The sequence below is a fragment of the Dasypus novemcinctus genome, chromosome 24 (assembly GCF_030445035.2).
Source record: "Dasypus novemcinctus isolate mDasNov1 chromosome 24, mDasNov1.1.hap2, whole genome shotgun sequence".
Classification (NCBI taxonomy): Eukaryota; Metazoa; Chordata; class Mammalia; order Cingulata; family Dasypodidae; genus Dasypus; species Dasypus novemcinctus.
In genome coordinates, this window is record NC_080696.1 from 189,927 (window position 1) to 334,105 (window position 144,179).

General features: G+C 38.3%; 1 protein-coding gene, 1 long non-coding RNA gene and 1 pseudogene across 2 annotated transcripts in view; 2 read left to right on the forward strand and 1 right to left on the reverse strand.

Moving 5' to 3' along the window:
- LOC139437572 (zinc finger protein 420-like) overlaps positions 1-1,814 on the forward strand; it is a 6,229-nt gene extending 4,415 nt beyond the window's left edge. Inside the window, exon 5 of the mRNA XM_071211840.1 lies at positions 1-1,814. This exon is cut by the window's left edge and continues 235 nt beyond it. Coding sequence (XP_071067941.1) covers positions 1-1,814 — 1,814 coding nt within the window.
- A 9,342-nt stretch (positions 1,815-11,156) lies between these two features.
- Positions 11,157-78,643, reverse strand: LOC131275834 (uncharacterized). The gene is made up of 3 exons (XR_009183299.1): positions 78,524-78,643; positions 12,985-13,078; positions 11,157-11,263 (listed from the first exon to the last, which is right to left on the reverse strand). It is a non-coding gene; the product is annotated as an uncharacterized lncRNA (long non-coding RNA).
- A 52,930-nt stretch (positions 78,644-131,573) lies between these two features.
- LOC131275865 (zinc finger and BTB domain-containing protein 44-like) lies at positions 131,574-132,619 on the forward strand (annotated as a pseudogene).
- The last annotated feature ends 11,560 nt before the right edge of the window (positions 132,620-144,179 follow it).

Sequence of the window (144,179 nt, forward strand, 5' to 3'; positions counted from 1 at the left end):
CTGAACTCACGCAATACAATGTAACTCCCATTGGAGAGAAAACCCATGAATGTCATCTAGGTGGGAAAGCCTTCACTACATCCTCTTCCCTTAAACTGCATGAGCGATGTCACACTGGAGAAAAACAGCAAGAATGTGATCTTTGTGGGAAAGCCTTCATTCAATCTTCTTCCCTCAAAAAACATGAAAGAACTCACACTGGAGAGAAACCCCATGAATGTCTTCTATGTGGGAAAGCTTTCATTCAACGTAGCAATCTTCAACAACATGAGAGAACTCATACTGGAGAGAAACCCCATGAATGTCATCTTTGTGGAAAAGGCTTCATTCAACTATCTAACCTGAAACAACATGAAAGAACTCACACTGGAGAGAAACCCCATAAATGTCATCTTTGTGGGAAAGCCTTCATTCAATCATCTTCCCTCAAACAACATGAAAGAACTGACACTGGAGAGAAACCCCATAAATGTCATCTTTGTGGGAAAGCCTTCACTCAACTATCTAACCTGAAACAACATGAAAGAACTCACACTGGAGAGAAACCCCATAAATGTCATCTTTGTGGAAAAGCCTTCATTCAATCATCTTACCTCAAAGATCATGAAAGAACTCACACTGGAGAGAAACCCCATAAATGTCATCTTTGTGGAAAAGCCTTCATTCGACTTTCTCGCCTAAAACAACATGAAATAACTCACACTGGAGAGAAACCACATGAATGTCATCTTTGTGGGAAAGCCTTCATTCAATCATCTTACCTCAAACAACATGAAAGAACTCACACTGGAGAGAAACCCCATAAATGTCATCTTTGTGGGAAAGCCTTCATTCAATCATCTTCCCTCAAACAACATGAAAGAACTCACACTGGAGAGAAACCCCATAAATGTCATCTTTGTGGGAAAGCCTTCATTCAATCATCTTCCCTCAAACAACATGAAAGAACTCACACTGGAGAGAAACCCCATAAATGTCATCTTTGTGGGAAAGCCTTCACTCAACTATCTAACCTGAAACAACATGAAAGAACTCACACTGGAGAGAAACCCCATAAATGTCATCTTTGTGGGAAAGCCTTCATTCGACATTCTCGCCTAAAACAACATGAAATAACTCACACTGGAGAGAAACCACATGAATGTCATCTTTGTGGGAAAGCCTTCATTCAATCATCTTACCTCAAAGATCATGAAAGAACTCACACTGGAGAGAAACCCCATAAATGTCATCTTTGTGGAAAAGCCTTCATTCGACTTTCTCGCCTAAAACAACATGAAATAACTCACACTGGAGAGAAACCACATGAATGTCATCTTTGTGGGAAAGCCTTCATTCGACTTTCTCGCCTAAAACAACATGAAAAAAATCACACTGGAGAGAAACCACATGAATGTCATCTTTGTGGGAAAGCCTTCATTCAATCATCTTCCCTCAAACAACATGAAAGAACTCACACTGGAGAGAAACCCCATAAATGTCATCTTTGTGGGAAAGCCTTCATTCAATCATCTTACCTCAAACAACATGAAAGAACTCACACTGGAGAGAAACCCCATAAATGTCATCTTTGTGGGAAAGCCTTCATTCAATCACATTCCCTCAAACAACATGAAAGAACTCACACTGGAGAGAAACCTCATAAATGCCATCTTTGTGGGAAAGCCTTCATTCGATCATCTTCCCTCAAACAACATGAAAGAACTCACACTGGAGAGAAACCCCATAAATGTCATCTTTGTGGGAAAGCCTTCACTCAACTATCTAACCTAAAACGACATGAAAGAACATCACACTGGAGAGAAACCCCATAAATGTCTTCTATGTGGAAAAGCTTTTAGTCAATGTAGCTCTCTTCAACAACATGAGAAAACACACTAGAGAGAAACCCCATGAATGTCATCTTTGTGGGAAAGCCTTCATTCAACTATCCACCCTAAAATAACATGAAAGAACTCACACTGGAGAGAAACCCCATGAGTGTCATCTATGTGGGAAAGCTTTCAGTCAACATTACGCTCTTCAACAACATGAGAGAACTCACACTGGAGAGTAACCTCATGGATGTCGTCTTTGTGGGAAAACATACAGTCAGTATACTAGTCTTCAAAAACATTTGAGAATTCACACTGGAGAGAAACCCTATGAATGCTATCTATGTGGGAAAACTTTCACTTTTAGCTCTGCCCTCAGGAAACATTAATTATTCTAACCTTGGACAACAGGAGATTACTTAAACTGGAGAGAATCCCTATGAATGCCAAAAATTTGAGAAAGCCATCAGTCAATATTCTTTAAATGTAAAAACTCACAGTATAATAGTTTTGGGTATGAAAGAGACTTCAGCCACATATTTAACCTTTAAACATACCAAAGGACTCACATAGTGAATAAACGGTGTTTTTAATCTGTTCAGTAGTTCCTGTAGTCATTCGTACTACTTCAATAGCTTGCATGTATACTTTAAGCCCCTGAATCCTGACCATTTTTTACTTATTATCATTTATATATATGTGTATTGAGTGTAATAAAGGTTTATTTATCACTACCTTTTTTACATTTGCATTTACGCACTTGTAGGAAGCAAGATACAGAGTTACATAACAAACAATACAATACAATAATACTGGCATTTACAATTACCCAAATGGTTACCTGTACTGCAGATCATTGTTTCTTTAGGCTGTTTTTGAAGTACTATCTAGTGTATTTTCATTTCAGCCTGAAAAACTCCCATTAGCATTGCTTGTGAGGCAGGTCAAGTAGTGATGAATTCCCTCAGCTTTTGTTTTACAGAGAATGTCCTAATTTCTCCCTCATTTTTCTCTCACCGCTCCCCTCCACCCTGCTCTTTTTCCTGTCTGTGTCCCTTTGTTGTGTGATCTTCTCTATTTCTCTTTTTTGGTTTTTGCTTCTCATTTTCTCCTCTAGGATGCACTGGGATTTGGTCCTGGTAACCTCTGATGTGGAGAGAGTTTCCCTGTCACTTGTGCCACCTCAGTTCCTGGTTTCTATTGTCTCACCTTGACTCTCCCCTTCATTTCTCTTTTTTGTTGCATCATTATCTTGCTGCATGGCTCACTGTGTGGGCACTTGCTCACCACATGGGCACTGGCTTACCACATGGGTTGCCACATAGGCACTGGCTCACTATGCAGGCACTGGCTTACTGTGCAGGAACTAGGTCAATGCATTGGTTGCCACACAGACACTGACACCGTGTGGGTCACTGCCTTGCCACATGGGCCTGGCTCACCACATGGGCATGCCTTTATCAGGAGGCCCCAAGGATCAAACCTGGGTCATCCCATTTGTTAGATGGAAGCCCAATCACTTGAGCCACATCTGCTTCCCTCGCCCTCATTTTTGAAAGAGCAACTCGCTGTATAAATTTTTGTCAGGCATTTGTTTTCCTTCAGAACTTTTAGTATTTCAACCCTCTGCCCTCTTGTCTCCACTGAGTTCTGGTGAGAAATCAATCACTTCTCAATCTAATTGGGACTCCTTGTATGTAAAAATGTTGCTTTTCTCTTGCAGCTTTCAGAACTCTGATTGTCCTTTGTGTTTGGTAGTGTAATCAATATATGATGGAGTATATTTTTTCATGGTTATCCCATTTGGTGGTCACCAAGCTTCTTGGATTTACATATTCACACCTTCTTAAAAGTTTTTGGAACTGGTGTTTATGTGTGATGAATCTGGACTCAGATGGGATCTTCCTTCATAAGACTTTCATGCTAATGTGCTGGAGGTGCAGTTAATGTTGGGGTTTAAGATATATTTAGGGGATTTGAATCTCTGGACTGACAATGTGATAGCCAGGTCCTGAGCCTCAACAGACTCCAGCACCTACAATATGATTTATTGGACTTACCACACTCAGCTAAGATGGAGCTGAAGAAGGACAACCACCACACCATGGAGCCTAGAGTGATTACAACTGAAAGTGGGAGGATTGCATCCAACATCCATGTGGAATCTGAGCCTCCTCTTGACATAGAGGTGCAATGGACACAACCAATCCAATGTCCACATAGAAGAGGTGGCATTGGATTGGGAAAAGTGGACATGGTGGCTGATGGGTATGGGGAAAGGCAGGAAGAGATGAGAGGTGGAGGCGTCTTTGGGACATGGAGCTGCCCTGGATGGTGCTTCAGAGGCAATCACCGGACATTGTAAATCCTCACAGGGCCCACTGGATGGAATGGAGGAGAGTATGGGCCATGATGTGGACCATTGACTATGAGGTGCAGAGGTGCCCAAAGATGTACTTACCAAATCCAATGGATGTGTCATGATGATGGGAACGAGTGTTGCTGGGGGGGGGGGGGGAGAGGTGGGGTGGGGGGGTGGGGTTGAATGGGACCTCACATATATATTTTAAATGTAATATTATTACAAAATCAATAAAAAAATTTAAAAAAAAGTTTGTGAATGTTTCTGTTATTTTTTAAATATCCTTCTGGCCCTTTTTATCTTCTCCATCTGGCAGAGCCAGATATATTGGTATGCAATAGGCGTTTTAGGCTATTTTCACTTTCAATATTTCTTTTCTCTTTGTCCTCCTCAGCCTAACTCACATCAAATGTTTTTATTCAAGACCACTGCCAACTCCAATCTACTCTTGAAAGCCTCCTGAAAATTTCTCATTACCATTTATTTTGGTATTCAACTCTGGTACTATTGTTTTGCTACTTTTACTTAAATTGTTTACATTTTTCTCTTTACTTAAACTTTTATATTGCTCATTTTTTGTTTTTCTGATATACTTTAGTTCTTTACCTGGACTTTCATTCACCCGCTTTAGAGTTTTTAAGACCTCTCTTTCAAATACTTTGTTCATTATGTCCACATTCTCATCTTCTTCATTAGAACTTTCTGTATTTTTATCTGCTTCCTTTGTATGGACCATCATTTCATGTGTCTCTGTTTGTATTTTGGGTTTTTCTTGCACATTCTATGTGCTAATATTTTAAATGTTAATTCTTGTATTTATGCCCAGGATGGATTTTTTCACTTTGTAAACAGCTGGTGAGAAGACAAACATTTCCTTGGAATTCAGCCCTCTTATCAGGAAGGCTTGTCAAGGCAAATGTACTGTGCAGGGTTTTCCTTGTCTTTCTGGGCCTCCATCTTGTCCTGTGGCTTTGTTTGTTAGTTGTTTTGGAGCTTCACTATTTACAGGAGTTTGGTTTTCTGCTCTTTTCCTAGTATATAGACTGCCCTTTCCTGAGTATTTGAAGCTGTAGGCCTTTGTCTCAGACTGTCCACTTCTAGTTTTTCACACTCATTTCATTGTCTCATGTTGCTTTTGTGTAGAGTATAAATTCTGGTAGGAAGGTCACCCCAGACATTCCCAAGTTGTTCTTTCCTAGTTATAACAGAGCCAGGGACTAATGAAGGGTTGTAGGCTTGCTCCAATGTGTCCTGTGGAGATGGAGAGTAAGGACAGCAAAACTTGAATGTCTTCCTAAAGCTGAGCTTTTCTAGCCTGGCAACAAATGCAGCACTTCAGCTTACTCTCCCCCACAACCCTGGGGAACTACTGCTTTAAATCACCACTGCCTCTGCCTCTGTCCAGGAAAGGTTGGTAGATGCCACCCTGTTTGTGCAGAGCAGTTTGAAGCAATAACATCCTCCAGAGCCATTACCCAGTGATCTTAACTCATTATTAAAACCTGTGATCAATGATCAAGTGTGCCTCTCCTGTTCTTGGAGAATAGGATTTTTAAATACCTTTCTGCCAGTGGCAGCTAGCCAGGGTCTGTACCCCATGGGGGTGGCCTTTTGTGAGATTGTACAGTGGGCACCAGTAGCTGCCACTCAGAGACTGTAATTACAGTTTTTTATGATAGTTTATTGGCCTTTTCCTCCTGCTCTTTCATGGATGTTGTACAGTGTTATACTGGACTTGAACATTTGAAATAGGTGTTTCAGATGTTCCTTGCTTGTCTTATAGTTGTTGTGGAAGGACTGAGTACTGGAACTCCCTACTCTATTATCTTTCTAATGTCTCATAATTTTGATTTCACCTGCAGGTCTCCATTTTCAATTCTCATAATCTCCTAAACAATGAATGGCCTCACACTCACAACAATATTATTCTCGGAGGCCTGATTGTAATCCTGGTTCCAGAATGAAAAGAGATATAAGAAACCATGAGCCAGGCACTGGTAGCCCCAACCTCATTGATCTTAGGATTAAACCAGTTTGACAGCTCCCTGGTATTCATGGGGGATTCTTAAAGTCCCATTTATTGATACCCTTCCTCAAGAGGATGTAGACATCATGCCATAGGTACCTGAAATGTGGGGCTTTACCTCTACCCAGGATTGTAGACAAGGTTGAAACATTGGCTACTACTATCTTTGTGCAGAGCAGGTTGAAATAATAACTTCCCCCAGAGCCATTACTCAGTGATCTGAATTCAGTAATCAAAAACTGTGGTCAGTGATCAGCTGTAGACAATTTACTACACAAATGCTTCAGTCCTGTATTGCTCAAGACACCACCATACAAAAGATACAAAAGAAAGTTGAAAATAATGGCCAAAAAAACCGAATTCCATTCCATAATTTGCAAGGTACTCTGCAGCCCCCTAAATCAGTGGAACAAGTTGCTCTGTAGTGCATCTTGGGAACATAGGCTCAGGCACAGAAAATCGTGTAGTAAATGAACAGTTTATTAGTTAGCACAAATGTCCAGAAGAGGAGGCAAAAGATACAATCATGGCCAGTCTCCCAGGCAGGCCTGCTACTCAGGCCAGAGTTGGTAGATGCCTGCTCTACATGCTCCACTAGGAGAGAGTGACTCTGTACTGTTTTGGTGTTGAGTATTTATACACTCAGAGGGAAGATGACAATAAATCTTAACACATTTGATCTTATTTCACAATTTGGAATATTGTGCTTTTAATATACACTGAAAAACTGGCATTTATGGTAAATCACTGTCACCTTGATGGTGCTTTATTCACCGCAGGCCTAATTAAATGCCAGAAAATATAACCATTTTTTCATGCAATGATTTGAAGGAATTAAAAAGAGAATTATTATCTATAGACTTTTCATTAATCTCAATGCTTCAATATTGATTGATCCGTTTTAACAAATGGACCACACTAATCAGCAATGTCAGTAGTGGTAACCATGTGTGGGTGCCAGGATGTTGTATGGGAATTCCCTAAATTGCTATTGTAATTTTTCTGTAAATATAAATCTAAACATCTCTAAATATAAAATTAAAACATAATCACACTAAGGAAAAAAAGACTACTATGATCACTAATAAAGTATAGGTGGTTACAGAGATATCCTTTCATGTGAGGAGATGAAGTGAGCTTCAGGCTTAGTTATGAAGAATTTGGAGGCAGCCATTCAAAGTGCTAAGGCAAGAGCTTTCATGGCAGCAGTCACAGGAAGGGCAAATGCTTTAAATGGGGAAAGAAGTTCCCCAGTTCAAGGAACAGAAGAGAGAGTGGGGAAAATTGGTTGGGAATGCAATTGGAGAGCTGAGAAGAAAGCAGATCACATGGGACTTTGGAATCTGTATGGAGAGTGGTGGAAGCAGGGTAGAAGCAACAGGAGGAACATGGCATATTTCTGGGCAAGTTAACCCTTTTTTTAAAAAGATTATAGTTATTTATTTCTCTCCCCTCCCCCCCGCCCCAGTTGTCTGTTCTGTCTATTTGCTGCATCTTCTTTGTCCACTTGTGTTGTTGTCAGCAGCATGGGAATCTGTGTTTCTTTTTGTTGCATCATCTTGTGTCAACTTTCCGTGTGTGTGGCACCATGCCTGGGCAGATTGAACTTTTCTTTCATGCTGGGTGGCTCTCCTTACAGGGCACACTCCTTGTGCATGGGGCTCTCCTACTCAGGGGACACCCCTGTGTGGCAGGGCACTCCTTGCATGCATCAGCACTGCACATAGGCCAGCTCCACATGGGTCAAGGAGGACTAGGGTTTGAACAGCAGACCTCCTGTGTGGTAGATGGATGCCCTAATCATTGGGCCAAGTCCACTTCCCAAGTTAACCCTTATTTGTTCTAACCTACTAAGGTAAGGAATAGTCAAATGGGTAAGAAGATGTTTCTGCCTAACTTAGTGAATCTATCCAAAATATGCCAATCGATGAACAATATACTTGAATAAGCAAATATTAATAGGCCTATTTCAGTTGACCTTGACTATGTTGCTTCTCATCTTGCCCCAACAACCTTGTTCAATCCCTTCAGATGTCTCCCCCCTTTCTCTCTGGCTTTCCCTTGGCACATAAGCATGCTCTCCCCTCTCTTTATGGCTCATCCAAAACTGAAATATCTGCTTTGCTGAAGGCCTTCACCACTGTAAGTACTCTTCCCTCAATCTCCTCTCAGAGCTAAGGTTCTTAGATGAGTCTGTCATTACTTGACACTACTTCCTCATTTCCAATTCAACTAGCTGTGATCTTGTCACACTTCAACCAACTACTCCACTGAAACTGCTCTTCTAAGGACCATTTACATTCAAGTTCTCAATTGTAATGACACATTCCTCTTTATCTTCTTGATCATTTCTTCCTAATTTCTCTCATCATTATTTATAGGTTTGATTATATTTTTCCCTACTCCCACCTTGGCCTACCCATGTCATCCTTTTCAACTTCCTTCCTACCCTTTGGTTTCTTCCTTCTCAGTGTAGTCTTCCACCATTTATCCCTTTCCTGTTGATGCCCAAAGTTTCAAACTCCTGCCCATATACCCCTCACTCTAATATAATTTGGAGTGACCACTTCCAAATTATGGATTCAACTGAATCAAAATACAAGATAACCTAAATCTTCACATCTAGTGAGAACTGTCCCCTCAGCCCCACATCTGAATTTCCAGTGAACTCTCATAGACACCTCAAACTAAAGCTCATCATACAATGTTCTTCCCCCTCTTCCCTGTCAGGGTGTAGTCACCACCAATGGTCTAAGACAGAAGATAGAAGATTTCCTTGACATGTCCTGCTTTCTCATTCATTAATGCACTTAGTGATGATGTGTCAACTCTACTCCCTAAATACATTTTCTTAATTTCCCTCCTCTTCCCTGTTTTTCCTGCTATAGACTATCCCAAGTGCTTATTACTTGTATCCTGGCTCTCTATCACAAAATTTCTGCTAGTTCCTCTGCCTCTTGATGGAACGTTCTCCAATTCATCCTCTATATTGATGCTATTAAAAATATAACAACCCTATTGAAAATCTTTAACTGGTTTATGTAGTCTCCATAGTAAAGTCCAAATTCCTCAACATTTCATACCAAAAATCTCATGGTCTGGCCACAGTTCATCTCTCCAGGCTCACCCCTACCATCTCATCAGAGTTATGCTACAGTAGAGTTCAGGATATTCTAAAAAGGTTCTGAGTAGAAATTCACAAATTATTAATAAAATTCTGAACAAATAATTTTAATTTGTGAAAGTGGGGAAATTGGTTTAAACACAGTAATGGGCATTAAGAATAGCCAGGAAAAGAGCAGAATGTAAGTTTTGAGTACTGAACTCCTGTTTTTTATTGAAAACCTATTAACATCCTTAGGTGTTCAGTTTAGAAAATGCTACTGAAGGCATTTGGAACAACTTATAACAGGTCCTAGAATATGCTGTCTTCCCTTGTTTCTCCATCTCTGTGTGGGATGCCATCCATTCATTCATTTACTTTTTTAGTGCAAAAACATTTATTGTACATCAATTGTATATACTAAAACTAGCATAGTTTGGGCATTCAGAGGGAGAAAATGATCTACATGAGCCAAATTAGAAAACGTGCTTTAAAAAATCAGACTGAATGTTATGAACTTGGCAGTATAAAGTATGAGGAACTGAATTGGGGAAGATCATGAGACAGTAACCTTGCCCCATCCTTCTTCTACTGTCTCTGAGGTAGGTGTCAGGGTTTTATTTTAGGTATTTTGGGGCATAGATATTAAGTATGCATATATTTAAATTTATATTTTCTTCATGTATTCATTCTTTTGTTATGAAATATACATCATTGTCTCTAGTAATGTTTCTTGTAAAGTCTATTTTGTCTGATACTAATATAATTACTCCAGTTCTCTATTGGTTTCTGCTTGAATGATATGTCTTTTCCCATCATTTTATTTTCACTCTACTTGTGTCTTTAATCTAAGATGGGTCTCTTTTTTTTTTTTTAATTTTTTTATTTTTTATTGACTTTGTAATAATATTACATTAAAAATATATATGTGAGGTCCCATTCAACCCCACCCCCCCCACCCCCCCTCTCCCCCCTCCCAACAACACCCGTTCCCATCATCATGACACATCCATTGGATTTGGTAAGTACATCTTTGGGCACCTCTGCACCTCATATACATTGGTTCACATCATGGCCCATACTCTCCTCTATTCCATCATGTAGGCCCTGTGAGGATTTACAATGTCCGGTGATTACCTCTGAAGCACCATCCAGGGCAGCTCCATGTCCCGAAGACGCCTCCACCTCTCATAAGATGGGTCTCTTGAGACAGTATATAGTTTGATCTTGTAATTTCATCCAATCTGATGATCTCTAACATTGGGCTGTTCAGGCAATTCACATTCAATGGGTTGTTAGCATTTCTGGAATTATAAATTATATTAGTAGTTATTTATTTTCTATGTCTTCTTTCTTGTTTGTTCTTCTGTTTTGTATAAGTTACTATTTAGTGTAATCTTTAAGTTGATTTGTTTACTTTTAACATTTCCTTTAGTTATTCCTTTCAGATTCTTATTGAAAGATTGGAATACAGCTTATTTTATACATTCTACTTGAGATCAATCCATAAATACAGACACTTTTCTCCAATGTACCTCTATTTCTTTTCCCTTTTCTTTAGGTTGTTATGATATATATTTTTTATATGTTACAAATGCTCCATGTAAAAATTATTGATTTATACAATTTCCTTCTCATAAATTAAAACAAAAAATAAGACAATGTATACCTATAGAAGCTTTTATATTAACCTACATATTTAACATTTTCTGTGCTCTTCATTGCTTCCCAATGGAGTAAGTTCTTTTCAGTCTGCAGTACTTCCTTTCAGTTTTCTTGTAAAGCAGATATGGTAGTTAAAATGATTTGTCAAAGGTGGGGCAAGATGACATCTGAGTGAGTGCACTTCATCTTCTCTCCTGCAAAGAAGCGGCTGAGTAGGGTTGGAATCCTGCTGGACTGGGCTGTTCTGGCTGCTTGATGAAGTTTCTGTCATGATCTCTGGAAGAGATCACTGCCTGCAAGGGATGGTGTTTGATTAGTATTCCCAACTAAAAATTCTTTTGGTCTGGTGCTCCATTACATGTTACACGCACAATTCACAGAGGTTACAGTATAAGTGGGGATATTTGTACTTACCATGAGGGGTGCCTCTTCCTAGAAACCCAAATGTCCTGTTTTTAGGGTGCATCTCACAGATTTCAAGGAATTTGAAACAGTGGGGCCCACATGTGCAACATCACAGACAGGTTGGGGATTCTGAGATTGGTTACTCAGACCACCAAAACTCACATAGCCATGCTGGTTTCCCCAAAGGAAAGACTTGGAATACTCATGTGTCTTGTTATCCATGTGTGGTATTTTCCTGTCTGACTCTCAAAGAGTCAGATAGACAAGGTCAGTGAAAAGTTTGCTTTTTGACAAGGTTGATTTTTGGGTTTGAGCATCTCCAATTAACAGGGGTGTAAAAGATGCTGTTGTATTGCAGTAATTTGTGACAGGAGTGCTCTTTCTGGCAATGCTTCCCTCCCTTATTTAGAGATATTGCCATGGTGAACAAGTAGGACTTGGATGATTAAGGCCTTAGCTCTAAGCCCCAATGGACCACAGAAGAAGACTGCTTTCAAATGGCAAAGAATCAGGAGGAAGGAATTGGAAGATTTTTCCACTGCCCCAGGTGGCCTCAGCCACTTGGGGAATTGCTGGGAGTCTCCAGAGCCCCACCTCTCATCCCAGAGTCCCTGAGATCTGTAAGAACAAGGACATTCACAGTTCCCGTCTCAGAGGGAATCTCTTCCCAGGTAAAGATGGCTTTACATGGCCTGTCTGCAAGTCCATGGTCTCCCAATCTCCATTCGGGCTTCAGGCTGAAGCTTCCTATGATAGCATATCTAATCTGAGCCCCTATTTGTTTCTGACTGCTGAGTTGAGAGGGATTCCCAATGACAGTGAGTGTGTCCTGCACGAAGGCAGAAAGTTGGGCCAAGTGGGACCCTGGTGCCCACAGCTCCTGCAGGCCCAGTCCACAGGGCAGATATCAGCTTTCTGCCTTGAGTGGTTCCCAGTTGGGCTCTGAGGGCCTAGGATGGAGCCTGGCAAGTGACAGGTGCTGTGCTCAATCAAGGGTGGCCAATAGCAGGAATTCTGCAGCCACACTGGTGGGAGGATGATGGGTGGAATGGGTGGACATGATGGGAAGGTAGGGGAGGGCAAAGCCCAGTTGGGGCTCTCTAGATGCCCAGAGTAGGCTCACTAGAGGACAGAAGTTCCTGGGTATGGTTGGAAAATAAAGCCTCTGAATTCCTCCCTTATCTGCTGGTTCAAGCATGTTGAGTAGATGGGGCCCTGGGCAGGCTTGGTGTTAGAGAGCATCCAAAGGAAGGCCCAAAAGGGAGGGCAGCTCACTGCTGGGTGAGATGGCAGGGGTGAAGGCAGTTCCAGTTGAGAAGTTGAAGAAACCTGGGTCCAGGCAGGGACCAGCATAGGCTGGTGATGTGGTTGGGCATGGTATTTCGATGGGATTGGGGTACTTTCCAGAAACTGAACAGGGCTGGGCAGGGTTGGGTAGTGCTGCAGGACTGATGGCACAAAACCCTGAATTCCTGACTTGGTGGTGTGTTGAAAGCCAAGGGGAGCCATGCTTCCTTGGAACTCTTCTGGTGATTGCATGGGACAGGGGGTACAGGCCTAAGCCTCTGGTCTACCTGAGAGGGAGATGGACACTGCTGGGCTTTCTCACCTTGTGCCTTGTGCCCACTGCACTTGCACTTGGAATGTCAGCACTAGCAAGACTGGAAGGCTACCACAGCAGCTTGGATGTCTGGCATAAATTCCTGTTATTTAAGAAAGAAATAAGTAATTTATTATAAATTGTGCTTTTTCTGTAGCCACAATTTCTTAGCACACACCTGCCATCTGGTGAATGGTGAATCATGGTGAAGAATGAATGTTTTTAGGTTCTATCCTGGTCCACACTGACTCAGATTTGTATTTGAGGTCCTTATCCTGTCACTTTTCCTGGGTCTTGCTGTTTGCAGTGTGCCACAGTGTCCCCAGACCCGAGAGGCCATGACATGTGTCAATACACACCCTAGTTGCTGATCTATGGTGGCGGGGATGCCACCCCTTCAGAGGGATCAGGGCACAGGTTCTGCCTGGCACTCTGATTTGACTTCTTCTGGTTCTCTTCTGTCACTCTCCTCTTTTCCCACCCACTGTCAATCTGCCATGTGGTATCACTGAAGTCAGCAAAGCTTTCCTTTCACATGACTATGACTTTTTTCTCTTCCAGTGACCCCTAATTTCTGGGTTCTGATGCCCTCACATTTCTCTCTCTAGAAATGTTTTAATTGTGGTAAAATAAACATAACATAAAATTATTTTAACCATTTATAAGTTCATAATTATGTGACATTAAGTACACTGACAATTTTGTATAATATTTATCACTGTTTTTTTCCCAGAAACTCACTATCCCAAACAGAAACACACATTAAGCAAAATCCTCTTCACCCACCACAGACTTGTTAAAACTCATCTGCTTGCAGTCTTTACAAATTTGCTTATCCTATGTATTTCATATTTTAAAAATCATGCAATATTTTTCTTTTTGTATCTGGCTTATTTCACACAGCATGGTGTCTTCAAGCTCATCCATGCTGTAGCACATACATTTTTTTAAAAGCAGTTTTAGGGATTGTGGGAAGATGGCACTGCACTAGCAGGCAGGGTTAAATTCTCTCATAAAAAACAATGGAGAAATATCCAAAAGATGCCTGCAGGAACAGCTTTGGGGGCCAGCAGAATAGGACAGTGCTACAGAACTCCCAGGAGGGTGAGGGGCAGAGAGGAAAAAAACTCAAAACAACAAACATGAGTTACCAACTCCCTGCAGTGGCTGGGGAGGGTTTGCCTGCCCACCCCCAAGATATTAAGTTGTGGTAAAACCCCTGGCTCACTGAAGCTGACAGAGAAGGGAACATGTCGGCTGTTTCAAGAGAAACTGGAGAAGGAGTTGGAAAGATTTCTTTTGATGAATTTGGCCAGCAGAGCCTGCTTTGAATCTCTGCTCTGGAGAATCAACAAAGCAACAGAGGAAAGCCCAGACTGAAACAGCTCTGTGGAAAGATGCACTGATGAGCAACACTTGCTCACTAGTCTGAAAAATGCATGGACAAAAACTGTTTTTGGTTCTCTCTATCTTAACACCTGAGGGAAAACCTGGACCCCATTAGTGGGCCCCTGGACTGATTTTTGTAATTTAAACTGGGCAATAAAGATTTAGAATGAGTTGAATGAAATATTTTTAAAATGCTGTGAAACAAAATAGGCAAGAGAGAGAAATTGACCAACAAAGAAATTAACAAACATATTCAGATGCCTAGATATCAGCAAAAATTTACAAGTCATAGTAGGAAACAGAAAGAGATGGCCCCATGAAAGAATCAAACTAAATATTCTGAAGAGATACAGGATTTAGGACAATTAATCAGAGATAATCTCACAACTCTCCTGTCGATTAAAATAATTTAAAGAAAATATGAGTAAAGAGACAAGTAATGGAAGAAATTGTAGCATTGATGTGGAGAAAGTGGTCATGGTAGTTGCTAAGGGCAGGGAGAGGGAAGAATGGATGTGTTGTGGGGCCATTTTCAGGACTTGGCACTGATTTGGCACTGATATTGCAGGGACAGATGCTGGACAATATATATCCAGCCATAACCCACTGAATGGACTGGGGGAGAGTGTAAACTACCATGTAAACTGTTATCCATGTGGTGAAGCAGTGCTCCAAAATGTATTCACCAAATGAAATGAATGTGCCACAATGATGAAAGAGGTTGTTGATGTGGGGGGAGTGGAGTGGGGGTTGGGGGTATATGGGAACCTCTTATATTTTTTAATGTAACATATTTTGTGATCTATGCATCTTCAAAAAATATAATTCAAAATGATGGGGTGGGGGGTGGGGAGTGGGTTATATGGGGAACCTCTTATGTTTTTTAATGTAATGTTTTGTGTGATCTATTAACTTTGAAAAGAGTTAAAGATAAATAAATTTTTTCTTATCCCCCCAAAAAAAGAAGATACTGCATGAGCTTAAAGAACAATTTGAAAGCCTGCAAAGAAAAGTAACAGAACTTATGGGAATGAAAGAAATGATGGATGAGATTAAAAATACATTAGAGACACATAAGAGCAGATTTGAATTGCTTAAAGACAGAATTAGTGATTTTGAAGATGGAACATCTGAACTGGGAAAAACAGAAGAACTGAAAGAGAATAAAAGAATGGACAAAATGGAGCAGAATCTCAGGGAATGACATGCACATTTACATTATCAGTGCCCTAGAAAGAGAAAAGAATGACAAAGGGGCAGAAAGAATATTTTAAGAAATAATTGAGAATTTCCCAACCCTTATGAAAGACATAAACATCAATATCCAAGCAGGACAATGCACAAGAAACAGAATAAATCTGAATAGACCTACCCTGAGACAACCACTATTCAGAAAGACAAATATCAGTGATAAAGAGAGGATTTTGAAAGCAACAAGAGGAAAGTAAAACATCACATACAAGGGAAACTCAATAAGATTAAATGCTGACCTCTCATCAGAAACCATGGACGCAGGAAGAAAGTGGCATGATGTATTTAAAGTACTGAAAGAGAAAAACTGGAGTCAAGAATTTTATATCTGGCAAAACTGTCCTTCAAATATGAGGGTGAGTTTAGTCTTCACAGACAAAAATACTGATATAATATGCTATCAAAAGACAAGAATTTAAAGAGGTACTAAAGGGATTGCTGCAGACAGGAAGGAAAAAAGTGTGAGAGATTTGGAGAAGAGTATAGAAGTGAATATTATTAGGAAGCATATATTAAAGGGTAAAAAACAGACAATAGAACAGTATTACAACAGAGGGCTAAAGGACAAAATGGATGAACAAGTACTTTTACTGTAATAACATTGAATACTAATGGATTGAATTCCCTCATCAAAAGACATCGACTGAAATAATGGATAAAAAATTATGAGCCATCTATATGTTGTCTACAAGAGACCCATCTCATAAGGTCACAAACAGGTTAAAAGTGAAAGGTTTGGGGAGATTATGTGGTCAATGGTTAAGCACTGGCTTTCCACACTCCCACATAAGAAGTCTTGGGTCCAATCATTGGGGCTTGTACATAAAAAAAAAAAAGTTAAAGGTTGGAAAAAGATATCCCATGCAAATAGCAACCAAAGAGGGCTAGAGTAGTTACACTGCTAATGGACAAAATAGATTTCAAATGTAAAACTGCTATAAGGGATGAAGTTTATTATATATTATAAAAGGGACAATTCACCAAGAAGAAATAACTATACTAAATATTTATGAACCTAACTTGAATTCCCCAAGAGACATGATGCAAACACTGAGAAAACTGAAGGAAGAAATATTTATCTTTATGATAATATTTGGAGAGTTCAATATACCACACTCAGTATTGGATAGAATATCTGGACAGAGGATAAATAAAGAAATAGAGAAGATGAATAATATGATAAAGGAACTAGACCTAACAGATATCTATAAAGCACTGTATCCCAAATAAAAAGATATACATTCTTTTCAAGTGTTCATGGATCCTTCTCCAATATAGACTATATGTTGGGTCAAAACACAGGTCCAAATAAATTTTAAAAGGTTGAAATTATACAAAATACTTTCTCTGATCATAACAAAATGAAGCTGGAACACAAGCATGGATGGAAAAGGGGAAAGTCATAAATATACAGTGATTAAACAACACACACTTAAATAATCAGCGGGTCGAAGAAAAATTGCATGAGAATCCAGAAAATATCTTGAGACAAATGAAAACGAGAACACAACATATCAAAACCTATGGGACTCCACAAAGGCAGTACTGAGATGGAAATTTATAGCCCTCAATGCTTACCTTAAAAAAGAAGAAAGAGATAAACATGAAGATCTAACTGCACACCTGGAGGACCTAGAAAAAGAACAGTAAACTAATTCCAAAGCAAGCTGAAGTAAAGAAATAGTGAAGATCAGAGCAGAAATAAATAAAATTGAGAACAGAAAACCATAGATACTCAACAAAACCAAAAGTTGTTTTCTTTGAGAAGATAAATAAAATCAACAAACACAAACACTTAGCTAGACTGACAAAGAGAGAAAAAGCACAAATAAATAAAATAAGAAATGAAAGACGGGATGTTTCAACTGAACACAGAAATAAGAGAGATCATAAAAGGATACAGTGAACAACTATATGTCAAAAAAGTAGACATTGTAGATGAGATGGACAAACTCTTATAAATATATGAACCGCCTACATTGACCCTAAAAGAAACAGAAGACCTTAACAAACTAATCATAGGTGAAGAGATTGAAACAGTCATCAAAAACCTCCCAAAGATTAAAAGCCCAAGACTAGATGGTTTCACAGGTGAATTCAATCAATATTTAAAGATGATCTAATGCCAATCTTGCTCTAGCTCTTCCAAATATTGAGCAGGAAAGAATGCTACCAAACTCATTCTAGGATGCCATCACCACCATAATGCCAAAGCCAGGTAAAGATAGTACCAAAAACCCACAAAATTACAGACCAATATCAATGAATATAGGCAAAAATCCTCAAAAAAATACTTGCAAACAGAATCCAAAAGCACATTACAAGAATTATACAAATGATCAAATGTTTTTTATTCCAGGTATGCAAGGATGGCTCAACACAAGAAAATCGAATAGTGTAATTGTTAGAGTTTGCCCTTCCCCCTAAAAAGATTTGCACTGATTAACAGGTCATAAGGCTGTGACTCCATTAGAATTGATTGAGCAAGAAGCCAATGTGCAGAGTACAGCATATTTCCACCCAAGGATGAGCCATATCACAGCGGGAATGGAGCAGATAAGGACCCTCATCCCTTCCAGGCCACCAGACCCCCACATTCCAAGTAAACCCTACCTCCTGGCCCACTACCCCCAAGTCATGCATGAGAAGAATTCACTTTTACAACCCCTACTAACCCCCTCCTCATGGACTAGTGTTTCCCTGCTTATTGCTGTACTGTATAAAGTCATATCCATCACTTCATGAGTTGTCTGAAGTCTGATCTTCAGATCCCCTCTACTAGAAGAGTTTCCCAATAAACTTACTGCCTGCCTGCAACCCTCAGTCTCTGTCTCTCAGTGAGCACTGTTTTTCTCTAACATTTGTTGATGAAAACCCAGCTCTGGGTTTCCACCCTGCCACTGTTGAATGCTCATCCAACATCAGACATCGAATCTCAGCTGAGTGAGTTAAGGATTTCTCCACTGGAGGATCCTGCTGTCTCTCTCTCTCCTTTATCCATTGTCCAGAAAAACCCGCTGAGAAAAAACCTAGTGCTAGGTCAGGATCTTCAATATTCCCTGAGGGCCACAGCAAATGAAAGGCCTGCGTCCTCATGGGAAGAGACCCGTGGCTCTGGAGACATCCAGTCCCAAGTGCAGTCTCCTGTTTTCTTGGAGATATCTGACTGATTTGGGGATGCCTGTCTCACAAGCTCCTCTGTCCTAGAGATCCTTAGTCTCACCCAGGCCACCTAAAATGGGGAAATCAATTTTGCCCCCCCCAAAGCCATGCCTCTGGGTTTTCTCCTTCAAAACCTTAAAATGTTGTACCCAAAAGGAGACATCAGACCCAAAAATCTCATTTTCTGTTTGACCTCTGTGTGGCTGCAATACCAATTGGACAATGTAAGTCAATGACGAGAAAATGCACTTTAGTTCCCAAGTTCTCTGAGACTTAAAGAACTTTATCCAGCATAGTGGCAGGCCTGTGAGATTCCTTACACTCAGGCCTTCTCTCATCTTTGTATCCACCACTCCCTCTATCAGCCCTGTTCTTTTACACCAAAAACCTCCTCAAAAGCTTTCTTCTTTCTCCTTTCTGCCCCTCAAATCCCCCAAAAACCTCAACTTTGATCCAGCTGGTCAGGCTCCCCCTTCAACTCCATATATACCTTGGACATCACCACCATCCCACCCTCCTCATCCTCTGACTCCCCTTCCTCATAGTCACTGCTTTCTACCCCAACTTTATCCCCTCCTCATACAGGAACCAGGGCTGGAGCTCTTCATAAAAACTAGCTCTTGCCTAAATTGAATAGCTTATTTTTCTTCACAGAAAAAAATGAAAGATGTGAAATTTAATAGAAAGTTTGTAGCTGATTGAAATTTGATAAGTTTGTTCAAGAAAAGTATGATTTTTCCTAGGATGGGATGGCTGGTTTTCGTAAAATCAGAATGGAAGTATGTTATTGTGAACTAATTGCAGCATTCATGAGTAAGAATGACAACACTGTACTAAATGCTACTTATTTTGACCAATAGCAAGAGAAATAACTGGATTTTATTTACCAAAAGAGTAAGGCAACTTTGTATTTTACAGTCCACACCAGGGCTTACAAATGCATGATTTAGCTTCAGAAATTTCAAAACAAACATGAACACTTTTCAAATGGTCCATAAATGTTTTCAGGAATTTTTAACTTGTTACATTTCTATGTAGATGAAGCACTGAAAAATGCAGAGTCTGTATCTTGGCATGACCCAAATGCATTGCTGGCTCAGGAACTCTGCCAGTTCAAACAAGTCCAAAGGAAGGAAAGCACATAATGAATGTTAGTTTTGTGTTCACTTCACACAAACTCAGAGAAGTCAAACGGTCAAAGCTTAAGATCAATTCTGTGATATTAGTGGGAAAAAAAGTGGAGAAAGAAGCCATGCTATAGGCAATAGTCTTAATGATAAAAACACACAGCAATTAAAGACAGAGAATCAAAAGCCAGACTCTGTTAACTCTTACAATGAAATAATATTTCTCTGGGCATGTAAACCACAACATACTTTGAAAATGTGGTTGACAACTCAACTATGATTTACAAATAATCATCAAGTAGAAAAATATTAATTGTCATTCCTCACTAGTCCCCAGAATAGGAGCATCAAAGAAACATTTGCAAAGAAAACAAGTCACCTGTCTTTCTTATCTCAAGCTAGAACAGCATAATGCTACTCTCCAGATTTAAAAAGTGAACCAAACTCATCAAAAATTCTCATCTCATCCTAGAATATGAAGTCACAGAAGCTAATAAGCTACATCAACAGGATAAGTCTCATGTTGTTTTCATAGTGGGTGAAATGGGTGTGTGGATCCATTCATACTCCCATCTAGTTTCTCTTGATAATCATTGTCGAATGGCCTGCACAGATTGTAAGTGTCACACACAGACATACAGACTGTGAAAGACCCCTACAGATCACTACAGCACACACGTACAAATCTAAGTAGTTAAATAAAGGGTCAGGGCTCTTTCTGTATGTATTAGTTTGGGTAAAATGCACTCCTAATTCAGTGATTTGAATCTCTCAGATGATGAATCCTAACAGGAGAAAATGGTACATATCTTTCCGGACTAAGTTTAGGATGTACCAAAAAACAAGATAATAAAACACTTGACCCAGTCTGAATGAATGAATGAATGAATGAATATTGATGTTATCTTTCCCTTCTCTCACTCCTCTGCTTTTAAACTAGCAGTCCCATTCCTGGGCCCAGATAACACTGATTCCCACATGGAGACACCAAATGAAAGCCTTACCACATCCACTAACTGCACCTTTATCAGGCTAAGCTCCCATCATGCCTGCTCTGTGCAACTCCCTCCCATCATCCTATCAGCAGATCCTGCCCTCAACTTGGTCAGGTAATGGTGCCCAGGATTTCAGTCAAGCAAAGAGTGGTCTAATTTTTACTGTGAGAACATTTTGGGGACATAAATCATTAGTGAGTTGCTCACCCCCATGCCTGACTAACATCTACAGTCAGCTAAGAATGTCCTCAGCAATGAAAGCTATCTCATCCAATCAGTGGAAGGCCTTTCAATGAGAAGTGGTTCCAGCAGTCAGTGAGAGAATTCCCATTTCTACTTCAGACAGACATCTTCTCCTAGGGAAATAGTCCATCAAGAACGTTCATCAAAGTTCTAGGCTTGCAACCTGCTCTACAGAATTTAAACCTGCACATCACTGCAGTCACGTGAGATAATTTTATAATATCTCATATTTACAGATACCTCCTGTCAGTTGTTTCCCTCGAGAATCTGACAGAGTTGAAATTAGATTGTTATTTTAAAAACTTGATTGCTATAGATTTAGGATGTTAAATTTAACCCCCTATAAACATAAAACAAACATTTGAAAAATATACACAGAAAGAAAGAACTAAAAACTTTACTGCAAAAAAATCAAATCAATATAAAAGTAGGCAGTAAAGGAAGAATTGAGAGATATGAAAGATTTAAGACTTACTCAATTATATGGTATACTTATATTATATTTCAAAGAAGGTTTAAGAAGTCATTCCCTCCCATGAATTGTCATTGCTATGTCCACCTCTCAAACACCAATACCATGCTGAATATGAGGAACACAGAGCACATAGATGGTTGGCATAAAGAATAAGGTGTAGAAGACTTGCTTTCCATTGTTATGGAACTCCTACACACTATATATTTAAAGGAAAGAAAGGGAAATAATGAGATCTCTAGTTTTTGGAAGGTGTAAATTATTCCAAAGAAACTGAGAATAACAGTAAAAAGAAATAAAAAATATGAATTGTCTTTCCCTCAGCAATTTTAAATGGTAATAATATTCCTTATGCTTTAAGCAACAGAATACTTTTATGTAAAACCATGACATCACTTTAGTTGTGACATCATTTCAACTCCAAACATGAAGGATTACAGAAAACAAATTGGATATTTTCAATGTCAACATTATCAACACTTTCAAAGCCATATATTATTATTGGTTTCAAACTAGAAATGTGGAAACCTCTGGAGTGTTCTAGGCTTTAATTTCTGATAAGATAAACATAGCTAGATACAACCCACATAAACACCAAGCCCTTTGGGATCTTGAACATTTTTGTTAAAAGTGTAGTGAGTTATTGAGACCAAAAAGTAAGAGGAAACCACTGAGTATGATCCATAGACCTTACAAGGAGCCATTGCTATGGAACTCCAAGTCCCTATATAAGTCCTATGATCTCAGATATGTGGTCCACTATCCCAGACTGCTCTTTTTGGTGACCTGTTTCACAAAGACTGTTCTTGGCTTGTTTATTTCTCATTCTTGTGGATTATTAGTTTATTTTGTCTGTTTATTATATATTTTTTCTTTTTGTCCTTATTTTTTCCAAGATTTTCTTTTCTTTATTCTTTTTTTTAGTTTTTTTATTTTATTATTTTTTTAAAATATTACATTCAAAAAATATGAGGTCCCATTCAACCCCACTGCCCCCACCCCCCACTCCCCCACCAACACTGTCTCTCATCATCATGACACATCCGTTGCACCTGGTAAGTACATCTCTGAGCATCACTGCACCCATAGTCAATGGTCCACATCATAGCCCACACTCTCCCACGTTCCATCCAGTGGGCCCTGGGGGGATCTACAATGTCCCGTAATTGACTGTGAAGCACCACCCAGGACAACTCCATGTCCCGAAAACGCCTCCCCATCTCATCTCTTCCTCCCATTCCCCACACCCAGCAGCCACCATGGCCACCCTTCCCACACCCATGCCACATTTTCTCTGTGGACATTAGATTGGTTGTGTCCATTGCACATCTCTGTCAAGTGGGGGCTTAGATTCCACATGGATACTGGATGCACTCCTTCTGCTTTCAGTTGTAGACACTCTAGGCTCCATGGTGTGGTGGTTGACTTTCTTCAACTCCATGTTAGCTGTGTGGGTAAGTCCAATAAATCAGAGTGTAGGAGCTGAAGTCTGTTGAGACTCTGGGCCTGGGTATCTTTTCTTTATTCTTTATATCCAAATATAATCAAGTCATTTGAAATCATTGGGAATGAGAGAAAACTATCTTATTATGGAGTATGCTAGTAGAGGAAAACTCTTTGAACACCTTGTGGCTCAATGTCTTCTGTAAGAACAAGAAATCTGAAAGAAATTTGATCAAGCAGTATCTGCTCGGCAGTATTGCCAACAAAATTGCATTGTGCAAAATATTTTAATCAACATTTCTCTGAAAAGGAAATGGCCAAAAACAATATGAAAGAAACGTTCTCTAACTCGCTATTAGTGAAATGCAATACAAAACAATAATGAAATACCATCTCACACTGCATTGAATGGAAATTTTAAAAGTAACAAAATAATAAGTGCTAGAGAGGATGTGGACAAATAGGAACACTCCTTCACTATTGGTGGGATTGTAAAATGCTACAGTCTCTGTGGAAGACAGTTTGGCTGTTCCTCAGGAAGCTAAATAGAGAACTGCTGAATGGTCCAGCATTTCCTCTACTAAGAATATGTCCAGAAGAAATGAAAACTGTGACACAAACAGACATCTCCACACCGATGTTCACAGTGGCATTATTCACAATTGCCAAAAGGTGGAAACAACCCAAGTGTCCATCAACCAATGATTGGATAAACAAAACATGATATAGACATATGATGGAATACTATGCTGCGGTAAGAAGAAATGAAATTTGGACACATATATAATTTGGTTGAATCTTGAAGACATTATGCTAAGTGAAGAAAGCCACACACATAAGGACAAATATTGCATGGTCTCATTAATATAAACTAAATACAAAGAATAGAAGCATGGAGGTAAAACTTCAAGTATAGGTTATTAGTAGATAAGAGGAAAGCTGAGAAGGACTATCGATACTTAATGCATGTAGAAGTTTTAATTAACTGGACTATGAAAGTGTGAAAATGGATAAAGTTGATGGTAACACATTATAGTGAGTAGCAGCTGGTTTATAAATGGGATTGTGGCTGAAAAGGGTAGTCTAGGGATGTAAATGTCAACTGAATGAAAGCTGGAGAATAATCTAAGGACTGGATAACACCATGAACCCAGATAGATAAAATTTGTGTTTGATGGTACAGATGCAGGAGAGTCCTTCTGTGGGCTAGAGCAGATGTATGTCACTATTGCAGGGTGGTGAGAATGTGGAGAAGCATGGGAAAACTCAATTGGTTTGACATATGGACTGTGATTAACACCAGTACTGTAATATTCTTGAATCAATGCCAAAGATGTACTGTGTTGATAATGGGAGGTGTGGAAAAGATGTGCCAAATACATGCTATGGACCATGGTCTGTGGAAATAATCTGTAACAAGTGTTCCAACACAGGGTGGTGTGTTGATGAGGGGGAGTTGAGTGGGAATTCTATATATGTGCATGATTTTTTTTTGTTTCACAACTTCTGTAATAAAAATATATTTTAAAAAAATGATAGGGTGGGTTGGGGGTAAAATATGCCAAATGTAAGTTATGGCCTAATATTTTTATGATATACTTTCAAATTTTGTAACAAATGTTTCACAATGCAAGGTGTTGTTTCTGGGGTGTTGTTTGGAACCCCTGTTTGATGTTATGCATGCCTATTTTGTAGGCTCAGAACTTTTACTATACATGTATTGTTTATCCATGTTCGTGTATGAATGATGTACTTCAATAAAAATTTTTAAAAAGATAAAAAAGCAGAAAATCCCAGTTCTCCAATTTAAAGGAAATGAATTCTATGAGTAATAAGAGTGACTCCATTCCTAGTCAACCCTCCAAATGATAAGTCAGTTTTTAATTTTGATGAAGACACCCTTATAGATATGATAAAAATATCATCTTCTGTGAATCCCACATTTATGTCATATGAAATAACTTTTTGCCTAGCCAAAGTCACACAAACTTTTCCTATATTTTTTCCTGATAATTGTGTAATTCTACTTCTTTCTTTAAATATTTTTACTTTTTTATTTTTTTTAAAGATTTATTTTTATTTATTTCTCTCCCATCCCCCTGCATTGTCCACTCTTTGTGTCCATTCACTGTGTGTTCTTCTGTGTTTGCTTGCATTCTTGTCATGCAGGACTGGGAAACTGTGTCACTTTTTCATTGCATCATCTTGTGGTGTCAACTCTCCATGTGTGTGGCACAACTCCTGGGCAGGCTGCATTTTTTTTTGTATGGAATGGTTCTCATTGCAGGGTACACAGGGGACACCCCTGCGTGGCATGGCACTCCTTGCATGCAGCAGCACTGCACATGGACCAGCTCACCACATGGGTCAAGTGACCCTGGGTTTGAACCCTGGACTTTCCATATGGTAGGCAGGTGCTCTATCAGTTGAGTCACAAACATTTCCCTAGTTCTACTTCTTACACACAGTTCTTTTTTTCCCAATTTTGTGTTGATTTTTTGCTTGATGAGCCATAGGAGTCTACGCTCATTTTACTATTTATTCTTCATTTATTAATGTCATTAGGGATGCATATGTGTATGTGTATATGTATATATGTAGTTTTTCATTGATATCCAGGATGGGTGTAGCATAGGGTGCCATGAGTGGGGACCTACCTTTCAATTCACTGAACTCCAGGACCTGTGGAGGACCCATGGCCTGTGTAACTCTTATTTGAAAAAATGTAAAAAGCTTAGACATTTGTAAGAGAACACTACAGCATAAAATGAGTGATCCGTGGGTAATGTGGGCTATGAACATCAAGAACTGAAGCCCTATGTGGCACCCCTCCTGGATTACCAGGACCCTCAACAGTTATCATTGATAGTGTCCATGAGATACAGCATAGAAGAGGTGAAGGAATTACTCACACATGAAAAAGCATGCTGAAGTCATGGCAACCTATCTGTTGTTGGGCTACAACAGATGAAAGCAGGAGGTCTCCACAATTGCCCTGCAGCCTGAGCCCTCACTGATCAGAAACAACACAGTGTGCCTTCCAAGCCAATTCTGCAAAAATAGTGAATCCATATTTCCTGCTTCTGATTCCTTATTTAAAAACATAAATGAATAAAGGAGGTTCAAGTGTCATGAAAAGGATCAGAGTTCAGGGAGGAAGGCCTGGAGCAAAGTCACCATTGCTGCCCACCCTATGCCAAGCAAGGAGAGGGAGAAGCCTGCCCCTGTCCTTCCAGGCACAACATCTTCACCAGCATTGGTCAGCAGTGCAAAACTCCTCTTCAGAAGAAGAGCAGCCTTAGCCAGGCCTTCATTCAAAAGGACAGAGAGAGCAAAAATGCACCAGAGTCAGGATCTTCCAAGACTTGTGCTTTAGCCATATAGCCCCAGGCACTGTCCCACCTGCAGCAACAACTCCTGATGGCCTTGGTGCAGCCTAGCCTGGCTGGGTCTGAAGAATGACCCTGGGAGGGACCACAGCCCAAGTCAAGCTCCCAGCTTTGCACTATGGCCTCACATTCTATGTATATAAAGTGCAGTTAGGATGGAGACCTTCCAAGCTGTTTCCAAGGGAAACTCCCTCCAAGCTGTTTCCAAAGGAAACTCCACATGGAGCAACACCAAGTGAATGGGAAGCCACAGAAAATTCCTTATGGTGTGAGGTCAGTCTCCCCTTCTGGCAAAATCTAGGGTCAGCAAGGGGCCGTGAAGCAGTTCATTAATTTTATATGACCTGAAGTATGCTTGGGATGTGCCAGCAGGAAGCAAGACAAATGGGAGAGTAAATACCAGAGAGAGATTTTCAGGCCCTCCAGTAGTCTGGCCATGCTCATGGAGCTTGAAACGGAGGATGAGAATCATGAGCTCCCTGGTTCAGCAAGAAATGATGCAGGAGATTTGTGAGGTGCTTTATGCACTTGAGGGTGAGTGGGACCTGACCAAGTGTTATAAATTGTTGTGCATGTGGTGTAAGAGGTTATCCACAGGCTGCAAGTAAAAAGGACATCTGGGATCCCTAGCAACTTTACAACTATTACTATGAAACTAAGAAAGGAATTTAGCTTAAAAGTGCTCCTAGGATTTGACTGGAAGTGTTCAGGAGGGCTATGCACCCCTACTGCCAGATGGCCATTCTGCATATTATCTGGGTGGACCTACAGAGATTGGACTGAAATGTTTCCCCTGGGGTGCTGGTTTCTTGGCCTGTCCTTCTCCAAGTCTGGTAGTGATGGCCAGAGGCCATCATAATGACTCGCCCACACCACATGGAAGCCTGTTAAAATAGAATCCCCTTTGTGATTTTTGTGGTAATTTTTTGCAGGATAAGAAGGTGCTGAGTGTTGGAAACTGAGGCACAGTGGCCTCACAAGGAGAGATGTGCTGTCTCCATGCTGGTGCTGTCTCCATGGCTATGCTTGCACCCTAAGGAATGTGGTAATTAAGAGTTCCAGGCAAATGGGATGAAGCTGTTAAAGGCTGAAAGAAAAGATGAGCACATACCTTTTGTAGTGAATATAACACTTAGACTTTGTACCTTGAGATAAGATTTTTAAAAAATTCCTTAGACTATGGGTAATGCTGATAGTTAACTGCATGTTGCTGCTTGTTGTCATGTAGGCTATGCGTTGCTGCTTGTTGTCATGTAGGCTACGTGTTTCTGCTTGTTGCCATGTAGACTGGGGTATATAGAGAGCCCCTGGTAAACAATAAAGTTGTTTGATGAGTTTCTACTTGCAGACCCCCTGATCCCAGCTCTCTTGTTCTTTCTTTCTTGTTCTTTCTTTCTTTCTCTTTCTTTTTTTACTCTCCTTTTTCTCTTTCTCTCATTCCCAATACATTTCAGATCCAAATCTCCAACAACTGGGGTTCTCCTTAGTGGAACTCCACAGAACCTGCTATAGTATACACATATCTCCACCCTGCCCTGAACAATATCTCCCATCCTTGTGTGACACATAAACAGTAATCAGTTTAGTTTTCACAAAAAGGCAATATAAAGCAGGGAGGAAAAATATCAATTAATATAACTTGGCAGCCTACTGCCTCAGTTTCCCACTCCCAGGTTAAACAGGAACAAACGTAAGAAACTTAAGCCAGTCCTATAGCTAGAAAAAAGGATGCACAAGAAAGAGCTAAGTCAATACCAATTCAACACTGAGTTCCCTTTCTTATGTGGCAGAAGGAGCAGGTAAAAGCCAAAAAGTTTGGAATGTGATGGGGGAACTGTTAATCTTAAACTGGAGGACTTACACTGTAAAGTTAGACTTCTCAGATAAGCTGTAACCTCTGAAGTATACAATCTATGGAGAAACAGAGGGAGGGCTCACATGCTAGGCTTAGGAGTATAAATTGTGTCATTTTCCTTTGTCTGGGGTACCAGCTACATGTTCTGGTTATGCGCTCCTTCTTGCAAGATGGAGAATAAATTCTTTTCTTCTCTACAATCATGTGAGCCATATTTTCTTCCAGAAAAAGATTTCTTTCTTACAACTTTGGATGTTCATCTGGGATTCTGAAGCTTCAGAGAGTGGGCCCCTGGGATGGATGATAGGGAGGTGTACCACACTGCTTAAGCTGCCTTAGACTCCACCAGTGGAGGCTCCACCTCTGACTGCCAAGAGACCCCAGAACAGATGTTTAGATCTGCTGATTGTGGATGAGAAAAAGGGAAGGGAAAATCTGCCTCTCATTGACCAGGTAACTCCATGCATGGACCAAGGTAAAAATAAGGGCTATTAAGTATGACCTTGGTGGTCGGGAATTCTGGTGAGTCTGAAGTTGATTGTGAATGCATGTGATGCATGGCATACTGGGAAGTGAGTGTGTGTCATCCCAATTCATGTTTTCTTCCTCCTGTGAGGGAAAGGACAGGAGATAGATGAAACAAATGATTCGAGAGAAAGGGACCCAGACAAAATTCAGAAGGGGAAATATAAGCAGTTCACTGGGAAAAAGGGGAATGGGTATCTGTAGGATCCCCCAGAGATATTCCTCTGGATAATCCCTTAGGGAGGATGTAAAACATTGGAATGATAGACTCAGACCAGGGGAAAAAACAAGAAGAAAATGATTGAATACTGTTGTTGTATCTAAACAAAGGGAAGTCTTCCAGGGCCCAACATATTCTGGCCAAAATACAGGGCAGATGAGGATTGGCTTTGTGCTGACCTTGTACTGTGTGTTAATGGGAAAACACCCTACCAAAAACAAAAAGAAAGAAAGAAAGAAAGAAAAGGAGTCTGACTATGCTATGTGCTCATTAAAAGGAAAGGGGGGCCACTCTCTATCCTAAAAAAGCTGAAAATCTAAACCCCAAAGCTAATGTAGAAATTAAGGCTGCAGAAACTAAGGTTGCAGAAATAAAAGTGGCAGAAACTAAAGCCTGGGAATCCTTGTTGTATCTGTCCCCTCCTGATGTTACCTCTTTCCTCGTAGGACAATGGCCAGGAGACTTGAAGGGCTCAAAAGAACAGATTCTAAACCCTGCGGAACTGGAGAATCAAGTGGGGCAACAGCCCCACTGGTTAGAACCTACCAAAAGCTGAAGAAAGAATTTGAACAGTGTAAGAAAGATATACAAAATTTTCCATTTTCCAGAGCATCTGAGGAAAAGAGATGGTGAAAGAGGAACACTCCATTGAGCCTTTGTATCCACTGAGAGAAGTACCAATGGGGCCAGGGGAAATTGGCTATGTAAATGCCCCACTGACGAGTACTGAAGTAAAGAACCTCAAAAAGGAGATTAAAATCACTAATGGAAGATCTAGAGGGGCTGGCTGAACAAGTACATCAATTCCTAGATTCTAGTTTATATACTTGGCCTGAACTTATGTCCATACTGAATATTCTCTCTACAGGATAAGAAGGAGGGATGGTGCATAAGGCAGGTATGAAGGAGTAGGAAAGGCAGCATCTGCCCAAACAGGGGGTAATGGCAGCAGAACAGAAGTTCCCAAACACAGACCCTAATTGGGATAATAATGACCTATAGGACAAAGCACAGATGAAAGATCTTAGAGGTCTCATTATACAGGGGATCAAATTGGCTATACCCAAATCTCAAAACTTGAATAAAGCCATTGAAGTAGTCCAAGAGAAGGAAAAAACTCCCTCTGCTTACCTGCAATGATTGAGGGACCAAGTAAGGAAATATTCAGAGATGGACCCTGATGACCCTGTGGCTCAGGGAATGTAAAAGTCAGCTACATGAAGGGGTCTTGGCCTAATATTCAGAAGGAGATTCAGAAAATAGAAAGATGGGTGGGTAAGCCATTGAAAGAGTTACCAAGGGAGTCCCAGAGAGTATTTGTAAAGAGAGAGAAGGAAAAGCAGAAGCAGAAAGCAAAATTTATGATAAGCACCATCAACCAAAAGGTTAAGAAAAGATTGGAGAGGAGTCAGGGAGGAAACAGGCAAAGACAGATAAAGATGCAAAAGGAGTTTATTTGGATAAGGGGGAAAGGGAAATGCAAGTCTGAGCAGAGTGCTAACATTGTGGGAGGCCTGGTTATTTCAAAAGGGAATTCTTGAGTTTAAAGAAAGAGAGTGGGGTAATCCCCCTCATAAATTTTGAAAATTAGGAGGGTCTCAGGCTTCTTACTTCAAAAGCCCACCAGGAGGTCCTGGTAAGTACACCATCGTCATCTCTCCTGCAAAGGACCCTCTGAGTGCTGATGGAATCCTGCCAGAGCAGGCTGTTTTGGGAACCTACAAGGCAGGAGGTGTGTGGACATTGATCTGGAGAGACTGCAACAGAATTACTGCTTGCTCAAGGTAAAACTGCAGGTTTCTAACACTGAACTCAGAAGCAGTGGGAAGGTAAATCTCTTCCCCCTAGGGGAAGGTAAATCTCTTCCCCCTAGGGCTAAGGGCTGCAGCATTCCCTGACAATTACTGGCTGTGCAGCAGAGTTCCCAAGACCCTTGTTCCCCAAGTGCTGGAACCCCAAGCCCATGTTCCCTGAAGCCCCACAACCCATTTCTCACAGAGCCACATACCCCGAGTCCCCATTCTCCCGGCCTCTGTTTCCCAAACTCAGCACTCCTGGACATCTGGCATTGTCCTAGTCCTCCAGTCTTGTACTAACTCTGGGAGTGGGAGGGCTTAGGTGAGAGGTGCAGAGGGACCTAAGGAGTGCAGGTTCCATTTTCTGGTTCCTCCTTTTATTGAGTTTGGAGGTGCATACCAGCTGACTTGGGCAGAGCCTAGGAAGAGAGGAGAGGTGAATCTGCTGAGAGAACCTGATTTACCTAAATATCCTGGAATAGGAAATTTGGTCTGGGAGAAGGTGGAGTCAGAAAATTAACTAGCTCCCTGTATCACATCAAAGGGAGAGGGACAGTAGAACTTGTTTTGCAGGCTTCCATAGTATATTTAGGGTTCCTGGCAATGAGTAAGGTGATCTCTCTCAAGAAATTAAGAGACATTATTTTCTGAAGGGAGTTGGTTTACCAGGGACCCATTTTAATCTCCTACAGGAGCCCTCACACAGCCTTCTTACTGCCCCAAGAGAGAGGGAAGTGAGGAAGGGAGAAAGGGGGAAGGTTAGACTCCTAGCAGTTTATTCAAAATATGACAAACACAAACACAAAGAAAATATGGCTAATATAAGTAATTCCCTGAAAGTAATAACACTTAATGTCAATGGATTAAACTCACCAGTTACGAGACACATATTGGAAGACTGGATAAGGAAATATGACCCATCTAAGTGCTGTCTACAAGAAACACATCTTAGACCCAGGGATTCATGGAGATTGAAAGTGATTGGCTGGAAAACAATCTTATAGGCAAACAATAATGGAAAAAGGACAGGAGTAGCTATATTACTATCAGACAAAATAGACTTTAAATGCAAAGTCATTGTGAGAGACAAAGATGGGCATTATATATTAGTGAAGGGGATAATCTTTCTAGAAGAAAGAACAATCATAAGCACTTATGCTCCTAACAAGGGCACCTCCAAACATGTGAGGCAAACAGTGGAAAAACTAAGGGAAGGAATAGATGCCTCTACAATTATAGTGGGTAACTTTAACACACCACTAACACCATGGGACAGAATATCTCAAAGGAGAATAAATAAAGAAACAAAGACTTTGAACAACATATTATAGGATCTGGGCATCACAGACATATACAGAACATTACATCCAAAACAGCAAGATATATATTCTTCTCAAGTGCACAAGGATCATTCTCCAAGATAGACTACATGCTAGGCCACAAAGAATGTCTCAATGATTTCAGAAAGATTGAAATCCTACATAATAATTTTCTGTGCCACAGTGGAATGAAGCTGGAAATCTGCAGGGACAAAGACTCAGATTTGGCACCAAGATATGGAAGTTAAACAACACACTCTTAGAAAAACAGTGGGTCAAGAAAGAAATCTCAACAGAAATCAAAAACTACCTTGAAACTAATGAAAATGATAACACAACATATAAAAACTTATGGCATGCAGCAAAAGCAGTACTGAGAGGAAAATTCATAGCCATAAACTCATACATCAAAAAAGAAGAAAGAGCTAAAATTGAAGAACTAACTGCACAATTGAAGAAATAAAAAAAAAACAACAAACTAACCCCAAAGAAAAAAGAAAGTAATAACAAAGATCAGAGCAGAACTAGATGAAATAGATAATAAGAAAGCACTCAAAAAATAAACAAAACAAAGAGCTGGTTCTTTGAGAAGATCAATAAAATTGACAAACCCTTAGCCTGACTAACAAAGGAAAAAAGAGAGAAGATGCAAATACACAAAATAAGGAAAGTGGACTTGGCCCAATGGATAGGGCATCTGCCTACCACATGGGAGGTCCATGGTTCAAACCCAGGGCCTCCTTGCCTCATTGGAGCTGGTAAATGCACAGTGCTGATGTGTGTAAGGAGTGCTGTGCCACACAGGGGTGTCCCACACATAGAGGAGCCCCAGGTGCAAGGAGTGCACTCCATAAGGAGAGCTGCCCAGTGTGAAAGAAAGTGCAACCTGCCCAAGAATGGCACCACACACAGGGAGAGCTGACACAGCAAGATGACGCAACAAAAAGAAACACAGATTCCTGGTGCCACTGGTAAGGATAGAAGTGGTCACAGAAGAACATGCAGAGAATGGACACAGAGAGTAGACAACTGGGGGGGGTAAAGGGAGAGAAATTTTTTTAAAATCTTAAAAAATACACAATAAGAAATAAGAAAGGGGATATCACCAATGAACCCACTGAAATAAAGGCTATCATAAGAGGATACCTTGAAAACCTATATTCAAACAAGAAAGACAATTTAGAGGAAATGGACAAATTCCTAGAAACACATAAGCAGTGTATATTGACAAAAGAAGAAATCGATGATCTCAACAAAATACTCACAAGTAAAAAGAAAGAGCCAGTCATTAAAAACCTCCCAACTAAGAAGAGCCCTTGCCCAGATGGTTTCACAGATGAATTCTACCAAACATTCTGGAAAGAACCAACACCAATCTTGCTTAAACTATTGCAAAAATAGAAATAGAAGCAACAATGCATAACTCATTTTATGATTCCAGGATTACCCTAATAATACCAAAGCCAAACAAAGACACCACAAGAAAGGAAAATTACAGACCAATCTCTCCAATGAACCTAGAAGTGAAAATTCTCAGCAAAATACTTGCTAACCATATTTAGCAAAACATGAAATGAATTATACACCATGACCAAGTGGGTTTCATTCCTGCTTTGCAAGGAATATAAGAAAATCACTTAATGTAATACACCTCATAAACAGATTGAAGGGGAAAAATCACATGATCAAATCTATAGAGGTGAGAAAAGCATTTGACAAAATATGCAATGTTTCTTGATAAAAACACAGCAAAAGATAGGAATAGAAGGAAACTTTCTGAATATGATAAAGGGTATATATGAAAAACCCACAGCTCATATCATTTACAATGGTAAAATCCTAAAATCTTTCCCTCTAAGATCAGGAACAAGACAAAGATGCCAACTATCACCCCTTCTATTTAATATTCTGTTAGAAGTACTCACTTGAGCATTGAGGCAAGAACCAGATATAAAAGGGATCCAAATAGGAAAGGAAGAAGTCAAAATTTCACTATTTGCAGATGACATGATTTTATACATAGAAAGCCCTGAGAAACTCCAACAAAGTTTCTAGAACTCATAAACTATTTCAGTAAAGTTGCAGGTTACAAGATCAATGCACAAAAATCAGTAGCATTTCTGTACATGGATGATGAGCAATCTGAGGAGGAAATAAAAGCCATTTACAGTAGTAAATTAAAAAATCAAATACTTAGGAATAAATTTAACTAAATATGTAACAGACTTATACACAGAAAATTAGCCAATACTGTTCAAGGAAATCAAAGAAGATCTAAATAAATGGAAGAATATTCCCATTCATGGATAGGAACACTAAATATTATTAAGATGTCTACTTTACCAAAACTGATCTACAGTTTCAATGCAATCCCAATAAAAATCAACACAGCATTTTTTAATAAACTAGAAAAACTAACTATGAAATTTATTTTGAAAGGAAAGAGGTCCCGAATAGCCAAAGACATACTGAAAAAGACAAAAGACATTGGAGGAATCATAATACCTGACTTCAAAACCTGCTACAAAACTACAGTAGTGAAAACAGCAAGGTATTGGCACAAGGATAGACACACTGACCAATGGAAACAAATTGAGAGTTCTGATATAGATCCTCATATATACAGTCTTCTGATATTTGACAAGGCCACCAATGCCACTCAACTGGGAGAGAATGGCCTCTTCAACAAATGGTGCCTAGAGAATTGGATATCCATATGGAAAAGAAGGAAAGAGGATTACCACTTCATACTATATACAAAAATCAACTTAAAATGGATCAAAGACCTAAATATAAGAGCCAAGACCATAAAAACCTTGGAAAACAATGTAGGGAAACATCTACAGGACCTTGTAAATGGAAACGGCTTCAAGAACTTCACACCAAAACATGATCAGTGAAATAACTAATAGATAAATGATACTTCCTCAAAATTAAAGCCTTTTACCCCCCAAAGGAATTATCAAGAAAGTGAAGAGAGAGCCTACATAATGGGAGAAAATATTTGGTAACCATGTTTCTGATAGGAGACTAATATCCTGCATATTTAAAGAACTCCTACATCTTGAAAATAAAAAGACAAACAACCCATTTTAAAAATGGACAAGAGACTTAAACAGACACTTCTCCAAAGAAGTAAATCAAATGGCTATAAAGCACATGAAAAAATGCTCCAAATCACTAGGTGTTAGGGAAATGAAAATCAAAACTACAATGAGAGGAAGGAGATGGGGCAAGATGGCGTCAGAGTGAGTGCACCTCATAATCTCTCTTGCAAAGAAGCAGCTGAGTAGGGTTGGAATCCTGCTAGACTGCTCTGTTTCAGGTGTTTGGAGGGCAGGAGTTGTCTGGACTTTGATTTGGTGGGACAGTGACAGAGATTCTTGCAAAAGGTAGAATTTTGGGTCTCTTGCATGGAGGTCAGGATTGTGGTCAGGACCCTTCCACCTGGGGCTGGCAGCCCAGCTGCTGTGATTCCCGAAAGCTTTGTTGAGCTGGGGTTTTCCCAAGCACTGAGGAGGCTATTTTGGGGGCTTGCAGGGTGGGATGTGTCTGGATGTCGATTTGGTGAGACAGTGACAGAAGACATTCTTGTGAGAGGTGGAATTTTGGGTTTCTGACACAGAGGTCAGAAGTTGTGTGTGGGATCCCTCCCCCTAGGGCTACCCGCCTGGCCACTGTGATCCCTGAAGGCTTTGTTGTGCCGCACTGTTCCCAGGCCCTGTGTTAACCAGATGCGTGGTCCCAGGTCTGCGTCCCCTAAATGGTGGTGGTCCACACTTCAGAGACTCACACACCCTGAGTCTGCAATATCATGGACTTCCTATCCCCAAATCCACCATGCCCTGAGGTTCATTTGAGGTCCTTCATTGCCCTAGTCCTTGGCATTTTGTTTTGTTGTTATTGTTTCTCTCTCTCTCTCCTTGAACTTGGAGGAGTGTACCAGCTGACTTGAGGAGAGTCTGGGAAGAAAGGAGAGATGAATCTGCTGAGGAAGCCCAATTTACCTAAACATCCTGGGATAGGAAACTTGGTCTGGGAGGTGGTGGAGTCAGAAAATCAATTAGACCTCTTCTAACACACCTACAGGGGCGGTACTGTAGGAGGTGCTATCTAAGTTTCCAATGACATATTTGGGATTTCTGGTGAGGTGTAGGGGCTCTCAATCTGGAAATAAAGAGTCATAGTCTTCTGTGTTAGGGTGGGTTCAACAAGGACCTACTTGAATCTCCTACAGGACCTCTCAGGCAGCTTTCCTGCTGCCCTGGGAGAGAGAGAGAAGAGAGGAAAGGAGAAAGGGGGAAGGTCAGATCCCTAAGTATATTATTTTACTGCAAAGAGGATTCCCAGCTCGAAAGTTGTTTTTTTTTTTTTTGGGGGGGGGGTGTGGTTGCTTATATAGCATTGTCTCCTGGTCTTTTCTGTTTTATCCATCAAGGTCCTTTTTCATTTATTTAGTTTTTTTTCTCTCTTTTCCTTGCTTGTTCCCCCCCTTTTCTTTGCACCCCCTTTTCTCTTCTCTTTTTTTTCTTTTCTCTCTTTTTCTTTTTTTTTAATTTTATTTTTGTTATATAATAGGTGCTGCAGGGAGTGCTTCACACTTGCCTTGTTTCCTCATCCATCATTTCCTCTTTTCTGTGTGTATTGATTTTGGTCACCTACACTATCCCCTTTCCCACACATCTTTCTATCCTCCATCATCTGCTGTTTCTCTTACATCCTACCTACCTTTCTTTGGCCCCCAAATTGTCTGACATTTTATTTCTAATACCTTTGTCCTGTTTTCTATCTGTTATTCACTCTTGATATTACTGTCTTTCTTTTCTTTTTCCCTCTCTCATGAAAACACTGGCCTTTTAATTCATACTATATTTCTCTCTATATTCAGTTGACTATCTCATTATAGGTACACTACTTACTGCTATAACTCTACACAACTCACATGAGTTTAATATCAATTCCCCTAGACATCACATTGTTGCTCTGTTAACATTTATTAACAATACTACTTTACACATTTTCTTTCTTTACTCATTTTGTGTTTCCTGACCCTAATATTTACCTTCAAAGTGAACTTAGCCAGCAAGAAAAAAATAGAGTAAGAAGAACAAAGTGACAAAAAGAAGACATAACACTTACCCATGAACAACAATTAATTAATCCCCAAGACTAGACAAAGAAGCTAAAGAACTGATTAAACATGTCAAATAAATTGATGACCAGGCAGGAATAAAAAACTACAAACCAAACCAATAATCAGGAAAACATGGCCAAATCCAATGAACAAACTAAAAACCAGGAAGAGCACCAGGACATTGGACAAGTAATTAAAGATCTCAAAACATATATTAGAGACCAACTTAATGAAGTAAAGGAAGGGATTAACAATATGAAGAATACACTTAGAGAGGAAATTGCAGGCATATGAAAAAAGATAAAAGTTATGATGGTAATGAACACCATAGTTCAAGAAATCAAAAATACTCTCAGAAAATAGTGGCAGATTAGAAGAGGAAGAGGAGAGAATTAGTGACATGGAAGACAGTACATCTGAAATCAAACAGATAGGACTGATTGATAAAACATAGAAAAAAATCCAGTTAGGACTTAGGGACCTGAATGGCATATAATGGAGGCTCCATAAGACTAAGTGCTCATTTCTCATCTGAAACCTTGTAGGCAAGAAGGCAGTGGTATGACATAGTCAAAGTACTAAAAGAATGAAATTTCCAACCAATAAAACTCTACGCAGCTAACCTAGCATTCAAATATGATGGGTAGTTCAAAATATTCACAAATAAACAGAAATTAAAAGAATTTGCCAAAAAGAAACCTGCCCTTCCAGAAATACTAAAGGGAGTTCTATGGAAAGAAAGAAAAAAACACAAAAGGCAGAGTTGGAGGAGAGTGTAAGAGCAACTAAAATACAAAAGGAGAAGGAAAAACAAACAAACAAAATATGAGAAACACAAGTCCAAACAAAATATGGCTAACATAAATTATTCCCTGAAATTAATAACACTGAAAGTCATTGGATTAAACTCATCTGTCAAAAGATTCAGATGGGAAGATTAGATAAGGTAATATGACCCATCTATAAGCTGTCTACTAGAAACACATCTTAGACACAGGGATTCATAAAGGTTGAAAGTGAATGGTTGGAAAACAATCTTACAAGCAAAGAATAACTAAAAAAGGCAGAAGTAGCTATATTAATATCAGAAAAAATAGACTTTAAATGCAAAACAATTGTGAGAGAAAGAGAAGGATACTACATATTAGTGAAAGGGATAATCTTTCAAGAAGAATGAATATTTATGCTCCTAACAAGGGTGCCTCCAAATACGTGAGGCAAACACTGTAAACACTAAGTGAAAGAATAGATGCCTCTACACTTACAGTGGGAGATTTTTAATACACCACTGTCAACTTTGGACAGAACATCTCAAAAGAGAATCAATAAACAAAAACTTTGAACTGTATATTAGAGGGGCTGGATCTAATAGACATATACAGATCATGACACCCAAATACAGCAGGATATACATTTTTCTTAAGTGCACACTGAATCATTCTCCAAGATAGACCATATGCTAGGGTGCAAAGAAAGGCTCAATGAATTCAGAAAGATTGAAATCATACCAAATAATATCTCTGAGCACAGTGGAGTGAAACTGGAAATCTGCAAGGGCCAGAGTCCCAGATGTCACACCAAGATATGGAAATTAAACAGCACACTCTTAGAAAAACAGTAGGTCAAAAAGGAAATCTCAAAAGAAATTAATAACTACCTTGAAACAAATGAAAATGATAACACAAAATACCAAAACTTATGGGATGCAGCAACAGCTGTACTCAGAGGGAAATTTATGGCCATAAATACATACATCAAAAAAGAAGAGCAAATATTGAAGAACTAACTGCACATTTGGAGGAACTAAGTAAAAAAACAACAAAGTAACCCCACAGGAAGAAGAAAAAAAGAAATAACAAAGATAAGAGCAGAACTAAATGAAATAGAAAATAAGAAAGCACTTGAAAAGATAAACAAAACCAAGAGCTGGTTCTTTGAGAAGATCAATAACATTGACAAGCCCTTAGCTAGACTAACAAAGAAAAAAAGAGAGAAGATGCAAATACACAAAATAAGAAATGAGAAAGGAGATATCAGCACTGTCCCCACAGAAATAAAGACTATCATAAGAGGATACCTTGAAAAACTGTATTACAAAAATATGACAATTCAGAGGAAATGGACAAATTCCTACAAACACATAAGCAGCCTATATTGATGAAAGAAGAAATTGATGACCTCAATAAACCAATCACAAGTAAAGAGATAGAATCAATTATTAGAAACCTCCCAACTAAGAAGAGACCAGGGCCAGATGGCATCGCAGGTGAATTCTACAAAATATTCTGGAAAGAAGTAACACCAGTCCTGCTGAAACTCTTCCAGAAAATTGAAACAGAAGGAACATTACCTAACTCATTTTATGATGCCAAAATTACACTAGTACCAAAGCCAAACAAAGGCACCACAAGAAAGGAAAATTACAGACCAATTTCTCTAATGAACCTAGAAGCAAAAATCCTCAACAAAATACTTGCTAACCGTATTCAAAAACACATTAAATGAATTGTACACCATGACCAAGGGGGAATCATTCCGGGTATGCAAGGATGGTTCAACATAAGAAAATCAATCAATGTAATACACCATATAAACAGATTGAAGGACAAAAACCACATGATTCTATCTATACATGCAGAAAAAGAATTTGATAAAATACATACCTTTCTTGACAAAAACACAGCAAAAGATTGGAATACAAGGAAATTTTCTTAACATGATAAAGAGTATATATGAAAAACCCACAGCCAACATCATTTACAATGGTGAAATCTTAAAATCCTTCCCTCTAAGATCAGGAATGAGACAAGGATGCCCACTCTCACCTCTTCTATTTAACATTATCTTAGAAGTACTTGCTCGAGCACTGAGGCAAGAATCAGATATAAAAGGCATTCAGATTGGAAAGGAAGAAGTCAAAATTTCATTATTTGCAGATGACATGATCCTATACATAGAAAACCCTATGAGGTCTACAACAAAGCTTCTAGAACTCATAAATGAGTTTAGTAAAGTTGCAGGTTATAAGATCAATGCACAAAAATCAGTAGTATTTCTGTACACCAATAATGAGCAAGCTCAGGAGGAAATCAAGAAACAAATACCATTTACAATAGACAATAAAAGAATCATTTACCTAGGAATAAATTTAACTCAAGATGTAACACTTATACACAGTGAACTACACAAGACTGTTCAAGGAAATCAAAGAAGACCTAAATAAAAGGAAGAATATTCCCTGTTTATGAATAGGAAGACTAAATATTATGAAGATGTCTATCCTACCAAAATTGATCTACACATTCAATGCAATCCCAATAAAAATCAACACAGCATTCTTGAAGGAACTAGAAAAACAAGATATGAAATTTATTTGGAAAGGAAAGGGCCCCCGAATAGCCAAAGACATATTGAAAAAGAAAAACAAAATTGGAGGAATAAAATTACCTGACTTCAAAACATACTACAAAGCTACAGTAGTAAAAACAGCATGGCAATGGCACAAGGAGAGACACACAGACCAATGGAACCGAATTGAGAGTTCTGATATAGATCTTCATATATAGAGCCATATAATATTCGATAAAGCCACCAAACCCTCTCAACAGGGAGAGAATGGCCTATTCAACAAATGATGCCTAGACAACTGAATATCCATATGTAAAAGAATGAGAGAGGATTACCATCTCACACCTTATACAAAATCAACTCAAGATGGATCAAAGACCTAAATATAAGAGCCAAGACCATAAAGGCTTGGAAAGCAGTGTAGGGAAGCATCTGCAAGACCTTGTAATAGGAAATGGCTTCAAGAATTTCACACTAAAAGCACGAACAGCAAAAGAACAAATAGATAAATGCAACTTCCTCAAAATTAAAGCCTTCTGCACCTCAAAGGAGTTTGTCAAGAAAGTGAAAAGAGAGCCTACACGACGGGAGAAAATATTTGGTAAACATATGATAGGAGACTTATAACCTGCATATATATAGAACTCCTATATCTTGAAAATAAAAAGACAAACAACCCATTTAAAAATGGGAAAAAGATTTAAAAAGACACTTCTCCAAAGAAGAAATACAAATGGCTAAAAAGCACACACAAAAAAAATGCTCCACATCTCTAGCTATCAGGGAAATGCAAATCAAAATCAAAAATCAAAATGAGATACCATCTTACTCCCATAAGTTTGGCAGCTATGGAAAAAACAGAACACTACAAATGCTGGAGAGGATGTGGAGTAATGGGAACACTCATCCACAGCTGGTGGGAATGCAGAAGGATCCAGCCACTCTGGAGAACAGTTTAGCAGTTTCTTAAAAAACTAGCCATAGATTTGCCATATGGCCCAGCAATTCCACTGCTGGGTATACACCCAGTAGAACTGAAAACAAGGAGACAAACTAATCTATGCACAACAATGTTCATAGCAGCATTGTTCACTGTTGCCAAAAGTTGGAATCAACCCAAATGCTTATCAACAGATGAATGGATAAATAAAATATGGTATATACATACAATGGAATACTACTCAGCTTTAAGAACGAATATACTACAAACACATGTGATAACATGGATGAATCTTGAGAACTTTGTGTTGAGTGAAGCAACCCAGGCATTGAAGGACAAATACTACATGACCTCAATGGTATGAATTAAGTAAACCAATCTGCCTCAGAGAGCTAGAGACTGGATGATAGGCTTAAAGGAAATTGGGGGGTAGAGGAAGGATGTAAGCTGACACCTACATGGGTGAAATCTATGATAAGCTCGAGGTAAGTATTTGTATAAGGAAGGGATAAAATGGGGGTGTACAGTTACCTTTGGTTAGGGCTTTGGAGGCTGGAGAGTGTCAGGGATGGGAAGATGGGTAATATTGCCCAAGAAATTGGGGGTAGGGTAGGGCAACATATGAACATAGGAGATTGTCAAGTATTTGGTTGAGAGTATAATGCTGAGAAAACTTTTTCAAAAATATAACAAGAAAGGTTACCTCTTTAAGATGCTGAAAGGGGATAATCTGATGCAGGACAGGCTCCAAGGGAATATGTGAATGCTCATTTTGCCATAGTAGGTTATATCATTGGATAGAGTCCCATATAATGGGAGTGAAGTTGTACCCACATCCTGAGGAGGACTGATGACCTCAAATAGTGGGAATTATGTCTCTCAAAAGAAATGGTGGCTCCCAGTGCATTAGGGCAGTTGAGCATATCAAGCCCTCAACACTGTTGCAAGTATCTCTGAACATGGCCCTTCAGGCAGTGAAGATTGACGGTCACTGTGGGCCCTAAGGGGAGGGGGAAAGAGGTACTGATTAGATGGTAACAATGTAACTGTGTGGGCAATAGGAGTGTTCCACAAGATTATGCAAGGATGGATATAAGACATATTAAATTACACCAAAAATATATAGGGGCAGATAGGCTAAAATGTAAATCAAAATGTAAAACATAAGTACTAAAAATTTAGAAAACTTTATAGTCTACAATATAAACCACAATGTAAACAGAAATGCTACCTTGTTTCAAAGCTATCATCTAAATATCTGTACATCAGTTTCAGTAAATATAGTATGAATATGTGAAAAGATTATGGCTGTGGAAGGGAAAAGGATTTTATGTTGGATATTTGGTAGTACTGTATATTGTATATATGAATTACTGTGATCTAAAACTCTTGTGAAGATAAGCTTAATAATTAGAAAAAAGAAAAGAAAAACATAGGATGTTAACACTGAGGAAAATACGGAAGTAGTTGCCTTGCCAATTTGCATACAGGGCAACACTTATTGCAGTGATGGAAGACAAAACATCAAGAACAAAGCTTTTGCAATTTCTAATTTTTTTGATATTCCAATTTATTTTTACCTTAATTTTTCCAAATTAATATATATTCTATATCTAACCTTTAAACTCATTGCTATTTTCAATTTTACTAATAATGTAACCTGGCAATATATTGGGCTTCGCTTTTCAAGAAGTTTTGGATCACAGAGAGGCTCAACAATGGCAGGGAAGGAATACTGGTGTGGGATGTTATTGACAGGTGACACATGGTTGACAGGGAGTTCTTCAGGGCATATATCCAGGTTACATAAAAATGTTTGAATATTCTCACAGTGGATACAATTAAAAACAACAACTGAATGAATGCTCAGTTCCTAGCCAGGGGAGCTCTATCACAGTCCCTAAAGGAACAGCAACAATCCCCCAAGTGCAATGGCAAAGACCAAAAAAGAAGGAAGGTCAAACAATAAGCCCTTGATACTAATGACTATGCTTGTGAGCCTGTGCACCTGAAGTAAGAACAAGGCCTAGAGCTTCAGGGTGCCTAAGAGTTACCTCCTGAGAGCCTCTGTCTTGCTCAAATGATGCCAGACTCTAATCCAAACTCAGCATGTAAATGCATTGCCTTCCCCCCAGTGTAGGACATCACTCCCAGGGACGAGCCTCCCTGGTGCCGAGGGATTACTACCAAGTACCAGCTGATAATGTAACTAGAAAATGACCTTGAATAAAAGAGTCAACTCGGACCAGCAGAATATCTCAATTTACATATAATACCAGGAGTTTAAAATGCTTTTTGACCTGAATCAAGGGGGAAATGGAAAGGACAAATGAGTTTATATGGCTATGAGTCTCCAAAAAGAGCTGCAGGTTATCAGAGGGGTTGCCCTTATGCACACCTCAGCAGAGTCCCAGAGACAGATTAAAGTAGATACAACCCCAGGTATTAGTTCTTCTGAGGGCTACAGAGACCCACAAATTCTATGGTTATGGCAGATGGAGTTCGGTGCCATGTCAGTTGGCCCTACTTTGGAGCTTGTGTTTCTGTGTGATGGAGCTGGACTCAGATGTGATCTTTGTTTACAAGCCTCTCCTGTTACTTTTACCGGAACTGTGGTTGGTGCTGGGGTTTAATATATACCCAGGAGACCTGAATCTCTGGACTGACCATGTGATAGCCAGTGCCTGAGCCTCAAAAGACTTCAGCTTCTACACTCTGGTTTATTGGACTTACCCCACTCAGCTAACATGGAGTTGAAGAAGGTCAACCACCACACCAGGGAGCCAAGAGTGCCTACTACAGAAAGTAGTAGAATTGCACCCAGCATCCATGTGGAATCTAAGCTCCCTCTTGGTATAGATGTGGAGTAGACCAAACCATTCCAAGTTCAACAGGATGGAGGAATAGAATATGGATTAGAGTGGACTTACTGATATTCTATTCATGAGCTATTGTGATTAGTAATTGAAGAAAATGTAGCATTGGTGTGGAGAAAGTGGCCATGGTAGCTGCTGTGGTTAAGGAATGGGAGGAAGAGATGAGATGTGGGGCATATTTGGGAATTGGAGTTGTCCTGGGTGGTGCTGGAGGGACAGTTACCATACACTGTATGTCCTCCCATGGCCCACTGGGTGGAATGTGGGAGAGTGAGCGCTATGATGTGGTCCATTGATCATGAGGTGCAGTGGTGCTCACAGATGTATTCACTAAATACAATGAATGTCTCATGATGATGGAGGAGATTGTTGTTATGGTGGGAGGAGTGGGGTAAGGGGGTTTGGATATATGTGAACCTCATGTTTTTTTAATGTATTATTAAAAAATAAATAAAGTAAAAAAAATGCTCTCTTTTTCATAATGTGAGAAATCTAGGTAGGGTATTTACCCAGACACTGTTGGAAAAAGGCTCCAAATAGGAAGGTTCTAATTTTCTCCGAAGTGAGTTACTATAGCAAAAAAATTAACAAATTTGAATTTTCAGTGATCAGTTCTCCTCTTTCTTCAATGAGAGCTTTTGTTTAATGTTCTATTTCCAAATCATTTCCTCTGACTTACTTGTTACTGTCATGCCATTTTAATTTTGAGACATTTTAATTTTGAGAAATACTGTGTGTGGATGCCAGTCATGATGTTGAATATTTATTTCCTCTACTTCTGACAAGGAGTTTCTTTCCACAAGAAAGTAATCAGATTTGTGTAAGTTATGATTCTCAATTCTTGCTTCAAAAATATTTCAGTTATTCCTTTTACCTCTTTCTCATCCAGAGAATCCTCTTTTGATTTTACTTTGGATGAAATGGTACCTCTTCCTGGCTGTCCAGGAAAAAATTGGTCTCTCCCTCTGTGCTGTTCTCTGCTCCTCTCTCTGTGTAGAAATTACTGGTTTATAATATAATGATAGATTTCTAGGTCTGTTTTCTCCCCCTAGGATTTCAAATTTCCCCAGGATAGGAATAGGATAATTTTCCTTTCTATGTCCCTTCTGCTTATGAAAGTGTCAAGCACATGGTCAACCTAAAAGGGAAACACTTAATAACTCTTTATTCCTTTAGACATTTTCTCATATTTTAGACCTAGCATTTTTCTCAGGTGTGATGGCATGTGTATTTAGCTGTTGAAAATGAAATGTAAAGATTCTCTCTTGAAAAGCTGATACACTGTTTTAAACGTCCCTTGTTAACCACTGTGCATAGTCATTTCAGTTAATTAAAGCTCTTAAGAGTTAAATGGTTTAAAGACATTTGACCTTTACAAATTTTGAAAAAATTATCATCACTACTATTATTTTACTTTAATGGCACACATAGCTATTGATAAAATACATTTAAAGCACCTGTCTGGTGAGAACTAGCATAGGGATCTTTATCCTTTATGTCCTCCACTTGGGCTCTAAGTGTCCATTTGTCTGTGGTTGAAATGGGCCTAGAATTTTCCCCAAGAGACGTTACTGTCTCCTGCTGCTCTACTGGTCATCCATAAATGTAGGCAATGACCTTCTGTTCATGCATATTTTAATTCACCCTACAAACCCTACCTGAACTCAATTCATGATCAAGGGATATGAACTGCCCATAGTTTGCAACATGGTATTTGCATGTTGTAAAAGCAAAACTCTGAATGTTCTTCTGACCAATACTTATCAAAATCAAGAAATAATATTTATAGAAGTTGATCTGAAGAAAGACAGTTTTGCACTTCGTATGTTAATCTTTCAATAATTAATAGAATTTTCCTTTTCACTGTCATCTGCTTTCTTCTTCTTTATTGTTAAATTGTTGTTGATACATTATGATAAAAGAAATGTAGTCCATTTGTTCTCTAGTTCTCTTGGAAAACTCTAAAAATCCTTCTTAGTCCAGACCATTAGATTGCTGAGTGTATGCACCTCATTATTGTGGTCTTTTGTAGACCTGAATTTCTGGATTGGGTAAGTGGTATAATTTGGAGATTGAGAGCTTGGGGTTTGGAAATAGATATTCTGATTTGAATCCATTTGAATCCTGCTCTTAGTCTGAGATCTCCCTCTTGCTCTTTGCATTACCACTGTCACTTTTCCTGACCACTCTAAGGTTCAGCTCTCCTTCCCATCTGTAAAATAAGGTAAGATGATTCCTGACAGGATTGTGAAGATCACTAAGGGAATAATTTATATATTGCAGTGAACACAATGCCTCACCTAGTAAGTGTTCAACATAAAACTATGGGCAACTTGGTGTATTGTCATTGTTCTGCATGGGGTAACACTATATGACAGAGCTCCCCTAGTCACAGTAGAGATGTTACCAAGAATACTCATTCATTCATTTATTCAACAAGCATTTTGTGCCAGCCATAATTCCTCTCACCAGCCATAGAGCAATGAAAAAACAGAAAGTAATCCCAGCACTGAAGGAGCTTATATTCTAGGTGGGGTGGGTGGGATATACATAATGTATAAGTAGATTATTTAATACAGGAGGTGAAAGGGATATGGAATTAAAAGTGAGAGCAATGTAGTGGATGTGGGTAGTGTTGGGAAGGAGAATATATTTTTAAAGGTTGTCATGCAGGGGATCACCAAGAAGCATCACTTGAGGAATCCTTGAGGGAGGAATAAGGGAGGCATGCAGATATCTGGGGAATAGAATCCCACCAACAACATTGATGTGGAAGTGAGTTCCTGGTGTGTTGAAGGAATAGCCAGGGCACTAGTGGGGCTGGGGAGCAATTGGCTGGTTAGTCAGTGGTGAGGTTGAGATTAGGTGTAGGGGAAGATTTGGACTGGGGTAAGATAGGAAAAGCTTATGCGCCTTGGGTTCTCCTTTGAGTGAAAGGGGAGCTGCTAGAAGATTATGAGTGGAGAGTATGTTGTTCAGTTTGTATATCCTACAGTTTATTCTTCCCTCCCTCCCTTCCCCCTCCCTCCTTTCCTTCCTTCCTTCCTTCCTTCCTTCCTTCCTTCCTTCCTTCCTTCCTTCCTTCCTTCCTTCCTTCCTTCCTTCCTTCCTTCCTTAGTTCCTTCCTTCTTCCCTTTTTCTCCCTTTACTATTTTCCCTTCCCTTCCATTTTTTATATTATCTCTCTGTTTCTCTCTCACTCTTTCTCTTAAAATCTGAGATAATCCCATCTGTGCCATCTCATTGTTGGTATCTATTGATTGTCTTTTCTCATTCAAGTTGAAAATTACCAGATTCTTGGCATGATCATTGGTATTTATTGTACCTTAGACACTGGGGTTATGAGACTCTGGATCCTATTTAATTTTCTTCTTTGCAGGAAGTTACCCTTTTGAAGTACATGATGCTTGTCCAGATAGAGGTGGAGGTTTATTTTTTCCTACTGGGATCCAATAGACACTACCCAGCAAAAATGAAGCAACAAATGACCTCACCTCACCTTATCAGTTTCCACCCCATTTTGTAGCTTAAGGATGGGGTAGATATTCAGCTCCCAGCTTGACTTCACTGATATCATGAAGAGTGGGTGCAGAGGGAGGGAAAGCAAAGTGTTGACTATCATGAACTCGCTTTGAGTCATTCCACCTCACTGATGCTTAGTGAGGGAAGAGTTTCAGCTGCCTGATGCACCTTGTTCACACCACCACTACAAAAGCAAAACACCAATTTGCAAAACCCCACTGTGGCTTTTTGCTTCCAGCTGGAGTAGGTATTCAGTGGTCTGTTCAGTTCCACTGACACCTTGGGCAGTTTTCCTTTGGAGCTTGGGTGGATGGGTGGACATTATTTTTAAAAAGTTTTTATTATAATGTCCACCCATTTTTCTGGTCCTTTGGTTGGGGTAGCAAGCTCTTTCTCTTCAGCAGTTGGTTCTGCATTGTCATGCCATTTGCAAATTGTGGAAGTTTTACTTCCTCTTTACCTCTTTGGATACCTTTAATTTTTTCTTGTCTAATTGCTCTAGCTGGAACTTTTAGTAAAATGTTGAATAACAATGGTGATAGTGGGCGCCCTTTTCTTGTACCCAATCTGAGGGGAAAGATTTCAACCTTTCCCCATTGAGTACAATATTGGCTGTGGGTTTTTCATATATGACTTTTATCATATCAAGGAATTTCCCATTTATCCTTATACTTTGAAATGTTTTTATCAAGAAAGGATGCTGGGTTTAGTCAAATGCCTTTTCTGCACCAATTGAGATAATCATTTGTGTTTTATTCCGTCAATATTTAAATGTGGTGTATTACATTGATTTTCCTATTTGAATCAGCCTTGCATACCAGGAATAAATCTCACTTGGTCCTGATATATAATTCTTTTGATATGCTGTTGGATTCCATTTGCAAATATTTTATTGAGACGTTTTACATTTATGTTCATTAGAGAGATTGGCCTGTAATTTTCTTTTCTTTTTGTATTTATCTGGCTTTGGTATTATGGTGACGGCTTCATAAAATGTGTTGGTAATTTTGCCTTCTCTTCAATTTTTTGGAAGAGTTTTAAAAGGATAGGTGTTATTTCTTTTCTAAATGCTTGGTAGATTCACCTGTGAAGACATATGGTCCTGGATTTTCCTTTCTTGGGAGATTTTTGATGATGGATTCAATCTCTTTAAATGTGATTGGTTTGTTAAGTTCTTGTATTTCTTGTAGCATCTGTTTAGGTTATGGTTTTCTAGGTATTTGTCCATTTCATCTAGGTTATCTCATATGCTGGCACACAGCTTTCTCATAAGGATCTTATGATCCTTATTTCTGTGGAGTCAGACATACCTTCCCCCTTCTCATTTCTGATTGTATTTATTTGCATTTTCTCTCTTTCTTGTTTTATTAGTCTGGCAGGCTAGGGGTTTGTCAATTTTACTGATCTCAAAGAACCAGCTTTTGATTTTGTTGATTTTCTCTCTTTTTTTTTTTTTTTTTTGGTTGTTCTCAATTTCATATAATTCAGCTCTTATCTTTATTATTTATTATTGCTGGCTTTGGGATTGCTATGCTGTTCATATTCTAGTTGTTCAGTTAAATCCTTTTTCTTTTAATGTAATCATTTAGAGGTATAAATGTCCCTCTCAAGACTGTCTTCACTATATCCCATATATTTTTTATTTTTAATGTATTGAAATATATACCTCATACATAAACATACATAAACAATAAGTGTATAATAGTTGTGAACTTTCAAAACAAATATATATAACATCAAACATATATAACATCTCACCCTACCACCAATAAATTGCATTGTTTTTAAACCTTTTTAATAATTAAAGAACATTGTCAAAATATTACTACTAAACAAAATATTTTCCCCTAACCAACTCTATTATTATCTTTATATCATTTATAATGAACATACATAAACAATTAAGTGCATAGTAAAAGTCATGAACTTACAAAGCAAACATTCATAACATCATACAGGGGTCCCATACATCAGCCCTCCACCAACACCTTGCATTGTCATGAGACGTTTGTTGCAAATTATGAAATAATATTGTCAAAACCTTACTACTAATCATAGTCCTTATCTTATATTTGGTGTGTTTTTCCCTCAACCCACCCTATTATTATTTTATAAATAATTTTTGACAGAAATTGTAAACTTATAAAGCAATCATGCACATGTGCAGAATTCCCAAACGCCACTCCATGAACATTTGCTACAGATAAAATATCATCTGGTTGTTACCATGTCCATAGTGTACATTTGCCCCACATTTTCCATACTGCCTCAGTATCAACACAGTACATCTTTTGCATAGATGCAAGAATAGTATATTATTAATAACCACAGTATATAAATCACTCCAGCTGTATTTTTCCCATACTTTTCCACATTCCCAACACCCTGGAGTAGTGATATACATTTGTTCTAGCTAACAAAGGACACTCTTGCATCTGTACCATCAACCACAATTCTCATCCTCCTCTTGGTTTACTATGCTATCCAGTTCCTAGATTATTCTCTAGCATTCTGTCAATTGGTATTTACATAACTAGACTGCCATTTTCTGTCATATCCCCATTTATAAACTAGCTGTTACTCACTATGTGTTACCATCCACTCTATACATTTCCACACTTTTACAGTAAAGCTAATTAAAACTTCTACATATATTAAACATCAGTAGTCCACTCAATCCTTCTCTTATCTCCTTTAAGAATCTGCCACCTACCACCGGGTCTTGAAGATATTTTCCTACAACTTCTTCTAGAAGTTTTATGGTTCTAGCTTTTATTTTTAGTTTTCTTTATCCATTTTGAGTTAATTTTTGGATAAGATGTGAGATAGGGGTCCTCGTTCCTTCTTTCAGCTATGGATGTCCAATTTTTTCAGCACATTTTGTTGAATGGATTGCTCTGACTGAACTGTGTGGGGTTGACAAGTTAATCAAAACTCACTTGACCATACCTGTGAGGATCTGTTTCTGAACCATAAATTTGGTTCCATTGGTTTATTGTGTCTGTCTTTAGGCTAGTACCATGCTGTTTTTATCACCAAAGGTAGGTATTATGATTTAAAATCTGGAGATGAGGGTTCACTTTTCCTTTTTATGATGTTTCTGGCTATTCAGGACTCCTTACCCTTCCAAATAAATTTAATGGTCATGATTTCAATTTTTTCTTTACTGCTGGCAGAATTTTTATTGGGATTACAGTAAATCTGTATATCAATTTCAGTAGAATTGACATCTTGATGATACTTAGTCTTCCAATCCATGAGCATGGAATGTTCTTCCAGTTATTTAGGGCTTTTTAAAATTTATTTAAACATTGAGTTGCAGTTTTCTGAATATAAGTGCTTTACATAATTGGTTAAGTTTATTCCTGACTATCTGAGTTTTATTTGTCATATTATATTTTCACCACTTTTTACTCTTTTGATATAATCTTCATTTCTTTTTACTTTTTACTTTTTTGATATAATCTTCATTTCTAGTCTCAGTTCCAGGCCCCTCTCTCCTGCCTTTCCTTTTCAGGCTCTAGCACATCCTTTAGCATTTCCTGAAAATCTGGTCTCTTCCTTAGGAATTCTCTCAGTTTCTGTTTATCTGTGAATATTCTAATCTCATCCTCAATTTTGAAAGACAGTCTTGCTGGATATAAGATTCTTGGCTGGAAGTTTTCTCTTGTAATATCTTAAATATATCAGACCACTGTCTTCTTGCCTCCATGGTTTCTGGTGAGAAATCAGCACTTAATCTTATTGGGTATTCCTTATATGTTATGCATTGCTTTTCTCTTGCTGCTCTCAGAATTCTCTGTCTTTGGCCTTTGACATTCTGATGAGTATGTGTCTTGGAGTTGGTCTATTTGGATTTTTTTTGGATAGGAGTATGTTGTGCTTCTTGGACATGGGTATCTATGCCCAACAATAGGATTGGGAAATTTTCTACCATTATTTCTTCAAATATTCCTTCTGTCCCTTTTCCCTTCTCTTCTTCTGGGACACCCATGACACATATGTTTGCATGCCTTTTGCTGTCATTTAGTTCCCTGAGACCCTGTTCATTTTTTTTCCATTCTTTTCTTCATCTGTTCTTTTGCATGTTCAGTTTCAGAGGTCATTTCTTCAAGCTCATCAATCTTTTCTTCTGCCTCCTCAAATCTGCTATTATGATTCTGTTTTATTTGGTGCTGTAAGCTGTGGAGGCTCAAGCTGCCCTCATTGTGCCAGGGACCAATGGAGCTTCTTCCAACTTTCTCCTTTGCCAGGGGTAGGGACAGAGTCACAACTGTGTTGAATAACCCAAGTGCAGGCGTAGACTGTAGTTGCCCAGAGAGACTGATGAAGTTTCACAACCCTTTCTCTCCTCTCTGGGGGAAAGATGGAGCTACAGGTGTGGGCAGCAATCTCTGCAGTGTGGGTCCAAGATGACCACAGTTGCTCTGGTAGACTTCTGATTTTCAGTCTATGCCAGCCAAAGTTACCTGCAGTTACCTGTATAGGCTGGTGCAGGTCTCTTCATCCTCCCCACCAGAGGCAGGATTGAAGCCTGGGCAGACAGCAGGCTGATATGCGTGAAAGAAACTGGTTCCTGCCAACACTGAGAGTTTCAGTCAGCCTGGCTTCCCCTCAGGCTGTGGGCAGAGGCAGAATGGTGGCCACTGGCCTCTTTCTGACTTGGGCTGGTTCACACTCCAGCCATTCCCAGGTTATCTTTTAGCCAGCCAAGTCTCCCAATCAGTAGCTGAAATCAGCAGCCAACTGTCTCCCCCTCCCCTGTTTCTGGGAAATGGAACTTCCAATTTCAGCCACAGAATAGCTCCTGGGGTGGCTCATGCCACCAAAGTAGGATAGTCACTGGCCTCCATGGCTTGGCTGGCAATTACCCAGAGAGTCTGGTGCAGGTCCCCACAGCCCCCTCCCTCCTGGAGGTGGCACTGGGGCTTAGGCTGGAGCTGCAATATGATCAGGATGGAGAGAAGCAGCTTCCCACCAGCACTGGAATCCTCAATCCACCTCACTTCCCCTCATACCAGGGGCCAAACTTAGATGGAAGCTCCTGGCCTCTCTCTGACTTGGACAGCCTCAAACTTTAGCTGTTCTTAGAATTATACTGTAGCTGCTGAATTTACTCATCAGTAGCTGAAATTGGTGCCCAACCATCTCTTTCTCCCCAGTTTTGGCAAAGTGGAGCTTTCAATTCCATCCACAAAACAGATCCTGAGGCTGCTTGTGCCTCCAATGGAGGATGGGCACTGGCCTCTGCAGCGTGGAGTGCTCTACTTATGATTCTTTTTGGCAGATAGGCAGTCTCCTCATTCCATTCCTTCAAGGACATTACAGGATGCTCTTCTGGTCTCCTGGAGCCCCCCAAACAGGTGCTTCAGCTAGCTCCAGATAGCTCTGGGTGTTTGCTAACTGCCCTGTAGCAGGAGCTGAGTCTAGGAGCTCTTTACACCATTACCATCTTGCTGGTTCCATCCCATATGTTTTGACAGGTTGTGTTCTTGTTTTAATTTGTCTCAAAATATTTACTAATTTCACTTGCAACTTCCTTGATCCACTAATTATTCAGAAGTGTGCTGTTCAGCCATCACACATTTATAAATTTACCCCTTTCCAAATATTGATTTCCAGTTTCATTCCTTTATGATCTGAGTTGGTGCTTTGTATAATTTCAATATTTTTATATTTATTGAGAGCTGCATTGTGACCTAACATGTGGTCTATCTTGTAGAAAGATCCATAGGTAATTGAGAAAAATATATATACTGCTCAGTTTTAATGCAATATCCTTTATATGACTGTTAGGTCTAACTATTTACCATGTTGTTCAAGCTCTCTGTTTCCTTGTTGATCTTCTGTCTAGTTGTTCTATCTAATATGAGTGGTGTGCTGAAGTCTCCAATGACTATTTTAGAGAGGTCTAGTTCTCCCTTCAGAAGATGTGTATTTCTCCCTTCAGTTTTATAACTTTAACTCATGTATTTTGTGGCACCCTGGTAAGGGGCATAGATATTTATGACATATCTTCCTTGTAGAGTGTACCTTTTATTAATATATAATGGCCATCTCTCTTTCTAGTACATTTTGTATTAAAAGTCTGTTTTGTCTGATTGTAGTATAGCAACCTTTGCTTTATTATTTGGTTACTCTTTGCATGGAGCATCTTTTTCCAAGCTTTCACTTTCAGATAGTTTGTATTAGTGTTCTATGAGAAGTCTCTTGTAAGGAGCGTATGGATGGTTCATGTTTACATTTTATGCATTCTGCCAGCCTATATCTTTTGATTGGAAATTGAATCCATTCACATTCAATATTACTGTAAATTCATTATTTACATCCACCATTTTATTCTTTTCTTCTCATGTCATATCATATTTTCATCTCGTTTTAGTCTTTTGGTTATCCATTCTGCTCTTTTTTCTTATGTACTCTTCTCCAAACCTCTCTCTCCTTTTTCTTTCAGAATCCAAGACTTCCTTTAATATTTGCTGCAAGCTTGGTCTCTTTTTTACAAACTCTGTTAGCTTCTGTTTGCTTGTAAACATTTTATACTGTTTCATATTTGAAGGTCAATTTTGCTGGATAAAGAATTCTCAGCTGACAGCTTTTCTCTCATTATCCTGACTGTATCATATCACTGTCTTCTCACCTCCATAATTTCTGATGAGAAACCCACATTAAGTCTTACTGGGTTTCCCTTGTATGTGATTGTTTGCTTCTCCATTGTTGTTCTTAGAATTTTTTTTAACTTTGTTTGACATTCTGAGCAGTACATGTCTTGCAGTAGGTCTTAGTCAAATTGATTCTGATTGGGGTATATTGTGCTTCTTGTAGAGGTAAGTTCATTTCTTTCAAGAGCATTGGGAAAATTTCAGCTATTATTTCCTCAAGTACTCTTTTTGCCCCTTTTTTCTTCTCTTGCTCTAGAACTCCCATGACATGTATATTGTTGCATTTCATGTTGCCATTTAACTCTCTCAATTTTTTCCATTCTTTTCTTTCTCTGTCCTTTGTTCCCTTCGATTTCATCTGTTCTGTCTTTGGTATCACTTATTCAATCTTCTATCATTTTGAGTTTGCTGTTGTATACTTCTTATGTGTTGGGTTCTTTAAAAGATTTATTTCTCTCCATCCCCCCCCCAGTTGTCTGCTCTCTTGTGTCCATTCATAGTGTGTGCTGCTGTGTCCACTTGCATTCTCAGTGGCACCAGGAATCTGTGTCTCTTTTTTGTTGTATCATCTTACTGTGTCAGCTTTCTGTGTATGTGTTGCCCCTCCTGGGCAGGCTGCACTTTTCATGTGGGGTGGCTCTCCTTGTGGGGTGCACTCCTTGTGGGGGAGCATTTCTATGTGGGGGCCATCCCTTTGTGGCACGGCACTCCTTGCTCACAGCAGGACCACACATGGGCCAGCTCACCACATGGGCCAAGAAGTCCTGGGTTTGAACCCTGAACCTCCTATATGGTAGGCAGATGCTCTATCAGTTGAGCCACATCTGCTTCCCCCTAATGTGTTTCAATGTCATGTATTGTCTTTCATTCCCATACAATGAAATCTTGTTCTATTTAAGATTCCAAATTCTTCTTTTTGATCACTCAATATCTTCTTGATGTCATTTATCTCTTTGGCAATATTGTCTCTCAACTCAATGTGATTTTGGAAATTTGTGTCCATCTCATTAATTATTTGTCTCAAATCCTGCATCTTTTTAGGGGCTTTGATATTCCTTTTCTTGTGTCATGTCATCCATTTTGAGTATAGCTCGTAATTTTTTGCTCTTGTTTAAAAATCTGATTAAGATTGTAGTTTACTCTAGTGCTCATTTTCTCTTCCCTTTTTAGGGATTTAGTGGAGGAGGTTATGTGTTACTGCTGTTCTTTGATTCTTGGTTCAACCTGTGCCTTTAGGATTCTCCCTGTTAGTTGAATAAAACTGGGCTCTGGGCCCAGAAATGAGTTGCAGAACTGCTTCCCAGGGCTTTGGGGACGGAGGCTATAAAGGCCAGCAAAAATTTTTTTACTTATTTGCTTTTAATTTCCTCACATATACTTCTTTGTTCTTCCAGCAGACAGCATACTTTGGCAGCTATCTCAATTCAATGTCTAGTCAGAGTGTGTTCTGCAACAAATGCTGAACCAATGTAATTGAGATTCCGGTCTGGAGACTAAGAGCCTTGTCATTCAAATTTTCTCTGAGACAGATTTCCAACATTCACTGGGAGACCTTTCTCTTTCTTTGGGTTGAAATAATTCTACTCCCTTTGCATCTACAAGAAACAGTCCCAGTTAATAGATGGGGAGATTGGGAGGGTTGGATCTCTTTAGTCCTGGAATTCTTTAGTTCTCAGTTAGCTCCCAATGCAAAAAATGGCATGGCCTAACCCAACATGGAAGGGTTTGTGAACAGAGCAGACCAAATTTGTGGGTCAGAATCTGAGTGTGCCTTAGGCTGTTTCCCTCTCTCTCCCCTTTCCCAGGGTGGTGGATCCCTGGAGCGCCCTTTGTCTGTAGCCAGCCCAGAGGCCTGAGAATTCAAAAGTGTATTTAGTGTGAGGGGGTGCTGGGAATAGCAGCTGCTGGTTTAAAATCAGATTTACAGCTCTACTCTTATCCTTTGTCCCTCTCTCTCTTCTAAGTGGTGTCCTGCTTTTGCCTGGTATCTTAAACCCTAGACGATTTTTTTCGAGGACATTTCAGCCTGTCTTATAGCTAAGAAGAGAAGAGAGTTCTGTGTCTTTCTAGACTGCCATCTTCCCAGAAGTCAGAATTTTTAACAACTCACAAAAATCAGCAGTGTCCTCTTCTTCAAATTTCTGGTAATGTGTTAAAGGGTTGTGGTAACTGAATGTGTGCTGAATCAAGAAAATACAGATTTAAACATGGTAGCAGCCCATGGCACCTTGCTGGCACCCTTCCTCCAACTTTCCTTGTGTGATGGGGAGCTGGACTGTACTCCCATTGTGAATCCCTGGTCATGTTCCAGAGGGATCAAAGTAACCCTTATGCACATACAGGGGGTGCCTGCATACCAGCACCAGTCCATCAGGTGGCAACATGGAAAACTGAATGAGGGAACTCATCTCTGCTTGGCTTCCCGCAATTTTCCTTGTAAGCAGAAGCAGCTGGCACACAGCTAATACAGTGTAAGAAGCAGTTATATCAAAGTGGCTTAGGAAAAGTATCAGGTTTTTAGGCATATGATAGAGTGCAAATGGGGGGGAGGCTATTTCACAAGGTATGTCAGAAACATATGGATTTCTGTAATGGGAGAATTCCTAAGGCCATGGGTGAGCATAAGTCTAGGTCAAGAAATGGGCTCAGAAAATATACAGAGGAACTTCCATTTCATTTTTCCTCAGGGTGATCTTTTTGATGGGAAGGTAATACCCTGAAGGAAAGCAGCACCCAATGCAGAGTCAGTTTGCAAAGACTGTGAAAAGGTGTTCTTTTGAGTTGACTTGTTTGTTTTTGTTAGCTCCCAGCACTCAAAGAAATCTGTCATATCACTAGCTAGATACAAACTTAAGGAACAAAAACCTCAGGGGATAAATTTCAGAATCAACTCCTTAAAATATACAATGTGCAATAAAATAGCTCAAAACAAACAAACAAGACATGATGGCCTATTCAAAGGAAAAAGAGAAGTCCAGAAAACATCAATTAAGAATAGGCTATGAATACAGCAGAAAGAGAATTTTATAAAAGGATCTTCTATATGGTCAAGGAGAAAATGGAAAACCTAGACAAAGAATAGTACCAAAGATATCAGGAAAACAATAAATGGGCAAAATGTGATCTCATTGAAAGAATAAAATTTATTAAAGCTAAAAAAAATTCTAGAGTTGAAGACCATAATAAATTAAATTAAATTAAATATCCCTTAGGAGTGTTTTTACAGCAAAGTGGAACTGGCAGAAGAAAGAATCAATGAAGCTGAAGATAAGACTATTGAAATGATTCCAGAAGAGGATCAGACAGAAAAAAGTAAGGAAAGTGAACAGATTGTAAGAGAGCTGAAAGACACCATCAAGCAGATCGATACATATTATGGAAGTCACAATAGGAGAAGAGAGAAAGGAGCACAATGACCATTCAAAGAAATAGTGGCATAAAACATCTTGTTTAACAAAATACATGAATGTACACATTCAAGGACCCCAAACTGGATGAAATTTAGAAGAGCCATGTCCAGATAAATTACAATGAGATAATGAATGCTGAAGACCAAGAGAGAATTCTGAAAGCTGCAAAATAAAAGCAACATGTTAAATACAAGGGAGCCCAATAAGACTAAGTTTTGGTTTTACATCAGAAATAAAGGAAGAAAAAAGGCAGTAGGCAGTGTGGTGAAATATTTAAAGGGCTGAAAGAATGTAATTGCCAAACAAGAATTTTATATCCAGTTTGTCATGGTTAGGAATATATGTTAGCTTGGACAGGTAATGGTGCCAAGGATTTCAGTCAAGGAAGCAATGGCCTAATTTTTACTGTGAGATCATTTTGGGGACACAAATCATCACTGATTTGATTACATCTTTGCCTGATTAACATCTACAATCCGCTAAGAATGCCTTCAGCAATGAAAGACATCTCACCCAATCAGTGGAAGGCTTTCAATGAGAAGTGATTCCAGCAGTCAGTGAGAGAATTCCCATCTCTACTTCAGACAGACATCTTCTCCTAGGAAATAGTTCATTGAGAACTTTAATAAAAGTTCTAGACTTGCAGCCTACTCTACAGAATTTAGACCTGTGCATCAATGCAGTCATGTGAGACAATTTTATAATATCTCATATTTACAGATATTTCCTGTCAGTTCTTTTTCCCTCGAGAATCTGACAGATTTGAAATTAAATTGTTATTTAAAAAACTTGATTGTCATAGATTTAGGATGTTAAATTTAACCCCCTATAAACATAAAACAAACATTTGAAAAATATATATAAATAGAAATGAGAAGGAACTAAAAATTGTTTTCTACAAAAAATCAAATCAATATGAAAGTAGGCAGTAAAGGAAGAATTGAGATATATGAGAGATTAAAGACCTACCCAATTAAATGGTATATCTATACTATATTTCAAAGAAGGTTTAAAAAATCATTCCTTCCCATGAATTGTCATTGCTATGTTCACCTCTCAAACACCAGCACCATGCTGAATATGAGGAACACGGAGCCCATAGATGGTTGGCATAAAGAATAAAGTGTAGAAGACTTGCTTTCCATTGTTTTGGAACACCTACACACTATATATTTAAAGAAAAGAAAGGGAGATAGTGAGATCTCTAGTTTTTGGAAGGTATAAATTATTCCAAAGAAACTGGGAATAACAGTAAAATGAAATAAAAAATATGAATTATTTTTCCCTCAGCATTTTAAATACTAATAATATTCCTTATGCTTTAAGCAACAGAATAATTTTATGTAAAACCATGACATCACTTTAGTTATGACATCATTCCAACTCCAATCATGCAGAGCTACAGAAAATAAACTGGATATTTTCAATGTCAATATTATGAACACTTTCAAAGCCATATATTTTTACTGGTTATCAAACTAGAAATGTAGAATCTTCTGGAGCATTCTAGGTTTTATTTTCTGATAAGAAAAACATAGCTAGGCACAACCCACATAAACACCAAGACCTTTGGGATCTTGAACATTTCTGTTAAAAGTGTAGTGAGTTATTGAGACCAAAAAGTGAGAGGAGACCACTGAATATGATCTACAGACTTTACAAGGAGCCATTGTTATGGAACTCCAAGTCTCTATATAAGTCCTATGATCTTAGCTTTGTGTTCCAATATCCCAGAAAGCTCTTTTTGGTGACCTGTTTGACAAAGACTGTTCTTACCTTATTTATTTCTCATTCTTGTGGATTATTAGTTTATTTTGTCTGTTTATTATATATTTTTTCTTTTTTCCTTATTTTTCCCAGATTTTCTTTTCTTTATTCTTTATATCCAAATATAATCAAGTCATTTGAAATCATTGGGAATAAGAGAAAACTATCTCATTATAGAGTATGCTAGTGTAGGAAAACTCTGAACACCTTGTGGCTCAAGGCCCTCTGCAAGAACAAGAAATCTGAGAGAAATTTGATCAAGCAGTATCTGCTCTGCAGTATTGCCACCAAAATTGTATTGTGCAAAATATTTTAATCAACATTTCTCCAAAGAGGAAATGGCCAAAAACAATATGAAAAAAATGTTCTGTAACTAGCTATTAGTGAAATGCAAATCAAAACAACAATGAAATACCATCTCACACTGCATAGAATGGATATTTTAAAAGTAAGAGAAAATGATAAGTGCTGGAGAGGATGTGGAGAAATGGGAACACTTCTTCACTATGGGTGGGATTGTAAAATGATAGAGTCTCTGTGGAAGACAGTTTGGCAGTTCCTCAGGAAGCTACTGCCATATGATCCAGCCTTTCCTCTACTAAGAATATGTCCAGAAGAAATGAAAACTGTGACACAAACAGACATCTCCACACCGATGTTCACAGTGGCATTATTCACAATTGCCAAAAGGTGGAAACAACCCAAGTGTCCATCAACCAATGATTGGATAAACAAAACATGATATAGACATATGATGGAATACTATGCTGCAGTAAGAAGAAATGAAATTTGGACACATATATAACTTGTTTGAATCTTGAAGACATTATGCTAAGTGAAGAAAGCCAGATCCATAAGGACAAATATTGCATCGTCTCATTAATATAAAGTAAGTACAAAGAATAAATGCATGGAGGCAAAACTTAGAGTACAGGTTATTAGTAGATAAGAGGAAAGCTGAGGAGGACTATTGATACTTAATGTATGTAGAAGTTTTAATTAACTGGACTATGAAAGTGTGTAAATGGATAAATTTGATGGTAATGCATTATAGTGAGTAGGGCAGTCTAGGGATCTAAATGTTAATTGAATGAAAGCTAGAGAATAATTTGAGAACTGAATGGCACAGTGAACCCAGATGGTTATAATAGTTTTTTGATGGTACAGATGCAGGATTGTCCTTCTGTGAGCTAGAGCAATATATGTCAATATTGCAGGATGGTGGGAATGTGGAGAAGCATGGGAAAATACAATTGGTGTGACCTATGGACAGTGATTAACAACAGTACTGTAATAGTCTTGAATCAATGCCAAAGATGTACTGTGCTGATAATGGGAGGTATGGAAAAGATGTGCCAAATGTATGTTATGGACCAGGGCCTGTGGTAATAATCTGTAACAAGTGTTCCACCACGGTGTGGAGTGTGGATGAGGGGGAGCTGAGTGGGAATTCTATACATGTGCCTGATTTTTTTGTTGTTTCACAACTTCTGTAATAAAAATTGGTTTAAAAAATAATAGGGTGGGTTGGGGATAAAATACACCAAATGTAAGTTATGGCCTAATATTTTTATGATATTCTTTCAAATTTTGTTACAAATGTTTCACAATGCAAGGTGTTGTTTCCTCTCTTTCTACCATCTTGGAGCCTGTGGAGGCCTGCTGGGAACAGGACTTCTAAAACGGCAAATATGTCTGGAAGGCTGTGGTCCAAAGCCACTTTTGCTGGCTATAAGTGGGGGCTTCAGAACCAGAGGGAGCACACAGCCCTTTTTAAAATTGAAGGTGTTTATGCCCGAGATGAATCTGAATTCTATTTGGGCAAGAGATGTGCTTATGTGTACAAAGCAAAAAACAACACAGTGACTCCTGGTGGCAAACCTAACAAAACCAGAGTAATCTGTGGAAAGGTAACTCATGCTCATGGAAATAGTGGTATGGTTCGTGCTAAGTTCTGAAGCAACCTTCCAGCAAAGGTCATTGGACACCGAATCCATGTGATGCTGTACCCCTCAAGGATTTAAAATTATTGAAAAGTAAATAAATAAATTTTTTTTTGTTGTAAAAATAAAGGTGTTGTTTCTGGGGTGTTGTGTGGAACCCCTGTATGATGTTATGCATGTTTGTTTTGTAAGTTCACAACTTTTACTATACATGTATTGTTTATCCATATTCATGTTTGAATGACATAATTCAATATAATTGTTTAAAATGGTAAAAAGGCAGAAAGGCAGAAATTCCCAGTTCTCCAGCTTAAAGGAAATGAAGTCTATGAGTAATAGTCAAGTCTTCAAATGATAAGTCAGTTTTTAATTTTGATGAAGACAACCTTACAGATATGATATAGATATTATCTGTGAATCCCACATTTGTGTCATATAAAATAAATTTTTGCCTAGCCAAAGTCACACAAACTTTTCCTATATTTTCTCCTGATAATTGTATAGTTCTTTTTTAAAATATTTTCACTTTTTTCTTTTTTTAAAGACCTTTTTTTGTTTCTCTCCCCTCTACACCCCTTTCCTCTTTGAGTCCATTTGCTGTGTGTTCTTCTGTGTCTGCTTGCATTCTTGTCATGTGGGACTAGGAAACTGTGTCACTTTTTTGTTGCATCATCTTGCTGTGTCAGCTCTCCATGTGTGTCACTACTCCTAGGTGAGCTGTTGTTGTTGTTGTTTTTTTGCATGGGGTGGCTTTCCTTGTGGGATGCACAGGAGACACCCCTGCATGGCATGGCACTGCTTGTACATGGCATCACTGCACATGGACCAGATCACCACATGGGTCAAGAGGCCATGGGTTTGAACCCTGAACCTTCCATATGGTAGGCAGATGCTCTAGCATTTGAGCCACAACCGTTTCCTTAGTTCTACTTCTCAGACACAGTTCTTTTTTCCAATTTTGTGTTGATTTTTTGCATGATGAGCCATAGGGGTCTACGTTCATTTTACTATTTTTGCTTCATTTATTAATGTCATATAGGGATGCATATATGCATGTGTATATGTATATATGTATTTTTTCATGGATATCAAGGATGGATGTTGCATAGGGTGCCATCCGTAGGGACCTACCTTTTAATTCACTGAACTCCAGGACCTGTGGAAGACTCAAGACCTGTGTAACTCATCAAAAAAAAAAAAAAGTAAAAATCTTAGACATTTGTTCGAGAACACTATATCATATAATGAGTGATCCCTCAGTAAATATGGGTTATGAACTTCAAGAATTGAAGCCCTGTGTGGCACCCCTCCTGGATTACCAGGACCCTCACAGTTATCATTGATAGTATCCATAAGATACAGCATAGAAGAGATAAGGGAATTACTCACTCATGAAAAAGCATGCTGAAGTCATGGCAACCTATCTGTTGCTGGGCTACAACAGGTGGAAGCAGGAGGCCTCCACCATTGCTCTGCAGTCAGAGCCCTCACCAATCAGAAACACAGCTGCAGTCCTTCCCCACATTATGTGAAACAACACGGTGTGCCTTCCAAGTCAATGCTGCAAAAATACAGTGAGCTCACATTTCCTGCTTCTGATTCCATATCTAAAACATAAAGGAATAAAGGAAGTTCAAGTGTCATGAGAAGGATCAGAATTCAGGGAGGAAGACCTGGAGCAAAGTCACCATTCCTGCCCACTCCATGCCAAGCAAGGAGAGAGAGAAGCCCACCCCTGTCCTTCCAGGCAAAATGAATCATCAGCATTGGTTAACAGTGCAATACTCCTCTTCAGGAGAAGAGCAGCCTTAGCCAGGCCTTCATTCAGAAGAACAAAGAAAGTAAAAAATGCACCAGAGTCAGGATCTTCCAAAGCTTGTGCTTTACTCATGTAGCCTCAGGCCCTGCCCCACCTGCAGCAACAACTCCTGATGGCCTTGGTGCAGCCTATCCTGGCTGGGCCTGAAGAATGACATTGGGAGGGACCCCAGCCCAAGTCAGGCTCAGAGCTTTGCCCTATGGCCTCACATCTGTGTATATAAAGTACAGTTAGGATGGAGACCCTGATGGAACAAATTCCCTCCAAGCTGTTTCCAAGAGAAACTCCATGTGGGGCAACACCAAGTGATTAGGAAATAGCACAAAATTCCTTATGTTGTGAGGTCAGTCTCCCCTTCTGGCAACATCCAGGGTCAACAAGGGACCATGAAGCAGTTCATTAATTTTATATGACCTAAAGTATGCTTGGGATGTGCCAGCAGGAAGCAAGACAAATGGGGGAATAAATACCAGGGAGAGATTTTCTGGCCCTCCACTAGTCCAACCATGCTCATGAAAATTGAAGTGGAAGAGGACAGTCATGAGCTTCCTGGATCAGCAAGAAATGATGCAGGAGATCTGTGAGGTGCTTTATGCACTTGAGGGTGAGTGGGACCTGATCAAGTGTTACAGATTGCTGTGCATGTGGTGCAGGAGGTTATCCACAGTGTGCAAGTAAAACAGACACCTGGGATCCCTAGCACCTTTACAACTATTACTATGAAACTAAAAAAGGAATGTAGTTTAAAAGTGCTCCTAGGATTTGACTGGAAGTGTAGAGGTCTATGGGTCTTTACTGCCAGGTGGCCATTCTGCACATTGTCTGGGTGGACCTCCAGAGATTGGACTGAAATGTTTCCCCTGGGGTGCTGGTTTCTTGGCCTGTCCTTCTCCAAGTCTGGTAATAATGGCCAGGGGCCATCATATTGGCTCCCCCACACCACATGGAAGCCTGTTAAAATAGAATCCTCTTTGTGAATTTTGTGGTAATTTTTTGCAGGACAAGAAGGTGCTGGGGTCCTCCTTAGTGGAACTCTACTGAGAACCTGCTATAGTATCTACATATCTCCACCCTGCCCTGAAAAATGTCTCCCACTCTTGTGTGACACATAAACAGAGATCAGTTTACTTTTCACATAAAGGCAATATAAAGCAGGGAGGAAAAATATTAATTAATGTAACTTGGCAGCTTACTGCTTCAGTCTCCCACTCCCAGGTTAAGTAGGAACAAAGGAAACCAGCTTAAGCCAGTCTTATAGCTGGAAAAAAGATGCACAAGAAATAGCTAAGTCAATACCTATTCAACACTAAATTCCATTTCTTATGTGGCAAAAGGAGCAGGTGAAATCCAAAAAGGTTGGAATGTGATGGGGGGAACTGTTAATCTTAAACTGGAGGACATACACTGGAAAGTTAGACTTCTCAGATAGGCTGTAACCTCTGAAGTATCCAATCTATGGAAAAACAGAGGAAAGGCTTTCATGCTAGGTTTAGGGGTATAAATTGTTCATTTTCCTTTGTTTTGGGTACCAGCCACATTTTCTGATTATGCACCCATTCTTTTAAGATTGACAATAAATTCTTTTCTTCTCCACAATTGGGTGATCTATATTTTCTTCCAGAAAAAGATTTCTTTCTTACAACTTTGGGGGTTCATCTGGGATTCTGAAGCTTCAGAGAGTGGACCCCCAGGGAGAATGATAGGGAAGTGCATCCCAATGTTTAAGCTGTCTTAGACTCCACCAGTGGAGGCCTCACCTCTGACAGCCAAGAGACCCAAGAACAGATGCTTAGATCTGCTGATTATGGATGAGAAAAAGGGAAGGAAAATCTGCCTCTCATTGACCAGGTAACTCCATGCATGGACCAAGGTAAGAATAAGTGCTATTAAGTGTGACCTTGGTGGTCAGAAATTCTGATGAGTCTGAAGTTGATTGTGTATGCATGAGATGCATGACATACTGTGTAAAGTGAGTGTGGAGTCCCAATTCATGTTTTCCTTCTACTATGAGGGAAAGGACAGGAGATAGATGAAGTGAAAGATTCGAGAGAAAGAGACCCAGACAAAATTCAGTATGGGAAATAGAAGCAGTCAGTCGACTGGGAAAAAGGGGAAGGGGTATCTGTAGGATCCCCCAGAGATATTCCTCTGGGTAGTCCAATAGGGAGGATGTAAAATATTGGAATGATAGTGATCAGACCATGGGGAAAGACAAGAAGAAAATGATTAAATACTGCTGTTGTATCTAGACCAAGGGAAGTACTTCAGGGCCCAAAGTATTCTGGCCAAAATACGGGACAGATGAAGATTGGCTTTGTGCTGACTTGTACTGTGTGTTAATGGGAAAACACCCTACTCCAAAAAAAATTCTGAGTATGTCATGTGCTGGTTAAAGGAAAGGGGACCACTCTCTATCTTATGAAAGCTGAAAATCTAAATCCCAAGGCTAAGCTTGTAGAAACTAAGGTTGCAGAAACAAAAGCAGCAGACACTAAAGCCTGGGACCCCTTGTTGAATCTCCTTCCTTCTTATGTTTCCCCTCCCCTCCTGGGATGAAGGCCAGTAGACTTGGAGGGCTCCAGAGAACAGATTCTAAACCCTGAGGAACTGGAGAATCAAGTGGGGCAACAGCCCCACTGGTTACAACCTACCAAAAGGTGAAGAAAGAATTTGAGCAGTGTAAGAAAGAAAATTTTCTATTCTCCAGAGCACCTGAGGAAAAGAGTTGGTGAAAGAGCAAAACTCTATTGAGCCTTTGTATCCACTGAGAGAAGTGCCAACGGGGCCAGAGGAAATTGGCTATGTAAATGCCCCACTGACAAGTACTAATGTAAAGAATTTCAAAAGTAGATGAAATCACTAATGGAAGATCCAGAGGGGCTGGCTGAATAAGTACATCAATTCCTAGGTTCTAATTTATATACCTGGCCTGAACTTATGTCCATACTGAATATTCTCTCTATAGAAGAAGAAAGAAGAATGGTGTGGAAGGCAGGTATGAAGGAGTAGGAAAGGCAGCATCTGCCCAAACAGGGGGTAATGGCAGCAGAACAGAAGTTCCCAAACACAGACCCTAATTGGAATAATAATGACCTATAGGACAAAGCACAGATGAAAGATCTTAGAGACCTCATTATACAGGGGATCAAATTGGCTATACCCAAATCTCAAAACTTGAATAAAGCCATTGAAGTAGCCCAAGAGAAGGACAAAAATCCCTCTGCTTACCTGCAGTGATTGAGGGACCAAGTAAGGAAATATGCAGGGATGGACCCTGATGATCCTGTGGCTCAGGGAATGTAAAAGTCAGCTACATGAATGGGCCTTGGCCTAATATTCAGAAGAAGATTCAGAAAATAGAAAGATGGATGGGTAAGCCATTGAAAGAGTTATTGAGAGTCCCAGAGAGTATCTGTAAAGAGAGAGAAGGAAAAGCAGAAGCAGAAAGCAAAAGTTATGATAAGCACCATCAACCAAAATGTCAAGAAAAGATTGGAGAGGAGTCAGGGGGAAACAGGCAAAGACAGATAAAGACGCAAAAGGAGTTTATTTAGATAAGGGGGAAAGGGAAATGCAAGTCTCGGCAGAGTTCTATCACTGTGGGAGGCCTGGTTATTTCAAAAAGTAATGCTTGAGTTCAAAGAAAGAATGTTGGGTAATCCCCTTCATCCATTTTAAGAATTAGGAGGGTCTGAAGCTGCTTACTTCAAAAGCCCACCAGGAGGTCTGAGTAAGTACATGAACATCATCTCTCCTGCAAAGGACCGTCTGAGTGGTGACAGAATCCTGCCAGAGCATGCTGTTTGGGGCACCTACAAAGCAGGAGGTGTCTGGATGCTGATCTGGAGAGACTGTGACAGAATTAGTGCTTGCTCAAGGTAAAATTGCAGGTTTCTAACACTGAACTCAGAAGCTGTGGGAAGGTAAATCTCTTTCCCCTGAGAATTACTGGTCATGCGGCAGAGTTCCCAAGCCCTGTGTTCCCAAAATGCTCGAATCCCAACCCCGTGTTCCCTGAACTCCCACAACCCACATCTCACAGACCCATGAACCCCGAGTACACATTCTCCCCGGCCTCTGTTTCCTAAACTCAGCACTCCCAGATATCCGGCATTGTCTTAGCAATCCAGTCTTGGAGTAAGTCTGGGAGTGGGTGGGTTTAGGTGGGAGGTGCAGAGGGGCCCAAGGGGTGCAGGCTCAATTTTCTGTTCCCCCCTTTTATTGAGTTTGGAGGAGCATACCAGCTGATTTGGGGAGAGCCTAGGAAGAGAGGAGAGGTGAATCTGCTGAGAGACCCTGATTTCCCTAAATGCTCTGGGATAGGAAACTTGGTATGGGAGAAGGTGGAGTCAGAAAATTAAATAGCCCCTTTGTAGCACACTTAAGGGACAAGGACATTAGGACTTCTTTGCAGGCTTCCAAGAGCACATTTAGGGTCCTGGCAAGAGTTGGTCACTCTCTCTCAAGAAATTAAGAGATGTTATTTTCTGAAGTGAGTTGGTTCACCACGAACCCATTTGAATCTCCTACAGGAGCCCTCACGCAGCCTTCCTACTGCCCCAGGAGAGAGGGAAGTGAGGAAGGGAGAAAGGGGGTATTTGCCATCAGGGACAGGCAAATCAAAATCCTTTCATATTCAATAGAAAGACTGCTCTTATCTTTAAAAAAATAGAAAATACGTTTGTGAGAGGATGTACAGGGAGAAGACTCATTCACTGCTAGTGGCAATATAAAATGATTCAGACCCTGTGGAAAACAGTTTGGAACTTCCTCAGAAAGCTAACTACCATATGACCTGGCAATCCCAATACTAGGTATATACCAAAAAGAATTAAAAGCGACAGCCCAAACTGATATTTAAACACTGGTGCTCATAGTGCCATTATTCACAGTTGCAAAAGGGTGGAAGAAGCTCATGTCCATCAATGAATGAATGAATAATAAAATATTATTGTATTAGTCAGGGTTCTCTAGGGAAACAGAATAAAAAAGGGATATTAGTCAATAGTAAGAGATTTATCAGAGTCTCTCACACAGCAGAGGGGCTGCACAAGTCCAAGTTCCACAGGCAGGTTGCAACCAGGGGCTCTGATGAAAGTCCAATGAAGGTTCTTGTTGAGTTCTGGGAGATGTTGGCTGTCCAAAGACGAGCTGAGAAATTCTCACTCAATGCTGGAATCACTTCCCCTTTTAAAGTATTCAACTGATTGGATAAAGCATCACTCATTGCTGATTGCAATCTCCCTGATTGATGTAATTATAACCAGCTATCTGTGATTTACCACTGCAGTAAGTCAATGGTGACTAAAGTCATTAAATGCCCTTGTATTACAGTTAGACCTGTGCTGGTTTAACCAAACAACTAGGAAAAATTACCTCACATGTTGACACATTAGCCTAACCATCACAATTATATACACACAATGGAATATTTTCAAACATTGAAAAAGAAATGGAGTTCTGATACATTCAACAACATGGATGAACCCATGGTAATATGTTGAGTGAAACAAGGTAGACTCATAATATTGTGTGATCTCAGTGATATGCAATAATTAACAGTCACAGATGCAAAATATTAAAGGTAGATTACCAGGGACAAGGTGGTGATAGTTAATACATAATTACTGCTTAAAATTTACGGAGTCTATACATATAAATCCTGCACCACTGCACATCCTAGCAGTTAATAAAATTGTATGCTCCCCATCCCAACAAATTCATGATTGGGGGTGTGAAAGATCATGCACCCCCAGTGTGTGCAACTCTTTGCATTGTCAGCAGGAGCAATACTGCCTTCCTGGTGGAGAAAAGGACATTACAGACTCATAAAAGACCTTCTATCTGTGGCTGAGACAGCGCTACTCCAAAAGGAAATGTGTTGTATGTTCTTGGGCCTTGCTGGAAATGGGAAGAGTTATCAAGAGCTCTCAGGCCCTCTTGGGGCTAGAAAGCTCCATCTCATACTGGGTCCTGTGTAATCAGAACCCTTCCCCCAGGGAGTGCCCAATGACAGTATATCATTGGTAAATTCAGGACCATGCTTGCCATGGCCCCAGGAAATGTCACAGTTGCATGTATGGGTGGTGGAGATACCAGTGAATAATTATCCTGATGCAATACCAGACTAAGGCCTTGCCATCCCTGCACTGGCATCCTGAAAATACTGAAACTCAGTGCTGGTTCACTGATGGATCAGCCAAGCTGAAGACATCTGGCATTATATCTATATAGAATGGAACTGATAAGAGAAGACACCATTTTTGTCTCTGTTTATAATAAAGCATTCTGTCTTTTAATGACATGAAAGACAAGATGTAGTGGTAAGAACAGAAATAACTGTAGTAACCCCAATTTTAGCAGGAAAACATTCTGCAATCTTTTAAAACTAGGCATGAAATTATCTGTAAAGTTTTGATATTTGCAAGTTCTGGGGTGATTTTTTAAAAATAATTAACAGCCAGGAGAGGGTTTCCAAATCTTGACCATCATAATGGCATTGCCTATGGTCCCATAGGACCACAGTTTTGGAATCTATTAAATATTTGGTTATTAACCATACAATTATTGCAGTGCATTGTGACTGATACTCTCTACTGCACCATTAATGAGGGTTAAATACCCTTTGTTCCACCTGTTCTTACCCCTCCCCTCAGAATATCTGATAGTTATATCTCCATGTCAATGTTACAATTACTACAATAATAAGTCTAATTTGGTCCATGTTCGCATTCCTCCTTAGGTTTCTCATTCCTCAGTCCTGAGGATTTGGGGATGGTGATGCTTGCCCTACTTCAGACTGAAAGGGGCTTAGACTGTATGGGAAAGATGGAAAGAACAGTTTTGCTTGCAGTTTTACTCTTTGCTTTTTGGAATGGGTGCTGTCCATCATCATCATTTGTTCAGTCTTGGGCAAGTCTGATGAATTGGAGAGTAGGTGTTGGCTGCAATAGTGCTGAGATTCAGGGTTCAACTGGCATATGCACAACCTGAAGATTTAAGTCTGTGGCACCTACATTTAATGTATATAGTGTTAATTATAGGTTCAAATACAAGGGGTAGAAGAATGTTCTGAGGGAAATGATAAATGAGCCTTACTCTGTTATAGTGGGGAAATAGGTTATCAAATATTCCAAAGTAAGGCACAGTGATGGAATTATGATTTGATGGGGTACATTCTGTGCCTTTCTTATACTATCCAGGGTGTCTCTAGAGCCTTCAGGGGCACCCCAGTTTGAGGCTTTTTTTACTGTGGCACTTAGCGAGATCTACCGTGGCATTTAGTGAAAAATTTAACCCATTCACTTTATCATAGAGTCTCCTCAGATTGAGAATTGGCTCACCAATCTCAGCTCAGTTTTCATCCCCTGATAACCTGTATTCAAGGCTCTAGACTGGGAGTCTGCTCAATATCCTTTGCTCATATCAGTGGGATAAAGAAATATTTGTCCTTTAATGACTGACATACTTCACTCAACATTGTCTTCAAGATTCATCCATGATGTCTCATGTGTCAATACTTTATTCCTTTTTAGGGCAGAGTAATATTTCATTGTATGTATATACCATATTTATTTACCCATCCATCCATTGGTGAAAACTTGCATCCATCTTCCAGCAATTGTGAATAATGCTGTTATGAACATTGCTGTATGTATAGGTTTGCATTCTTGCTTTCAATTCTTCTAGTAATGGGATTACCAGATCACATGACAATTCTATACTTAACTGCCTGAGGAAGTGTAAATCTCTCCTTGTTAATAGAAGTTAGGCTAATAGGTTTAAGATGATATCCCATTATAGTTTTTGATTTGCATTCCCTAATAGTTGGTGTGGCTGTTTTGGATTATTTATGAATTCCAAAATGAGAGATTATGTTTGTAAACTGGTCTGTTCCTCTAGGTTTGAGAGCCCTTGGGTTATAATAGATTCAGATGAGATATCTGACTAAATTATGTTAAGATTAGAGATTTAATTCAGCCATATTAGAGTGGAACTCAGACACTGATAAAACAGACACACAAAAGTAGACACACAGGAGAAGAACACAGAGAAATAGGGATGGTGCCAAGTCACAGAAGAGGCTCCAGGAAGAAAGATGAGCCAGATATTCCACACCTGACTTTTTGAAGAGACAGAGGAACTGACTCCAGAAAGAAAGGAGCCTTGGGGAGAGAGATGAGCTTTAAGCCAGCCTACAGCTGAGATCAGAAGAAGCTGGGACTATGGAGCCTTAAGAAGAAGGAAGGCTGAACCCTCACAGATATTTCCCATCACCTAACTTCAATATGTGGCAAATGACTTTGGGTGAGAAAGTACCTCTGATGGTACCTTGAGTTGAACTCTTTAAGGCCCTGTGACTGTAATCTTCTACCCCCAATTAAATATCCTTTATAAAAATCAAGAGATTTCTGGTACTTTGTTTCAGCACTACTTTGGCAGACTAATGCAGCTGGTGATATTGAGCACCTTTTCAAATGATTTTTAGCCATTTGTGTTTCTCTTTGGAAAAGGGTCCATTCAAATAACTTGCCCAATTTTTAAATGGGTTGTTTTTATTTTTGAGATGTATGATTTCTTTATGTATGCTGGATATTAAGCCCTTATCATATAAGTAGTTTCCAAATATTTTCTACAATTGAGAGGGCTGCCTTTTCACTTTCTTGACATACTCCTTTGAAGCACCAAGGTTTTAATTTTCAGGAGACTTCATTTATCTATTTCTTCTTTCATTGCTCATCCTTTGGGTGTAAAGTTTATGAAACCATTACCTCTAATGAGATCTCATAGATGCATACCTAGATTATCTTCTAGGATTTTTATGGTTTTGGCTGTTACATTAAGGTCTTTGATTCATCTTGAGTTAAAATTGTACAGGACATGAGATGATGGTCCTCTTTCATTCTTTAAAATAAAGACATCCAGTTCAGGCCCCATTTATTGAGGAGACTATTCTGTCTCAGTTGAGTGGGTTTGGTGGTCTTGTCAAACATCTGTTGACTGTATATGTATGAGTCTATATCAGGACTCTTAGTTTGGCTCCATTGGTCTGTATGTCTATCCTTGTGACAGTATAATGCAGTTTTACCACTGTAGATTTGTACTATGTTCTAAAGTCAGGTAGTGTGATTCCTCCAATTTCAATATCCTTTTTCAAATTATTTTATGCTATTTTGACCCCTTGCCCTTCCAAATAAATTTGAAAATTGGCTTTTACATTTCAGTAAAAATTTCTGTTGAAACTTTTATTGGGATTGTATTGGATTTGTTAATTCGTACAGGATAGACATCCTAATGATATTTAGTCTACTTATCCATGGACATGGAATATTCTTCCATGTATTTGAATCATCTTTAATTTCCATTAGCTATGTTGTGTTGTTTTCTGGGTACAAGCCCTTTCCATACATAGTGAAGTTTATTCCTAGATATTTGATTCTTTTTGTTGCTATTGTAAATGGTAATTTATTCTTGATTTCTCCCTCAGATTGCTTATTATTTTACGTAATTGCTATTGATTTTTGTGTGTTCATCTTATATCCTACCACTTCATTGATCTGGTTTGTCAGATGTAGAAGTTTTGTTGTGAAATTTTGGGACTTTCTATAAATAGGATTTTATCATCTACAAATAGTGAAATTTTTATTTTTCCTTTCCAGTTTGGATTCCTTTTGTTTCTTTTTCTCACCTAAGTGCTCAAGTAAGCACTTGTAATACAATGTTAAACAAAAGCAGCAACAGTGTGCATTCTTCTCTTTTTCAGACCTTAAAGGGAAAGACTTTAGCATTTCATCATTGAGTATGATGTTAGCTATGGGTCTTTCACATATGCCTTTTATAATGTTGAGGAAGTATATTTCTAAGACTATCTTTTGAAGTATTTGTAATAAAAAATACATGCTAGGGGTGGCGGACTTGGCCTAGTGGTTAGGGCATCCGTCTACCATATGGGAGGTCTGCAGTTCAAACCCTGGGCCTCCTTGACCTGTGTGGAGCTGGCCCATGTGTGGTGTTGATGCACTCAAGGAGTGCCCTGCCACACAGGGGTGTCCCCCACATAGGGGAGCCCCACACACAAGGAGTGTGCCCCATAAGGAGAGCTTCCCAACACAAAAGAAAGTGCAGCCTGCCTAAGAATGGTGTCGCCCACATGGAGAGCTGACACACCAAGATGACACAACAAAAAGAGACACAGATTCCCATGCTGCTGACAACAACAGAAGCAGACAAAGAAGATGCAGCAAATAGACACAGAGAACAGACAACCAGGGTGGGGGGGATGGGGAGAGAAATAAATAAATAAATAAATAAACAAATCTTTAAAAAATACATGCTATGTTTTGTCAGTTGCATTTTCTGCATCAATAGGGATAATTGCTTAATTTTTTTTTGATCTGTCAATGTGGTATATTATATTGATTTTCTTCTGTTGAACCATCCTTGCATACATGAGATAAAACCCACTTGATCATGGAATATAATTTGTTGTGTGGTTGGATATGATTAGTAAGGATATTTGGATATCTTTGATTATTTCTTCTATGTTGTGTGACTCCACTTACATTTTAGTTTGTTCATTAGACTGGGACATGAATTCTGGTTTCTTAATATGGCTTAAAATTTTTTGCTGATATCTAGTCATCAGTTTATTATGAGGCTCTCATTCAGTTGGTTAGTTCCTCTTTCTAGTCTAGGATTTTATTTTTGTTTGGTTTTCTGTTATGATCCTCTTTATCACTCAGTTCCATTTTTTCCATACCCTTGTTATTACCCATTTCTTCAGAAAAAAAAAATTTACTCCACAAAAAGGAAAGAAGAGACAAAAGAAAAAGAAATAAAATAAAAAAGCAAAAAGAACACAATAAATAAAAAATGTAAATAGTGAAATAGTAGATAGGAATAATATTTTAAAATGTGAATAATAGAAAGGAAAAAACTGAAAATAAAATAATATAAATGCCCTAATATGTGAGAAAAGAAGACAAAACAGGGGAAGGCAGGAGGGAAGAATAGGAAAATATGACAGAATATTAGAAATGAAAGAATAATTAAAAAGGAGGGAAATAGAAATAAGAAAAAGGAGATGAAATAATAATAATATGAAAAGGGAAGAAAATAGCAGATAAAAAGGGAGGAAAATAAAAAGAGAAAGAGAAAAATTTTTAAAATAAGAGAAGTGGGAAGAAAAGAAAGGAATAACAAAAAACAGGAGATGAAGGAATGAAAATGAGGAAGCAGAGAAGAAGAAACAAATAGGTAAAACAAAGCAATTCAAAAGGAAACAAAAATTTGGTTCTCCCTTTCAGACCACCTGGCACTCAGATTGCCTATTCTGTGCAATTAGTCACCCCACAGAATATACCAGGCCTCCATCTCAGGCCACCAGAACATCCCTACTCTACTCTTATCCAGCTGCTTTTACCTGCCAATCAATACACCCACAGCTAGCCTCTCTGCCAGAACCCAAATAAAGAAAAACATTTAAAAACTTTATAGAAAAGGAAACAGGAGGAAAAAAAACACTTTGGCTAATTTCCCCCAGCTCCCTCCATGTTCCATTGAGCTCTACCTACTCTAAGCTGGCTGGGCACAGACCCACCTGTATGATTGCTTGTCAACAGCTCCTGTGGTCCCTGAGAGCTAACTGTGTGTCTTCCCATCACTCAGGGCCAGATGTGTGAATCTCCATTCCTGCATAGATAACATTAATGTGGTTTCTCTACTGTGTGAGATATCTAATGTTCTTTAAGGTAAAAATATTGACTGCTTTCACACATGAGTGACATTCAGGAGGTTTCTCTACAGTGAGTTCCCTCATGTTTTTTAAAAAAGAGTGGTGAAAGAGGCCTTTCTCACACAGATGACATTTATGGGGTTTCTCACCAGTATGAGTTCTCTCATTTTATTTTGGGGAAGGAGATTGAACAAGGCTTTCACACAAAGATGACATTTATGGAGTTTTCTCCAGTGTGACATTTCTCATAATATTTAAGGGAAGAGGATGCAGTGAAGACTTTCCCACAAAGAGGCATTCATACAATTTCTCTCCAGTGTGAGTTCTTTCATGTCACTGAAGTTTGGAAAGTTACAAAAAGCTTTCTCACATAGATGACATTCATGGGTTTTTCTCACCAGTGTGAGTTCTCTCATGGCATTTAAGTTCAGAATATCAACTGAAGCCTTTGCCACATACATAACATTCATGGGTTTTCTCTCCAATATGAGGTTTCTCATGTCATTTAAGGGAAGAGCAATGAGTGAAGCATTTTCCACATAGATGACATGCATAGAGTTTCTCACCAGTGTGAGTTCTCTCATGTTGTTTAAGTTAAGAATGTTGACTGAAAGCTTTGCTACATAGATGACAGTCTTGGGGTTTCTCTCCAATGTGAGTTTTCTCATGTTTCTTAAGGTGAGAATATTGACTGAAGCCTTTACCACATAGATGACATTCATGGAATTTCTCACCAGTGTGATTTCTCTCATGTCATTTAAGGGAAGAGCAATGAGTGAAGCATTTATCACATAGATGACATGCATAGGATTTCTCACAAGTTTGAAATTCTCTCATGTTGTTTAAATGTAAAAATTCATTGAAGCCTTTGCCACATAGATGACATTCATGGGGTTTCTCTCCAGTGTGAGTCTTCAAATTGGTTAAGGGAAGAGCAATGAGCAAAATGTTTCCCACAAAGATGGCATAAGTAGTGTTTCTGGGCAGTATGAGTTCTTTCATGTTCTCTAAAATAAGAATAGTGACACTCATGAATCTGCTTATGCTGATTAAAAGCTAAATGGTCCCTGTGTACTTTTGCCATTGGACTGTTAAAACATGATTTCTTTGTCATGCAAATTAAAACATATTCAATCACTGGATCTGTCAGTGGTATCTTCTTGCAAATAATTGCATTTGAAGGAATTTCTTTTAATGTTAGCTCTCTGCTGTGGGGAATTAAATGGGAGACTGTAAAACTTTTGTCCATGTACATTAATTTATTCACTTCCCTACATATAAATTCTAGACTAATTCTTCAGTGAAAGAATCCAGTTAAATAATTCCTTTGTTACATTCATAAATACATTATTCTTCTCCATACAGAGATAATCTTTATTATAGCCATCCAATTTCAGAGCTATCTGATAAATTTTGAACTTCATTTAAGATTATATATGTGAAACCTGTTTATACAATTCTTTTTTATATGTTCTCAGGATAAAATTTTTGGCTTAGGTTAATATTCCCTAAATTGAAACACAGATTTTTTGCTGGATTAGCATTTAATCCCCAAATTGATTACAATTAGGATATTTTACTGAATTCCTAATTTATTCATCTCCAGATATCTATGTGGAAACTAGGGTTCATACAATTAAGTTTATGAATGACATGATTTTAGAAATGTCTTTCATAAAGATAGGTGGGCTGATTATCATTTATATCATTTCCCATTTTTTAAAAACACTTTTTCTGCCTGTAATATTTGGAAAAAACACAATATCATGTTACAGTAAGATTAGGGGCATGAAAATGTTTGAAGTTTCCAAGTATCCCTCTCAGGATGTTTTCAATATTCAGAATTATCTGGAAAAGAATATCAAATTGAATACTTTAAATATAAAAAACATTATATCCATATATAATGGGCAAAATTTCATATGTGACTTTTTCTTTGAAACTGAACAAATGTATGTTAATACTACAAGATGTTAATATTAGACAAAAAACATGCTAACTGAAAGAAGCCAGATGCAAAATACTCTAAATTTTTATTCCATTTATCTAAAACATAACTATAAATCAACTTATAAAGAAATAAGCTTACTCATTATGTAAGGCTGGGGAAGGATTGCTAAGCAGGATAGAGTTTTTTCTTTTTGGAGTAATGACATTGTTCTAAAATTTTTTTGTGTTGATGAATGCACAACATTTTGATTATACTAAAAGCCATTGATTATACCATTTGGATAGATAGTATGGTAAATGAATATATCTCAATAAAACTGCTTAATAAATAAATAAGCAAAAACAGCCAGAAATAGCAGGTATGTACAGCAGGTGAAGCATAAATTGAAAAGTGAAGAATCTTCTCTTGTGTCTTGTTTTTGTTTATTATAATTATTGAAAAAATGAAACTGCTCTAATAACATTAATGATGCTTCAGAAAAGTAAAGAATCCTGTTAATCCTAAATAGGAAGTAATCTATGTTTCCACAGTGACTGAATGTTTTTTTAAAACAATTCAATATTATTGATACATATTAGTAAAGTATATGATCCATCCAGGGTGTACAATCAATAGTATTTGGAATAATCACATAGTTGTGCATCCATCATGTCAATCATTATTAGCGCAGTTTCATTATTTCAATAATAATAAACAGAGAACAAAGAAAAACATCATCACCTCTCAATCTCTCTATGCTTCATGAGGTTCATTTTATGTAAAAAAAAAAAAATCCAGTAAGCAAATTCCATCAGAATTATCTAAATTCTATCTGGGAAAGGGTACACACATTTTTTTGGACTGCTCTCAAAACTCAGCATAGCCCTTGGAGTAGAATACATATTTCACAACAACTAATTATTTATCCATTCAAAAAATATTAATTGAGTTCCCTACACTGCACTGAGTGTTCTAAATGGAGATTCACAAAAGACATTAAGTTGTGGTCAAGATTAAGTTATATTGGGGTGAAATAGAAGTAAATAAGGAAAAAATTTCATTTAGGCAGTTGTGTTATAAAATCATATATTTAAATTACAATACATCAAATATAAGAGCAAATAATTATATGACAATACAGGAAAGCTGATCTAGATATTTGAATTAATAAATGGAATATATTTATAGTAAGCAGATAGGTGAATAGTAGATACATAGGTTAGATAGATGGTAAACAGTGATGGATATAGATGATAGATACAATTTTAGATTCTTACCCACTGAGACCAGGTGATTGATAATCTCCAGCATCACTTCTCTGAATAGCTTTCTCTGGGAGGAGTCTAGCATGTCCCATTCTTCCTGGGTGAAGTCCACAACTACATCTTTGAAGGTAACTATCTCCTAAAACATCAAAGAAATTTTGGTTCACACAGGGTATCTGTAACAAGGTCCTGAGTATGATGCTCAAATTAAGAGCATTAACCTCTAGAATACATTTATATCTTATACTGAGTTCTCTTAACCATAAAAACTCTTTCATGTTTACTGATTCCCCATTTTGGCCAAGGTCTTTTTCCACATGTCTCACTAGTTTGTGCTTCATATTAATTCTTTGGTGCCAGGGAGTCTCATCCCTGGAATTCATGTCCAATGCAGGGGGTAAAGTAGTGCTTTTATTTGTTCATCAGGGGTTTGGCATTTTGTCTGTTTTCTATTATTAGGCATTGTTTATGTACTTGAGAGATTCTTGTCTCTTTTTGAGAATGTAGCAGGAATCCCCAGGATGGGAGTTTAAAATTTTGTTGTTGTGTGGGCCTCTACCCACTTAAGATAACATTTCATGTCGACATGAACACATTCATATTTCAAAGGAGTATGTTCTAGGTGTAACCTTCCCCATACATCCTCACACTGACAACATTCTGCATCAGTGACCCTCTCCTGCCAAAGTTGCTAAAATAATATTCCCACAATATATTATCAACTACAGTCCTACACCTCCCCAAAGTTCACCTGTTCCTTACTCCTGCCCTCTCCTCAGCTCCACGGATAGCCCAAGCCATCCCCAAAACCTTCACACACTCACATTCAAGTACCACTGACTCCACTCACACTATTCCTTCACCATTAGCCCATCTTTTGCCAAACAAAACCCATCCATCTTATCATAGTTTCTCCCCAAATTGAGCATCACCTCACCACTCTCTACTCCATTTCTATCTCCTGGCAAACTAGCTCCCAGAATCTATTTCTGTGAGTTTGCTAAATATCCTTAATATCAGTGAGATCATGCAATATTCCTCTTTCAGTGACTGGCTTATATCACTCAACATAAAGTCTTTGGGTTCTTACATGTTGTCTCATGTGTCAATACTTCATTCCTTCTTACAGCTGAATAATATACTATATTGTATACCATATCTTGTTTATCTATTCATCCCTTGATGTAAACTTGGGTTGCTTCCAACTTTTGGAAGTAGTGAATAATGCTGCAATAAATATTTGTGTGCATATATATGTTAATGGCCCTACTTTCAATTCTTCTGGGTATATTCCTAATATTGGAATTGTTTAGTCATATGGCAATTCTATACTTGGTTTCCTGAGGAACAACCAAACTCTCCTCCACAATGGCTGCACCATTCTACATTCCCACTAGCAGTGGAAGAGTGTTTCCATTCCTCCACTTTCTGTCATGTCAATGAACATTACCTTGCAACATATGACAACCAAAATTCCCAATGTAACAGAGTTAGACTCATTTATAATTTCCCTACACATGATTCTTTTACCCCCTTTGTTTGAGCCAATGAACAGTACCATACCAGTTAAACATACATCTCTGAGTCTTGAATCTACAGACTGTTCCTATGTCACTTGAGCCCTGGATCTCAGCAGAGGTGCAACCAACACCTAATCTCCAGTTCATCAGACTCACGTAGGAGAACTAACAGAATGTTGTTACTGGAAAAACCCCATCCCCCAAAACAGGGAGGATATACAACTGCAAGCAAGACAGTTCCTCAATCTGAAGCAGTGTAGAAATTGCCATTGCATAACCCTCAAGAGTGAGGAATGAACATACATAAAGGGGAAATGCAACCATGGACCAAAGTAGACATTATTATTGTAGCAATGAAAGAACTTGTAAAATTGATATAAATATAATAGTTACCAGAGATTCTGAGGGGAAGGGGAGGTAAGAATAGTTGGAAAATAGGGCCTATTAAGGCTATTGGAATTGTTCTGCATGATATTGCTATGATAGATACAGGTCTTTATACATTTTTTCAAAGCCATAAAATTGTGTGGTTCAAAGTGTAAAAAGTATGATAAAATACAGACCTGGGTTAGTAGCAATGTTTAAATATTTGTTCATTACTTGTAGCAAATGTACCACTCTATTGTAAAATGTTAATAGGGAGAATGTGGGAGAGGGAGAATTGGGGTATATGGGAATCTCTTATACTTTCCATGTAACATTTCTGTAATCTGAAACCTCTTTAAAAATAAAATTTATTATACAAAGAAAAAAATATTACAAAAAAACCACCCAGCACAAAAAGCAGAGACTGTGCATGTAAAACTCAATGAGTGTGGGTTTCCAGTGTAATTATTATTAATGCTGAACTGTCATCTGCCATTCTGATATGCTCACAGTCACATACACACTTTGAATGCATAAAACTCTACAATTAAGGAATAGCACATGAATGTATGATATACACCTGGAAATTTCACAATAAACTTGTAATTATGACTTCTTACTGCTGATTATAAAGCTTTCACTCAAGCATTCATAACTAAAATAATCTTTTCCTCCAATTTTAAGTTAATTTACAGACATCATCAATATTATTTCAATTGTCCTATAAGTTTGAAAGTATTTAAAAATAAAGATTTAAAAGAAAAAAATGAGTATGTTTAGATTATAAATGTATATATATCATTTTCCTCTCACTTATAACATTGTTTAAGAATATGTTATGCATTTTGACAAATCTCACCAGCTAATGTGTGAAGTGCTTTCTATCCAAATTAAATTCATAGGTCTATTGCTAATGGAAATGGCAGGGAGCTCTGAAGCAATATCCAGAAATATGCAGAATAGTTTTCATACAGAACTCAGATTCAATAAGGGCTGCTTGCTTCAACTCTATATATTTCAAGTATTGGTTATATTGTGAAAGTAAAGATGTCACAAGCCATGAACTTCTGAGACCATTGTGCTGAAACTGGCCCTTGATTGACCAATCCTATGGTAGGGAACCTCACAATCTCAACATTTTCTGAGGCCTACAAATACAAGTTTTCTTTGTCTCTCTTGTTTCTTCATGACATCTGTCTGATAAAAATTAAGACAACCCTCTTCATTACTTCTGATATCTCCAAATCTTCAAAAATAATCACAGGGACATAAATTTTATTCTGCTTATGATATGCAATCTGAATACACAGCCACAATGGAGGAAAAAACAATTATTACACATTGCATCCATTTTGAAAATTTGTATAAATTTGATGTAGAAAAACTGAAGTTGGGAAATTTAAAGAAGAGTGGTAAGGAGAATTTTTTGAGCATTTCAAAATGTGTAAAAACATTCTATAAAAACTTTAAAGAAAATTAAAATTGGGGAAAATAAATGATTCCTCATTTCCTTTCATTTACTAAATTTCTTTTGCACTTCTGGTGAATATATTTAGCTTTACATTCTAGTATCTGTAACCTTGCATTGATTGAATGCACCAGTTGTAAATTTAGCCTTTTTTATAACTGTAAACTTATATTCTTACTTATCACTATCACCTATACTCACCGCATGCTAAACAATTTCAGGCACTAGCATGACTAATGAATACATTACTCTCTAATGAGGCCATAGGTTGGGAGAGAAAAAGAAAACATCTCTTATCTTTCCAGAGAATATACAGCCTTTCTAGAAGATGGAAATAACTATTGTAATGGTTGGAAGGAGATTACCTATTAATCAGTCCCTAAATTACCATAATTATTCTAGAGTCCTGTAAATCATAATGTAAGACCAGATACTTGAATAGGTCATGAATGCACTTGAATAATTCATGTCAGTAGGAGAAATTTCCCCATCTGCTGTCAATGGAGGTGCAATTTCAGTTAAAGAATTCCCAACTCACCTGTGATTCCATTGTCAATACCTCCACTAGCATTAACTTCCTCTGGATTTTCACTCAAATCCAGACAAGCAAAAGGAAAGGAAAGCTGAGAATGGAGAAAGAGCCTTAAGAGTCAAGACTTGGTCATAAATTCCAGGCCCACCTGTCATGAATGCCAAAATCTTCACTTGGTAATAAACATAGCCCAGTCAACAAGAGGAACATGAAGTGTGCTCCAAGGGAAATAAGGGGAGGACTCTCCTTTCTGAGGGTCAAGAGGCCAAGATTTTGTCATCTCTGGCTAATAAAGATGATATGAACACCTTCACTGTACAGATAAGAACACAAAAATCCATGAATTTTATTAATTAGTCCATGATGTTCAGCGACTTGCTTTTTTTAAAAAAAAAGATACTTAGCTTACATAAATGTTACATAAAAAATATAGAGGATTCCTATATGTTCAGTACCCCACACTCCTACATTTGACCCCATTAACTACAGTCCTTCATTAGTGTGGTACATTCATTGCAGTTGAACACATTTTAGAGCATTGCCACTAAGCATGGATTATAGTTTACATTGTAGTTTACACTCTCTCCCATACAATTCTGTTGATTATGGCAAGATATATAATGGTCTATATGTCATTTCATTGTGATTCAGGAAAATTCCCAAGTCCTGAAAATGCCCATGTATTACACCTGTTTTCCCTCTCCCTGACCTCAGAACCTCCAGTGGCCACTGCCTCCACATCAATGGTATAAGTTCTTACATTTAAAATCAAAATAAGTCTACAGTAAAATACCAGTAAGTCCACTCTAGTCCATATTTCATTCCCAATCTTGCAGATTCTGGGAAGGTGATGCTCATTCTAATTCTAATTGAGAGGGGTTTCCCATAGAGCTGATGGATGGGACTCACTTGCTTACAGTTGTAGGCTCTCTTGATTTGTTGGTACTGTGGTTGTCCATCACCACCTCCTAGTTAGTTGTCCTGGGTGAGTCCAATGAACTGGAGCATAGGTGTTGCAATTCTGTTGAAGCTTAGGGCCCAGGTGGTACATGGACAGTCCAAAGATTCAAGTTTCTTGTATGTACAACACTAAATGTAAGATCAAATAGAAGGGACCAAAGAGCCATGTGGAGGAAAATAACTGAGCTCAATTCTGTCACACTGGAGGGCACAAACCCCAAAGTAGGGTCTGCTGGAAAGGTGTAACTTCATGAACATTATCTACCCTGACCATAGTACCCAGGTATCTCCAGAGCCCTTAGGAGCCCTGTTATTTGGGGTAGTGTTTAATTTGGCATCATTTAGTGTTCTACATGATCTTGCAATAATGAATATAAGTGATGTTAAGTTTCATCAATATTTATAAAAGAGGAGGTAGGAAGTAAGATGGTGGCTGACTGAGCTTGCCTTTCAGTCTCTCCTGGGAAGAGGCAGCTGGGCGCTGCTGGAGGTTCTCTGAGAACAGGCTTTTTCAGGATTTTTGCAGGGCAGGAAGTATCTGGACATTGATTTGGAGGGAAGGTAATGGAGAGGATTGGTCTATAAGATATAATTTGGGTTCTATTGCCCAGAGGTGAGACCTGCACACGGGCTGACCCTCCCTGGGGGTGGGGGGAGCCACAGTATCGCCACTGCCACTGCGTTTTTTGGTGGCTCTGTGGTGCTGGGGAATTCACGAGTCCTGGGCGGGCTGTTGGGCGGATGGGACGGGATGCCTTTGCGGATAGATTTGGGGAGACAGACGGTGTTTTGTGGTGAAGCAGGGGAATTTTTGATTGCGGACACAAGTAATAGCACTTATGCCTGGAGCCCCGCCCCCACAAGCCTGGCTGCCGATCTGCAACGGAATTAGATTGTAGACAATAAAGGGACATAATTGGGAGCTTGTTATAGGGTTCGGCGAGGGAGGGGGACACATCTGGTAGCTGATTGGGGAATATTTTGTGAAGCTTGGGAATGCCGGTTTTGTCTGAGTTTCCAACTGGAGCCCCAACCACCAGCTGGACTTCTGATCTGCGCCATTAAATTGGCCTTGGTGTAGAGGTGCCCTCAGGCGGCCATTGTGTAGAATCACAGGATGGGAGCTGTCCAAAAGCTGAACTGACGATATATCCTAATATAATAAACACAGTAAGTGAAATGCAGGGTTCAGACATAATATAGAATTTGCAGATCTGATTTCCCCCATAGGGCTGGCACCCAGCTGCGGGGATCCCTGAGGGCTATGCTACACTGCAGAGCTCCTAGGCTTCCTGTTGACCAGATTTGAGGTGGCCAGGTCTGAATCCCCTAAACTCTGGTGGCCCACACCCCAGAGACTCACACCTCTTGAGTCTTCAATATCTCAGACTTTCCACCCCTGAATCCATCACGCCCTGAGGTCCATCTGAGGTCCTTGAATGCCCTAGCTTTCAACGTTTGCGTTTTTTCCTTATTGTTTCATTCTGTTTTGTTTTTATTTTCATTTAATCTTATTTTTTAATTTTTTTAATATCCTGATTGCTAATATTGCATTATCCCCTAGTCTTTTCTCCCAGTGTATCCCCCAAACTCCTTTTTTAAAAAATTCAGTTATTTAGGGTTTTTTTGTTGGTGTAGTTCCTGTTGTAATTGTGGTTTGTGTATATCTATTTTTGTCTTTCCCCTACTTGTTCCCGACCCTTTGCCTACCCCCTTTTTCTTTCTTCCTTTCTTCTCTTCTTTCTTTTTTTCTCTTTTTCTGTTTTCTCTCTCCCTCTTGTCCCTCATTTTCTACTTATTTTATTTTAACTCAATTATATAATATGTGCTACAGGGAACACCTCACAGTTGCGGGGTTTTCTCATCCTCCACTCCCTCATTTCTGTGTGAACTGATTTAGACTACCTACACTCTCCCCTTTCCCCTACATCTTGATATCCGCCATCATCTACTGTCTCTCCTATATTACACCTCCCACCTCCCATTCTTTGATCCACAACGTGTCTAACTCTTAATTTCTAATACCTTTGTTTTGTCTTCTGTCGGTTATCCACTCTTGAAACTATTACCTTTCTTTTCTCTTTCCCTCTCTCACGAAAACAATAGCTTTCTAGTTCATACCATATTCCTCCCATATTCACTCATCTACCTCATCATAGGTACTCTACCTACTGCTATAACTCTACACAATTTACATGAATTTAACCTCCATCCTCCCAGATCTCATATTCTTGCTTTGTTAACATATATCACCAATACTACTTTACACTTTTCCCTTGTTTACACAATTGACTTTCCCCGGCACTAATACTTTCCTTTAAAGTGAACTTAACCAGCAAAAAGAAAATAGAATAAGAAGAACAAAGGGACAAAGAGAAGATATAACACGCAAAAACAACAGCTAATTAATCTCCAAGACTAGACAAAGAAGCTAAGGAGCTGATTAAACCCGTCAAGATAAAATGATGACGAGACAGCAACAAAAATCTACAAACCAAACCAGTATTCAGGAAAACATGGCTGAATCCAATCAACAAACTAAAAATCAGGAAGGGGAGCAGAACTTTGCACAAGCAATGAAAGATCTCAGAACATTTATCACCGACAAATTTGATGAAGTAATGAAAGAGGTTAACAACATGAAGACAACACTTGGAGGGGAAATTGCAGACATACGAAAAAACATAACAGATATGATGGGAATGAACTCCACAGTTCAAGAAATCAAAAATACACTTGCAGCAAATATCAGCAGACTAGAAGAGGCAGAGCAGAGAATTAGTGATGTGGAAGACACTACATCAAAAATCAAACAGATAGTAGAAGGGGTCGATAAAAAGATAGAAAAAATCCAGCTAGGACTTAGGGACCTGAATGACAATGCAAAACGCTCAAACATACGTATTATAGGCATCCCAGAAGGAGAAGAGAAGGGAAAGGGGTCAGAAGGAGTGTTGCAGGAAATAATGGCTGAAAACTTCCCAAATCTACTGAAAGAGACAGATGTACATATCCAAGAAGCACAGCGCACTCCACTGGTCATAAATCCGAACAGGCCCACCCCAAGACATATACTTGTCAAATTATCCAATTCTCAAGACAAAGAGAAAATCCTAAAAGCAGCAAGAGAAAAGAAAACCATCACATACAAGGAAAGCTCCATAAGATTAAGTGCTGATTTCTCATCTGAAACCATGGAGGCAAGAAGGCAGTGGTATGATATAGTCAAGGTACTAAAGGAAAAAAAAAGTACAACAAAGAATACTCTATCCAGCGAAACTAGCATTCAAACATGATGGAGAGTTCAAAATATTCGCAGATAAACAGAAACTGAAAGAGTACACCAACAAGAAACCTCCCCTTCAAGAAATTCTAAAGGGAGTTCTGCAGGAAGAAAGGAAAAAACAGGACAGGCAAAGTTGGAGGAGAGTATAAGAGCAACAAAAAAGACAAAAATAGAAGGAATAAAATAGAAACAAAATATCACAAACACAAATCCAATCAAAATATGGCTAAAATAAATAATTCCTTGAAAGTAATAACACTGAATGTCAATGGATTAAACTCACCTATTAAAAGATTCAGACTGGGACATTGGATAAGGAAATATGACCCATCCATATGCTGTCTACAAGAGACACATCTTAGACCCAGAGATGCATGGAGATTGAAAGTGAATGGCTGGAAAACAATCATACAAGCAAACAATAACAAAAAAAAAGGCAGGAGTAGCTATATTAATATCAGACAAAATAGACTTTAAATGTGAAACAATTGTGAGAGACAAAGAAGGATACTATATTTTAGTGAAAGGGAAAATCTGTCAAGAAGATTGAACAATCATAAATATTTATGCTCCTAACAAGGGTGCCCTAAATACGTGAAGCAAATGCTGGAAAAACTAAGTGAAACAATAGATACATCTACAATTATAGTGGGGGATTTTAATACAACACTATCAACTCTGGACAGAACATCTCAAAAGAGAATCACTAAAGAAACAAAACGTTTGAACAGTATATTAAAGGAGCTGGATCTAATAGACATATATAGATCATTACACCCAAACACAGCAGGATATACATTTTTCTTAACTGCACATGGATCATTCTCCAAGATAGACCATATGCTAGGACACAAAGAAAGGCTGAATGAATTCAGAAAGATCGATATCATACAAAACAATATCTCTGACCACAGTAGAGTCAAGCTGGAAATTTGCAAGGGACAGAGGCCCAGATTTCACACCACAATTTGGAAATTAAACAGCACACTCTTAAAAAAAACAGTGGGTCAAAGAGGAAATCTCAAAAGAAATCAATGACTACCTTGAAACAAATGATAATGATAACACAACATACCAAAATTTATGGGATGCAGCAAAAGCAGTACTGAGAGGGAAATTTATAGCCATAAATTCATATATATCAAAAAAGAAGAGCAAAAATTGAAGAGCTAACTGCATATTTGAAGGAATTAGAAAAACAACAACAAAGTAACCCAACAGGAAGAAGAAGGAAGGAAATAACAAAGATAAGAGCAGAACTAAATGAAATAGAAAATAAGAAAGAATTTGAAAAGATAACCAAGACAAAGAGCTGGTTCTTCGAGAGGATCAACAAAATTGACAAACCTTTAGTGAGACTAACAAAGAAAAAAAGAGAGAAGATGCAAATACACAAAATAAGAAATGAGAAAGGCGATATCACCACTGACCCCACAGAAATAAAGACTATCATAAGAGGATACTTTGAAAAACTATATTCCAACAAAAATGACAATTTAGAGGAAATGGACAAATTCCTACAAACACATAAGCAACCCATATTGATGAAAGAAGAAATTGATGATCTCAACAAACCAATCACAAGCAGAGAGATAGAATCAGTCATTAAAAATCTCCCAACTAAGAAGAGCCCAGGGCCAGATGGCTTCACAGGTGAATTCTACAAAACATTCCAGAAAGAACTAACACCAATCCTGCTGAAACTATACCAAAACATCGAAACAGAAGGAACATTGCCTAACTCCTTCTATTATGCCAACATTACCCTAGTACCAAAGCCAAAAAAAGAAAGCACAAGAAAGGAAAATTACAGACCAATTTCTCTAATGAACCTAGACGCAAAAATACTTAACAAAATACTTGCTAATCATATTCAACAACACATTAAACAAATTATACACCATGACCAAGTGGGATTTATTCCAGGTATGCAAGGATGGTTCAACATAAGAAAATGAATCAATGTAATAAACCTATAAACAGATTGAAGGAAAAAAAATCACATGATTACATCTATAGATGCAGAAAAAGCATTTGACAAAATACAGCACCCTTTCTTGATAAAAACACTCCAAAAGATTGGAATACAAGGAAATTTTTTTTAACATGATAAAGAGTATATATGAAAAACCTACAGCCAACATTGTTTACAATGGAGAAATCCTAAAATCCTTCCCTCTAAACTCAGGAACAAGACAAGGATGCCCATTGTCTCCACTCCTATTTAACATTGTCTTAGAAGTACTTGCTCGAGCACTGAGGCAAGAACCAGATATAAAAGGCATTCAAATTGGAAAGGAAGAAGTCAAAATTTCATTATTTGCAGATGACATGATCCTATACATAGAAAACCCTGAGAGATCTACAACAAAGCTTCTAGAACTCATAAATGAGTTTAGTAAAGTTGCAGGTTATAAGATCAATGCACAAAAATCAGTAGCATTTCTGTACACCAATAATGAGCAAGATTAGGAGGAAATCAAGAAACAAATACCATTCACAATAGTAAATAAAAAAATCAAATACATAGGAATAAATTTAACTAAAGAGGTAAAAAACTTATACACTGAGAACTCTACAAGACTGTTCAAGGAAATCAAAGAAGACCTAAATAAATGGAAGAATATTCCTTGTTCATGGATAGGAAGACTGAATATTATTAAAATGTCTATCCTACCAAAACTGATCTACACATTCAATGCAATCCCAATAAAAATCAACACAGCCTTCTTTACGGAACTAGAAAAACTAACTATGAAATTTATTTGGAAAGGAAAGAGGCCCCGGATAGGCAAAGACATATTGAAAAAGAAAAACGAAATTGGAGGAATCACACTTCCTTTCTTCAAAACATACTACAAAGCTACAGTAGTGAAAACAGCATGGTATTGGCATAAGGAGAGACACACAGACCAATGGAATCGAATTGAAAGCTCTGATATAGAACCTCACATATATAGCCATATAATATTCGATAAAGCCACCAAACCCTCTCAACTGGGAGAGAGTGGCCTATACCCTAACCCATGTCACATTTTGAATTATGTCTCTACAACCAGAGAAAGCAGACCAAAGTTACTCAATTATATTTATCCTTAAGTTTAGCACTAGCATAGATTCTCCAACCTCCATCCGTGTCTTCTAGACTCTCACTCCCTTCCTGCTCTGTTCTGTACCTGAACTTGTGGCTACACATGTCCTAAATCATCTTGTTCTTCCATATGTGATGCATAACAATGCAACTCCTCTAACACTGTGTTCTACATCTCATCCCAATGTATATAAAAATCAACTGAAAGAAAAAAATCACATGATCATACCTATAGATGCAGAAAAAGCATTCAACAAAATACAGCACCCTTTCCTGATTAAAAAACAAAAAAACAAAAAACAAAAAACAAAAAATAGGAATAGAAGGAAACTTTCTGAACATGATCAAAGGTATATATGAAAAACCAACAACTAACATCATTTACAATGGTGAAATCCAAAAATCTTTCCCTCTAAGATCAGGAACAAGACAAAGATGACAACTGTCAACTCTCCTATTTAACATTGTGTTTGAAGTACTTGCCTGAGCACTGAGGCAAGAAACAGATATCCAGATATAAAATGCATCCACATTGGAAAGGAAGAAGTCAAAATTTCACTATTGGGAGATGACATGATCCTATATATAAGACACACTGAGAAATCTACAAGAGAGCTTCTAGAACTTATAAATGAGTTCACTAAAGTCACAGGTTATAAGATCAATGTGCAAAAATCAGTAGCATTTCTGTACACCAATAATGAGCAATCTGAGGAGGAAATCAAGAAACAAATACCATTTACAATAGTAAATGAAAAGATCAAATACCTAGGTATGAATTTAATAAATATAATAAAAAATGAAATACCCAGGAATAAATTTGAATAAAGATGAAAAAGACTTATACACAGAAAACTACACAACACTGTTAAAGGAAATCAAAGAAGACTTAAATAAATGTAAGAATATTCCCTGTTCATGGATAGGAGGACTAAATATTATTATGATGGCTATCATAACCAAACTCATCTACAGATTTAATACAATCACAATAAAAAATCAACACAGCATTCTTTAATGAACTGGGAAAATTAACTATGAAATTTATTTGGAAGGGAAAGAGGCCTCGAATAGATAAAGACATTTTGAAAAGGAAAAACAAAATCAGAGAAATCAAACTACCTGACTTTAAAATATACCACAAAGCTAGAGTGGTCAAAATGACATGCTATTGGCCCAAGGATAGACATACTGACAAATGGAAATGAATTGAGAGTTCTTATATAGATACTCACATATAAAGTTTTCTGATATTTGACAAGGCCACCAAGTCCATTCAACTGGAGAGAATGGCCACTTCAACAAATGGTGCTTGGAGAATTAGGTATCCATATGTAAATGAATGAGAGGATTACCATCTCCCACCTTATTCAAAAATCAACTCAAGATGTATCAAAAATCTAAATATAAGAGCCAAGATCATAAAGATCTACAGGACACTATAATAGGAAATGGCTTCATGAACTTCACACCCAAAGCATAAGCAGTGAAAGAAAAAATAGATAAATAGGACTTCAAGTCTTGGGTTTGAAACAGAAAGCTCCTGAGTATGGCTGGCCATCAATAAACCATTTTTTCTTCTCAAAATCATTCTTGAGCCCTGGTCTTTCTATATGCAAATAATTGAACCTCTCTCATTTTCTACAACATTTTTGGGGGCTCTCCCAGGAATGCAAATGAAGGTCAGAGAAGGTAGCATTTTGCTGCCCTTTCCAAATCCCCATGGAAACTGGGAAGACTTGGGTGAACCCCAAATCTGGGCACCCCTGGATTAAGTTTAATCCAGAAAAGATGTGGGCTCCACCAGAATTGTCCTGATGAAAATTGAGGGCAATGGAAGATTTGAAGAGAAAGATTCTGGGAACAAAAAAGAATTGCTAACATGGAAGAAGGTAAGACTCCCCAAGTGAGAACAGTCTGGAGAATCCTAGCTTTAATTGCTAGGGAGGGAGGCTGATCACCTCCTGAAAGAACCCTAGTAGCCCCAGAAAATTGGGGGGAAGCCATTTTCTCCTGGTAAAAGGAGAAAAACTGGGAAAAAGTCTGGTGTTTTGGGTTTGTCTAACTGCATGTTAGAATCTGGTACTGGTCTTATATCCACCAAAGGAGTGGAGGCTTGATTTTAATAGGAAGAGCTGTTTATAGGTTCAAGTCCTAACATCCTGGAGAAAAACAGGGAAAAAGCCTGGTGTTTTGAGTTTGTCTAACTGCATGTTGGAATCTGGTACTGGTCTTATATCCACTGAAGGAGTGAAGGTTTCATTATAATAGGATTATTTATATTTATATTTATAGGTTCGACTCCTAACATCTTGGAAATTGCTCTGGATTTAAAAAAAACAGTTACAGGAAAATAGATTGGCTTTCTAGTGAAGCTTGGTCTGGGTGTAAAGTTAAACATTGAAAAAGGTCTAGCTGGAATCTTTTGTTATGGTGTTGAATTGTGAATGAATTCGCTTTATACCAGATGTTAATGTTAAGTGTTTTTTCTAAAGTTTGTGATGGCTGCAGGGGCAGCCATGCTGAAAAATATATATATAAAGAACTTGTGGGTCAGATTAGTGACCTTTGTGCTTCTGTCTGTGTCAACTCAATGCTGGTATTGGAGTTATGTGGTTATGTAAAGTGATGGAATTTAATTGAGCTGGAACCCTCCCTTGCCATTGGCAAGGGGGTGAATTGATTATGGGGCAAAACTGCTGAGTCTGGATGTTTGTGCATGTTCTGCTGCCTTGTCTCTGGTCTGCCCCCTTGCTGGGGCTTAGCAGCCATCTCTGTCCACACCACACACCCAGGTTTGTTGGGGCTGCCCCAGTCAGGGTGGCTGGGTCCCTGGGAGAGGTGCCAAATTTGAGTAAGTTGTGTCTGCCCATTTTTGCAGAAAGCTGGAAAGTGGGGAGTAGCTTGCCCCTTTCCAGTGAGTCTGTACCTTCTATTCATAAGCCACATGTCTATTTGATCACTGTGCACCCTACTGCCTGGAAGGGAGAAGGTGAAGGTGATGAAAGGCAGAATCATAATAAATGCAGTAAAGTTCCCTCCCTTGGGTGTCAAGGCCATAATACATTTTCATTCTGCCCAGGTTCTTTACTTTTCTGAATCTCTCTCTTTGTAAGACTGTAGAAATACTTGGAAATGTTTTAAAACTGTAAACTCATTTGAAGAAAGGAGGCTATTGCTTGAAACAATAGACCTCTAATCACTTGATAGCCTTTTCAATGGTCTAGCTGGGAACTTCAGGGTAGTGAGACTACAGAAGAAAAAGAAAAAAAAAGGAATGAAATGCCACTTTAAAATCTATGTTTGGCTTTTCTCAGTTGCTGGTGCCTAAGAATTCATAGTAAAAAGGTAAAAACATAGTTGAAAATGAATCTTTAAATACCAATGCTCTCTTGCTGGTGAATTAAATGCATAACTTGCAGATGAGAATTTGTTCCATTACTACGAAAGTGCAGGATGTCACAGAATTGTTACTAATAAAATTCTTGTAGCTTAATTAATCAAGGTATCCAATTCACCTTAAGGTTAAAAAAATTAATAAAAACTGTAAGAGTTAAGATCATTTATAGATGCATTTATAATATAAAACAACAGAAAGATAACTGAAATAACTGAGTGAATTTAGCCTGAACCTATTTTTATAAGTGTAAATTCTAAACTAACTTTACCTTCATTTATGGTTACTTCAAGCCTAGCCTCATCCCTTTCCTTGCCTTTGCCAGGCTGGTAGAATATCAGAAACTCTCTCTAGGACCAACAATGCTGTGCCTTATTTATTGTGTGAAGAACATGCTAAGTGGAGCCATTATACAAGGATACTGTAAGTATAACACTTAAACACATTTGGCATTATGGCTTGCTCCCATGGAGAGGTAACATGTAAAGAATTACAATCCTGAAATTTAAAACTATTAATTGCAACATAGAATCCTTATGCATTAAGTAATACATTAATTGACATTAAAGTGCTGTGCTTTTATCCTGTACTAAATATATGCCTAATAATTATAATGTTAACTTTTCTATTTTGGATCAAGTGCAAAAGTATATTAGACATGTTAAATTCCTAGTAAATTCATTTTTTAAACAGTTAATAAACATGTATATAGAATAAGGTGGCAGTCTCAGCCAGGCTCAGTCAACTCACTATTCTACTGTATTCTACTGTGTAGCAAAAATGAGACTTACTTGGTAATAATGAACAGTCAAAATTACCAGAAATAGTACAATTAAAACCAAAATGTAAGGAAACTGTATTCTGTAGTTCTGATCACTCCCACAGCTAAAGATGAGGAAAAATTTCCAACTTGGTGCACTAATCCTGAATGAAACCAACTGCCCAAAGGGTGCCAGTTCAGTAGAAGCGTCTAACAGAGCACATGAGTGCATATCATTAAACAGCATGAAATGTGTCTTCAAAACAAAGCTAAATATCTATTGCAATTTCTCTCTGAAAATAAAAAACTTAGAAAAAATATATATATACTGTTCCCACCAGCTTTGGGGGAGTGGTGCCATCTTCATAGGCACTTTACCTTGTCTACCTCTGTAATCCAATGTCCTCTTTTAAAAACGGATATTCCAAATTTTTAATTTAGTTTGTTTCTTTCAGAATGAACATTTTATTAACCATATGAAAACTTCATCCAGCTTTGTACAGAATGCCAGATCCATCTTCCTCCAGTTAAAATAAGAGTTTTACATCTTGTTAGGCAATGACTACAGCCCATGGCCAGCAGGAAGCTGTTACAGAAAAGAGATCATCTCCATTCAGCACCCCTTTAAGATTAAAGGTGTAAACTCTTTAAGGATAAAACAAAATTAATAGATGGATTTGGAGCCTAACTGGAAATCCATGTGAGTGCCCGTTGTCCCAGGATAACTGCAGGGGGGGCCCCCGCCCCAGGATTCTGCTGTCCAGAATGAAAACTTCTAAACTTCTAAAAACAAGGTCCTGATTGCTACACTAAAAATTGATAAGTAAAGTAATCAATCAATACAACAAATAGCCATCCACCTCATAGCTCCAACAATATTTATGCCAAAGCTTAGCAAGTTAAGGTTCAGCATAAGGGGGAAAAATGATGTGAGCTATGGTTGGGAGGCTCTTTGCCTCTTTGGAGATAACCTAAGCTGTCTGTCCTGATTTGTGGGTGTGGGATGGTGAGAGGCTGCAGCCCTGCCCTTGGTCACCATGGCAACGACTCCAGCCCCAGGAAACAGTTTATCAATGCATGCCAAATGTGCTAAAAGCTTATCTAGAATATATGAAGTCCATGCTAAAAGCTTACCTAGGATGTGGAAGATATATATGCTAATTCAAACCTATTGAGCACTGAAACAAAGAATGATTTAGCCCTTCCTCTGTATAAAAGGAACTCAAAATTCTTGTTCAGGGCTTGGGTTTGAAACTGAAAGCTCCTGATTCTGGCTATCCATCAATAAACCATTTTTCCTTCTCAAAATCATTCCTGAGTCCTGGCCTTTCTGTATGCAAAAAATTGAACCTCTCTCAACTGCTACAACAGAGGTAGGTGAAGGCTTCACAAAGGAGGTAATAATTAGGCTGATCCTTGAAGGAAGAATTGGACTAATTTCAGAGGAGAAGGGGATTTATCAGTCCAAGAAGTGTTGACAGGGACACAAATATGGGATCAATATAATGTAAGCTGTGGTTAGGTTTTAGCTATTGTTCCTAATATCTGATATACAATGAGAGACAGTCTGAAAAATGGACCATAAGCATGGAAAATTTGGCAGGAGCCACATAAATGAGAGCCATGCTTTTTGTCCACAGGATGGATATATATGTTTATATTTATTATAGAGTCAGTGAGGGGTTTATTGAACGTGATATTCATGAAAATCTTGGCATGAGAAAAGTTCACTTTCCCTCAATGTGAATATTGCTGTTGTCAAAACCCTGGAGAATTGATGATGGCTGTAATTTGCACAGTGGACATGGGGAAGAAGATGTGAGGATTGAGTCTGTCTGGGATAGAATCATAATGTACAAAATAGTCACCATTAATACTAGAATGTGAGACATTTTGTATTCATTCAATTTCTCTATGAAATTGGTTTCACTATTCTGATTTAATGGAGGAAGAATATGAGACTTATAGCAGTGTGGTATTCCTGTACCTGTACAATACATGACAATGTATCTGGATTAAATCTTGGAGTTTAATTTCCCTAGGCTTTTGAATTTCACTAATAAGTTAATTCTTAATGATGTGGGCTATGAGTGGGAGGGTATTCATCCCTTCATAGATAACCTAAGAGATCTGTGTCCTGACTTGTGGGTGTGGGACAGTAAGAGGCTGCAGTCCTGCCCTTGGTGACCATGACAACAACTCCAGTCGTGGGAGGCAATTCAGCATGCAAACCTCATATACATACCAGTCAATCCAGGGAAACTCTGATGGTGGTGATGCTGAAACTTAAGGGAACTTGAACTTGGTCTTGAATGGGAAATATAATATAGCCTGTGCATAAATTCAAAACCACCTAATTCTGTATCCAAGTGTGCATAGTCTCTAGAAATCAAGTTAAGTGATATGGACTTTGAATGTTCACAAAAGATGTAAGACTAAATGTGTATTTAAAGTTACATCCAGATGGAATGTGGGCAAGGTGCTAATTCAAGCTCACCTGAAATGTGGATGATATGTTAATTCAAAACCTATCTGAGACTCAGGCAAAAACTTAACTAACAAAGAAAGTAGTTTTCTTTGATAAAAGCACCATTTGACTCCCCACCCTGTATAAAAGGCACTTGAAAACCTTGTTCAAGGCTGGGGTTTGAAACAGAAAGCTCCCAAGTCTGGCCGGCAGTCAATAAACTATTTTTTCTTCTCAAAATCATTCCTGAGTTGAATCCTGGCCTTTCTATATGCAAATAATTGAATCTCTCTCAACTTCTAGAACATAACCACTTCTCACCTTGGACCCACGTAATGTAATCTACTATCCACCTGTACATATTTTATATAAACAAGGACATACCATATGTGTTTTACCATTCTTGACTTTTTCTCCCCATGATGTATTCAATGTTCATCCATGTTGCAGCATGCATCAGAAATTCCATCATTTTGTTGCTGAAAAATATTCTATTTAATGTATAATTCACCTTGGGCAAAGAGAAGATCCTTGGGACTAACATGTTCTGTTCTGGTTTGGGCTCTGATTCCATAAACATATCATTTTTGAAAATTCATTGAGCTTATGATATGGCACTTTTTTTTGAGAGGATATGTTTTCATATGTGATAGAAAGAGTGCATCGTATAGTATAAGGAATATCTAATATTCAAAGCAAAGTCCAATTCCACTTGTAGCTACATCTCACACCATTTTATAAGTGGCCATGGTAACTGCTGAGTGTAGGCAGAAGGAAGAAGAGATACACTGTGGGGGCATTCTCAAGACTTGGCATTGTCCTGGGTGGTACTGCAAGGACAGATGCTGGACATTGTCTGTCCTGCCATGGCCCACTGGGTGGACTGGGGGAGAGTGTAAAGTACAATGCAAACCATTATCCATGTGGTGCAACAGTGCTCAAAAATGTATTCACTAAATGAATGTCCCAGGATGATGAAAGATGTTGTCAATGTGGGAGGAGTGGGGGGAGGGGGAGGGGATATATGGGGACCACTTGTATTTTTTGAATGTAACATTTTTTAAAAAGAGAGAAAAAAGCTATTAAAATAAAATAAAAAATAAATATTGTAACTACAAAAAAAAAAAAAAAACCCCACAAAACTGTAGGACATTTGGGCCCAAAGGGTATCAGGAATGAAACAGAGAAAGAGAGAATGAAGCAAAGAGAGAAGGGATCAGGGGATCTGTGAGTAGAGACTCATCAGACAACTTTATTATCTACAAATGGCTATATATATACTCAAGCTATTGTGATAATAAGCAATGTAGCTATGTTGTAGAATTTGAGAGAGGTTCAATTATGTGTGTATAGAGAGGCCAGGACTCAGGAATGATTTTGAGAAGGAAAAATGGTTTATTGATGGCCGGCCAAACTCGGGAGCTTTCTGTTCCAATCCTGAGCCCCCAACAAGATTTTTGAAACCTTTTATACAGAGAGGAAACATTAAATGGTCCCTTTGTTTCAGTTCTCAGTAGGCTTGAATTAGCATATATCTTCCACATCTTAGGTAAGCTTTTAGCATGGACTTCATACATTCTAGATAAGCTTTTAGCATATTTGGTTTGCATTTCCCCTAAATACTTAAAGTTTACAGACCTTGCATTGTTAAACTGTTTCCTGGGACTGGAGTCATTGTCATGGTCACTAAGGGCAGGACTGCAGCCTCTTACTGTCTCACACCCACAAGTCAGACAGCTTAGGTTATCTCTTAAGAGACAAAGAGCCTCCCACCCATAGCCCACATCATTTCCCCCCTTTGCCAAAGTTTAACTTGCTAAGCTTTGGTATAATTATTGCTGGAGCTATGAGGTGGATGGCTGTTTGTTGTTTTGATTGATTATTTATTAATCTTCAGTGTAGAGTCCAAGACTGTTTTTAGGAGTTTAGAAGTTTTTATTCTGGACAGCAGAATCCTGGGGTGGGGGACCCCTGTAGTCATTCTGGGGCCACCGGCGCTTATGTGGATTTCCAGTCAGGTTCCAGATCCATCTATTAATTTTATTTTACCCTTAAAGAGTTTATATCTTTAATCTAAAATGGGTGCTGAAGGGAGATGATCTCTTTTCTGTAACAGCTTCCTGCTGGCCATGGGCTGTAGTCATTGCCTAACAAGGTGTAAAATTCTTATTTTATTTTAACTGGAGGAAGACAGATCTGGAATTCTGTATGAAGTTGGATGAAGTTTTCATATGGTTAATAAGATGTTCATTCTAAAAGAAACAAAATTAAAAATTTGGAATACCCGTTTTTAAAAAGGTCATTGAATTACAGAGGTAGACAAGGTTAGGTGCTTATAAAGATGGCACTCCTTTTTAAAAAACTGCTGGGAACAGTGTATATATATACTTTTTTAAGTTATTTATCTTTAGAGAGAAATTGCAACAGACACTTAGCTTTGTCTAAAGACACATTCTAAGTTGTTCAATGATTGGCTCCTGGTGAACTGGCACTCCCTGGGCAACTGGCTTCATTCAGGATTAGAACACCAAGTTGGGAATTCCCTTAGTTTTCAGCTGTGAGAGTGATCAGAATTACAGAATAAAGGTTTTCTACACCTTGGTTTTAATTGTACAATTTCTAGTAATTTTGATTTGTTCAATAGGTGACTCACCATCAGCAATCAAGCCTCACTCTTGCTACATAGTAGAGTACTGTAGAATATAGTAAGTTGACTGAGCTTGGCTGAGACTGCCACCCCATTCTACAGACATGTTTATTAACTGTTTAGAAAATGAATTCACTAGGAATTTAACATGTCCAATATACTCTCACACTTGATCCAAAATAGAAAAGATAACGTTATAATTATTAGGCATATATTTAGTACAGGATAAGAGTACAGCACTTAATATTAATTAATGTATTATTACTTAATACAAAGGATTTAGAGTTGCAATTAATAGTTTTAAGTTTCAGTTTTGTAATACTTTACATGCTGTCTCTCCATGAGAGCAGGCCATAATGCCAATTGTGTTTAAGTTTTACTTACAGTATCCTGGTATCATGGCTCCACTTAGCATGTTCTTCAACACAGTGAGCAAGTCTCAGCATCCTTGATCTTAGAGAGATTTTCTAGTATTCTACTAGTCTGGTGCATAGTGCTCTCTGGCACCATGGAACAGTGCCAGTCGGGAGGCGATATCCATTGTACACTTGGCTGTACTGAGTCATTATTGGCTGCTGCAGGATCTTGAAACTGCAATGTAGTTTCCATCGACTTTAGGAGCAGAACCAGAGGCTGATATAGCAAATATTTTTAATTGAGGGATCAGTGACCAGCCTAGTGAATAACACACATGGAGAGGCCACCTGTAATGTATTCAAGGCCTGGTTTGAATGCACAAAAGAGTTTGACAATGTTAAAGTTTATTCCTTGTTTGTATATATATTTTAAACAATTTAATGCAACACATCATATATCAAATGACTGTTTACTTACACAATTTTATCATGAAGATAACAGTAGGTACTTTATTTTAGTAATAGAGGAAAAAAATTATTTTTCATTGTTAGAATGAAAACAGAAGATTTCCAATAGAATCAAGATAACTTTTTATTATCATTTACTTAAATATGTACCTTGTGGTGGCCTTCTGACAGGTTTTATTATCACAAAGTTATTTTTTGCAACCAATACCAATTTAAGTTTTTAGTTAACAATGACTTTTAGAACTAGAACTATTTAAAAGTTTTCAGTTTGGAAGATGTTTTACAAACTCTTTATAATTGACTATAACCACATTGACTAGCCACCTCATGTTTAAATAAACTTATTAAATTATACTTACCAACTAAAGAAATTTACTCTATTTAAGAGAGCATATCTATAATCTTTTTCCTGTAGCCTAATTTCACCAATGTGAACTTACAATTTTCATTACTCTAAAGATTTTGTACATATAATGTTAATTTAGTTTATAAATTAACTATGGGAGATTACACTCAAGTTAAATAAAATTGAAACCATTATAGTTTATGCAAGGAATGTTCTCTTTTTCCCTTAAAGGAAGCTAAAAACGTCCTTTCTTTGTTTAAGTTATGAAAATGAATAATTTAAAAATATACTGACTACCAGGTTTTAAAACACACTACACAACTACTTAATTTGTTTAATCATAATCCAGGAAAGATCTTTCCGTAGTCTTTATGGACTTTACTTACTAAAACTTGTTAATACAGCCACTAATTACCTTTATTTTGTTGGAAAGAAATCTTCTGGAAGAAAATAAGGCTTACTGCGGTAACCCCTCGGGCTGAAATGTGGCCCAGCGGGGGAGCGGCCGTGGCAGGCCAAGCCACTGCCCCCATAATAGGGTGGCTGGTTGGACTCACCGCCACCCCTGAAGGGAGCTCGGCATGGGCGCAGAGTGCCCTCGGGTCTCCCCTTCTCGGCAGCCATGCTTCCGCGGCCGCCCCTCCTCCCGGATGGCGCCACACGATGCCTGTGGGGCGGCACCCTTCTTCTTCTTTCTCCCTGCGCAGGCGCAGGGCGGAAAATTCCAGTCTGCCCTTTTCCCCTCCCCCGACAGCAACAGCCAGGCATGGGTGGAAAAATCCAGTCTGCCCTTTTCCCTCCCCCCAACAGCAGCAACAGCCAGGCGTGGGCGGGAAACTCAAGTCTGCCCTCTACCCCAGCAACAGCAGCCACCAATCCCTAAACCCTGCCCCTTCCCCCAGCAACAGCAACAGCCAATCCCTAACCACCACCCCACCCCCGTCCAGTACCGCCCACTGACCTTTCGCCGGCAACCAATCAGAACAGGGCGTGGCTTTGACCAATCAGCCTTCCCCAGCCCCTATAAAACTGTTGCCTCTCCCTCAATAAAGTGGACCTGCATGTTTACCTCGTCTCCGTGGTAGTTCTTCCGCTGTGCGCCCTCCAGTCCTGAGAGCCCCCGACAAGGGCCTGGCCTCCCTTGTCCCCAGTTCGTCGCCTGCTTCTCCGGGCGGCCCCTTCATCACTGGCTTCTCCGGGCGACCCCTTCGTTGCTGGCTTCGCCGGGCGACCCCATCAGCCAAACCGTGCAACCCCTTGTGAGACCGATCCCTCGTCTGCTGCCGGACCGACCCCTCGTCCCAAGTGGGACCGACCCCTCATCCCAAGCGGGACCACCCCCTCATCCAGAGCTGGACCGACCCCTCGTCCGCAGCCAGACCCCACCTCTACCGACTGAGCAAGCCGTCGCAGTTGGCGCCCAACGTGGGGCTAAGCAACCCCACCACAGCACAACGTGGGGCAAGGCAACTCCAGCACAGCCTCACTCCATAACCTGGCGACCCCCCCTCCTCTCTTCTCACCTTGGGACTTCCATCGTGCAACATTGCTGCTACCTGAGCCTTGGCTACCTCATACGATCCACGGCGGTCTGGGAGAATCGCTGGATGGCTTTCTCCTTCCATGTCGTGGGCTTATACCGACCTGCTATGATTAAGAGGAGCATGGGATTTCTCGGAGCACGCGCTTGCCCGTCTGAAGTAACCCTACCACAACCCTATGCCCTCCTCTCTTCTCACCCCTATCTTTTCGCTCTGCATTGCTGCTCCTGAACCTTGGTGACCTCATATGATCCACGGCGGTCTGGGAGAATTGCTGGATGGCTTTCTCCTTCCATGTCGGGGGCTTATACCAACCCGCTATGATTAAGAGGCGCCAATAAAACTCTCAGGAGCACGTGCCTGAGCACCTCCACCCCTGCCTTCACCTCTGCCTCCTCCCCTCCGCGCTTGCTCCCCTTTGCCTTGCTCCACTGCTCGTCGTTCCGCCCTCCCCTCGTCGGGGCCTTCTCTTGGCCCGCGACCACCGTCGGAGTCCCATCGGCTCCGACCCCTCGTCTCACCGCGCACCTTGGCTCCCATCACCGTGCTCTCAAGGTAAGGGCCCCTTTTCTTATCGGCTCCAAAAGGCCATTAGCAATGGGTAACATCCTATCTGCTAAGCAAGCCCCACAAGTTCGGGCCCTCGCCGGTCTCCTAGACACTCACTGGTGTAAGATCTCTTTGAAACAGCTTCAAGTATATTGGGACCTTCTTCTCCCCTTTAATCCATGGCTTACCACGTGTCAGCTCTGGGACCCAGATACCTACACTCGCCTTATAGATAGGGTCACTTCTGCTGTGGAGCAGGAAGGTAAAAGATTCCCTCCTGGCTTATTACAGGCAACATGAAGTCCAGAAGAAATCTTGAAGGGTATAATCTATGATATGCTATATAAAAAAGGATTTAAAAGCAGCTATACCAAGAAAGTAAGAATTATGAGTCAACTGTAAATAAATTATATATTTCTGTTAATGTGTTGTAATTGTTCTGTGTTTGTCTGTCTGTTTGTTCAATGTCAATGTATATTGTGATACCTCCGGATGGTAAATATAAATTACTAGAAATCTTTAAAAGAGCTCTATTCAAATGGCCAAAAATTAAATAAGCGCTTATATTGATACTTAAGTTTATTATATTAATACATAAGTTTAAATGTTAATAAGATATCTACAATTAAAAAAAATTGTAAGTCTTAATTAACAAAATTAACTGTACATCTTCATAAAAAGTTGTTCTTGCCTAAATTAAAATGAATAACTTATTTTTCTTCACAGGATAATATAACGAATGTAAAACTTATATGAATATTAAAAAGGTTAAAAGTTTGTAAAAATACTAACAGAAATGTAATAAGTTTTGCAAAAAGATGTATTTTGTCCTAAAGTAGGATGGCTAATTTTTCATAAACTCTTGAAACTTAATTTGCATGCGGCAAGTGTAAAAGGTATTGTGATAACTTTACGTAAGGGAATGTGTTCTGTAGAGATAAAATTTATCTTCAGTAGTTTACATTAAGGTATTAAATGGCTAATTCCAAAAGGTCATTCTTAAATATATATATATAAAACTGAATTGATGATAATAATAATAAAAGGTAATTTTATAACAGGAAAGATTAACAGCAACCAAGCTCCCCTACCAACTTGCTTTTAGGAAACGGTTTCTAATATTGCATGCTACTAAGTATTTAAAGAAAAGTTATTCTTAAGGAAACAGAAGATGATTTTGTCTTTGCAGCCATTGTCTATTTAGCAACACCCCTCGCTATTGGCCTAGCCACTGTTGCGCCGGACGATTGGAACCTTAAACAAAGACTCCTCCTCACTGTCATCTTCTTATCTATCGTTACTATATTTACTGCCCTCATTCTCCTTCGTTTATAAAGCAGTCTCCTACAAACCACAAAGCTTCTGTCTTAAACATACCATTCTCAACCCTATCCTCTAAATGATCTTCTCACTTCCCCCACAGCCTTTAATACTTTATTTCTTCCTCATAACCTTTGCTTTCTTGATAATATTTTCCGCCATCTGTCTAGCCACTACCACCCCAGAAGATTGGAACCTCGGCCAATGAATTCTACTCTCCATCGCCTTTCTGTTTATTATCCTCTTTTATGCTTTACTCCTTATCTTCCTCCCATAATGACTTCACCAAGTCTCCTCTTGTCCAAAACCGTCACCCTTCTTTTCCTCACACTCCCCATTGCACTCACCAACCCCAGCCATCAGCCTTTTAATTGGACAGTAAGCCTCTGGCAGGAAAAAGTAATCCTCTCCTACAATGTCTTCGCTGCCAAGGAGAGATCAACTACCTGCAACGTGCTGTCATCCTGGACTTTTAACAACAGATGGATCTTATAGCCGCCGAGATCAACAAGAATTGGACATTGGCCACCCTTGCTTGCAACGGCAAGATACCACCCCCTAAATTGTACATTTATATCCCCGTCATACTCACCTCCCTCTTCAGCCCCGCTTCCCTCATTGCTTGCTGCCTCTTGGGCCTTGGCTACTTGTTGCTGCTGCCATCCTGGCCCTTATTTGAAAAGAAGAGGGAAATGCGGTCACCCCTCAGGCTGAAGTGTGGCCCGGCGAGGGAGTGGCCGTGGCAGGCCAAGACACTGCCCCCATAATAGGGTGGCTGGTCAGACTCATCGCCACCCCTGAAGGGAGCTCGGCATGGGCGCAGAGTGCCCTCGGGTCTCCCCTTCTCGGCAGCCATGCTTCCGCGGCCGCCCCTCCTCCCGGACGGCACCACACGATGCCTGTGGGGCGGCACCCTTCTTCTTCTTTCTCCCTGCGCAGGCGCAGGGCGGAAAATTCCAGTCTGCCCTTTTCCCCTCCCCCGACAGCAGCAACAGCCAGGCATGGGCGGAAAAATCCAGTCTGCCCTTTTCCCTCCCCCCGACAGCAGCAACAGCCAGGCATGGGTGGGAAACTCAAGTCTGCCCTCTACCCCAGCAACAGCAGCCACCAATCCCTAAACCCTGCCCCTTCCCCCAGCAACAGCGACAGCCAATCCCTAACCACCACCCCTCCCCCATCCAGTTCCGCCCACTGACCTTTCACCGGCAACCAATCAGAACAGGGCGTGGCTTTGACCAATCAGCCTTCCCCAGCCCCTATAAAACTGTTGCCTCTCCCTCAATAAAGTTGGACCTGCATGTTTACCTCGTCTCCGCGGTAGTTCTTCTGCCGTGCGCCCTCCAGTCCTGAGAGCCCCCGACAAGGGCCTGGCCTCCCTTGTCCCCAGTTCGTTGCCTGCTTCTCCGGGTGACCCCTTCGTCACCGGCTTCTCCGGGCGACCCCTTCGTCGCCGGCTTCGCCGGGCGACCCCGTCAGCCGAACCGCGCAACCCCTTGTGAGACCGATCCCTCGTCTGCTGCCGGACCGACCCCTCGTCCCAAGCGGGACCAACCCCTCGTCCAGAGCTGGACCGACCCCTTGTCCACAGCCAGACCCCACCTCTACCGACCGAGCAAGCCGTCGCAGCTTACCAGATTGTGGAGAAGAAAAGAATTTATTCTCATTTTGCAAGAAGTGGTGCAGAACCAGATATGGCCGGTGCCCCGAACAAAGAAAAATGACACAATGTATACCCTTAAGCCTAGCATGCAAGCTCTTCCTCTGTTTCTCTATAGATTGGATACTTCAGAAGTTACAGTTTATTCGAGAAGATCTAACCTTCCCATGCAAAAGTTTGTGATTTAACTGCTTCCTCTATCACATTCTAACCATTTTAGTCTTTACCTGCTCCCCTTTGTCAAATAAGGAATAGAATTTAGTGCTGAAATGGCACCGACCCAGCTCCTTTTAGGGCATCCTTCCACTGCCCATAGGATTGGCCTAAGCTGGTCTCCTCCACTGCTGTTCAACCCGGGAGTGGGAGACTGAGGCAGCAGGCCTCCAGGTTACACCAATCAACATTTTTTCCCCTTATGTGAAAACTAGCCTAATCTTTTTTTTTTTTTTTTCACATTTTATGGCTGACAAAAGGTTTAAACTGGGAAATTACAGGGCAAACTGATTCTTAATTCCCTAGCCTAGTAGATAGGTTTAATCTGCCACATCTAGTCTTGCTTTTAACGCTCTTGCAAAGAGGAGGCCCTTTCCCAATTATTTCTATAATCAGATTTCTATATGACTTTTTCATCCTGCTTAGTTTAATTTGGGCTTTAAGAATATTTATTTACATATATAACTGCATATTTAATTTTTAACAATTTGAATAGAGCTCTTTTAAGAATTTTCATTTGTTAATTTGACATTATTATCCTGATGTATGAAGACATACACTGAGCAAATGGGCAGACACAGAGGTAGACACAGAAACACAACTCATTGATGTTACTTATAATTTGCATTATTTTGTATACTGTTTAGCTTAATTTGGGGTCCAGAAATATATATTACTTATACAACTGCATATTTAACCTCAACAATTTGAGCAAATAGACATGAATGGTTTGACACAAAAACATAACTTTAGTTACTTTAAACTTCTAATCTTTACAAAACAAGTGTGACTTCAAAACATTTCAAAGACTCCAGAAACTTTTCTTAATTTGCACTATGACTGTACAGTTTTACACAAGAATTTTCTTTCTTATTTAATGGATTGTAACCAAAATGTTCTCAATACTTTAGCACCATTTTTTGTTTCAGAACTTTATATTTTACTTTGAATTTAGCAGAATTTTGGATAAGCAACAAGATTAATTCTATGTATATTTACTGAGGCTATTTGAAGCCTCAGGGAGACAGACTGGTTTCTCTCATGAATTGCCACTCTTAGGAACACTGACCATCAGGGTGGGGGACTTCTCCCTCTCCCCCCCTTTTTTTGATTTTGGAGATAATAAAACTCCAGTGGTTCTTTAACTTTATTCCATTAGGCAGCAATTTATTTAGTTTACACTTGAATTCATGAGAGAAAGGGTTACTAATACCAGGACAGGACACAGTGATGTCCCAGCTCTTCTCTGGCCTATAGGGACAGAAGCTATTGTGAAATAACCAATAGGCAAAGGCAAGGGGTGAGGTTAGGCTTGAAGTAACCATAAACAAAGGAAAGGTTAGTTTAGAATTTACACTTAAATAATAATTTCAGGCTAAATTCACCCAGCTATCATTTCAATTATTATCTTTCCACTGTTTTATAATATAAATGCATTTATAAATGATTTTAACTCTTACAGTTTTTATAAAGTTTTTTAAAATGTGCTAACTTTATAATACCTTCAAACACCTTTTATTCAACTTATAACATATTAAATGAACTTAACTATTACTTTAATTTTTCTTTTAAGGTAAAAGAATAAATCTCTTGCAGTTAGTTTGAAATAAAAAGCTACTTTTCAGGATTTAATTTCTAGAACATGTTCTTTTAAAAGAGATAAGACCCTTTCTTCTTCAAACACTGAGGAAATGATGAGGTTAAAGCACAGAAGCTATTTTGATAACAGATTTTCTTTGTATATTGATCTTACTCAATTTTATTTTTATTTATTTATTTTTTAAGATTTATTTTTATTTATTTAATTCCTCTCCCCTCCCCCGGTTGTCTGTTTTCTGTGTCTTTTTGCTGCATCTTGTTTCTTTGTCCCACTTCTGTTGTCGTCAGCAGCACGGGAAGTGTGGGTGGCGCCATTCCTCAGCAGGCTGCACTTTCCTTCACACTGGGTGGCTCTCCTTACGGGTGTACTCCTTGCGCATGGGGCTCCCCTATGTGGGGGCACCCCTGTGTGTCACGGCACTCCTTGTGCACATCAGCACTGCACATGGGCCAGCTCCACAAGGCTTACTCAATTTTAATCATAAAAATTTTCTTTCCACAAACCTACACTTTCAGTATTCATTCAGGTTTTGTCCCACACTCTACTCTTTCCAATAATCAATCATTTTATCTTAGGACAAAATCATCTTCTGTTTCCTTAACAATAAAAATACATTCTATATATCCCACATACTAAGTTACCAGGCAAACTTCTTACAATATATAATTGCCATTAATACTAAACAAGCTTGTTAAAATAATGAACTTTTCTTCACTTTAAATACTTAGTAGCATGCAATACCAGAAACAGTTTTTTTGGAAGCAAGTTGGCAGGGGAGGCTGGCTGCTGAAGAAAACTTTTCTTGTTAAAAATTAACTTTTATTATTATTATCAATTCAGGTTTTGTTTAATAATGACTTTCTGCAATCAGCCATTTAAATACTTTAATTTAAACAATGCTTTTGTTAAACTTTTAGAATTATTTATACTTTTAAGACAAATTTTACCTTCACAGAACACATTCTCTTACTTAAAGTTACTACAATACCTTCTAAGAACCTGGGCAGAATGCAAATGTATTTTGGCTTTGACACCCTAGGGAGGGAACTTTACTGCATTTATTCTGATTCTGCTTTTCATCCCCTTCACTGTCCCCCCTTCCAGGCAGTCAGGTGCACAACAATCAAATAGGAATGAAGCTTATGAATAGAAGGTATGGAGTCACTGGAAAGGGGCAAGCCGCTCCCCCCTTTCCAGCTTTCGGCCAAAGTGGGCAGACAGAACCTATCCAAATTTGGCAACTCTCCCAGGGACCCAGCCATCCTGACTGGGGCAGCCCCAACAAACTTGGGTGCATGGTGCGGACATAGATGGCCTCCAAGCCCCAGCAAAGGGGCAGGCCAGAGACAAGACAGCAGAGCATGGACAAACATCTAGACCCAGAAAACATCCAGACTCCTCAGTTTTGCCCCATAATCATTTCACCCCCTTGCCAATGGCAAGGGAGGGCTCCAGTTCAACTGAATTCTACTTTACATAACCACACAACTCTAACACTAGCATTGAGCTGACATAGACAGAAGCACAAAGGTCACTAATCTGACCCAAAAGTTCTATATATACATTTTCATCATGGCTACCCCCACAGCCATCACAAACCTTAGAACACTTAACATTTGGTATAAAGCAAATTCATTCACAATTTAGCACCATAACAAAAGATTTCAGCTAGACTTTTTCCACTGTTTAACTTTACACCCAGACCAAGCTACACTAGAAAGGCCAATCCATTTTCCTGTAACCAAGTTTTTTTTTTTTTTTAATCCAGACCAATTTCCATGATGTTAGGACTCAAACCTATAAACAGCCCTTTCTATTTAAATCAAGCCTCCACTCCTTTAGTGAATATAAGACTAGTAACAGATTCTAACATGCAGTTAGACAAACCCAAAACACCAGGGCTTTTTCCCAGTTTTTCTCCAGGAAATTAGGACTCGAACCTATAAATAGCCCTTCTTATTAAAATCAAGACTCCACTCCTTCAGTGGATGTGAGACCAGTACCAGCTTTTAACATGTGGTTAGACAAACCTAAAACACCAGGTCTTTTCCCTGGTTTTTCTCCTTTTCCCAGGCCTAGAGAGAATAGCTTCCCCCCAATTTTCTGGGGCTATTAGTGTTCTCTCAGGAGGTGATCAGCCTCCCCTTCCTAGCAATTAAAGCTAGGGCTTTCCAGACTCTGCTCACCCAGGGAGTCTTACCTTCTTCCATGTTCGGAGTTCTTTTTCATTCCCAGAATCTTTCTCTCCAGACCTTCCATTGCCCTAGATTTTTGTTGGGAAGATTCTGGTGGAGCCCACATCTTTTCTGGATTAAATTTAATCCAGAGGTGCCCAGATTTGGGGTTCACCCGAGTCCTCCCGGCTTCCTCACGGATTTGGAAGGGGCAGCAAAATGCTACCATCTCTGACCTTCATTTGCTGTCCAACCAGAGTCACCAAAAATGTAGAATTTGAGAGAGGTTCAATTATTTGCATATAGAGAGGCCAGGACTCAGGAATGATTTTGAGAAGGAAAATGGTTTATTGATGGCTGACCGGACTCAGGAGATTTCTGTTTCAATCCCCAGCCCGGAACAAGATTTTTGAGTCCCTTTTATATGGAGAGGAAAGACCAAATGGTCCTTTTGTTTCAGTTCTCAATAGGCTTGAATTAGCATATATATCTTCCACATCTTAGGTAAGCTTTTAGCATGGACCTCAGGCATTCTAGGTAAGCTTTTAGCATATTTGGTTTGCATTTCCCCTGAATACTTAAAGTTTATAGGCCTTGCATTGTTAAACAGTTTCCTGGGCCTGGAGTCCTTGCCATGGGACTGCAGCCTTTTATCATCCCACACCCACAAGTCACAGATAGTTTAGGTTATCTCTGAAGAGACAAAGAGCCTCCCACCCATAGCCCACACCAATACTTCAATTTACTTTTTCTTTATTTTAGTGTTTTCAAATTATTATGCATTTTAATTTTTAAACCTATCATTACTATTTCATTTTCTTATTGGTTGAATTTGGCAGTGTATTAGGCTTCATTTTTTAAGAAGTTTTGGATCACAGACTGGTTGTACTATGACAGGGGAGGAGCACTGGTGTGGGGTGTCATTGATGGGGGATTTTTGGGTGGAAGTTCACCAGGGCATGCCTGTTGGGTGTATGTATATACATATAGATGTTCATGTTCATATAGTGGGTGGAGTTTCACATAATGGCTGTAGGGGCTGGGTTCCCAGCATGGGGATATCTGTCATCTTCCCCAGCACTGTGGTGGCAGGTTCTTGGGTGCAAGGACAGAGAAAAGTGAAGAGAATGGTCAAATTGTGGGCCCTTGATGGTGGTGACTATGCTTGTGAGCCTGTGCTTAAAATTTCAACTTGGCCTAGAGCTTCAGGGTGCCTAAGAGTTACCTCCTGAACGTCTCCATGATGCTCAAATGTGGCCACTCTCTAAGCCAAACTCAGCATGTAAATGCATTCCCTTCACCCCAGCATGGGACATGACTCCTGGGGATGAGCCTCCCTGGCACCAGAGGATTACTACCAAGCACCAACTGATGATATTACTAGAAAAAGACCATGAATAAAAGGGTCAACTCAGACCAGCATAATATTTCAACCTATATGTAATATTAGGTGTTAAAACTGCTTTTTAACCTTGGATAAAAGGGGGAAATTTAAAGGACAAAAGAGTTTATATGGCTATGAGTCTCCAAAAAAGAATCAAATGGTCATGAGAGGAGTAATGTTTATGCATGCCTCAGCAGGGTACCAGAGACAGCCAAAGTAGACAGAAACCAAGGTACTGATTCTCCTGAGTGCTATGGAGACCCACAGGTTCTATGGTCTTAATGGATGGCTCTGGAGTTCAGGTTCATATCAGTTTGCCCTACTTTGGAGTTTGTGTTCCTGAGTGTGATGGAGTTGGACTCAGATATGTCTTTTCTATACATGCCTCTTCTGTTACTTTTACCAGACCTGTGTTTGGTGCTGGGGTTGGTGTATACTCAGGAGACCTGAATATCTGGACTGTTCATTTGACAGCCAGGTCCTGAGCTTCAGCAGATTTGCAACTCCTACACTCTGGTTTATTGGACTTACCCTGGCCAGCTAACAGGGAGGTGAAGAAGATCAACCACCACACCAGGGAGCCAAGAGTGCCTACAAATACAAGCAGGAGAATTGCATCCATCACCCATGTGGAATCTAAGCCCCCTCTTGATGTAGAGGGGGACTGGTCTTAACCATCCCAGGGTCCACAGGATGGAGGAATAGAGTATAGATTAGAGTGGACTTACTGGTGTTCTGCTGAAGAACTATTGTGATTAGTAAGTGAAGAATTTGTAATATTGATGTGGAGAAAGTGGCCATGGTAGCTGCTGATGGTAGGGAGAGGGAAGAAGATATATGATGTGGGTGCATTTTCAGGATTTGGAGTTGTTCTGGGTGGTGCTGCTGGGACAGATGCTGGACATTGTGTGTCTTGCCATAGCCCACTGGGTGGAATAGGGGAAAATGTAGACTACAATGTAGACCACTGTTCATGTGGTGCAGCAGTGCTCCAAAATGTATTCACCAGGTGTAGTGAATGTGCCACAATGATGGAAGAGGTTGTTGATGTGGGAGGAGTGGGGTAGGGGGGTTTCAGGGTATATGGAGACCTCATATTTTTTGAATGTAACATTTAAAAGAGAATAAAGAAAAAATTTAAAAATCAACTAAAAAAATTAAGAATGTATTTTATTATGGGATTGATCAATTCAAAGTCTTCATCAATTGGGGGTAATCAATGACTCCCATCAAGCAAATCTAGTCATGAAAGTCCCCTGCATCAATACATAGTAGAAATATATAGGTCATAGTTTCTTAGTCATGTCCCACAATCCTCATAGGATTAGGAGGCTTAGACAATGCAGAACGAAGGAATTTTGGAGAAAATACATTTGAACACTTTGAAGTGGTCAGTGAAATCTTGTTCTATATTAATCATCATCAGCTACAACATCTCTATATTTCATTATTTGTGTTTGAGAAAATGTGTATACTGTAAATTCTCCTCTAAACTATCATTAACAATTACATCCATTTCATGGACAATTGATGAGAGCTAGGATTAACTTAGCTATTTGTACCTGAAGTCCAGAAAGAAAATGGTTGTATTCAATATGCTTGGAGTGTTGTAGAGAAGTCAGGTGTATGTGGTATTGAAGGCCAGAACACGAGAACTCTAGAAGGAAGTTGATTTATTTTGACTGGATGGACTCGGTGAACTCTTGTCCTAATAAATACCAAGCCCCAAATAGAATTTTTTGGTCCCTTTTATACAGAGGATATAAGAGTAGGGAGACAAATGGTGTTTGTATGCAAAAAGACTTTTTGTTAATTTCTTCAAGTGTTTTATCTGAGTATTAGATAGGTTATTTCCTCCAGGTAAGTTTGATTTAACACATATTCCCCACATTCCAAGCAAGCTTGAATTTAGCATATCCTCCACATTTCTTCTGGATGCAACTTTTTTTTTTAATTGATTTTGTAAAAATATTACATTAAAAAAAATGAGGTCCCATTCAACCCCACCACCCCCACCCCACCACTCCCCCCCCCCCCCCCACCGCAACATTCATTCCCATCATCATGACACATCCATTGCATTTGGTAAGTACATCTCTGGGCATCTCTGCACCTCATGGTCAATGGTCCACATCATGGCCCATACTCTCCCCCATTCCATCTGGATGCAACTTTGAATACACATTCAGTCTTACATCCTTTCTGAACATTCAAAGACTTTAGGGCCTATATTACTTATTTGGATTTCCAGAGACTAGGTACAATTGGAAACAATTTTGAATTTATGCACAGGCTATATTAGGAGAATGACAAGTATTTTTAATTAAGTCCTCACAACTAACCCTGCTGATAAATATTAATTTACCAATTTAACAGATTTCCTAAAGAGAGGTTCAGAAAGAAAAATATGACAAACTCACATGGCCAGAAAAAGATAGGTAAAGTTTGAAATTTTTCTTCCTGTATCCCAATCTCAAATAAAATGAGGGTTACTTGCTACTCTTAGGTATTACCTGGAATGTTACAACTCATATCAATAATCAGATCCTCACTATGTTTTCAAAGTATTCTCTTTATATAGTCTGTTACCATATTTACACCCCATGCCCAGATTTTCCTGTCACAAGGAAAACTCCATTGCATTGGACCCACTTCCAAAACATCAGATTCTAACTCACATAATGTTTATTACCAATCAATCCAATTACCAATTATTCAGCATATTTTTCCTGAGAATGACATTCCTGATGTTTCTTTATTTACCATGTGTCAGTAAATACCTTATTATTTACCACTCTTACCCTCATAGGAGGTGACTTTAATTATCTGTCTTGTTTTTACTCATCTGACACAGTACATTTCTAAGCTCTTGCTTTAGGTCTCAATGAAGAATCAGTACTCCTAGTGCTTTCAAATATACCAGGGAAACACACTACAGCTTGAAAATTGAGTCAATTTTCTGCATGCCATAATCACATCACATCCCATAGTTTTGAAAATCACACTCACATTTCACATTACCTCCTAATAACCAATTGAATGATGTAATGTGAGAAATCACCTCAATTTAACACCATAATATTCCTGCATTCATACCCATTAGTTAATCCTTCTTTCATGAAGTGCCATATCACCTGATTGAATGTCTCCAACTGAATTGCTACCTTTCCTGTTTCTTTGAAATCTTTACCAGCAACATGTCCCTTATCATAATCATCTCATCATTTAACATCATTTCTCTTCTATTAGAATGAAAATGTAAACTAGGCCTATTTCCTCTCATGCCTGATATCTTACTCCTCTCACAATCAATCACAATGCATGAGCATTTTATCAAGTCATCACACAGCCTAAAATGATGACTTAATGACATCACTGTCTTCCTCTTTAAAAACATGCTATCATCTCTAATGAACTCCTTATGTATAAATCCAGTCTGTATGCCTCATTCTGTAATTTAGAATTAAAGAATTAAACCTTTTGAGAACTTTCTTTTCCCTAGACTTCTCTGACCTCTCAGTCCCCTGAATGTATTCAAACTATTCTAGTTATTTCTTCCTTTTGTGCTCTGTATTGTACTCCTCAATCCATATTATAACACCTTTTTAAATTAATTTTAATTGTATTTTTTGAAAATATGTAGATCACAAAAAATGTTATATTAAAAAATATTAGAGGTTTCCATATACCCCACCCTTTTCTCTCCCATTTCTGTAACTGTCATGACATTCTCCCATATTTATTAAATTGCTTCAATTTATTGCACTCTCAGCCCTAAAATGACAATGAAGATCTCTATTTTCAAAGGCAGAGGCAGAGAAAATCAAATATAACTCAAGACATTACCCACACAAACCCAGAAATCTAAAAAAATCTATCCTCCTATAGAGATTACTCTCTGGTTAACTTAGATGTCAATCAAGATAAATATAATCAAGGTATGTTACTTTAACAAAATATTTCCCTTCCAATTGGATACATTTCATTTAGAGTTTCTCCAGGTATCCAAGGATTAAAATAGAAATCACTGCTCAGAAATGTACAAATACGTTTAAGGAAAGCTATTATTTCAGCACTGACCACCATAATCATTCTTCACATCCACGGCAACCCCGTCAAACATCGCCCCATATAAGAATATGTTCTTTTGGTCTCTATTTTGTCATGTCTTCAGGGATCTTTTCACTGAACTCCAGCCTAAGATAGACTTTTCCTTTCCTATAGCCTCTATTAAAATTCTACTATTCTTTCAGGTCACTCATATAATTTCTCATTATACATTTATCTGTTTGTTCATTTGTATCTCCTACTGGTCTAACTGCATAAAATTCTTCTCTGAATATTAATTTTAGGTGAATTTCCCTTTGAAAACTAATAAATAGGTCCAGAGATACTGTATCTCCACAATAACTTCCCCTAATCTCAGATGGTCTTTGCCCAACTGCCTACAGTCAAATTAAATAATATCTTCTGAATAAAAAGAAAATTATTTCTAAAATAAATTAGAATTCTCATATTTGGTGAAAGTTCTCTCCTTACCTTATCAGAACAAAAAAGAACTAAGAAGGTAAGTAAACTAAGTTTTAATGAGGCTGCTTTCACCAAATTCTGTAGTTCAGAGCTTCTTTCTCTCTAGGAAAAATACCGTTTTGATGGTGAATCCTCTTTTTATGCAGTTGATAACTGCATCAGTCCTATAATTCAAAAGACATACCTCAATTAACTCAGATGTTACTCAAGATAGTCTAATAAAGTCATGCCTTGTGTCATTCACTATCAATAGTCTCAAAATCCATCTTCCTGCCTGGTTCATGATGTTGTAGAATTTGAGAGAGGTTCAATTATTTGCATATAGAAAGGCCAGGACTCAGGAATGATTTTGAGAAGGAAAAATGGTTTATTGATGGCCAGGTGGACTGAGGAGCGTCTTGTTTCAAACCTGAGGCCTGAACAAGAATTTTGAGCTCCTTTTATATAGAGGAAGGGCTAAATCATTCTTTGTTTCAGTGCTCAATAGGTTTGAATTAGCATATATATCTTCCACATCCTAGGCAAGCTTTTAGCATGGACTTCACACATTCTAGATAAGCTTTTAGCACATTTGGCTTGCATTGATAAACTGTTTCCTGGGACTGGAGTCATTGTCATGGTTACCAAGGGCAGGCTGCAGCCTCTTACCATCCAACCCCCACAAGTCAGGACAGACAGCTTAGGTTAAGGTTATCTCTGAAGAGAAAAAGAGCCTCCCACCCATAGCCCACAAAGCTTTGGCATAATTACTGTTGGAGCTATGAGGTGGATGGCTGTTTGTTGTTTCGATTAATTATTTTACTTATCAATTTTTAGTGTAGCATCCGGACCTTATTTTTAGAAGTTTAGAAGTTTTCATTCTAGACAGCAGAATCCTGGTGCAGGGGCCCCCCTGCAGTCATGCTGGGGCCACTGGTGCTCACGTGGATTTCAAGTTAGGCTCCAGATCCATCTATTAATTTTGTTTTACCCTTAAAGAATTTACACTTTTAATCTTAAAGGGGTGCTGAATGGAGATGATTTCTTTTCTGTAACAGTTTCCTGCTGGCCATGGGCTGTAGTCATTGCCTAACAAGATGTAAACTCTTATTTTGACTGGAGGAAGTTGGATCTGGCATTCTGTATAAAGCTGGATGAAGTTTTCATATGGTTAATAAGATGTTCATTCTGAAAGAAACAAAATTAATTAAAATTTTGGAATATCTGTTTTTAAAAGAGGACATTGGATTACAGAGGTAGAAAAGGTTAGGTGCTTATAAATATGGCACTCCTTTTTAAAAGCTGGCGGGAACAGTATATATATATATATATTTTTTTTTTTTCTCTAAGGTATTTTTAGAGAGAAATTGCAATAGATACTTAGCTTTCTTTTTTTTTGTCTCTCATGAGATGTGGGTTTTATTTTTTAACACAGATAATTTTTATTTGCACATAATTATAAAGCATACAATCCATCCAGAGTGTACGATTAGTGACTGCATTCATCACTTCAATCATTATTATAGCATTTTCATTATTCCAATTTAAAAAAAGCAGACCAAAAAAACTTACTTTCAATCTCTCTATACTTCCCCTGCCATACATAGCTGCTATCTGTTTCTGTCTCTCTAGTTTATTTGTATTTATATTATGTAAAAAGAGTCTTATATATGCAATATTACCCATATTAATATTTTACATGAGATTTTACTGTTATGCATTCCTGTGTTACATTTTTTAGCTTTCCTTCTAGTAATATACATGTCCTTAAACTTTCCCCTTTAACCATTGTCATACCCATCTATTAGCACTGTTAGTTACAAACACTATGAGATGCTTTCACCATTTCTATTCCTTTTCAGCAGAGGTTTTAAATTGCATGAAACAGACTCGCTGTATGGTTGAGTGTGAATTACACTGTAGAAGAGGTCCTAAGATCCTTATACTATTTACTTTTTGAGAAATCAGTATGTTTGACTTTTGTTGTGGTACCTATATATTCCAGAAGTTTCCTATTTATTTTACCTATGTTCATAGTTGCTTAAGAATGCCTTGTAAGTGCAGGTTTATATTACAATGAAACAGGAAAGTGAATTCTTTCCAGTGGTTATTTGGAATTGGGTTTCTAACCAGCTTTTTTTTTTTTTTTTTTTTTGCCTTTGTTATAACTTTTATTTTTTTAATTTTTTATTTTTTCCCAAATTCTACTCAATTTATTCATTTTTTTAAAAGACATTACATTAAAAATATATGAGGTCCCCATTTGCCCCCACCACCCCCACCCCGCCACTCCCCCCCCCAACAACACTCTCCCCCATCATCATGGCACATCCATTGCACCTGGTGAGTACATCTCTGGGCATCGCTGCACACCATGTCCTGTGTTCCACACCATAGCCCACACTTTCCCATGTTCCATCCAGTGGGCCATGGGAGGACATACAACATCCAGCAATTGTCCCTGGGGCACCACCCAGGACAACTCCAAGTCCCGAGAATGCCTCCACATCTCTTCTCTTCTTCCCCTTCCCCACACCCAGCAGCCACCATGGTCACTTTTCCACATCAATGCCATATTTTCTTGATTATTAATCACAATAGTTCATGAATAGAATATCATTAAGTCCACTCTGATCCTTACTGTATTCCTCCTTCCTGTGGACTTTGGCTTGGTTGTGTCCATTCCACATCTATGTCAAGAGGGGGTCTAGATTCCACATGGATATTGGATGCAATCCTCCTGCTTTCAGTTGTAGGCACTCTAGGCTCCATGGTGTGGTGGTTGACATTCTTCAACTCCATGTTAGCTGAGTGGAGTAAGTCCAATAAATCAGAGTGTAGGAGCTGTATTCTGTTGAGGTCAGGACCTGACTATCATATTGTCAGTCTAGAGATTCAAATCCCCTAGATATATCTTAAGCCCAAGCACCAACTACAATTCCAGTAAAGTAGCATGAAAGGCTTCTGAAAAGAGATCCCATCTGAGTCCAGTTTCATCATGCAGAAACACCAGCTCCAAAGAAGGGCCAACTGACATGGCAGTGAACCCCATCTGCCATGACCATAGAACCTGTGGGTCTCTTTAGCCCTCAAAAGGACCAATACCTGGGGTTGTATCTACTTTATCTGTCTCTGAGACTCTGCTCAGGTGTGCATAAGGGCAATCCTTCTGACAACCTCCAGACTCTTTTTTAGAGACTCATAGCCATATAAACTCATTTGTCCTTTCCATTTCCCCCTTAATTTAGGTCAAACAGCATTTTTAACTCCTGTTATTATATGTAGACAGGGATATTCTGCTGGTCTGCATTGAACCTTTAACTGAAGGTCATTTGCTGATTACGTCATCAGCTGGTACTTGGTAGTGATCCCTCGGTGCCAGGGAGGCTCATCCCCGGGTGTCATGTCCCATGGTGGGTGGAAGGCAGTGCATTTACATGCTGAGTTTGGCTTTGAGACTGGCCACATTTGAGTAATACAGAGGCTGTCAGGAGGGAACTCCTAGGCACAGTGCTGCCTTAGCTTTCTTTTGAAGATGGATTTCAGGCTGTTTAATAATTGGTACTCATGTTCTGTTAGATGCTCCTGGTGAACTGACACCTGTTGGACAGTTGGTTTCATTCAGGATTAGTGCACTAAGATGGAAATTTTCTTAGTTTTTAGCTGTGGGAGTGGATCAGAACTACAGAATAAAGTTGTTTTTTTTTACATTTCAGTTTTAATTGTACAATTTCTGATAATTTTGACTGTTTAATAGGTGACCCATTATTAGCAAGCTAGCCTCATTTTTGCTACACAAGAGTACACTAGAATAGTAAGTTGGTTGAGCCTGGCTAAGACCGTTGCCTTATTTTATAGACATGTTTATTAATTATTTAGAAAATAAAGTTACCAGGAATTTAACATGTCTAATATACTTTTGTACCTGATCCAGAATAGAAAAGATAACATAATTATTAGTTAGCATATATTTAGTACAGGATAAAAGTACAGCACTTTAATATTAATTAATGTATTACTTAACACATACGGATTCTGAGGTGCAATTAATAGTTTTAAATTTCAGGTTTGTAATACTTTACATGTTATCTTTCCATGAGAGCAGGCCATAATGCCAAATGTGTTTAAGTTTTACTTACAGTATCCTGGTATCATGGCTCCACTTAGCATGTTCTTCACACAGTGAGCAAGTCACAGCATCATTGATTTCTAGAGAGTTTCTAGTATTCTACCAGCCTGGTGCATAGTTCTCTCTGGCACTATGGAACTGTGACAGTTTGGAGGCAATATCCACTGTACACTTGGCTGTACCGAGTCATCATTGGCTGCTGCAGGAGCTTGAAACTGCAATGTAGTTTCCATCAACTTCAGGAGCAGAACCAGAGGCTTATATAACAAATATTTCTAATTGAGGGGTCAGTGACCAGCTTAACCAATAGCACACATGGAAAGGCAACTTGTAATGTATTCAAGGTCTGGTTTAAATGCACAAAAGAATTTGACAATGTTAAAGTTTATTCCTTGTTTTTATATATATTTTAAATAATTTAATGCAACACATCATATATCAAATGACTGTTCACTTATACAATTTTACCATTAAGATAATAGTAAGTATTTTACTTTAGTAATAGAGGGAAAAAACTATTTTTCATTGTGAGAATGAAAACAGAAGATTTCCAATAGAATCAAGATAATTTTTTATTATTATTTGTTTAAATATGTACCTTGAGGTGGCCTTCAGACAGGTTTTATTATCACAAAGTTATTCTTTGCCACCAAAGCCAATCCAAGTTTTTAGTTAACAATGACTTCTAGAACTAGAACTATTTAAACAATTTCAGTTTGGAAGATGTCTTACAAACTCTTTATAATTGACTACAACCATACTGACTAGTTACCTTATGTTTAAATAAACATATTAAATTACAATTACTAACTAAAGAAATTTACTTTATTTAAGAGAGCATATCTACAATCTTTCTTCTTTAGTGTAATTTCATTAATGTGAACTTACAAATTTTATTACTCTAAAGATTTTTATACATAAAATGTTAGTTTATTTAATGGGTGTTTTATAAACTAAGGGAGATTACACCCAAGCTAAATAAAATTGAAACCATTATAGTTTATGCAAGAATGTTCTTTTTTTTAAAAGGAAACTGAAAACATCTTTTCTTTAAGTTATGAAAATGAATAATTTTTAAAAGCATGGGGGAGGAGTGGGGGAGGGGGTGAGAGGTATATGGGGACCTCATATTTTTTTTATGTAATAATAAATAATAAATAAAGACAAAAAATAAAAAAAATAAAAAAGAAACAGAAAAACAATAGTCTGAATAAAACTCTTGGAGTAACTTGGGAAAAAAATAAAATAAAATACATTGCACAATTACTTAATTTGTTAATCATAATCCAGGAAAGATCTCTCCATAGTTTTTATAGACTTTTCTTTATTTACTGAAATTTGTCAACAGAGCCACTAATTACCTTTATTTTATGGCTGACAAAAGGCTTAAACTGGGAAAATACAGGGCAAACTGATTTTTAATTTCCCAGCCTAGTAGATAGGTATAATCTGCCATACCTAGTCCTGCCCTCAAAGCTCTTGGAAGGAGGATGTCCTTTCCCAATAGTTCCTGTAATTAGATTTCTATAAGACTTTTTCATCCTGCTTAGTCTAAAATAGGGCTCCAAGAATATTTATTCACATATAACTGCATATTTAATTTTTAACAATTTGAATAGAGCTCTTTTAGGAATTTTCACTTGTTAATTTGATATTATCATTATGATGTATGAAGACATACACTGAGCAAATGGGCAGACACAAATAGAGTTAGGCACAGAAACACAACTCATTGATGTTACTGATAATTTGCATTATTTTATATACTGTTTAGCTTAATTTGGGTTCCAGAAATATATATTACTTACATAACTGCATATTTAACCTCAACAATTTGAACAAATAGACAGACATGAATAGTTTGACATGAAAACATAACTTTAGTTACTTAAAACTTGCATTTTTTACAAAATCAGTGTGAATGAAAAACATTTCATAGACTCCTGAAATTTTTCTTAATTTGCACTATGACTGTGCAGTTTTGCATAAGAATTTTGTTTCTTTACTAATGGCTTGTAACTAAAATGTTCTCAATGCTTTAGCACCATTTTCTTTTGTTTCAGAACCTTATATTTTACCTTGAATTTAGCCAAATTTTGGATAAGCAACAAGATTAATTCTATGTATATTTACTGAGGTTATTTGAAGCCTCAGGGAGACAGACTGGTTTCTATCATGAATTAGGAACACTGACAGTTAAGGGAGGAGACTTCCTTTATTCCCCCCAGTCCTTGGAGATAATAAAACTCCAGGGCTCATTTAACCCTAAGGGCTAAGAATTCCACCAGGCAGCAATTTAGTTTACACTTGGATTCATGAGAGAAAGCAGGGTTACTAATACCAGGACAGAAGACAGGGATGTCCCAGCTCTTCTCTGGACTGTAGGGGCAGAAGCTATTATGAAATGACCATAGGCAAAGGCAAGGGGTGAGGTAAGGCTTAAAGTAACCATAAATGAAGGAAAGGTTAGTTTAGAATAGTTACAGGCTAAATTCACCCCGTTATAATTTCAGTTATAATTTTTCCACTGTTTTATAATATAAATGAATCTACAAATGATCTTAACTTTTAGTTACAGTTTTCATTAAGTTTTCACCTTAAGGTGAATTGGATACTTTTATTAATTAAGCTACAAGAATTTTATTAGTAACAATTATGTGAAGTTCTGCATTTTCTTAGTAATGGAACAAATTCTCATCTGCAAATTATGCATTTAATTTACCAGCAAGAGAGTATTGGCATTTAAAGATTCATTTTAAACTACTTTTTTTACTTTTTTACCAAGAATTCTTGGGTGCCAGCAACTGACAAAAGACAAACATAGATTTTAAAGTGGCCTTTCATTCCTTTTTTTCCTTTTCCCTCTGTAGTCTTACAACCCTGAAATTCCCAGCCAGACCCCTGAAAAGGCTATCAAGTGATTAGAGGGCTATTGTCTTAAGTAATAGCCTCCTTTCTTTAGACAAGTTTATAGTTCTAAAACATTTCAAAGTATTTCTACAGTCTTACAGAGAGAGAGATTTGGAAAAGCAAAGAACCTGGGGAGAATGCAAATGTATTTTGGCCTTGACACCCTAGGGAGGGAACTTTACTGCATTTATTTTGATCCTGCTTTTCATTATCTTCACCTCACCCCCTTCCAGGCAGTAGGGTGCACAGTGATTAAATAGGAATGTGGTTATGAATAGAAGGTGTGAACTCACAGGAAAGGGGCAAGCTGTTCCCCCTTTCCAGCTTTCTGCCAAAATGGGCAGACAGAACCTACCCAAATACAGCACCCTTCCCAGGGACCCAGCCACACTGACTGGGGCAGTCCTAACAAACCCAGGTGCATGGCATGGACACAGACAACCTTCAAGCCCTGGCAAAGGGGTAGACCAGAGATGAGCATCCATAGCAAGAAGATTGCTACTAATTTGTAGGTCTAAAAAGGACTTGTAATCTACCACCATTTTCTCAGTCATTCATGTGATTATAAAAATAGAAAAATTCATGTTAAAAAATATATTCAAGGAAAAATATTTTGATATTTCTTGAGTGTATATATTTTACTACCAAGAAAAGGAGAGACCATCCAGTACAGGTCTTGTTAAATCCAATATTGCTTCAAACTTCAAAATATTTGGTGCTCCCAAAATAAGTGATTAAATTTCAGTGCTGATTTTCCTATGAATAAGGCGGACTTCAAAGAATTTTTATATTTATAACTACAAAATTATTCAGACACATAATGACATATAGAAGAATAAATTATTTCTGTAGGGAAATCAAACAATGTATTTCCATTTTATGTTTGGTATTTACGTGCAAATAAATATTTTGTCATTTTCTTTTATAATTCACTCCTCTGAAATAAAAAAAATTACACTTTAGTTTTTTGGTTACATATATTTTAGGTAATCAATTTCTCCCTTTTCATAATTTTCTACTGTAGTCCTATGTGTTTTCAGCCTAATTTCTGTAGCATTAGTAAAATAAAATCTATGGGTAGCCTACCATGCACCTTAGTATAGAAATAAAGCTTTTGTAGGAAAGCAAATAGTCCTGCTTATGTGCTTTATTTGAAATTAAGCAGACCTTTCATTTCTTCTTTGTAAATAAAAATACATGATGTAAGCATGGAATGCTTCAATCATACTTTTATCCTTATCACCATGAGTCTTAGAGTCACCAGGCATGATATTTATCTTGATGTTAATGATAGCAGAACAATAGAGAAACTCCTGAGTCTCTTCCCAGAGATCTCAACTCAATAATTAAATTTCTTTGTTCAAAATCTATATAAAAGTTGTATGAAAATCCCTCACTAGGGAGGGATATTTGAGATTGACTAGATCTGCAATCCACCTTCTGATAAAACCACCTTTCCTTTCTAGCCTACTGTGTCTTCATATTCTGCTGTGCCATGTGATGATCTGTGGACCATTCTGGTCACCTTCAGTTGACAACCAAGATGGACTAGTGTCCTCATGATAAGCACACTGCTTGATTATCCCCAAGGATTTGATTTTCATGAACTCTCACTCTGTAGCTGCCAGAGTATTTTATTCTGAGATAGGAATGAGTTTCTTGCCTTGGGTATCTAGGACCCCTAAGGGAGGCAGGGCATGAAGGGAAACATGTTCTTTTCTCTGTGTATTGTGTGTGAGGTTGTACTGTCCTTTTCAGCAACACAATAGCTCTGGCTGAAGTTGTAAATGGAAATTTGTCATGCCTGGTTTTGTGGAGATGTTACTTATACAGGAGGTGTTACTAACATTGATTGTCTAGGTTTCTTGGAACTTGTTTAGCCAAACTATGGAAAGGAGAAATAACCAGAATTCTAAGGGAAAAGTAGAGCAACCTAGTAGGCTGCATTATTAAACATTAAGAACAATTTGTGTATGAACTAATGACAAAAAAGAGAATGATCTGTTTTTGTAAGTAAATCTGGCCTCAATGTGTATTAGAAGATGAAGAGAAATGACCAGGACAAGGGTCCTTAGAGCAAAATACTGTTCTGCAATTGGATCTATTCTGAAGAAGGTAAGTAAATGTGATGAGATTCCTTATATTCAATATTTTATGGAGTTAGTCCAAAATAAAAATCTTGAGATAGTTTGTTTCAGACATGGTACATTGCCAAGTTAGTCAGGACCTGTATCCCCAGCACTTGAAAGTAAAAATTGGAAAGGGTTCACCACACCAACCAGGAAAGGAATTAGTTAACTACCTCTAAACCAAAGCAGGAATTAAATAGCTGTAAGGATGACTGAATAAAAGTTACAAAAACCCTCTCTGATTCTATCTGTACTGATGAGGTTTTATTTCTAATTATGTTTTAGATACCATCATTTCTAATACATTGATACTTGAGATTGTCAGAAATCCAGTATCATCTACACTGCCATATAAGAGGGATAGAAATGAGCCTGAATTACCATTAGATTCCCCAGAAATTACCTCCCTACCTTACACCCAGAGGAATGAGACTTTTTGTCAGGGTGCCTCTACCTTGAAAGAGCAAAGTCAGGGCCAATTCCCTCTTTGACGATTACCTGCAGGATCAGATGAATAAGGACAACCAAGGTGCTACCTATATACCCATATTCAATTTTCAATAACTGACCTATATAATTGGAAAGATTGAGGCCTACCTATAGAGAGGACACCAGAAAGGTAGAAAATCTTTTAAAATCTATATTTGGAACCATCACAACAAATTGGGCAGATATCCAGCCATTAACAAATGTAATTGTAACCTCAGATGAAAGTAAATTTTACTAGAAAAGGATGAAGATCATGCTGAATTTTAGGCAGTAGTAACACTCACAATGCTTCTTATGTCCTGGAGAGTCAGACAGTTCAAATAACTGACCCAAACTGGAATCTGAACAAACAAGGAGACTGAAATAAACTGGATAATTACAAATCTTGTGTAATTGTTGGGCTCAGGAATATGGTACCCAATCAGAAACTGAAGGAAAAATATCAATATTCAGGATGGACAATGAACCACAAAGTGCATAAATCCTAACAAAACTACTGTGATACACCTACTATTCAGATTGTCAAAGGCCAAACATAGAGGATTTTGAGAGCAGCAGAGAAAAGAAATGTATTACTTATGAAGGAGTCTAATAAAGCTAAGTGCTTTTCTGTCTTCAGAAACCATGGAGGTAAGAAGGTACAAAATGTTTAAAGTTCAAAAAGAAAAAAAAGCTGCCAGCCAAGAATTCATTATGTGGAAAACTATCCTTCAGAAATGAAGGTGAGTTTAAAGTTTTTACAATAAAAAACTTAGAGAGTATGTTACCAAGAGACCAAATCTATAAGAGATATCAAAGAATGCATTACAACCTGAAAGGAAAAGACAAGGAAGAGAGCCTTGGACAAGAATGTGGAAATGAAGAACATAAGTAAGAGAAACCAAAAAGGTTAAAAGACAGACAATAATAAGATATTACAACAGAAAGCAAAAGGATAAAATGTACAAAATAAGTAATGTTTTTATAGTAGTAAGATTGAATTTTAATGGATTGAACTCCCCAATTAAAAGAGATAGACTGGTAGGGTGAGGTATGGTAGTCTTGGATGATGTTATATATGTTTGTTTTATAAGTTCATAGCTATTACTATATACTTATTGTTTATTTATGTTTATGTATGAGTGATATACTTCAATAAACCTTTTTTAAAAACTGTAAAAAAAAAAGAAAGGAACATCCCCATAAGATCACTCATATATTGGTGGTGGGAATGTCAAATAGGATGGCTGCTCTGGAAAATAGTTTGGCAAGTTCTTTTTAAAAAACCTAAATTTGCAGCTATCATACATCCCAGCAATCACACTATTGGGGAATTTATCCCAGAAAAACTAAAACATATATTCACATAAAAACCTGTAAACATGTTGATTGTAGTTTTATTTGTATTAACCAAAAACTGTAAACAACCTAGGTGTCCTTTAAAAGTGTAATGGTTAAACAAAGTATACTTGTGTTATATACTTCCATTCTATAGAATACAACACAATAATAAAATAGAACAAACTATTGATACATGCAATAACTTAGAAGAATCTCCATGGAATTATGCTGAAACAAAAAAATGCTATTCCAAAATATCACATACTGTAAGATTCCATTCATATAATATGCTTGAATTTACAGCACATGGAACTTCCCATTTTAAAAATAAAAGATATAAAGAACTAATACAATTATTAAGGAAAAAATAAAAAACCCAGAATAAAAATGGGTAAGTTCTGAATAAACATTTTATCATCCTCAAAACAAAATGAAATGAAAATAAACATAATCACATGAAAGTGTTCTTAATGTTTCATTTCAGTAATACAAAATGCAAAACAGTATGATTATCTCATATCTGACAAATTTGCAAATATAAGTTTTTCAAAAACAAATGTTTGTGGGAATATGGAATACATGAAACTCTCTTTCTGAGATTGTATACTGCTGCATCCATTTTGTAATGATTTGGCATTAACATGTAAATAAAGTTGTGCATATTCTATAACCTGGCAAAAAAAATAGAGTGATAGAATTGATTTTTAAAATAAGCCATTCTTGCTTTCTACAGAAGACTCATCTTAGATACCAGGACACAATCAGGCTGAATATGAAAGGTTGGCATAAGATATTCAATGCTAATATCAATAAAAAAGAGAAGGTGTAGTGATACTAATGTCAGACAAAATAAATTTTAATTGGAAAATTGTTATAAGAGATGTAATATGGTACAATATGTTAATAAAAGGAACAATTCACCAAGAAAAATCGCAATAATAAATGTTTATCCACCTACAGTAGATGCCCAAAATACACGAGACATACACTAGCAAAATTGAAGGGGGAAATAAATGCCTTTATAATAATTCTTAGACTTCAACACTGGAAGTCAGTGTTAGATGAAACATCTGAAAAGGGGATAATAAAGGAAACTGAAAGCTTGCCTAATATTATAAATGAACTAGGTCTAATAGATATTTATAGAACATTACACTGCAAAACAGGATATATACTCTACTCAAGCACTCATGGATCTTTCTCAAAAATAGATGATATATTGGGCCATAAGTCATATCTCCATAAATTTCAAAACGTTGAAGTTATACAAAGCACTTTCTCTGATCATAGTGGAAAAATGTTGGAAATGAATGAGGTATTAAAAAGGAAAATTCACAGATATATGCATAGTAAACAATGTACTCTTAAATAATCAACAGTTTAGAGAAGAAATTGAAAGAGAAATCAGTAAATACTTCAAGACAAATGAAAATGAGAGCACAACATATCAAAACTTAGGGGTTCCTGAAAAGGGAATGGTAGGAGAGAAATTTATAGGTTTCAATGCTCACTTAAAAAAAGAAGAAAGCTAAAATAAAAGAACTAACTGCACACCTGGAGGAATGAGAAAAAGAATAGTAAATCAATCCCAAAACAAGGAAAGAAATAACAAAAACAAGCAGAAATAAATGAAATGGAGAATTAAAAACAATAGAGAAAATCAACAGAACCACAAGTTGTTTCTTGGAAAAGAATAACAAAAGCAATAAGCTCTTAGCTAGATTAACAAATAAAAAAATAAATAAAATCAGAAATGAGAAGCATGACATTATCCTTGACCCAGCAGAAATAAAAGAGATTATAAGAGGATACTATAAATATGAAAAATTGTATGCCAACCAACCAAACAACATTGAAGAAATGGGCAAATTTCTAAAAGACATGAACAAGCCACAATGAATCTAAAAAAAATAGAAAGTGGCCACAGTAGCTGCTGAGGGGAGGGAGAGGGAAGAAGAGATATGATGTGGGGGCATTTTCAGGACTTGGAGTTGTCCTGGGTGGTACTGCAGGGACAGATGTTGGACATTGTATGTCCTACTATGCCCAATGGGTGGACTGGGGGAGAGTGTAAACAACAATTTACATGTGGTGCAGCAATGCAGCAATACAATGTGGTGCAGCAGTGCTCCAAAATGTATTCACCAAATGCAATGAATGTGCCTTGATGATGATGAAAATAAATAAATAAAATAGAAGACCTCAAGAAACCAAACAAACAAACAAAAAAAAAGAAATTGAAACAGTTTTCAAAATTATTCCCAAAATGACAGTGTTTGAAAGGGAAGGTTTAAGGACATTTATATTACTAGAAGGAAAGCTAAAAAATGTAACACGGGACTGTATAACATTGTGAAACCTCATGTAAAATATGAATATGGGTGGCATTGCATATGTAAGACTGTTTTTACAAAATATAAATATAAATAAACTGGAGAGAAGGAAACAATTGCAGCTATGTATGTTGGGGGAAGCACAGACAGATTGAGAGGTAATGAGTTTTATTGACTTGGTTGGTTTTTGTTATTTTACTTGTATTATTATCATCAAAATAATGAAAATGCTCTGGAAGTGATTGGCATGGTGAATGCACAAAAGAATTCCATTGATTGTACATTTTGGATAGACTGATATTTTATAAATATGAATCAATAAAGTTGATTTGTTAAAAAAAAATCCCCAAAATGAAAAGTCCAAAAAAAAGATGGCTTCACAGGTGAATTCTACCAATCATTTGAAGATGATCTAATATAAATATTGCTCAAATGCTTCCAAAATATTAAATAGGAAGTAATGCTCCCCAAATCACTCTATGAAGCTAATATGGCCCTAATACCAAGGCTAGGTAAAGGTATTATGAAAAAAGAAAATTACAGCCCATGTTCTTTAATGAAAATAGATGCAAAAATCCTAAAAAAAATTTGCTCACAAAATCCAAAAACACCTGTAAAATATGATATATCACGATCAAGAGGGCTTTATACCAGGTATGTGAGGTGATTCAACATAAGAAAATCAATCAGTGTAATACACTACAATTGTGGCATTGGTGTGGAGAAAGTGGCCATGGTAGCTGCTGGGGGTAGGGAGTGGGTGGAAGAGATGAGATGTGGGGGCATTTTTGGGACTTAGAGTTGTCCTGGGTGGTGCTGCAGGGACAGTTACTGGACACTGTATGTCGTCCCATGGCCCACTGGGTGGACTGTGGGAGAGTGTGGGCTATGATGTGGACCACTGACCATGAGGTGCCACGGTGCTCAGAGATGTATTCACCAAATGCAACGAATGTCTCATGATGATGGAGGAGATAGGCAATGAATGTCTCATGATGATGGAGGAGATTGTTGTTATGGGGGGAGGAGTGGGGTAAGGGGGTGGGGGTATATGGGGACCTCATATTTTTTTAATGTAATGTTAAAAAAATAAAGACAAAAAATAAATTTAAAAAGAATTAATGCATTATCTTCTTATTTGTTGCAGAAAAGGCATTTGACAAAATAGAGCACCTTTCCTTGATAAAAAATTTCAAAAGTTAGAAATAGGAAATTTTTCAACATGATAAAGTGCATATATGAAAAACCCATGGGTAACATGGTACTCAGTGATGAAAGACTGAAAGCTTTTCCACAAGATTGCCCATTCTCCCCACTGTTGTTCAATATGGGGCTAGAAGTCCTTGCTAGAGCAATCAGGCAAGAAAAAGAAGTAAATAGAATCCAAATATGAAATAAGAAGTAAAATTTATTTGCAGTTGGTATGATCCTATCATGAGAAAATCCAAAAAAATCCACATCAAAACTATTAGAACTTATAGACAATTTCAGCAAAGGGGCAGGATACAAGATCTATATGCAAAAATCAATAGCTTTCTATGTACTATTAATGAGTAATCTGAGGAGGAAGCCAGAAAAAAAATTTTGATTTACAATATTGATTAAAGAATCAAATATTTAGGAATAAATTTAACCAAGGACATAAAGGACCTGTATTTAGAAAACTATAAAAAACATTGCTAAGAGAAACCATGGATGCTCTAACTGAAGGGATATTCTGTGCTCATGGTTTGAAAGACTAAATATCATTAAAATGTCAATTTGATCTGAACTGATCTACAGATTCAATGCAATCCTAATGAATTTTCCAATATCTTTCTTTATAGAATTGGAGAAGCCAATTATCAAATTTAGGTACAAATGTAAAGCCCCCAAATAGCAAAAAATATCTTAAAAATAAAAAAAGAATGAAGTTAGGGACTCCCACTTCCAAACTTTAAAGCATATTATCTAATTTTCAGTGGTAGAAATGTCATGGTACTTGCAGAAAGACAGACTGACCAATGGAATCAAATCAAGAGTACATAAATAGATCCACAAATCTATAGTCAAGTGATTTTTGACAAGAGTGTTGAACAGACTCAAATAGGTCATACTTGCCTATTCATTAAATGGTACTGGGAAACTGAATATCCATATCTAAAAAAGAGAACCCTTATATCATACCTTATACAAACATTAATACAAAATGGATCAAGGACCTAACTATATTTTAAAAAGAACTATAAACCTCCTAGAAGAAAATGTAGGGAAACACCTTCAAATTTTGTGACTAATGATGGTTTCTTGGAATTACACCAAGAGCACAAGCAACAAAGGAAAAACTAGACAAATGGAACTGCCTCAAAATTAAATGCTTCTGTTCTTCAAAAGACTTTGTCAAGAAAGTAAAAAGGCATCCTACTCGATAAAAAATCTTGTGAAATGCTATCCTGATGAGGAATTTATCTCCATGCTAAATAAAGAGATCACACAATTTATCAACAAATTGACAAGGAAACCCATTTTAAAAATGGGTAAAATAATTGAACAAAAATTCCTCCAAAGTGGAAATACAAATCACCAAAAATACATGAAATGATGTTCAACATCACTAGCTACTAGGGGAATGCACATAAAACTCATCACCCAATGTTTAGTATGGCTATAATTTAAATAATAGAAGAGTGGTGGGGTGGGGGCCCAAACTTGCAGCAGCATCTCCCCTTCATCAACCTTCCCTACCTTCCCCTTTATCCCCCTCCCCTTTGCCACTGGGCTCTGCCTGGACCACATGCTACTCTAACTGCATGCTGCCTGTGACTGAGCAAATCCACCTCCAGCTTGGGCTGGTAACTCACTCCTCCCCCTCAAGCCCAATGGCCAGCTGGACTACACCACCACCACCCATTTTGCACAAGCCCCACATGGATGTGCCACCATGCCCCAGCCAAAGGCCCTGCACAACCCTCTGTGCAATGTCATGAGATAGGGCCTCTGTCCCTGGGGGACCAGAAGGGAGCCACATGCCCTGCCCTCCCTTGGGTCACTGCCCAACCCAGCAGAAGGAGCAACAGCAGTAGGGCTAAGGACCCTGAACCACTGCCACAGGGCAATTCTGACTCATTGCATCTTGAAGAGCATCCGTAGAAGAGGAAGAAGATGGGTTTGAAAACATTTATTCATAGCTCCTCTTCCCACAGCCAGGAAATGCTTGGAAAGCTAAATATGCTGCAAAATGATGGACATTTTAGTAATATCACTATATGTGTCCTGGACAAAATCTTTTGGGCACATAAGGTGCTTCTAGTGGCTTGCAGTGATTTCTTTTGCAACAAGCTTGTGGGGTGAGCTGTGGGTGAGAACAAGAATGTGTTGGATTTACATTATGTTACAGTGATTGACTTTCTACCCCTTTTAGAATATGCTTACACAGACACTCTGTCAAGTAACAGAGAAAATATTATTGATGTTCTAGCTGTTGCCATGTACATGCAAATATTTAAAATTGCCAACCCCTGATCAGAATTCATGAAATCAAGTATTTTATGGAATACACCCAATAGCCAACCAGAAAAGGGTCTAGATGCTGGACAAGAAAAAATTCCAATGGCAATTGTACTTCTTGAGATGGAAGCATTTTTCCTTTGATTCAGAGTGCAGTGTGGTAGAAAGAAACATTCCTGTTTGCCAAGAGTCCCAGAGAAATTGTAAAAGCTACATAGTTATGTCTCCTTAAAGTCCTGGAAAGTGTAGCAAACACGTTCTCCCCAGGTATTGAATTCCTTAGCTTCCTACTCAGAAGGTATAAATCAACTAGCTTATTCTTCTTTAGCTTTTCCCTGGACTTTTCCTTTTGGAGTTGATCAAATGATACAGTCTGAAAAGGTTAAGATGCAGAAAACACCCAAACTTTATAATTTCCTGACCCATCTGATCCATGCAGAAGATCAGCTGATTATGTGACTTATAAGAGCACAATAACTAGTTTGCCTCTGGGTACTGAAGAAGATTTCTGTGTCAACGTCAGAAGGTTAAGTGATGAGGAGGTTCATGAGGAAGTGCCCCAGACTGTCAGTGCATCTCATTTTTTACTGAGAGTTCAGCAGACAATATTAGGAAGTGAGCAAGATCAAGAGGACCTTCTCATTAGTCCACAGTCTTCCTCTATAGATGTAATGTTTTCTATGTTTTTTATGATACAATAAAACCAATTCAGCAACTGTTTTTAAGTGTCTATTAGATACTATGAAATGTAAAGAAGGGTTAAATATGATAACTGGATTTTTAAAAAAATGCTAATAGCATTATAATTGTTTTTCCATTTCCACGGTGGGAAAGAAAATACAGGTGAACAGCAGCTGATGGGCCAAAAGCATAAGGTATGAAGTATAATTTCTACTATTGTGAATTATTTTCAATGCAAAAGAACAAAGAACACCAGTTTTTTTTTTTAAAAAAAAAGAACAGAAAACTACAAATGCCACAGAGGATGTGGAGAAATAGGAACATTCCTTCACTGTTGATGGGATTACAAAATGGTTCAATCTATGTGGAAGATGATCTGGTAGTTCATCAGGAAACAAAATATAGAAATGTCATATGATCCAGCAATCCCACTACTAGGAATATATTCAGAAGAACTGAAAACAATGACTTGAACAGACATTTGCACACTGATATTCATATGGCATTATTCACCACTGCTAAAAGAGGGAAATAACCTAAGTGTCCTCCAACTGATGAATGGATAAACAAGATGTGGTGTATTCATATGATGGAATATCATTCAGCTCTAAGAAAAAATCAACTGGGAAAGCACATGAAAACATGGAGTAACCTTGAAGATATTATACTGAAAGGAACAGGGCAGACTCAAAGGGAGGAATATTGCATGGTCTCACTGATATGAACTAAATACAATGTGTAGACTTATGGAGTTGGACAATGAAGTGAAGGTTGGTCAGAGATGGAATGGGATAAGAAGGGAGAGAAGATACTGGATGTATGTAGTATGTTTAATAAGGTCAATGTAAATATGTATTGGTTGGAAATGATAGTAACACATTATAACGAATGTAACAAACACTTTTGGCTTATGGATGTGACTGTGGCTGAAATGAGTTGTCTAAGAAAATTAACGTTAGCTGGAGAATAGATGGAGGAAAATGTTGGGAATGTATAGCAATGATTTTGGAAGTAGATGAGGGTTGTACTTAATAATATAAGTATGGGAATGTTCTACTTCGGGGTGTTAAGAATATGGTGGTACATGGGAAAAATATAACTATTTTATGGACGATTGTTAATATTTTAATGTTTTTGTAGCAAAAGCAAAGTTGGTACTATATAAATTCTAAAGGTAAAAAAGAATATGGGGTTAGATTTTGTGAGATATGTATATTATTAAGCCTTTTTTCTCTTCTTTTTTTATTAATAAGGAGACCTGTTCTATGTCATTTAATGAATCTGTGTCCACCTTTGTATTTTGCTGAATACCTTTACAGAAAGAATCACAAATGCTTTTTGTTTTTGAATGGGAGGATCCCAATACTGGCCTAAAACAATATTGTTGAACTGTTTTGCCACAAGTATTCAAAAATGACCCAACTCTTTTTGGGCAACACTGTCTAAGAACTTACAAAGAATATGCCTCCAAGAAAAACATTTCCTTCAGAGTGCTGATGATATACTCATAGCTAGCAAATCCCATAAAGCCGCATATCAAAACACAATAATAATGCTAAAAAGGCTAGCAGAGAAAGAATATAAAGTACTTGGAAAGATAGCTCAAATATTTTGCCACTTTTGATCATTGGATGAAATAAACTTCAGAATGAAGAAATGTGGCTTAAATGCAGTGATCAGATGTTTCTTTGGTTACAGCTCAATGTTACAGCTTGAGTTCACAGTGTTGCAGCTTGACTGTTAGCCTGGTTGGGGTGCATATGGAAGTGTTCTCAGTGTTACAGCTCAAGCCTGGTCAAAGTGATGATGGAAGTGCACCCAGGGCAAAGATGGAAGTATGCCCAGGGCTTTGGGGCTGTGTTAGATACAGGTTCACTGTGCAGCCACCCTGGGCATGGAGCCTTAAGTTTCAATACTCTGGTTAGTTATTGGGTTCTGCATGGGAGCATTGGCTGGGGTTTGGAAGCTAGATTAGCATTTTATGTTAAGAGGCATAACATTGGGTGATTACTAATTAGGTGAATGGTTTTAATATAGCCCATGCATAAATTCAAAATTGTCTTATTCTGTACTCAAGTGTTCCTCATCTCTAGAAATCCAAATAAGTAATATAGGGCCGCAAGCTTTGAATGTTCAGAAAGGATGTTAAGACTGAATGTGTATTCAAAGTTGTATCCAGACAGAACATGGGGGAGACTTTAATTCAAGCTCACCTGAAATGCAGGGGGGTATGCCAATTCAAGCTCACCTGAAATGTGGCAGGGTACTTTAATTCAAAACCTATTGTTACTCAGACAAACACTTAACTAACAAGGAAAGTCATTTTCTTTCATAAAAGCACCATTTAACTCCCCACCTTTATATCTTTTCTGTATAAAAGGGAACCCAAAATTCTATTTGGGGCTTAGTTTTTATTAGGACAGGAGTCCAGCAAGTCTGGCTGGTCAAAATAAATCAACTTCCTTTTCAGAGTTCTCATGTCCTGGCCTTCAATACCACAAACACCCAACTTCTATAGTGTTGTAGAAGTTGAGAGAGGTTCAATTATTTGCATATAGAAAGGCCAGGACTCAGGAATGATTTTGAGAGGGAAAAATGGTTTATTGATGGCCAGCCAGACTCAGGAGCTTTCTGTTTCAAACCCGAGCCCTGAACAAGAATTTTGAGTTACTATTATACAGAGAGGAAGGGTCAAATTGTTCAAATTCAATAGGCTTGAATTAGCATATATCATCCACATCCTAGGTAAGCTTTTAGCATAGACCTTACACATTCTAGATAAGCTTTTAGCACATTTGGTTTGCATTTTCCCTGAATATTTAAAGTTTATAGAGTTTGCATTGCTAAACTGTTTCCTGGGACTGGAGTCATTGCCATGGTCACCAAGGGCAGGACTGCAGCCTCTGACTGTCCCACACCCACAAGTCACAGACAGCTTAGGTCATCTACAAAGAGATGAAGAGCCTCCCACCCATAGCCCATATCAATATCAGTAGGTGAAGACCCACATAATGAGAGGGAAGTGTTGGACTGCCATCCTGGGAAGTCATGCTATGATCTCAAATAGAGAGGACAGGAGTCTCTGGAGAGCATAGGCAATGCCTATAGGGGAAGACAGACCAGCACGTCAAACACTAAATATTGTTGCAAGTAACTATGAATCTTGTTCCTCAAGAGAAGTTTGGTTGTGCCATGGGTCCCGAGGGGAGGAAGAGGGAGTAATAGAAGAGATGAATATGGGACATTTGGGGGTGATGGAGTTGTACTACATGATCTTGCAGTGATCATTAAATTTCATCAAAATTTATAAAAAGGGCATGGTCCAAAATTAAACCATAATGTAAATCATTGACCATGGTTAGTAACAATATTTTAATATTTGTACATCAATTGTAACAAATGTATGATCCACAGGTAAAATATTATTAATAGGGGAAAGGAGGGAAGATATGTTTATTGGAAACCCCTAAATATGTACATGACTTTTCTGTAACCTAAAACTTCTTTGATGACAATGTGGAAAAAATAAGACACTCGGAGTATAAATGGTGGAAAACGTCACTGTACATACAAGACAACAGACCTTACAGTGATGAAAGACAATGTCAAAATTTTTAAAATATTGTTTCATTATTTTTTATTATTCATATTTTTTATTTCTTATATTTTATTTATTTAAAAAATAATCATTAATTCTGTATTAGTCAGCCAAAAGGGTGCTGATGTAAAATACCAGAAGCCTGTTGGCTATTATAAAGGTTATTTATTTGGGGTAGGAGCTTACAGATACCAAGCAGCATAGGTTACTTCCCTCACCAAAGTCTACTTCCACCTGTTGGAGCAAGATGGTTGCTAACATCTGCCAGAGTTCAGGCTTCCTGAGTTCCTGTCTTCCCAGGTCTTATTTTTCTCTGGACTCAGGGTTCCTCCCTTCCCAGGACTTGCTTCTTTCTTGGCTCAGTGTTCCTCTGTTCCTGGGGCTTGCTTCTCTTTCCTCTGTGTGCTTAACTTCCTGGGGTTCCAGCTTAAGACTTCAGCATCAAACTCCAACATCAAAACTCCAACATTAAACACACTCCAACTCTGTCCTTTGCCATGTCTTTTATCATTGAGTCCCCACCCACCATCTGGTGGGGACTCAACACCCTACTGACATGGCTCAAAGTCCTAATCATAATTTAATCATGCCCAGGTACAGGTCAGTTTACAAACATAATCCAATACCTATTTTTGGAATCCATAACTATATCAAACTGCTACAATTACTTTTTTTATTAATTGTATTTATTTTGTTGGCTTTATTTTTTAAGAAGTTTTGGATCATAGAAGGATTACAACTATGATGGGGAGGATCATTGGTGTGAGGTGTCATTGATGGGAGATATAAGGGAGGGGTTCACCTATAAAGCATATAAATGTGTTCAAATTTTCATGGGGCATGGCCATAGTGGGTGGAGATTTATACAATAAATGAAAAAATATTGAATTCCCATCCTGGGGAGTTCTGCCACATTCTCTAAAGGAACAGCAAGAATACCCTGAGTATGGCTGGGGGCAGTGACAAGTGAAGAAAGATGGTTCATTTATGGGCCCATGATATTGATGACTGTACTTAGGAACTTTTAATTTTGAAATTGTAACTTAGCTTAGTATTATAGGGTGCCTAAGAATTACCTCCTGAAAGCCTCCTTGTTGCTCAAATGCGGCCTCCTTCTAAGCTGAGCTTAACATATAAACGCATTACCTTCCTCCCTGATTGGGACACTACTTCAGGGATGAGCCTTCCTGGCACCTAGGGATTACTACCAAGCACCAATAAGCAATGCAACTGGAAAAAGATCTTGACCAAAAGGGATAAAATGTATAGACAAAGGAGTTTATATGGCTAAGAAATTTCCAAGTGTCAAGAGGATAATAATGAAGGATGTTGTTAATGTGGAAAAATGTGGAAGGGATAGGTAATGGGGCATATGGGACTCCCTTATATTTTTTATGTAATATTTATGTAATCTAAGTACCTTTTAAAAACATAAAAAAATATATTTTAAAAAACACTCAGAAAAATTGGTATAGAAGGAAATTTCCTCAACATAATGGACATTTATGAAAAACACATACCAATGGGGACAGCCTTAAAGCATTTCCCCTAAGACAAGTAATGATACAAGGATACTTGTTTTTATCATTGTTATTCAATATTATACTGAAAGTTTTACCCAGAAGCATTAAACAAGAAGAAATAAAAATAATCCTGTACCTACCATGAAAAAAATAAAATGAAGGTTAGCAAATGTAGCTCAATAATTGTACATTTGCTTCCCATGTATCAGGTCCTGAGTTCAATACTCAGTATCTCCTAAAATAAATAAATAAGCAAATAAATAAAGTGAAGAAGAAATATTAATACTTGTGATTGACATTACTTTTGTGATAAAAATGAAACTGGCTAGTGTTATGGAGCATGGAGTAGGGGAATGTTAGGGCAGAGACCACATAGTAGTCTCTAGAACATTTTATTCTTACTAAAGCTAAGATAAAAGGGGAAGCCTGCTGTATAACTTCATTTTTGTAGGTCAAAAATTAAAATTTAAGTATCTACCACAGAGTACTATGCAATTTTGTGGTTTTCTTATTAAGAGTTAGAATTTATATTTGAATGGAATTGAAGGATTTTATTTTATTATTTTATTATATTATTATTTTATATATTATATTATTTTATCATATTGTTATTATTTTATTATTTTATTGAATGGATTTGGCAAAGTACAACAAGAGTGACTCCTGTTTGGTATATTTTCTTTTGGGTACAATTAAAATGTTCTAAAAAAGATTATGGTGCTAAGTGCACAATTCTGTAAATATACAAAAACCATTGTACACTTAAATTTTTAATTTTTGGACATGCTAATTATACATAAATAAAGCAGTTAAGATTTCAAAAAAATTTCCAAATTTAGTGGATTTTAAATTCTGAATATGGTTACAAATATCACTAGAAAAACACTCTAGTATATACAAACCTATACTGATATGCATATGAAAATAATTTTCCTTTTATTAAAAATATGTAATTGTGCTTATGATTATTTGCACATTTAATGTAGACATTTCCTATATTGCACCATGCACTCTAAGGGCATAGATCTCAAAAGCATCAACATATTGAAATCTCTTGGAAACTTTAACAAATTCTAATGCTGGGTTTCTAGCATTAGAGATCATGATTTAATTGTTCCCATGTGTGACCTGGATGTTGAGAGTTGGAAACTCCAGGTATGATTCTTATTAATATCAAAGTTGAGAATGTATTCTCTAAAGAACAAATTCTCTGACTCCAAACAAGACCTTGGTACTTATAGTGAGTGGTAGGTGGATCTGCAGCATTAGCATGTCTGGGAGGATAGTAGAAAAGCAAAATGAAAAACCCTATCCAAGACCAATGGAATTAAAAGACACTACTGATGGGAAGTAGATGTGGCACAACTGACAGAGCATCTGCCTACCATATGGAGGGTCCAGGGTTTGGTACCCAGGGCCTCCTGACCCATGTGGTGAGCTGGCCCATGCACAGTGCTGCTGTGTGCAAAGAGTGCCATGCCACACAGGGGTACCCCTATGCAGGAGAGCCCACATGCAAGGAGTATGACCCACAAGGACAGCCACCCTGCTTGAAAAAAGCACAGCCCACCCAAGAGTGGCAGGACACACAAGGATTGCTGACACAGCAAGATGACACAACACAAGAGACACAGTTTCCCAGTGCCACCTGAAAATACAAGTGGACACAGAAGAACACACAGCAAATGGACACAGAGCAGACCATGAGTGAGGAGGGGAAAAAAATAAATAAATCTTTAAAAAAAGGCACTACTGGTAATGTTGGACTATCTTCTGCCATTTTGTTATTTGGCCTTTGTGAATGTTATATATTTTTGTGACCCTTTTTTTTTTTAAAGATTTATTTATTTAATTCCACACCCCCCCTCCCCTGGTTGTCTGTTCTCGGTGTTTATTTGCTGTGTCTTGTTTCTTTGTCCACTTCTGTTGTCACCAGCAGTGCGGGAAGTGTGGGTGGCGCCATTCCTGGGCAGGCTGCACTTTCTTTTCACGCTGGGTGGCTCTCCTCACGGGCGCACTCCTTGTGCGTGGGGCTCCCCTACGCGGGGGACACCCTTGCGTGGCATGGCACTCCTTGCGTGTATCAGCACTGCACATGGGCCAGCTCCACACAGGTCAAGGAGGCCCAGGGTTTGAACTGCGGACCTCCCATGTGGTAGACGGATGCCTTAACCACTGGGCCAAGTCCGTTTCCCTTTTGTGACCCTTGATTCTTCTATTAATGCCAACTTCCATATTTATTTGATTTTCTTTACTGTACCTTTTGGTCATCTCTATCTGGATATATTTTTCATATATTTTCCTTATGGTTATATATAATGATAATATTTCTTTTGATATTTTATAACTATTACTGTTTATAATTATTTTTCATGCCCTGAAGCTCTTTATGTGCCCAGGGTCTTCCCACTCATGTCTTTTTAAAAATAATTTATTTATTTATTTCTCTCCCCTTCCTCCCCACCCTGGTTGTCTGTTCTCTGTGTCTATTTGCTGCCCCACTCATGTCTTCTCTATGAGAACTGTGTAGTTTGAGTCCTAAGATATTTTATCAATTTAGAAAATTGTGCATGCAAGTTGAACAGAATTGTATAGAAAGAATTGAATATTGATTATAATATACCAATCATAGACAATAGTCCCATTCTTAGAAAGGGAATGGGCACTGTTCAAAATCTTTCAAGGTCTCTAAATAGTATCATACATCTCCATGTCATTGATTCTTGGAAGGAATAATTCTACCAACATCAAAATCTCACAGGATGAATTGAGAAAATGACAGATTTTATGGCTGTATTTCCATCTTTGATATTAGAAAACATGATGTTATTAAGATAACTAAAAATAGATGCCATAATTTAAACTAAGTAATCCAGCAAATATTCATCATAAATTTGATGGGAAACACAAAAATTATTTTGGCAAAATGGAAAAGGGAATCCTTTGAAATAATCTAATAGGCCCCTAAAAGGCTTAGGACAAAAATATACTTTTTAAGCTTGTATACAAATAAATGACTTCCTGATGAAAATGTATTGTCATTGCTATTAATAAAATTCTATATTAAATGATTTTTATATGGAAAACAAGGAGTGTAAGTATTTATAAATTTATACAGTTAGGAGTACATATTCTTTTATTACCCCACCATTACCAATCTCAGTTTGGGTTTCTGTGAAAGGGTTTGGGTCAATGAACATTGATAGTTTTTATCCAATCATCCTTGAAACTTGCGGTCACCCCTCGGGCTGAAGCGTGGTTTGCTGGCCTGGTGGGGGAGCGGCCGCGGTAGGCCAAGCCGCTGCCCCCATAATAGGGTGGCTGGTTGGACTCACCGCCACCCCTGAAGGAAGCTCGGCATGGGTGCAGAGTGCCCTCGGGTCTCCCCTTCTCGGCAGCCGTGCTTCCGCGGCTGCCCCTCCTCCCAGATGGCGCCACACGATGCCTTGTGGGGCGGCACCCTTCTTCTTCTTTCTCCCTGCGCAGGCGCAGGGCGGAAAATTCCAGTCTGCCCTTTTCCCCTCCCCCGACAGCAGCAACAGCTAGGCGTGGGCGGAAAAATCCAGTCTGCCCTCCACCCCAGCAACAGCAGCCACCAATCCCTAAACCCTGCTCCTTCCCCCAGCAACAGCGACAGCCAATCCCTAACCACCACCCCTCCCCCGTCCAGTACCGCCTACTGACCTTTTGCCGGCAACCAATCAGAACAGGGCGTGGCTTCGACCAATCAGCCTTCCCCAGCCCCTATAAAACTGTTGCCTCTCCCTCAGTAAAGGGGACTTGCGTGTTTACCTTGTCTCCGCGGTAGTTCTTCTGCCGTGCACCCTCCAGTCCTGAGAGCCCCCGACAAGGGCCTGGCCTCCCTTGTCCCCAGTTCGTCGCCTGCTTCTCCGGGCGACCCCTTCGTTGCCGGCTTCGCCGGGCGACCCCGTCAGCCGAACCGCGCAACCCCTTGTGAGACCGATCCCTCGTCTGCTGCCGGACCGACCCCTCGTCCCAGGTGGGACTGACCCCTCGTCCCAAGCGGGACCGACCCCTCATCCAGAGCTGGACCGACCCCTCGTCCGCAGCCAGACCCCACCTCTACCGACTGAGCAAGCCGTTGCAAAACTGACTCAGTTTATGTATATGGGTAGCCCCCATGTACATCCACATTAATGCCCAACATTCCTTGGTTCATTACTTCTTCATAACTCTTAAATTACTTCCCTCACAAGTGGTTTCCATCAATATTAATCCCAATACTTGGGCTTTAATAATAACAAATGCCCAAAATCAGTGTCTATCATTCTGTCACCATTTCTGAGCCTCTTCATACAGTAAACTTTGATGGTGAAAGATAAAACAGACAAGCTAGACTCCTGACCACTTGGAGTTCATTGTATAGTGGAGGATGTAGTCAAGAAGTGTATTTTACAGTGGTACAGACTTTGGTAGAACACAGAGGTTCTGTTAAGCTTTAGATAGGCACTAGTATTGGACTTGAATATTCAAGGAAGTTTTCAAAATTGTTATATTTAGGTCAGAATTGGAAAGAAAGCCATCTTGGATGTTGGTATAAAGTCTACCAGCAATAAAGGACTTCATAGATAAGTCACTAATGAACTTTTAGAGGAAAGAAACTCCTATGTTGCCTCACAAATCCTAAAGTAATGGAAATGAACACTAATAACCACTCTGACCCTGTAAGATATATACAAATCATGTCAAACAGTAGCAAAATGTACATTCTTTTCAAGTGTACCTGGGATATTCTACAGGGTAGACCATATATCTGGGCATAAAAATGTCTAAAAATTTTTTAAAAATTAAATATATTCTTGAACAATAATAGAATAAAAATAAAATAAAATTCAATTCCAGAAAGAAACCTGGAAAACTCACAAATACACAAAAATCAACATTTTTGAGCAACCAATGATTCAAAAATATCATGAGGAAATTAAAAAATACTTTGAGATAAACTAAAACTTATGGGATGAAATATACTAAAACTTATGGGATGAAATTAAAGGCATGTTCAGAGGATAATTTATATGTATAAACAGTTACTTTTAATAAGAAAAACTTTAATTCAGTAACCAAAAACTTAACCTTATGTCTTGAGGAACTATGGAAAGAAAAGCAAACTAAGCCCAATGTTATGAGAAGGAAGGAAATAATAAGGATTCAAATGAACATGCATAAAATAGAGAAGAGAGGAAATAATACAGAAAAATCAACAAAACCAAAAGTTGGTTCTGACAATAAAATTGCCAAAACTTTAGCTACAGTGACAATGAAAGGAAAAACATGAATAACTAAAGTTAGAAATGAAATTGTATATAACTACTGACTATAGAAATTAAAAGATTATAAAATGATACTATGAACAACTGAACACCAAAAAAGTTATAAAACTCATGCTTTATTTTTGAACTTGATTCAGAACCAAGCAGACTAAATCACATCTTCCAATTTTGGGGTTCTGGTGAAGTCTCCAAATAGTAAATGTGAGCAGGCCTCATTTACTTATATAAAGTCCTGACTATAGTCAGAAATTTTTATACCAAAAAACTCTTTCCATTTTATTGTATCAACTTTTGCCTCACCATTCTCATTGCCAATTTTTGACTACTTTTGTATTCATTTTTCTTTCAAATCTATTTCATTACTTTTAATTACATTGTTCAAGGTTCTAGGTCTTTACTTTTCAATACTGTAAGCAATAACCATATATGACTATTAAATTTAATTAAATAACACTAAAAATTCAGTGCTAGTGCTAAAATTTAGCACTAGCCAAATGTCATGCCCAATAAATGTATGTGGCTATCAGCTGCTGTAATGGAGTGTGCAGATATAGAACACTATCTTCATTGCAGAAATAACAATAGGCAAAAATATTTCTTCTATTTTTTCCAGTTATAAATGATTTATTTTTTTCTTCTCTATTAATTCCCTTCCATATGTATACTCCAGTAATGGTTACTTTTATTTCTTTTAACTTTTTATGGTAGGTATTTACATCATTTATGTATTTTAATTTATATAAGTATTTGACCTAATACAAGACCAATACTTATCTCAGGAATATTGGTCTAGGTTTGTGACTCCAGTAATATGTAAAATATTCAACAATTAGTATTATTTTTCCTAATGTATGTTTATTATGTGTGCCAAGGTTATTTAGAAGAATTTTCACGCTTATTTTCAGTTAATAGATTATATTTTTCATGTTTTTATTTTCCATTGTTTTCTGGATTTATTTTCTTTTGAATAGGGAATATTGTTCATCCCTTTCAAAGTTTTGATGTTTGCAACCATCCTATTACATGAAACATTTATATCATGGGTCCATGAGTTCTTTAAAGGTAGTTTGTTTGTTTTTTTTTTCTTTTGGTGTGTAGTTCCTTAATGTATACTTTGTTGAATAACTGAGGAAATTATTCTATTTTTGAGAAAGTAGGAAGGACTTTT